Source organism: Paroedura picta, chromosome 2 (assembly GCF_049243985.1).
Source record: "Paroedura picta isolate Pp20150507F chromosome 2, Ppicta_v3.0, whole genome shotgun sequence".
NCBI lineage: Eukaryota > Metazoa > Chordata > Lepidosauria > Squamata > Gekkonidae > Paroedura > Paroedura picta.
This window is the reverse complement of record NC_135370.1, coordinates 172,204,827-172,349,005: the sequence shown is the minus strand read 5'-3', so window position 1 is coordinate 172,349,005 and position 144,179 is coordinate 172,204,827. Positions and strand designations below refer to the sequence as shown.

Below are 144,179 nucleotides of genomic sequence, written 5' to 3'. Positions count from 1 at the left end.
TGACTTGCTCCAAAGAAAAGAGCTCCTCTGCTTGACAGATGCGCGGTGGAGCATCTCTATCCCCAGCCCCTCGTCGGGCGGGATAATCGCAAGGAGGTGTGCGCCACGCCACAATCTGTGGATTCAAACATGTCTTATCAGCAGCCATGTTTTATTCATTGAGGCCTCATTTCTTATTCAGCAGAAAGGGGGAAGAGAACGGGAATGGAGCAAGGCCGGAGGGCTGGAGGATCTCTTAAGGGTTTGCGGGGCGACAGAAGCACAGAAAAGGTTTCAAAACTGAAATTGCCGCCGTTTTTTCAACAAAGTTTTTGTTCAGGAGGGGCTGTTTTCATCGTGTTATCTAACCACCGGGACAAAACAGAACAGAGTGTTTAAAATGTGACATTTGCTGCCTAATGATGTCATGATGGCCGCCGGAATAAACAGCTTTAAAGAGGGATTAGATAAATTCATGGTAGAAGAAGAAGAAGAGTTGGTTCCTATATGCCGCTTTTCTCTACCCGAAGGAGGCTCAAAGCGGCTTCCAGTCGCCTTCCCTTTCCTCTCCCCACAACAGACCCCCTGTGAGGTGGGTGAGGCTGAGAGAGCCCTGATATTACTGAAGAAGAAGAGTTATTCTTATATGCCGCTTTTCTCTACCCTAAGGAGGCTCAAAGCGGCTTACATTCGCCTTCCCTTTTCTCTCCCCACAACAGAGACCCTGTGAGGGAGGGGAGGCTGAGGGAGCCCTGATATTACTGAAGAAGAAGAGTTGGTTCTTATATGCCGCTTTTCTCTACCCTAAGGAGGCTCAAAGCGGCTTACATTCGCCTTCCCTTTCCTCTCCCCACAACAAACACCCTGTGAGGTGGGTGAGGCTGAGAGAGCCCTGATATTACTAAAGAAGAAGAAGAGTTGGTTCTTATATGCCGCTTTTCTCTACAGGTAGAGCCGTTCCCGAGTGGGAACAGGCTTCCTCCAGAGGTGGTGGGTTCTCCTTTTTTGGAAGATTTTAAGCGGAGGCTATATAGTCATCTCACAGAAATGCTGATTCTGTCAACTTAGGCAGACTGTGAGTGGGTGGGCAGAAGGGATGGTGTCTGTGCTTGGCTCTTGTGGCCCTGTCTTTCATGCCCAGGGAAATGCCGACTACCCCTTAGGATTGGGAGGCGAATTTCCTCCAGGCCGGATTGGCCAGGAATTCTGGGTGGGGGAGGGTCTTGAGGGGGCATCATCTGAGCATGGAATTGGAGTCACTGTGGGTGGGCAAGAAGCCGTGAATTTCCTGCACTCTGCAGAGGGTTGGACTAGATGACCCTGGAGGTCCCTTCCAACTCTATGATTCTGTGATTCTAACACTGTCAAGCAGAGTGGTGTTTTCCTTTCCATTTTAGTGACTGGTATCATAGAATCATAGAATCATAGAGTTGGAAGGGGCCATACAGGCCATAGAATCATAGAATCATAGAGTTGGAAGGGGCCATACAGGCCATCTAGTCCAACCCCCTGCTCAACGCAGGATCAGCCCTAAGCATCCTTAAGCAATGAGGGTGCCAGCAATTCCGGGTTGCTGACCCACATCCCCCCTTTTAATCTCACATTATAAGTCTGGGAACATTCCCCCAGTCTTCTAGCTCGGACAGGCAGCTCTGCTGGAACCAGCCTCTGAATCACCCTTACCAGACAATACTGTCTGCCTTCTAACTGGAAATTGCTGCAGGCAAGGAAATGAAGACAAGTAAAATCCATACCTGCAGGGAAACTGGAGAAGCAGAAGGGAAAAGGGGCTTACCAGTCAGGGATGTTAGGCTGCAGGAGGGACCTGGAGCTCCCCTGGCATTACAGCTTGTCTCCAGACTGCAGAGATAATAAATAAATACATACTTTATTCTTATAACCCGCCCTTCTGGTGAGGCTCAGGGCAGGGAATATTAGCCAATAAAATTTAATAATGATATTTAATATGAATTCCAATGATACTATGACATTAAAACATTTTAGGACGTCCCCAAAATGTACACTTAAGGAGGCTTTCGTTCTTCAAGGTCATGGATCACCCTTGGTGTTCCAATAGATGTTTCCTTGGGGGGAAGGGGGGATGCTGGGGAGGAGGTTCCTGGCCTCAGCTGCCTTGCAAGCCCTGCAAAACTGGTCAAGGTCCTGCAGGGCCCTGATCTCTGCCGGCAGAACATTCGACCAGGATGGGACCGGAGCTGAAACAGCCCTGGCTGATGCCAGTCTCAACTTTCTGGGATTGGGGACCCTGACCAGATTTCCGTCTGCTGACTACAGATCTCTTTGGGGGACATGGGAGAGGTGATCCCACAGAAACACTGGTCCCAGACCTTTTAGGGCTTTAAAGGTCAGCACCAAAACGTGGACTCTAATCCAGTTTCCAATCTGGAGCCAATGCAGTTGGATGAAAACTGGTGTCATGTGCACCATCCACTGGGTCAGTGCAATGACATTTTGGGCCAGTTGGTGTATCCAGATCAGTCTCAAGGGATGTCCTGCACAGAGCGTGTCCACAGCTCTGCTTCCCACCCATATTCTGCACGATTGTGCCACTTCTAGGGTTTCTCGAAGCCTGAAAAATGTTAAAGAGATCTCCTAATGCCTTCCTGCCCATAAATGGAACAGCAGCATCTAGTAAGGTTGAAATTCAAGACAGGCCCTTTTCACTTATTCATAAGAAATAACACATCTCCTCTGGTGCATTATTGATGTGCAGGTAGCTGCAAGGCCATCAGGCGCATGGAAGGTGCGTGGCTGGCAGCATGAAGAAGAAGAAGAGGAAGAGGAAGAGGAAGAGGAAGAAGAAGAAGAAGAAGAAGAAGAAGAAGAAGAAGAGGAGGAAGAGGAGGAAGAGGAGGAAGAGGAAGAAGAAGAAGAAGAAGAAGAAGAAGAGTTGGTTCTTATATGCTGCTTTTCCCTACCCAAAGGAGGCTCAAAGCGGCTTACAGTTGCCTTCCCTTTCCTCTCCCCACAACAGACGCCCTGTGAGGTGGGTGAGGCTGAGAGAGCCCTGATATCACTGCTCTGTCAGAACAGTTTTATCAGTGTCATGGCGAGCCCAAGGTCACCCAGCTGGCTGCATGTGGGGGAGTGCAGAATCGAACCCGGCATGCCAGATTAGAAGTCCGCACTCCTAACCACGACACCAAACTGGCTCTCAACAAACAGTGCACAACCCAGACTGTATTGGTCATGCACGCAAAAGGTAGGTAGCCAAACTGGTTCAGCAACTGGAGCTCAGGAACAAGAACCCTTGCATTCTTTTCCCTGCATTTCATAACCTCTTGATTAAAATTTAGAAATGACATTTATTCCATCTTTTCCTGGTGTTTTCCACTGACCCAAGTTTTTGTTTGTTTGTTGTAACTTTTGAAAGGTGGCTAGAGATCTCCTGGAGAACTCCAGGCTGCGCATTCTTCTTCTTAATAATAATATTTATTTATTTATTTATTTGTAGCCCACCCGCCCATAGAATGGCTCATGGCAGGTGACATAGAGTCATAGAATCATAGGGTCATTCCACACGACTTTAATATAGCACTAGTCTTACATTTTGTTTTTGCCACTAAAACTGCGTTCCGCATGACGTCGTGAGCAATCTGCAACACTCCTGCAAACACTAGTGCCAAAATCGCTTTGTTGTAGCGATTTTCGGGGAATCGGGAAAAGTGGATTCACCCTCAGAAAATCGCTACACTCTTGCCAGCAACCTGGAACACTTGCGGAAAAGACCTTTGGGTTCTCAATGTAGCACTTGCAACAAAGTCCCTCCCCCTGGCTCTCTCCTCCGAACTTCCGGCGAAGCGATCGCCATTTTCCCCCCCTCGGAGCGAGCAGGGAAAGCAACGAACCAGGGAGGCTTCATTCACCCAGCGAGGCTTCTCCGGCTACAGTCCCTCCACAGAAGTGCTTTAAAGCTCCCCTAAGTCCCCAAGCACAACACAGCCCCCTGTTCGCCAGTTCCCTTTATTTTTGGCCAAAAATCACGCCCATGGGGGGGGGGTCCCACTCGGGTGAGCGTGGTAACGATGAATCGCCAGCTCACACGTCAGCTAGATGGGTCTCTTCGTTGCAATGAATCAACGCATATTCGTTGCAACATGTGTGTGTTTTGTTTGTTTTTTAAACCTGTGCTTAAAGGGTAAGGGGCTTTTCGGGAGCATGATAACAACTGCACATTGCCTGTTCCATTTGATTGACGGCCAGGGGCGGGAACAAGCACAGAAAAAAATCGCTTCCTTTCTAGCGATTCCTGCGAGACCGGAAACCTGTGGGGAACGAATGAAACGCTACTGGATTCCACTACAAATGAAGGTATACGGAACACCGAGATTCCACTATTTAAAATAGTGTTTCCGCTTTGTGAAAGCAATTGGCAACATTGGTCCTTGTGCGGAATGGCACATAGAGTTGGAAGGGACCTCCTGGGTCATCTAGTCCAACCCCCTGCACTATTCAGGACACTCACAACCCTCTCGCTCATCCACTGTCACCTGCCACCCCCTTGAACCTTCACAGATTCAGCCTCTCTGTCAGATGGCTCTCCAGCCTCTGTTTAAAAATCTCCTAAGATGGAGAACCCACCACCTCCCGAGGAAGCCCATTCTACTGAGAAACTGCTCTGTCAGGAACTTCTTCCAGATGTTTAGACAGAATTCTTTTTGAATTAATTTCATTGTTCCTGGTCTGTCACTCTGGGGCAAGAGAGAACAACTCTGCTCCATCCTCTACATGGCAGCCTTTTAAATACTTGAAGATGGTTATCAGATTCCCTCTCAGTCATTTCTTCTCCAGCCTAAACAGACCAAGCTCCCCCAACCTTTCCTCATATGTCTTGGCCTCCAAACCCCTCACCATCTTTGTTGCCCTCCTCTGGACACGCTCCAGTTTGTCTACATCCCTCTTCAATTTTGGTACCCAAAACTGAACAGAGTACTCCAAGTGAGCCCAAATCAGAGGAGAGCCCTATAAGCCCCACAATAACATCATAAAAGTATAAGATAATACATTGATAGAGTCATAGAATCATAGAGTTGGTAGGGAACTCCAGGGTCATCTAGTCCAACCCCCTGTAATATGCAGGAACTCACAACAACCTGCCTACTCACAGTGACCCCAATTTCATGCCCAAGTGATTCCCCCACATACACATCAAAAATCTCCAGAATCCAGCCTGGCCTGGAGGAAATTCACCTACCATCCCAGAGTGATGATCAGAATTCCCGGCAGCGAAAAATAAATGTAACTCCCCCACTCCAGCCTGTTCAAGAGACTGCCCCCATTGTGCCTCGGGGGGGTCAGATACAAGGTAGCTGGATGTGCCAACTAACTTGGGGGAGGGGCCCATCGATCTTTATTGCCCTTGCCTCAACCAAAGAGGTTAATAACAATAATCCAAACTATTTTCCACCGTAACATCCCAGCTAGATGAAATGAAGCAATAAAAAACATAAGAGCATAAAATTAACATTGAATCATAGAATCATAGAATCATAGAATCATAGAGTTGGAAGGGGCCATACAGGCCATCTAGTCCAACCCCCTGCTCAACGCAGGATTAGCCCTAAGCATCCTAAAGCATCCAAGAAAAGTATGTATCCAACCTTTGCTTGAAGACTTCCAGTGAGGGGGCGCTCACCACCTCCTTAGGCAGCCTATTCCACTGCTGAACTACTCTGACTGTGAAAAACTTTTTCCTGATATCTAGCCTATATCGTTGTACTTGAAGTTTAAACCCATTACTGCGTGTCCTTTCCTCTGCAGCCAGCAGAAACAGCATCCTGCCCTCCTCCAAGTGACAACCTTTCAAATACTTAAAGAGGGCTATCATGTCCCCTCTCAACCTCCTTTTCTCCAGGCTGAACATTCCCAAGTCCCTCAACCTATCTTCATAGGGCTTGGTCCCTTGGCCCCAGATCATCTTCGTTGCTCTCCTCTGTACCCTTTCAATTTTATCGATGTCCTTCTTGAAGTGAGGCCTCCAGAACTGCACACAGTACTCCAGGTGTGGTCTGACCAGTGCCGTATACAATGGGACTATGACATCTTGTGATTTTGATGTGATGCCTCTGTTGATACAGCCCAAAATGGCATTTGCCTTTTTTACCGCTGCATCACACTGCCTGCTCATGTTTAGTTTACAATCCACAAGTACCCCAAGGTCTCGTTCACACACAGTGCTACCTAGAAGCGTATCCCCCATCCAGTAGGCATGCTTTTCATTTTTCTGACCCAGATGCAGAACTTTACACTTATCTTTATTAAATTGCATCTTGTTCTCATTTGCCCATTTTTCCATTGTGTTCAGATCTCGTTGAACTCTGTCTCTGTCTTCCGGAGTATTTGCCAGTCCTCCCAATTTGGTGTCATCTGCAAACTTGATGAGTAGTCCCTCCACCCCCTCATCTAATAAATATGTTAAAAAGTACCGGGCCGAGCACCGAGCCCTGAGGTACCCCGCTACTCACCTCTCTCCAGTCTGATGAAACACCATTGACAACAACTCTTTGAGTGCGGTTCTCTAACCAATTCCCTATCCACCTAACTATCTGAAAATCCAGATTGCAGTCCTTCAACTTATCCATCAGAACATCATGAGGAACCTTGTCAAAAGCTTTACTAAAATCCAAGTAAATGACATCAACCGAATTTCCTCGATCCAGCAAACCTGTTACTTGGTCAAAAAAGGAAACTAGGTTGGTCTGGCAGGACCTGTTGGAGACAAATCCATGCTGACTTCCTTGGATCACCAAATTATCCACCAGATGTTTGCAGATCACTCCCTTTAATATCTGTTCCATTATCTTCCCCACAACGGAGGTCAGACTCACTGGTCTGTAGTTTCCCGGGTCATCCTTCCTCCCTTTTTTGAAGATCGGAATAACGTTTGCTCTTTTCCAGTCCTCCGGGACATCTCCAGTCCTTAAAGAGGTTCCGAAGATGATGGACAAGGGCTGTGCAAGTTCTCTGGAAAGTTCTTTGAGTACTCTTGGGTGCATTTCATCTGGACCAGGGGATTTGAACTCATCCAGTGCAGCTAAATGCCTCTCGACAACCTCTCTATCCATGTTAACCTGCCACCCAGACACTATCCTTTGGCTACAGCCATCTCTAGATGTGCCTAAACACTTTGACCTGTGGGAAAAAACAGATGTAAAATAGGCACTAAGCCTTTCTGCTTTCTCTGCATCTTTCGTTAGAATTTGTCCATCCGCACCCAACAGCGGGCCTATTGCCTCCTTTACTTTACGTTTGCTCCTCACGTAACTGAAAAATCTTTTCTTGTTACAGTGGGCTTCCCTGGCCAATCTTAGCTCACTCTCAGATTTGGCCTTTCTGATGATTGATCTACAGTGCCTAGTAACCTGTAGGTACTCTTCTTTAGAGCTCTGTCCTTCCCTCCATTTCCTGAACATTTTCCTTTTCTTTCTTAGTTCCTCTTGAAGTTCTCTGTTCATCCAAATAGGCTTCTTAGAGCTCCTGCAGTGTTTTCGTATTTCTGGAATAGTCATTGATTGAGCATGCAATAGCTCTTGTTTGAGTAGCGCCCACCCTTCACATGCTCCCTTCCCTTCCAGCATTCTCGTCCATGGTATGACACTCATCATGTCTCTGAGTTTATTAAAGTTTGCCCTACGAAAATCCAACATCCGCGTCTGGCTACAAGCTTCCTTGGCTCCCCATCTCAAAAGGAATTCTATGAGGACATGGTCACTTCCCCCTAGGGTCCCCACCTCCTTCACCTCATCCACCAACTCTTGCCTGTTGGTCAGTATTAAGTCCAGTATGGCTGAACCTCTTGTGGGTTCATCTACCATTTGATAAATGAAATTGTCAGCCAGGCAGGTCAGAAACTTGCATGACTGAGGACGCTTCGCAGAGTTTGTTTCCCAGCACACATCTGGGAAATTGAAGTCACCCATGATGACAAGGTCCTGCCGTTTGGATATTTTCTCAAGCTGCTCACAAAGTGCAGCATCCACATCCTCTCGTTGGTCAGGCGGTCGGTAGCAGACACCAACCACCACACTGTTTGTTTTCCCCTTGCTTATTTTCACCCAGATGCTTTCCACTGTAGATATGCTCTCCTTCACTAGAATTTCCTGACAGGTAAGCCCTTTCTTCACATACAGTGCCACTCCTCCACCTCTTCGATCTATTCTGTTTTTTCTGAACAGTTCATATCCATCCACCATTACATTCCAGTCATGAGAATCATTCCACCAAGTTTCTGTGATGCCTACTAGATCATACCTTTCCATCAGCATGAGAAGTTCCAGCTCTTCCTTTTTATTGCCCATGCTTCGGGCGTTAGTATAAAGACATCTGAATCCTTTTACTTTTGGTTCCCTATGAGCTGGCCTTGCCGGTTGGGCTGCCTCCGATAGTTTTCCTTCCATACACTCCCTATGTTGATCGTCTCCTTCCCCTAGTGGCTTTAGTTTAAAGCTCTCCTGATGAATCTCCCCAGGTTCCTGCCAAACACATTCTTTCCCAGTTTCGATAAGTGCAGTCCATCAGGTGCTAGTAGGCCTTCCTCAAGAAAGCCTATCCCATGGTCCCAGAAACCAAATCTCTCCTGCCGGCACCAACTACGCAGCCAGTGATTCACCTCCATTATCTTCCTCTCCCGACGCATTCCTCTTCCCTTGACAGGCAAGATTGAAGAGAATACCACTTGTGCCCCCATTTGCTTGAGCTTCCTCCCCAGATCTTGATAGTCTTTTTTAATAGGAGCGATGGTATTCAGGGACATGTCATTCGTTCCCACATGGACCATCACAAATGGGTAGCGATCCGTAGATTTGAGGAGTTTGGGCAGCCTTTCTGAAACATCTTTAATTTTCGCCCCTGGCAAGCAACACACCTCTCGGGTTAGGGGGTCAGGCCCAGCCACATGGCGATCCATTCCTCTTAGCAGGGAGTCTCCAATTACCAGTACTCTCCTTTTTTTTTTCTTCTCAACTCCATTTCCTTCTGTCCCCATGGCCTCTTCCCTTTGTCTTAGAGTTTGTTTTGGGACCTCTTCCCTTGTTGACCCTTGCACCTCCTCTGCAAGAGCCTGAAATCTATTCTGGAGCTCCAAAGGCCCCGAGAACTGTCTCGCCCTTCGCCGTTCAGTCTTTTTCCGAACTGCCTGCAGAGGCTCCCTATTGTGGTCAACCTCCTTGTCCTCTTCAGGACTGGTTGTATTCTCTTTATTCTCTTTATTCCATGTTGCAGAGCTCTGGACTACGAACTCCTCCCCTTTCTTACTTTGGGTCAGAGTAATAATTCTGTTTTCTAGTGCCCTAATCTTTTCCTCCAAAAGTCTTACCAGCTTACACTTGGGGCAGCTGTAGTCCATCTTGTCTTCTGGGAGGAAGGCAATCATGTCACACTCACTGCAGATGATGGGATGAGTGTCCTGGAGGTCCATTGTAATGTCTAGGTAGTGCAAGTACTAGGGAAAAATAATCTACTGATATAATCTACTGATTCTAATTGCTCGGCCAAGAACCCTAGGCTAAGAGCCACAGGCCAAGAGTCCTTTGTCTCTTGCCAAAGGCTCGCGCCTCTGGCGAGGAGCAGCCCTTTTTAATCCTCCCAACAATTACCCAGCAATCACCTCACCCAGGCAGAACAATAGCCTCACCTGGTCAGCAGCAACTCTCCCCAGTAGCTCTCTCCAGGTGCTCTCAGTTGTCTGAAATCTAAACCAAATTTCAGTCTCCCTCCTGAAGTTCTTTCCGTACTGGAATGAGAGACAAAGACGGGAGTGGGAGGATCTCGATGACCCAGGAGGTCCCTTCCAGCTCAATTATTCTATGATTCTCTCTCCTGGTCCTAAAGGTAAAGGTAAAGGTATCCCCTGTGCAAGCACCGGGTCATGTCTGACCCTTGGGCTGACGCCCTCTAGCGTTTTCATGGCAGACTCATGGCAGACTCAATACGGGGTGGTTTGCCAGTGCCTTCCCCAGTCATTACCATTTACCCCCTCAGCAAGCTGGGTACTCATTTTACCGACCTCGGAAGGATGGAAGGCTGAGTCAACCTTGAGCCGGCTGCTGGGATCGAACTCCCAGCCTCATGGGCAAAGCTTTCAGACGGCTGCCTTACCACTCTGCGCCACAAGAGGCTCCTCCTGGTCCTAGATGGCATATAAAGAAAGCTTTGGTTAAGATGCTACTTAACCCAGCTATGCATGGGATAGTTCTGCCAGCCAAACTATATTTGAAAAAGGGCGTTTTGACTTTCGGAAGCCCCAAATCTCATTGGTCTTGACCGTGCTGGTGGACTATGGGTCTTCTACAACAGACCGACGCGGCTACCCTCTGGAACGATCATTAGTCAACGTGAGATGTTCTTGGAACTCATGTTTAATGCCGTCCAACACCTCAGCTCTCTTTCGGCCGTTTCGGTTCACCTAGCTCCTGGTGTCTTTGCCTCCTTTCTTTGTAGCAGAGAGGTTCCTGTTTTCCAGCCAAGCCCTGCTTTTGATAAACCTGATCTCCATTAAACAAGGAGTTTATCACCCCGAAAATCATGCTCGGAGGCCTCTCTGCTCCAACATCATAATGCATCTGCCATTAATTGTGTGTGAACTTGCTTTCTTTCTGCATGTTCGGGCAAGGACGGGTTGCGTTGATGACCTTACATAATTCTGTGGCTTCCATACATTTGGCATCGTTCAATTCCTCTTCTTGACTTATTATTTTTTTAAAAATAAATGCAACCGGCAAGGAAGACAAAATGGAGCCCCTATCAGGAAGGCGCGTATTACGGATAAGTCTTTGAATGCTGGGTACCAGATCCAGAATCCCAAAGCTGACCCATCGGATCTCTAACACAGCACTTTGGCTTTCAAAGTTCTCGAGCATCTCCTGTCCAAGAAGATCCATTGCAGAGGAAAGCGAGACCTGCAGTGAGAAGAGCAAGAGACAAACCGTTTGAATCCGTAAAACTTTGAGCTTTGCCAAGAAGTGAGGACTGAAGTCCTTCCAGAATTATAACTGACTTCCAGGAGGCAGAGATCAGATTTCCTGGAGAAAACAGCTGCTTTGGAGGATGGACTCCATAACATTGTATACTGGTAAAGAGAAGTGGCTTCTAATCTGACAAGCTGGGTTTGATTCCCTGCTCCTCCACATGCAGCCAGCTGGGTGACCTTGGCCCAGTCACAGAGCTGTTCTCATACAGTAGTCCTATCAGCGCTCCCTCGGCCTCACCTATCTTGCAGGGTGTCTGTTGTGGGGAGAGGAAGGGAAGGCAATTGTAAGCCTCCTTGAGACTCCTTTGGATAGTGAAAAGCGGCATATAAGAACCAACTCTTCTTCTTCTTCAGTAATATCAGGGCTCTCTCAGCCTCACCTCCCTCACAGGGTGTATGTTGGGGGGAGAGGAAGGGAAGGTGAAGGTAAGCCTCCTTGAGACTCCTTTGGGTAGTCAAAAGCAGGGTTTAAGAACCAACTCATCTTCTACTGAGGTTCTGGTCCTCCTCCAGCCCCACCCTCCCCAGCCTTCTCCCTCTAAATGTCCAGGAATTCTCCAGTCTGGAGCTGGCAACCCAACTAGACCCTTTCCCCCGGTCACTAGTGGGGCAGGGGAGTAGGGTGGCCAGATCCAAGTTGGGAAATTTCTGGAGATTTACGGATGGAGCCTAAGGTGGACAAGGACCTCAATGGGGTACAATGACATATTGTCTACCCCCCAAAATATCCATTTCCTCCAGGGGAACTGATCTTTGTCACAGTTCTCTTTGTGCTGTTCTCTCAGAACACTTCTCTCAGAGCTCTCTCAGCCCTACAGATCTCACAGGAGCCTGTTGTGGGGGGAGGAAGGGAAGGCGATTGTAAGACACTTTGAGACTCCTTTGGGTAGAGAAAAGCAGGATATAAAAACTAACTACTACTACTACTACTACTACTACTACTACTACTACTACTACTTTTACTACTACTTTTACTACTACTACTACTTTTACTACTACTTTTACTACTACTACTACTACTACTACTACTACTACTACTACTACTACTACTACTACTACTACTACTACTCTCTCCGGGAATTTCCCAAACCAGATTTCATAGCCCTAACCCCGTTTCCCCCACTGACACAACTCAGTCCAAAACAACCCCGGCAGTTTTTCTGAGCCTAGAGGAAGTGTGTTTGTTGAAAGAGGTCTGATGAGGAACACCTAGCAACCCGAAATTAAAATGCCACGTTGTACGGTGAATAGGAAAAACCCGAACCTGATTAATGGCAGGCCCAGCAGGTAATGAAGCTGCAGAGATATCGCTAACACATTACTAACGCCAGGGGTGAAACGAAGAGCAGAACCCCGGAAAGTCAACGAGTGGGGAAGATTTATGGCGTTTTGATGCACGCTAAACACCAGCCACGTGTGGTTGTTCAGCCTGTAATGTTGCTGGGAAACAAGGCTTGAAGGCTCGGAGAAGCCTGGAGGAAGACCACCAGGACAACGAGAAGCAATAAATACACATTACCTTTCAAAACAGCACTGAGAGGTATTTCGTGTCCCCGGTCCTCATAATTCATCAGCAAACTACAGAAATCTGCAGGATTTCACTGCAGGCCAGTCGGCATCCTGTTTGGTGCTTAGTTATAGCAAAATGGCTGGGTTCTTTCTCCCATAAAGGTAAAGGTATCTCCTGTGCAAGCACCGGGTCATGTCTGACCCTTGGGGTGACGCCCTCCAGCGTTTTCATGGCAGACTCAATACGGGGTGGTTTGCCAGTGCCTTCCCCAGTCATTACCGTTTACCCCCCAGCAAGCTGGGTCCTCATTTTACCCACCTTGGAAAGATGGAAGGCTGAGTCAACCTTGAGCTGGCTGCTGGGATCGAACTCCCAGCCTCATGGGCAGAGCTTTCAGACTGCATGTCTGCTGCCTTACCCTTCTGTGCTACAAGAGGCTCTTCTTTCTCCCATAGAAACTGCCAAAATGTGTATCTGGGATCTATTTCCATAGCAAATATGCCTCTGGGGGAAGGTTGCGAGCTCTGGGGTAGAGATTTGTGGGCGGAACCAAGGGAGGGCGGGGTTTGGTCAGGGGCGGGACCTCAATAGATTCCGCCCTCCAAAGCAGCCACGTTCTACAGGGGAATTCATCCTGGTTGTCTGATGGTTACTTGTAATGCTGGTAGACCTCCAGGTGCTTCCTGGGGGATTGGCAACCCTAGTCTGGGATACTGTCGCCCACTTCCAGGTGGTGGACAAATGGATGACCACTTAGTAGCAGGAGGAACAAACCAAGAACGAAGAACACTGAGTTCAGGGTTCCATTTCAGCTGTGATAAGAGTTACTTGTTTATTCAAAACAGCAAATGGAATGGCTGAAAACCACATAGACTTCCTCAGCACTCAAAATCTGCATTTGAAATTACAAAATATATATATGAGCAGCTAAAGAATCCTCCTGGCCTCAATCAGGGCCTGGGCCTTCTCAGTTCTGGCCCCTACTATAGAGGTCAGGAGAAAATGGCTACTTTGGAAGAAGGACTCCATAGCCTTATGCGGTCCCTCCCTTAATCTCACCCACTCCTGGCCCCACCCCCAAAGTCTCCAGGTATTCCCCAACCCAGAGCTGGCAACCCTACCCTCAGGTTCTCTTAAAACCCTGGTCAAGATCAGAAACAGATCTATTAAACCAGAAGGGGACAGGTTTCCATTTCTGAGTTGGATGCCTGCGGAAAGCAGGAAGGAGTTCAGCAGAGACACGTTGCCATAGAAACCTCCCCCCGCCCTGAACATGCCGTTTACTCCAAGGGGAACTGAGCCCCGTAGTCTGGTGATCATTCCAGGACATCTCCAGACCCCGGAAGGAAAAAATAGAGAGTTCCGCTCCTTTAGTAGGGCTGTCCGATTTGGGCTGGAAACTACTTGGAGATTTGGAGGTGGGGTTCAGAGAGGGGAAGGACCTCCGCAGTGCCCAAGGCCATCGTGCTCACCCTCCAAAGTGGCCATTTCCTCCAGGGGAACCGATCTTTTTTGTCTGGAGATCAGTCATAATCATGGGAGATCTTTCAGTCCCACCTGGAGGTTGACCACCCAATCCATCATCCCAGGGTAGATTTGTGCTTCAGCAGCAGAAGCACGTCCCCATTCCGTACTGCAGGGATAGTCAACCTGTGGTCCTCCAGATGTCCATGGACTACAATTCCCATGAGCCCCTGCCAGCATTTGCTGGCAGGGGCTCATGGGAAATGTAGTCCATGAAAATCTGGAGGACCATAGGTTGACTACCCCTGTCGTACGGGATCCCACCCGTTGTCAGATCTGGCTCTTCGCAGTACAGCTGGAAGCCAAGATGGTTCGGAGGCAACAAGAGCAGGACTCCTACTTGCTGAGACTAGCAGGCAACCTCGATTTAGAAGCATCCGAGTCGGGAACATCACCATGCCCCGTTCTAAGGAGGTTTGCTTCCGTGGCTCGGCCGCTCTTCCCTCCTTGGCTGAAGGTGGAAGTTGGCGTGCAGATGGCATTCCTGCCCACCATCCCCAAGGTCACTGGTTCAAGGCCCGCGGCGGGCTCTCGAGTGTTGGCACGCCTTCCTTTTAGGGAGGAATGTAGGGGTGGGATAGGATCGTGGGCAGCCCTCGTTCTGCGCTAAGGCCGCCCTTTGTGCTCCGGGACACCGCAGCCCAGCGAAAGGCAGGGTAGCAAGTCAACAAGGCTTTGTCAGGAATCCCCGGCCCATTCGCAAAGCAAATGCAAATGATTAATGGCGATCAAAGAAAGAGAAACAAGCAGGCAGGCAAGTCCCAACAGCTAAGCTTTCTGCTGGGAATTTGAATAAGCGCCAGTGCCGTACCGGGGCTGAGGCAGCAGTCTGGCCTGGAAACGGTAGGCCAAGAACGTCCCTGAAGAAGTCAGCCTGGCTGCCGCTTTACGCACGGGTCTGAAGCAGGGTTGCCAACCTCCAGGCAGGGCCTGGAGCTCTCCTGGAATGTCAGCTGAGTTTCAGACTGCGGAGCTCTGTTCCCTGGGACGTTGGGTTGCCAAGGTTCAGGTGGCAACAGCTCCTGGAATTGCATCTGAACTCCAGAGAATATAAGTCTCTTTCTTTCTTTCTTTCTTTCTTTCTTTCTTTCTTTCTTTCTTTCTTTCTTTCTTTCTTTCTTTCTTTCTTTCTTTCTTTCTTTCTTTCTTTCTTTCTTTCTTTCTTTCTCTCCCCCTTCCTTCCTTCCGTCCTTTCTTTCTTTCTTTCTCTCTCTCCCCCCTTCCTTCCTTCCTTCCTTCCTTCCTTCCTTCTTCCTTCCTTCCTTCCTTCCTTCCTTCCTTCCTTCCTTCTTTCCAAACATTGGTTCCACTTCTCCTGGGAAAAGGGCTGCTTTGGAAGGTGGGCTGTATGGTGTTATATCCTATTAGGGCTGCCAGCTCAGGGTAGAGAAATGTCTGGAGACTTTGTGGATGGAACTGAAATGGGGTGGATTTGGGGCAGGGAGGGAACTCAGGGTTATATAATGCTAAGGAATTAGGGCTGCCAAATCCGGGTTGAGAAATACCTGAAGACTTTGGGGGTGGAGCCGGGAGTGGGTGGGATTTGGGGCAGGGAAGATGAGCTGTAAAACCAGGGCATACCCAGGTCCCAACTGGAGGTTGGTATCCCTAGGCCCTACCAAAGTCCCTCCCCTCCCAAAACCCTATCTGCCCAAGATCTCCAGGTATTTCCAGAGACTGTGTTGGCAACCATACTAAATGGCTACTTTGGAAGGCGGACTCAATGGAATTACACCCTGCTGAGGCCCCACCCCTCTCCAAGCCCCACCCTCCCAGGCTCCACCCCCAGAGATTTCCCAATCTAGAGTTGAACCGAATTGAACTGATATTCGGGGATCACCATGCGGTGCAAACCGGTTGGACTATTTCAGACTGTCAGCGGGCAATTCATATCTTTCAAAACCAGAGCTCCCTGCACTTAGAAAATCAGCACATCGGAGAGAACGCTAGACTACAGTCATCTCACCCTGAGGTGCTAGTTTTCTAAGACCCTTGTTGCTCCCCAATTTCTCTTGACGTACGAATTCCGAATCAAATGTAGAGGAGTTTATTTGGGCCAAGCATTCAAGGAATCTCGCGGGAAGTGAAAGAGGGTCCTTTCTTGCACAGCGCTATTTTTGCACATTGGCGTATTTAAGCAAGTATTTTACATTTCCTAAATTCCTGCGCGGTATTTCTGTCCTGGCTCTGACGTCATGGCTTTTAAAAGGAAAAGGAAAGAACCCGAGTGCATCGAAAGCCCTTCTAAGACTTACATGTTCCTCCAAACGATGCCTGCGATTGCAGATGCAAAGAAAGTAAATTCTATGCACATTGAAGATTTCGACATTTCCCCTGTTACACTCGAAGACAGGGCAGATTCAGCTGCCCACGAATGCAGCCTCAACTTGAAGATGTCATCATCCAGATTTGTTCCGCCCAAATTGGGAGCCCGGATTTAATTAGCCCAAATTTCCCTCTTGCGCCAAATGTAATCAGATTCAGACAAATCCTTTCACGCCTGCAGGTTGGTGCCACTTCCCAAATTCTTCTGCGCAGTCCAACTACATTCCTGGTGTTTGGCAATCCCCAAAGTTTGATTAGAAGCGATAAGAGAAGCTGCAGAATTTTGTCTAATGTCGTAGCGCACACAGCTATGTTACACCTCCGAGTCCTTCCCAGTAGAGGGCACTATACAATGGGCGATTTGAATGCAAAGAACGGCCCGGGGAACTGATGTTTTGGTGCATCCTGTCGCAAGCAGGCATCATCCCTTGTTGTAACTCAAGATTATAAACGAATTCACCAGTCTGAGGTCCAGATGATGTCTTCAGGGTCTCCTTCCAAGTCAATAGCAAAGCCTGAGAGATGAAGACCAAACAGCAGGATTAAACCGACCTGGGGTGGGGAAATGATAAAAGTTTGTCATAACAACACAAGAAGAACCCAGCTGGATCAGACTGATCCATCTAGTCCAGCCTTTTGTCTCACACACTGGCCAACCAATTCCCCTGGAGGACCAGTAACAGGGCCTAGAGGCCGAGGTCTGCTGGATCAGACCAGTGGTCCATCTAGTTCAGCACACGGTGATCAACCAGTTCCTCTGGAGGGGCAACAACAGGGCAGAGAGACCAAGGCCTTCATTAGAACCTCAGAAGAGCCCTGCTGGATCAGAACAGTGGTCCATCTAGTCCAGCATCCTGTCTCACACAGTGGCCAACCAGTTCCTTTGCAGGGCTAGCAACAGGGCAGAGAGGCCGAGGCCTTCCTAAGAACATCAGAAGAGCCCTGCTGGGTCAGACCAGGGGTCCCTCCAGTCCAGCCTCCTGTCTCACTCAGGGGCCAGCCAGTTCCTCTGGAGGGCCAACAACAGGGCAGAGAGGCCGAGGCCGAGGCCTTCCTAAGGACACCAGAAGAGCCCTGGACTGGAGGGACCAGGGGTCCCTCCAGTCCAGCCTCCTGCCTCACACAGGGGCCAGCCAGTTCCTCTGGAGGGCCAGCAACAGGGCAGAGAGGCCGAGGCCTTCCTAAGGACATCAGGAGAGCCCTGCTGGGTCAGACCAGGGATCCCTCCAGTCCAGCCTCCTGTCTCACACAGGGGCCAGCCAGTTCCTCTGGAGGGCCAGCAACAGGGCAGAGAGGCCGAGGCCTTCCTAGGAACATCAGAAGAGCCCTGCTGGATCAGACCAGGGGTCCATCCAGTCCAGCCTCCTGTCTCATGCAGGGGCCAGCCAGTTTCTCTGGAGGGCCAGCAACAGGGCAGAGAGGCTGAGGCCTTCCTAAGGACATCAGGAGAGCCCTGCTGGGTCAGACCAGGGGTCCATCCAGTCCAGCCTCCTGTCTCACGTAGGGGCCAGCCAGTTCCTCTGGAGGGCCAGCAACAGGGCAGAGAGGCCGAGGCCTTCCTAGGAACATCAGAAGAGCCCTGCTGGATCAGACCAGGGGTCCCTCTAGTCCAGCCTCCTGTCTCACACAGGGGCCAGCCAGTTCCTCTGGAGGGCCAGCAACAGGGCAGAGAGGCCGAGGCCTTCCTAAGGACATCAGGAGAGCCCTGCTGGGTCAGACCAGGGGTCCATCCAGTCCAGCCTCCTGCATCACACAGGGGCCAGCCAGTTCCTCTGGAGGGCCAACAACAGGGCAGAGAGGCCGAGGCCTTCCTAAGGACATCAGGAGAGCCCTGCTGGGTCAGACCAGGGGTCCATCCAGTCCAGCCTCCTGTCTCACACAGGGGCCAACCAGTTCCTTTGCAGGGCTAGCAACAGGGCAGAGAGGCCGAGGTCTTCGCCTGATGTTGCCTCTTGGCTCTGGGATTCAAAGGACTGGTGCCTCTGAATGAATCATAGAACCACAGAATCATAGAGTTGGAAGGGGCCACACAGGCCATCTAGTCCAACCCCCTGCTCAACGCAGGATCAGCCCTAAGCATCCTAAAGCATCCAAGAGAAGTGTGCATCCAACCTTTGCTTGAATATGGAGATTCTTCTCTGTCACCATGTTTATTAGTCAATGATAGACGTATCCTCCATGAATCCTCCATGAATCTAATTATGTAATCCCATTTTAAAGCTGTTTATTCCTGTGGCCATCACTATGCCCTCTGGCTCTGAATTTCACATTTGAATCACTCTCCTGTCTCACACAGTGACCAACCATTTTCTTTGGGGGCTCAACAATAGGGTAAACCTCCTGGTTCAGGGATTCCGTTTACTGTGACACAGTTTACTAATGTAACAGGATTAACTTTTGCTTATATATTCCAACTGTTATGATGGCCAGTTCATAGTCTTAGGAAGAGTGCTTGCACCCAAAAGCTCACGCCTTGAATAAATCTTTGTTGGTCTCAAAGGTGCTGCTGGACTCTGATTTTATTATTCTTGATAGTTTTATTATTGGTTTTGTTGTATAAATTACACTAGCATCAGTTGGTTTACTATAAGACTGTTTCTACTTGGGTATGTTATACATACGAATCCTGATAAAGACTTTAATTTCAAGTTGAAATCAACTTTACCGGATGTTGTTAGAAACTATTTGCATTTTGCTTATCTACTTGCGCACTACCAAGAAATCTAGTCTTTCGTATTGTTGTGCTTTTTAATGTGTTAAAAAGCAACAATTAAGAGAATTTGCTCCGGATTAAAGAGAAAGTAATATATTCTATGATTTATCACCTTATATGGCAGAAAAGGTTTTTTCTTTGGTGAGAACTGGATTTAAAATGATTCTTGTTTTTGTTTGTTTTTTAACTCAAATGGTTTTTGGCTGTTTTTTAACCCTTACCGTTTGGCCATTTACTTTGTTATCCCCGGAGCCTAGCAACCTCCTTAACAAAGCCTTTGCAATGCTAAATTGGCGAGGAGGAGAATAATTGCTACTGTTCTGGATCTTCACTGGGGAGAAAAAACAGCAGGTAAATGCAGTAAAGCAAATCAGTAAAAGTAAGTACATTATTTCTATGACTTATTTAGGGGGGTCTGTTTGACCCCCCTCAGAAGCAATGTGCCATCTTGCAAATCTTTTCTAGTTTAGCACATAGAACATATTTCAATACAAAATCAAATGCAGAAAAGAAAACAAGAAAAAAAATTGCAAGAGTCGGATTGACGTATAAGATGTGAAAACATCTTATGCAGCAACCCCACATTTTATCACTGCACACCCTGCCAGCCCTGATGCCCTGGATGCCCAGAGCATACAGTTGGGTCCAACGGGCAGAAAGCTTCTGCTCTGCCCACCACTTGCCTGATGCTCCCTGCTCAGCTCGTGGGGAAACTGATTGAGTTGGCCATCACAGATGGATGGTTGGACTAGATGACTCATGAGGTCCCTTCCAAGTACAAGGGGCTGACTGTCCAGGTTGCACCTTCCACAGTCTGCCCAGTAAGAAAGGTGGTGGGTGCCCAAAGACAAAAAGTAGGTAGTGTGGGAGGGATAGATTGCTGCATGGCCCCCAACCCATGGGCTGGCTTGCTGATGGTGCCAGTAGGCCAGGCTGGGTGAGTGCCACTGTCGTCAGTAGGCAAAAGTGCCAGCTGTAGTGAGGTGGAACAAGCCAGAGAGAAGCCGGCGGGATACGGGTCTGGGTGGGTGAGGTTCTCTTGGCAGGTCCCTGCCTCTGGTCCAACCACAAGTCTTCACCATCCTGCTGCAGATCATCTTCTGGAGCCTGCTGGGAGGCCTGGCCAAGCAGGCTGCCCTGGGAGAGTGCCACACTGGTGGAGCCACGCTCTTCTGTTTCATTTCTCCATTGGGATGCTACATAAGATGTTTCCACACCAATCGTTAAGCATATAAATTATGCAATGGGTGGGTTGTGGGTGTCCTGCATAGTGCAGGGGGTTGGACTAGATGTCCCAGGAGGTCCCTGATTCTAAATTCCGTCTAAACCTCCGGAAGAAGTTCCTGACAGTTAGAGGGTTCCTCAGTGGAACAGGCTCCCTCGGGAGGTGGTGGGTTCTCCTTCTTTGGAGTTTTTTAAACAGAGGCTGGAGAGCCATCTGACAGAGAGGCTATCCAGGTTCAAGGTGAAGGTTCAAGAGGGTGGCAGGTGACAGTGGATGGGCTGTGAGGAGGGTATATAAATTATGCAATGGGTGGGTTTTGGGTGTCTTGCATAGTGCAGGGGGTTGGACTAGATGACCCAGGAGGTCCCTTCCAACTCTATGATTCTATAATTCTATGATTCTATGCAACATGGCCTATATACAATTGAGTGTATATATTTTCATATGCATGCCAATCACAACTTATCATGCTGTCAACAACAGAAGCACACACGAAACTGCCTTCTATTGAATCAACCTATCGGTTCATCAAGGTCAGTACTGTCCACTCAGGATGGCAGTGACTCTTCATGGTCTCAGGCCAGGCTTTTTAATATCAACTACAGCCTATTTTTTTAACCGGAGATACCTGAACCTGGATCTTTCTGCAGGCAACGCAGAGGCTCTTCCACTGATTGACCGTGCGGTATAGCGGTCTTCATGTCATCAGACTAACTTGGTAGATCTCGGTCAACATCCCACCTTCACCATTACTCTTTGGGGCAGTCAGTTCTCTTTCAGCCCAGGCTACCTCACAAGACAAAATGGAGGACGAGGGAACCGAGAATGGGTTTAAATTATATGCAGGATGGTACCACCTGGATATTGGTGGAGAGGGAATTACAGTCAGAGTAGTTCAACAGAGGAATGGGCTGCTTGGGGAGGTCACCCTCCCTGGCAGTCTTCAAGCAGCCGCCAGACAAATGCTTGTCAGAGATGCTTTAAGCTGATCCTGCATTGAGCAGGAGGTTGGACTAGCCAGTGTTGTGTCGTGATTAAGAGTGGCAGACTGTAATCTGGAGAATCAGGTTTGATTTCCCACTCCTCCACATGGAGCCAGCTGGGTGACCTTGAGTGAGCTGCAGTTCTCCCAGAGCCCTCTCAGCCTCACCTACCTCACAGGGTGTCTGTTGAGGGGGGAGGAGGGGTAGACAATTATAAGCCACTTTGAGACTCCTTCAGGCAGCGAAAAGTGGGGTATAAAAACCAACTCTTCTTCCTAGAATCATAGTATCATAGAATTGGAAGGTGCCTCCTAGGTCATCTAGTCCAACCCGCTGCACTATCTTCTTCTTCCTCTTGTTCTTCTTGTTGGCCTCCTCAGCCCCTTCCAGCTCTATGATTCTATATGAGAATGAAATAAAAATGTAATAGAGAATATTTACAGTTAAAAGACAGGAGCAAATGCCTCACCGTCTGTGTTGTATTAGCCTGAGGGAGAAAGAGATTGATAAATTGGCAATTGGACACCAAATCCATTGATTTTTCCTTAGGTATGATTTAAATCTCAGACCCGGCATGCCACTGGGCAGGTTTTGTTTTCCTCCCCCATTTTATTTGAATATTTATTTCTTTTTCCACAAACGGGTCCGAACAGGATGATCCCACGTGAAGGAAGCACATGAGATCGACTCCCACGGGGTATTTCTAGCTTCCAGATGACAAAGAGCTTTGGATAACAATCAGTGATCAGAGTACAATTTTAATTAAAAAGATGCCTGCTCCTAAACCCTGTTCAGCTACACTTATATCAGGTTGGACCCTAACTCCTTTTACCCTGCTTTTCTCTCCCCAAAGGAGTCTCAAAGCGGCTTACAATCGCCTTTCCTCTCCTCTCCCCACAACAGACACCCTGTGAGGGAGGTGAGGCTGAGAGAGCCCTGATGTTACTGAAGAAGAAGAGTTGGTTCTTAGATGCCGCTTTTCTCTACCCGAAGGAGTCTCAGAGCGGCTGACAATCCCCTTCCCTTTCCTCTCCCCACAACAGACACCCTGTGAGGGAGGTGAGGCTGAGAGAGCCCTGATATTACTGAAGAAGAAGAGTTGGTTCTTAGATGCCGCTTTTCTCTGCCCGAAGGAGTCTCGAAGTGGCTTACAATCGCCTTCCCTTTCCTCTCCCCACAACAGGCACCCTATGAGGGAGGTAAGACTGAGAGAGCTCTGACAGGACTGCTCGGTCAGAATAGCCTGATCTCAGCAGATCTCAGAAGCCAAGCAGCGTTGGCCCTGGTTCAGTCCTTCTGTGGGAGACCATCAAAGAAGTCCAGGGTTACTACATAGAAGCAACCAATGACAATACACCTCTGAAGGCCCCTTGCCTTGAAAACACTCTAGGGTTGCCCTGAGTCAGCTGCAACTTGACAGCAGGTTCCACCACCCAAGAAACTTCGTGTGTTCATGTGGGTTTCCAGAAAACTAGAACTTGGACAGTCCCCCAGGGCCTGCAAAAGGGAGCTCCTCCACCAGGCATTTGGTTGAGGTCAACCTGTACCACCACTTCCCAAGGGCCCTCCTCCTTAGCCTCCCTCCTGTGGCACCCACCATAATTCCACCCATCCCACTGGGCTATCAATATGAGTTTATTTAATGTTTCCCACATTTTTTACCGTTCCATGTTGCTTGTTGTTTCACTTCAGTCGTGATTCAATAAAAGCAAAGTCCAGTAGCAGCTTTGGGACCAACAAAGATTTATTCAAGGCGTGAGCTTTCGAGTGCAAGCACTCTTCGTCAGACTACGTAACACTGTGTGTGAACGAGACCTTGGGGTACTTGTGGATTATAAACTAAACATGAGCAGGCAGTGTGATGCAGCGGTAAAAAAGGCAAATGCCATTTTGGGCTGTATCAACAGGGGCATCACATCAAAATCACAAGATGTCATAGTCCCATTGTATATGGCACTGGTCAGACCACACCTGGAGTACTGTGTGCAGTTCTGGAGGCCTCACTTCAAGAAGGACGTAGATAAAATCGAAAGGGTACAGAGGAGAGTGATGAGGATGATCTTGGGGCCAAGGGACCAAGCCCTATGAAGATAGGTCGAGGGCCTTGGGAATGTTCAGCCTGGAGAAAAGGAGGTTGAGAGGGGACATGATAGCCCTCTTTAAGTATTTGAAAGGTTGTCACTTGGAGGAGGGCAGGATGCTGTTTCTGCTGGCTGCAGAGGAAAGGACACGCAGTAATGGGTTTAAACTTCAAGTACAACGATATAGGCTAGATATAAGGAAAAAGTTTTTCACAGTCAGAGTAGTTCAGCAGTGGAATAGGCTGCCTAAGGAGGTGGTGAGCGCCCCCTCACTGGAAGTCTTCAAGCAAAGGTTGGATACACACTTTTCTTGGATGCTTTAGGATGCTTAGGGCTAATCCTGCGTTGAGCAGGGGGTTGGACTAGATGGCCTGTATGGCCCCTTCCAACTCTATGATTCTATGATTCTATGATTCTATGATTCTAATCCTGCGTTGAGCAGGGGGTTGGACTAGATGGCCTGTATGGCCCCTTCCAACTCTATGATTCTATGATTCTATGATTCTATGATTCTATGATTCTATGTCTAAGAACTGACCATCGTAACAGTAGGGATATATAAGCAAAAGTTTATCCTGTTACATTAGTAAACTGTTCCTCCGTGATTGTTAATCTAAGTTATCTGTTTGGTTCCGTGTGATTGTGAACCAACCTGAGCCTTCGGGGAAATATAATAAATAAATAAAAAATAAAACCTCCTAGCCAGGCATGGCGAAGGTCTCTCAGACAGGCATCTCGTGCTCTCTTGCTGTATCCAGGGACCTTTGACCAGGCCGTCTCATGCATCTGGATACAAGAGTGGTTCATGTAGACAAGCGTTTACACATTTGCTTTAGTACCAAACAGCGAGTCGGCTCGCTGAGGCCTAAAGACATTCTCTGAGGAATGAGGCAGGTAGACAGCAATTTTTTTGTTTCTTTTAGCCTTACTCCGACGGCTGGGATAACAAGCCCTGCTCAGAAGCGGGTTAATTATTGATTAAGTTAACGAGAGCCAAGAGAGGCAGGCGCGTTTGCCCTTTGTCCCCTTTTCGGTGTCGTTCTACGGTTATGGCTCTCCATTCAAATGCCACCCTAGGCAAGCGTTGCTAACAACATGCCAGTTTTCAACGTCGCCGCAACCGTAGCAAGGGCTCGGGCGCCAAACAGAAAACGCTCCGGTTGGGAGAACAGGCTCCGGTTCGTTCGCGGATAATCTGGGGTTCCCGGGCGAACAAGCGACACTGCAAGACTCCGAAAACATTCTCTTTATTGCCGTGTCTGGGGTCAGCTGCGTTTGGCAAAGAAACTGAGTGTTTTCAAGATTCCCCAGGCCAAACGACCTCCTTCCCGCCCGGTCTAAGCGGCTTGTGCAGTCAGTGGTGAAACACAGACCCGCGACAGTTATTACAAAGTCCCGAAACTTGTCAAACATGTGCTTATTGGAGAGACAGCGCGGTGTAGTGGTTAAGAGAGGCAGCTTCTAATCTGGGGAATTGGGTTTGATTCTCCGCACCTCCACGCGCAGCCAGCACAGTGATATTGGACTCGTCGCGGTTCTCTTCAAGCTGTTCTCGCAGAGCAGTTCTGTCAGAGCTCTCCCGGCCTTAACTCCCTCACAGGGTGTCTGTTGTTGGGAGAGGAAGGGGAAGGTGCTTATAAGCTGCTTTGGGACTCCTTCAGGTAGTGAAAAATGAGAAATAAAGGACCAGGTTTTATCATTAGTTTGTTTGTTTTATCTCATCAGTTTCTAGACTGCCCCTCTCGGTCACCCGTCTCAGGACAGTGAACATGCATTTATTGCGTACAGTAAAATGATTCGGTAATAAAATCTACACACTTTAAAATCTCAGTACAAATATTAAGTATATTGCTTTAGGATGCTTAGGGCTGATCCTGCGTTGAGCTGGGGGTTGGACTAGATGGCCTGTATGGCCCCTTCCAACTCTATGATTCTGTGATTCTATGAATGATCAGTGTTATCAGCATCAACAATACTTCCCAGGGGAGGAATTAGCTGACAAAGGCATCAGAAGGCAGGAGGAGTCGGAAAGAAGGGATGGGAGGAAGACCTGGACTGGTTCCTCACTTAGCTGCTTTGGCTTCCATGCGAGAGTACAAATCCGGGGTGGGTGAGGTGCACTGGGCCAAATACTCGCCCGTGCAGGAGCAGGAAGAGGTGGTACAACCAGCCCTGACTCAAACTCCAGCCTGCAGCCTGGTGCAAGGCCTCCAGTGCAGAAATGGTCCTGGAAGTTTTTGGAGGTGTGATTTCCTGGCTGGCCTCTACCATAAGCCCAGCAGAAGAGTGTCATCTTGCAGACCCAGGGGAAATCCCTAACGTCCCCAGAGAGCTCATTCCACCAAGCAGGAGTCGGGGCCGAGAAGGGCCTGACTGTGGTTGAGGCCAGGCGCATTCTTTTATTGTGGGGTAAAGAGCTACCAGCGTAGCAACCTATATCCCTTCCAGAGGGTATGGACAGTGCGAGGACTGTGGTTGCCGACCACTAAATGGGGCTTGGAGAGCTTCCAGAATTGCAACTGATTGCCAGAACTGATTAGTAGTTCCCCTGGAGAACATGGCTAATTCTGAGGGTGGGCTTAAGAGACTTAGAGGTTCTGGTGGACAATAAGCTGAATCCGAGCCAACAGTGTGATATGGCAGCTAAGAAGGCAAATGCAATAGTAGGCTGCATTGTTAGGAGCACAGAATTGAGAGCAAGGGAGGTTAGAATAACACTGTATTCCGGCTTAGTTGGACTTCATTTGGACAGAGGTCCTGTGGCTGGGTAGGAAGGGCCCATGTGAGGATGCGGGCCTGCACACCCTGGACGGTGTGCAGCTCTCTACGGCTCACTTTGCCAGGAACCTGGACGTGATTCTGGACACTTCCCTCACAATGGAAGCCCAGGTTGCAAAGGTAGCTCGACTGGCATTTTATTATCTCTGCCAAGCTACTAGCAACCTACCTGGCCCTGGAACTCCTAGCCACAGTGATCCATGTGACGGTCACCTCTAGACTGGACTTCTGCAACTTGCTCTATGCAGGCCTGCCCTTAGCTTTGACCCGGAAACTACGACTGGTCCAAAACGCAGCGGCCAGGATCCTCACAGCAACACCATGAAGGGCTCACATCCGGCCCATTCTCCACCAACTACTATGGTTGCCAGTTGAATTCCGGATCAGGCTAAAGGTTCTGGTAATTACCTTCAAGGCCATACGCGGTCACGGCCCAGTGTACTTGAGGGACCGCCTCCCTGCCTATGCCCCCCAAGGAGGTCTACGCTCTGCCACCACCAACCGGCTAATGATCCCTGGCCCTAAAGAGGCCCGCCTGGTCTCAACCAGGGCCAGAGCCTTCTCTGTCCTGGCCCCCACCTGGTGGAACGAGGTCCCAGAGGAGATCAGGGCCCTGACGGAGCACTGCAGTTCAAGAAGGGGATAGACAAGTTGGAAGGTGTTCAGAGAAGGGCGACTGGAATGGCTGAAGGGTTGGAATCCATGTCCTACAAGAAAAGGTTGGGAGAGTCGGGTATGTGCAGCCTGGAGAGGAGGAGGACAAGGGACGATAGGATAGCTGGGTTTAACTATGTAAAAGGTAGGCACGTTGAAGAGGGGGTCAGCTTGTTTATTGCAGCTTTAGAGACAGGAGCCCATTCTGCACACATTGGATAAGGCACTTTCAATGCACTTTAGATTATCCTGTTCTGCACTGGAAAATCCAGCTGCCAAAGCACATTGAAAGTGCATTATCCTATGTGTGCGGAAAGGGCCAAGGACTAGGAACAATGGGTTCAAATTACGGGGAAAAGAAGTTCCACTTAAATATTAGAAGGCATTTCCTGACCGTGACGTCTGTTCATAGATGGAATCGGCTGCCTCAGAGGATGGCAGGGTCACATTCATTAGAAGTTTTTAGGAGGAGATTGGAGGAGCACCTGTCAAGATCATGTAATTTTTGAGTTCTCGAGAAGGTAGAGGGCTCGACTGGATGGCCTTTGGAGGTCTCTCCCAGCTCTGTGTGATTCTCATTCTGATACCCTGCTGAAGTCCCTCCCCAAGCTCCACCACCCAAAGCTTTGGAATTTCATCCAAATCTCCAGATATTTCCCAACCTGGACATGTCAACCCCCCATCTGCATACGTCCTGGATGTTTACGTGTGCAGATATCGGAACCAAACTGCCTTCAAGGAAACAGACAAAGGTGTCTTTCTCACAGCCCCGCCGGTTCAATCCAGTTAGCAATTAAGAGATTTAGCTAGTAACCCATTCCATCTACTGATTAAACCCATTAAGGCCCTGTACCCTTCGAAACAGAACACTCTGAGCCAAAGTCCTCCTAGAATGCATTTTCGACGTATTACAGACAAGAGCCGTGCAACGCGATCAATAAAAATACGAGCAGGCCATGAACCCCCCCAGAAGCGATTTGCAAACGTTTGCCTTCCCGTGGTCAGTTTTTTGATCCTTCCAACAGTTCGTGTTTCCCTGACCCCGCGTTATTGTTATGATCGACTGTTAAAAAGAAAGGGACCTTTTTGAAAAACGACTTTGTGGAGAAGAATGCAAGCTGAAGGCTGCGTACTTTACTTCCACATAATAAAAGGGTTTCATAAAACTCAAGGTTTCTGGTTACAAAGCACTTCTCCGGGCTGAAAGGGGGAAATGGCACAATTTGGGAAGCAAAAAGGCCTTGGAGATCCAATTGCCTTTATTTAGAGATTTCACCTGAATTCAGAGATGACTCAAGGCCCCCGTTTAACAGGCTGTTTACTAGAAAGACCTCAAAGGACGTGGCGTTCTTCAGCACGTCATGAGATCTCGGCGTGATATTGATACCTTTTAGACAGAACGATTTGGTTAAAGTGTTTGGCTTCAGTTTCCCGCCTTAGATCTTCTTTACGGGCAGGTTTTGTGTATTTCTTGCCGATGGAAGCGTGGACACCTGCTGTGTGGGAAAGAAGACAACTTGTTTTTTATACCTGAAGGAGTCTCAAAGCGGCTTACAATTGCCTTCTCTTCCTCTCCCCACAACAGACGCCCAGTAATGTAGGTGAGGCTAAGAGAGTTTCTGAGAGGCCTGCTCAGTCAGAACAATACAATCAGGCCTGTGACTAGCCCAAGGTCAGATGGAAAAATGCTGTATGGTCTACCTTCATGATCTGAGCTTCCATAGATAGGGAGGCATCAAAGACCGACCCCAAATTCCAGGCCACAGGGACAGTCTTGCCAGATTAGAATCCGCTGCTCTTAACCCCGACTCCAAGCTGGAGGATGACGGGCAGCTGCCAAACCATGAGACATCGTAATCAAGTTGGTGATCACTCCAGCAACAGGAACAGGACAAAAGAACGGGCACAGGTGCCGATGAGCCATGCGGATATGAAAAACGGCAAAACATCACAGGAAATATTCTGATTATGTAAGTTTCTTTTAAAGATCTGCTAATTCCAGTTAAAAATAAGCCCTGCTCCCTTCCTTCCTTGTTCAAGATGAGCAAGACCTTTCCAAGAGGAAAAAGACGATGTCACGTCACACGACTGCACTGCTTCAGACGGAAGGTGCAGAAGGCATGGGGGAGGAAAAGGGAACTGGAGACTGAAATGGTTGAGGCTGAAATGGTTGAGGGATATTGGGGTTTTTTAGCCGAATTCTGTAACCCGCCTTGAGCCTCTGGGGGGAGGCGGGTAATAAATCATCTTCATCATCATCATCATCAACACCATTTGTTTATTTATTAGACTTATTGCCCGCCACTCCCAAACTGGCTCGTGGTGGGTTAGAATCTGCCCGTATTAAAAGCCTCATTGAAACCCCATTAAAATAATTCCGGACTTCGATCCCTGTACAATAAAAGACTCCTAAAAACTTTTTAAAAAACCGAAACCCACAACAGTTTGTGTCACGGCTCATATATAAGGGCTTAGGTCACTGTTAGCATAGAAAACTTGGTTTCCCAAGCCTTGCCCTGCCTCTCCCATCCTTGCATTGACTCCGGGCGAGTTCCCAGAGAAAATCTTGACGTGACCTCCGAGGCTGGCTTCGGAGCCGTAAGCGTTCCCACCCAAAACAACGAATTTGGGGGCTAAGAAAAGAGATGGTTGTATAGAAACTAAAAGGCTGTGCTGTGTAGGATTTCCACCCCCCTCGTTTTATTTGCCCCTCCTTCATCTAAGAGATGCCGCTCGATTTTCAGACGAAACAATCGGCTAATAACTCAATCAACATTCTTATCCGAAGCAGTAGTTATCAGCTGGAACAGCTGTTGCAGCCTTTCAGTGGGGCATTTTAAAAAGGTTAACAATCTAATTCAATAACGTATTGTTTGGGTAGCCGTGTTTGTTTAGAAGTAAATCACTCATAATATGTGTTAGCTTCCTGCTGATACCCAATAGCGGATAGGGACAGGAAGCCACTCCGAGGAGCCTGAAATGCCAAGATAGGCTATTCTCAAAGCTTACTGGCGGGGATTTTCACTTCCACCTACCTAGTATGGTTAGGTTTTTCAGACAGAGCCAGGCCCAGACTTGGCACGGAAACATTTTGAGGTAGCCCTTAGGGAGGAGGGGCCCTTCCGCTCCACAGGAAGCATAAGATTAGGAAATATGATCCATACTGGTTGTGATGTATCCAGAAACAGGAGTCCCTCTTTCCCTCCTCTTATTTATTTGTGCATTTTATTTATGTATTTTATTTATTTTATTTATGTATTTTTCCCTAATGCCCTCCCAAAGGAGCTTACGACATTATTTTCCCCTTTTTCATTTTATTTACAGAACAACCACCCTGCGAGGTAGATTAGGCTGACAGACAATGAGTAACATAAGGTCAAGCAGTGAACTTCCCTGGCAGAGTGGGGGCTCAAACTTGGATTGCCCAGATCCTAGTCTTACCACTACTCGATACGGTTATGGCAGGGTTACCAGAAAGAGCCTGACAACAAAATGGAGATCGAGGTGGGAGTAGGGTAGGGACATGAGGGAGTGCTGTCAGGGATGGCATGACATCACTTCCATGGAAAACTGGAAGGGATGTCATGCCCTTCTAGGAATCACCAGAAACTCTATGGTAAAACCATACAGCTTCTGGTGAGTCCTAGAGTGGACTGATGTTACCACCGGGTCATTGGCCCAGCAACCTAAAAATATGTAATGGGAGCATGGCAACTCTATGTTGTAAAGATATTTAAGAAGGGATATCGTAGGGAGACTGGGCAAAGGTGAAAGAAAACATGCAGGGTGGAGAATGTCATTGGTGAGGATTGAAGAAACTGGAATGGAACTTTTTTGCCATACCTCCCTCTAACTGGATTTGCAGCCTACTGAAGAAGAAGAAGAAGAAGAAGAAGAAGAAGAAGAAGAAGAAGAAGAAGAAGAAGAAGAAGAAGAAGAAGAAGAAGAAGAGTTGGTTCTTATATGCTGCTTTTCTCTACCCAAAGGAGGCTCAAAGCGGCTTACAGTCGCCTTCCCTCTCCCCACAACAGACACCCTGTGGGGTGGGTGAGGCTGAGAGAGCCCTGATATCACTGCCCGGTCAGAACAGTTTTATCAGTGCCGTGGCAAGCCCAAGGTCACCCAGTTGTTTTCATGTGGGGAGTACAGAATCGAACCTGGCATGCCAGATTAGAAGTCCGCACTCCTAACCACTGCACCAAACTGGCTCATGACCTCCATGAAACGCTCCTCTGAGGGGACAAGAGAGGGTGACCCAGCAGGGCCTGCACCAGGAAAGAGGAATTCGCAGACATTGCAAATTTCATCTGGATCCAGCCCTTTATGCTGCGGTACACATTCTCAGGGCCACATGGTATTTTGCCACACATTGGGTGCACTTCCCCCACTCTAATGCAGCAGTTGTTTGTGAAAGCCTTTTGTTTTTGAAGAGGACCAATGAATTCCACCATCACTACAGTCATTCTAGGCTGGGGAAATGGCAGGGGGGGCAGAAGCCCCTCCTCTCCCCATGCTGCCACCCCAAGTTTACTCAGGTTCCTCGGAACATTTTTAAAAATGCTTTCCCCCACAGCTGTCGTGTGTTTGTGGGGAAAACAAGTTGAGTCTGAGGTGACCTAACTTGTCTATTAAGTCTGAGGGTTTGGTAGACACAGACTAGAAACACCAAACAACTAGAAACACCAAACAAGGAATCATAGAATTGGAAGGGATCTCCAGGATCAACTAGTCCAACCCCCTACACAATGCAGGACACTCACAACTACCTGCCCACCCACGGTGACCCCAATTTCATGCCCAAGTGATCACCCACCACCATCAAAAATCTCCAGAATCCAGCCTGGCCTGGAGGAAATTCACCTACCATCCCACAATGGCAATCAGCAATTCCCTGGGTATGCAAGGAGAGACAAACATTGGCACATCCCTTCCTGCCCACCCACTCACAACCTGCCTAGTTCACAGAATCAGCATCTCTGTCCGATGACTCTTTTTAAAAACACAGGAACAACACGGACTTATATAGAGTTTGGCTTGCCCGCCAAAGACTCTGATTGGTCCTTAACGGAAGCAGTTCATTGGTCTATGGAATGCAAGCCCTTAGTTGGTTGAGTTACAATCCTTCATTTGCATAAGGAATAGTAGTAGCACTACTGAGGCCACATACATTGTCAAAAAAGTAATATGTAGTTTTTTTTATTATTAATATTATTATTATACTTATTAATACATTAATTATTATTAAATTTCTATACTGCCGTCCCAATACAGTTCAGGGGCAGTTTGTAAGATAAGTTAAAACAAACAATAATTAAAAAAACAGCACAATACATCAACAATTAAGAATATACAACAAATAAAAACATTAAGTAGCAAATTAGTGGCATCGTGCAATAGCAGCCTCCAGATATTCACTGCCCCTAAATCTCCAGGCTAGTTTGACCCTCAAACCATGCTCCTGAGGACCTTAAAAATGTCTTCCCCTCACACAGTGTGACTGGGGGACCTCTATGAGGAACTTCAGAGATGGATTTGAGGCAACTTGTCAAAAGAAAATGACTATGCATTGCTTGGGTTCATAAACGACCCTTTCCCATCTGTCAAAGATGAGCTAGTCTCAAAAAATACGCCACAGCCCCCATCTATTTTCCCACAGCTCTACAGAGTTCGATTCCAGCTGCTTTCCACAGTATAAAACCAATTGAGGGGCCTTTCCTTATGGAGAGTGAGAAGGATTCAGATGAGTTTCTGGTCTGTTGTATTTTTTCCTACAAGTTGCTCCTTAATTACTCGAAGGTTCAGGGAATCGTGCGATTCAAGCAGCAGTTCTTTTCTGTGCCAGCATTTAGAACTGTGTTTTCTTTTTGATGTTTCCGGAGCGACTCTAGTAAAGGCTGCCTGGTTAGGGATATTTTTCAAGGTTTTTTTCAGGAAACCTCTGACGGGCAGAAGAAAAACAAAATATCCCAGCACAGCGCGTGTTCATGACTTTGAACGCTTGGAAAACAAGTGCTTAAGAGACACAATTGTAGCAGGTAATAGAGAAATGCTTTTATTACATGCTGGCAAAATGTGAAAGAGGTAGCATGGCACAGTGGTTGGGGCGATGGTCTAGGACCAGGGAGGTTTGGGTTCAAGATTGCCATGAAATTAACCAGTAGTACCATTCTAAGTAGGGTGGCCAGCTCTGGGTTGGGAAATATCTGGAGACTTCAGGGGTGGAACCAGGAATGGGCAGGATTTGGGGGGACGGGACCCCAGTTGAATATAATGCTATGGACTATACCCTCCAAAGCCTCCTTTTTTTGCCAAGGGAACTGATCGCTTTTGTCTGCAGATAAACTATAATTCTAGGGGATTCCCAGGTCTCACTTGGGGACTGGCATCTCTAAATCTAAGCAGGCCTTCTAAGCCCATTAAATTCAATCCAAACGATTAATAAAACTTGGTCTTCAACCTGACATCATTTCAGGGGCAAACTTGGAAGTGATATTGCACCAGTCCAGAATTCAGGGCTTCCAAATGGGTTTACCATAGATCTCGAATTGAACAGTGTGATGTCACTTCCTGTTTCAACCTGGAAATGACATCATGGCATCCATGTGATGACCTCCCCACCCTCCTCCTGGGTGCCAACTACTGGCCAGTGAACTTAGGTATAGCACAGGTCTGTCAGAGGGCTTCAGCAAGGCTGAGTAGGGAGGGAGAGAAAGAGATTAGAGGGCGGGCAGTTTTGAGAAACTTCGATTTCTAAATAAGTAACCTCATTGAATGAAAGTTTCTTTATTTAGGAACAATGAAAGCATCTGCAACGAAGGCATAGTCAGGACTCAGATACAAAGCGTAGAACAAACAATATAGGACTTCACTCCCCCATCCGCTGGTAACCCAAACTAGGCACAGTTCAGAGGACTCAAAATATCGAGATAACCATTTGGCCATTGGAACAACAGATCTGGGAACTATGGTACACTAATAAAAGGGAGTGGGGGAATGTCGAAGGAGGATAGGGAAACATAAGACATAGCATCAGAAAACAACCTTGGGGTGTCAAACCAAGGCATCTGTGTTACATCAGGGCAAGACAGGTCAAAACAACCCCTTAGCAGGCAACAGAATCAAATCATCGAAAACAGAAGAAAATCATGGCAGAAAACCTGGGGATTCCGACAGCAGTAAAGCCAAGAAGTGCGGAAGCTCTGAAGGATCTCAAAAAGCTTTCTGAGGAAGCCCGAAATCAGGCAATGATCCAGAAATAAGCCAGCAGACTCATGGTCAAGGGTTAGCATGCGGTTGCCAGCTCCAGGCTGGGAAACTTCCGGAGATTTGAGGATAATGCCCAAAGAGGATAGAGTTTGAGGGGATAGATGGGGAACTCAGCAGGAATGCGACACTGGAGAGTCCGCTCTTCAAAGCTGCCGTTTCCTCTGGAGGAACTGATCTGTATAGTCTGGAGATCCCTTGTCATTCTGGGAGAACTCCAAGCCCCACTTTGAGGTCGGTAACCCCAGACTGGCATCCTGGGTTATCCGCCAGGACGTGGAGTTTTTCCTTCACAAGTTGCATGCTTCCCCTCTAAATATATCTTTTTGGTCACTGCTTCCTCCCTGTCAGAGGAAGAGGAGCCAGTCAATTGGTTTCCTCTCTAGAATTATACCATAGCTATTTCTTTGGGGGGGGGGGGACACACACACCGCCCTCTTTTGTTTAATGAGCCATCACCTCCAGTCTCGCTCAGCTGCTCTCCTTTCCTTTTCACACAAAAGCATCCGAAAGGGACATGATGAGCAGGCCCCCCGTGTCTCTTTGAAGTGGAGGAAGAGCAGCCGGGAAAGCCTACGTTTCCTTTATGCTTCCAAGGACGCAAAAGGGAACATCTGTCAGTCCAGAGGTGGGATTGCTCCGTGGGCAGGCTATGGAGTCTATTCAGTGAGACCAAGGTGTAAACTGCACAGAGCTTTTATTCCAACCCCAGATCGATTCAGTCCCTGCCCTCTACACAGAATGCGATTTCCGTTTGGATTTTGGGCGATTTAAATTTTCCTTCTGCAGCAAGAAGGATTGATCCAGAGTGACCCTACCTCTATTGTGCAATATTTCAGACTGCTGTTAATCCTGAATATCCAGCTTGGGGGAGGATTGGGAAAGAAAGCACCGTGGTAGAGAACCTCTGATAGGATACACCTGGTCATGTGACACGCTTGCCTTAAAGGAGAAACCCCTAATTTCTCTCAACTTCTGTCGGTCCTGGATTTTTCCTCCCTCCTCTGCCTTTTTCGATCCTCTCCCCCTCCCCTCCAAGAAAAGAAAGAGGCTCCCTGCCTGGCTCCTCTCCCCCCCCCCTTCAAGAAAAGAAAGAAAGAGGATTGGCTCCCCCGCACCTTCTGAGCCTCCCTAACCACATGCAGAAGACTTTCCTGTTTCAATGGGGAGGAGGGGGGGGAATACTCGAGTTCAAAGCGATCTGAATTCAACAGGATTGACAATGGAATAAAGAAAGTAAGTGCAGACTCTGCCCAAGCTGCCCCCCCCCCCAAAATATATCAGGGGCAAACATAGAAGGGGCCGTTTTGATGCCATGATGCAGAGCAAAGGGCAAAACTGGAAGAAGAAGCTCAGTTTATAGGGTCAAGCTTAGCTTATTGGTTTGGGTTTAATTCCAGGAGGGGGGGCACATAATAAAGGAAATAAATATATCAACATTGGAGGTTGGTGGGCAGGTGTACCCTTCTTAACTGTGGATCAGACTCCATCCGGCTCCTCTCCATGGTCGCACATGAAGCTGCCTTATAAGGAATCAGGCCCTCAGTGCATCAAGATCAGAACTGTCTAGTCAGCCTGGCAATGGGTCTTTCCCATTGCGTGGTCTTTTTAAAGTAGAGCTGCCAGGGATTGAACTAGGGACCTTCTGCATGCCAAGCAGAGGAACTGCCACTGAACAGTGGCCCCTCTTCATAGCTTTCCATGGTCTCAGGCCTTTCTCATCACCTCCTACCTGGTCCTTAACCTGGGGAAGCCGGGGATTGAACCTGGGACCTTCTGCATGCCAAGCAGAGGCTCTGCCACTGAACAGTGGCCCCTCTTCATAGCTTTCCATGGTCTCAGGCCTTTCTCATCACCTCCTACCTGGTCCTTAACCTGGGGAAGCCGGGGATTGAACCTGGGACCTTCTGCATGCCAAGCAGAGGCTCTGCCACTGAGCTATGGTCCCTCTCTATGGCTCTCCAGGGTCTCAGGTGGAGGTCTTTCACATAACCTATTGCCCCAGCGTTTTCACTGGAGATTCTGAGGATCGAACCTGTGACCTTCTGGATGCAAAGCAGAGGCCCTTCCACTGAGCCACAGCTCCTTCCCCTTTCAACCATGCAGCACCCCTTCTTTGAGGTGCATGATTAGCAAGAGGGTTACGATTGTTCCCTTTCCAGGGCCTGCGGAGCTCTGTCTGGGAGGCCTACAACATCCTGAATGCAACTTTTTGTTCCCTATTTTGGTCAAGGCCTGGTCCTGGAGAAAATGGAAAATTCGAGCCAGAGGGGAAGAGAAAGCAGCTGCTTCAAAGCCTTATAAAGTGAAGAGGGAGGTGGGCACTTGTCCCTTCTTGTGTGCTAGCAAGACTCCTGAATACAGAAACCAGCTATATCCTATATTTCAGGATTATTTCTTTTCTTTTCTTTTTTTAATTCAGATTTTTATTTTTCCAAAAAGTAAAAGAAAAAAATAAGATTGCTACACATAGTACATTATATTGCTTGTACACTCTATAATAACAATGTATTAAAAATAACTCCTTCCAGTTTCAATATTCATAACGGTCCTCTTCATGTATTACATTCAACATAAAATCACTTGTCTCATCTCTATTTTCAATATAAATTGCTCACTGTTTCACCTGGATCTATGTAGGCTGCAATAAAGTTTCATGTTTACAACCTTTCTTCTTTCTAACCCTGACTCTGATCAAAGTAACTGAGTTTTGCAAAATATATTATAGATTGGCTTACACAAACATGCTTAATGTGTATATCTCTGATTATTTAAGTCTTATGTCTTAATTGTCATTCTTTGTGCATTATTATTCGGCTTGGTAATCTAGGAACCACTTCCATTGTTCAAAGAATTTTCCTTCTCCGTATCCATTCACTAAGGTCATCAGCCTGGCCATTTTGGTCATTTCTACCATCTTTTCTTGCCACATTCCCAGCGTAGGGATTACTTTGGTCTTCCATCTCCTGGCTATTACTATCCTCGCCGCAGTTGTGGCGTAGAAAAATAACACATACATTTGTGGTTTAAGGGGATTATTTCTTTTTAAAATCTTGCAGGGTTTTCTTTTTGGCCTCTTGAACACCTCCCTCCCCTCCCGCAGGGCTCCTGTTTCCCACTTGCAAGGATCCCGATAGGGAATCATAAACAGTCATTTACAGCTTGCCAGAGGGGCTGTGTTTCTGCACAGAGCACGGGAATTCCAAGAAGTCCCTTATAATTTCCAGTTTCAAAGCTTCATGTTGGCCTAGCCCTTTGTCTGAAGGTTTACAGCCTGGTGGGGGAGATGTGTGTGTGGCAGGGATGAATGGGGAATTGAAGAAGAAGAAGAAGAAGAAGAAGAAGAAGAAGAAGAAGAAGAAGAAGGAGAAGGAGAAGGAGGAGGAGGAGGAGGAGGAGGAGGAGGAGGAGGAGAAGGAGAAGGAGAAGGAGAAGGAGAAGGAGGAGAAGGAGAAGGAGAAGGAGGAGAAGGAGAAGGAGAAGGAGAAGGAGAAGGAGAAGGAGAAGAAGAAGAAGAAGAAGAAGGAGAAGGAGAAGGAGAAGAAGGAGAAGGAGGAGAAGGAGAAGGAGAAGGAGAAGGAGAAGAAGAAGAGTTGGTTCATTTGATATTCATTTGAATTGGGTTGTTTGGCCCATGTAGCCCAGTTTGTCCAGTTCTTAAAGCATCATACTGAGGGCAGTAAATAAAACTCTGAAGGGAGCCAGCGTGGTGTAGATGTTAAGAGCTGTGGCCATTAATCAGGAGATCTGGGTTTGATTCCCCATTCATAGAATCCTAGAGTGGGAAGGGGCCACAAAGACCATCTAGTCCAATCCCCTGCTCTGTGCAAGATCAGCCCTAAGCATCCAGGAGAAGGATCCGAGAGTTGGAAGGGGCCACACAGGCCATCTAGTCCAACCCCCTATTTGTGCACAATCAGCACTAAGATCCTTTCTCAGATCATTTTTGTTTTCCTGGCGGTGAGACTTCCAGAATCACCCGCAAACCGAGGGTGACTTGGTTGTCTCCCCTGAGGATGTGGGGGGCATTGTGTACCCCCATTGTACTGAAGACAGAGGACCATTTTAAAACAAATGAGACCATCTAACTCACTGGCATCCCGCCCATCCCAAGAAAATCCTCTTGGTGCTTGTTGCCACTCATCCGGCGAGCATCACCCAAGTTGCAAATGGAAAAATCTTGGCAGTCTTCAAGCAAAGGTTGGATACACACTTTTCTTGGATGCTTTAGGATGCTTAGGGCTGATCCTGCGTTGAGCAGCGGGTTGGACTAGATGGCCTGTATGGCCCCTTCCAACTCTATGATTCTATGATTCTATGGCCTGTATGGCCCCTTCCAACTCTATGATTCTATGATTCTATGGCCTGTATGGCCCCTTCCAACTCTATGATTCTATGATTCTATGGCCTGTATGGCCCCTTCCAACTCTATGATTTTATGATTCTATGGCCTGTATGGCCCCTTCCAACTCTATGATTTTATGATTCTAGGATTCTAGGATTCTATGAAAAATCGCAAGGCAGCACTCAAGCAGAGACGAACGTCTCCCGTTCTCAAATGGGATCTATCCGGTGGTACATTCATTTCCATGTCCCTGGGGGACTTCTTCCAATCATTTTCAAGCCGTGGGTTGTGCGTGGGCCGAGTGATGGTAATTTTCATATGCCTCGCTATTAACCTTAGAAAGCTTTAAAAAAAAAATTAAGACATATTGGAAATTAACAAAGGAATTCAATTTCTGGATAATTACACCGAAACTGTCTTTCAAGTTGTCTCTCAGTCGTTCTTCTCCGTCGCCCTCTCGAAAAGCTGTACATCTGCCAGTCGTTGGAAGTCTGTTATGCGATTTGATGCTTTAATTATTTTGTGAGCGCAAGATTAAAGCTAGTGAAGGGTTATTTTTCTTAATTACTTTAAAATATTCCGTTTATAAATTAACTGTTTAACATCAGAGGGTATATTTTTCAATGCAGCAAATAAAGATTATTTATAAGCCAGAAAGAGTTAGGAATGGTCTTATTGGATGAGGGTGTGGATAGGTTTAAAACCATAATTTAAGGGGAAATTTTTTTCACAGTCAGAGTAGTTCATTGACTGCCTAAGGAGACACTGGTGTCTTCAAACAGCAGCTGGACAGATACTTATCCTGGATGTTTTGAGCAGGGGGCTGGACTAGATGGCCTGGATGGCCCCTTCCCACTCTAGGATTCTATGAGTCTAATTCAGCAGTGGGAGGGGCTGCCTAAGGAGGTGGGGAGCTCCCCTTCACTGGCGGTCTTCAAGCAGCAGCTGGACAGATCCTTCTCCTGGATGCTTGAGGCTGATCCTGCGTTGAGCAGGGGGTGGGTCTAGATGGCCTGGATGGCCCCTTCCCACTCTAGGATTCTATGAGTCTAATTCAGCAGTGGGAGGGGCTGCCTAAGGAGGTGGGGACCCCCTCACTGGTGGTCTTCAAGCAGCGGCTGGACAGATCCTTCTCCTGGATGCTTGAGGCTGATCCTGCATTGAGCAGAGGGTGGGACTAGGTGGCCTGGATGGCCCCTTCCCACTCTAGGAGTCCATGACTCTATGGTTCTATTACACTCCGCCAACTTACCAGGAAGTAATTTCCACTGAAATCAATGGGTTTCAAAGAGTTAAAAGGGGGCCTACCCTGACACACTAACCCAGCCCTTGTCAACCATTTGACCATGGAGGAGCCCCTGAAATATTTTTCAGGCTTCAAGGACCCCCAGAAACGGTGATGTGCCCTGTTATCTATGCATGTTCATGCGTTTGTACATCTGCCAGGACCTGCCTCCTCAATCCTCAACTGTGATTCGCTAGAATGTTTCAAGCAGCCAATCGTAAGGGTGCATTAGCATCCATTACTGTGGGCATGGGCTGAAGCGGTTGGACCTATATATAAGGCCTGTGTGTTCTCCGTCTTGCTGTTCCGTTTCTCCTCCTTGTTCAGAGAAGTTCTCTTCGCGTTGGAGCTGAAAGTCTTTGTGTCCTGAATGAACCACGGATGGCGCGTGCCCCTTCACAGAACTGGGTGTGGAATTTGCAGGAGCCAGCCAATTAATTGATCGTTTACAGTTTTTCCATCATGGAGAAAGAGACCAGGCCTGTAGAGCAACAGGGGAAGTGTTCTCCTGGGATTTTTAGAGATGCCAGGGGCCATACAGACTTCTGGGAAAGGCCCTGTGACCCCTTGGGGAGCTCTCATGCAACCCCGGGGCTCTCTGGAACCCCAGTTGGAAAGCCCTGTTCTAACAGCCACATCCCACAGGCTCTCAGATATCGCTCCAAGACGTATGACCTCTGACTGTGAATTTCCTGGATTCTGCAGGGGGTTGGACTAGATGACTCTGGAGGTTCATTGGAACTCTATGATCCTATGATTTAAGAATATTTTACATGAGATGCAACAGGATTAAACAGTTCATATCTTTTACTTTTCTTTTTTTTTTTTTTGTAATCTCCCCCCATCCCCGGCCACAGAAACACATTCTGCAGCTCCCCTCTGACAGACATGGAAAATATGATTTTAGTCATATGGGAAAAGGGCAGACCTGATTTTTTTAATGCAGGAATACAATAGCAGGATACGGGAGGCACCATATACACTACCAAGGGCACACTTTTCGTTGAATTGCTGAGCACCACATTTTAACTTGCTGGCCGACAGAGTGGAGCCAGTTTGTACGTGGGGTTTACTTCTGCCTTTTTAAACCTTCGATCAAGCTGATCGCCGTTTCTCTGAAGTCAAAGGGCTTATCATTTTGAATCTGCACGTTCCATCAATGCATCATTACCATATATATCTGTAAATGTATGTGTGTGTGTGTGTGGGTGTGAGAGAGAGAGAGAGAGAGAGGGGCTGCCTAAGGAGGTGGGGAGCTCCCCCTCACTGGTGGTCTTCAAGCAGCGGCTGGACAGATTCTTCTCCTGGATGCTTTAGACTGATCCTGCACTGAAGAAGAAGAAGAAGAGTTGGTTCTTATATGCTGTTTTCTCTACCCGAAGGAGGCTCAAAGAAGCTTACAGTCGCCTTCCCATTCCTCTCCCTACAACAGACACCCTGTGAGGGAGGTGAGGCTGTGAGAGCCCTGATATTCCTGCTCGGTCAGAACAGCTTTATCAGTGCCGTGGCAAGCCCAAGGTCACCCAGCTGGTTGCATGAGGGGGAGCGCAGAATCGAACCTGGCATGCCAGATTAGAAGTCCGCACTCCTAACCACTACACCAAACTGGCCCTTTGGAGGTGGTGGGCTTCCCCTCACTGATGGTCTTCAAGCAAAATATGGACAGATACTTCTCTTGGATGCTTGAGGCTGATCCTGCGTTGAGCAGGGGGTGGGACTAGATGGCCTGGATGGCCCCTTCCCACTCTAGGATTCTAGGAGTCTAGTTCAGCAGTGGAAGGGGCTGCCTAAGGAGGTGGGGAGCTCCCCCTCACTGGCCGTCTTCAAGCAGCGGCTGGACAGATCCTTCTCCTGGATGCTTGAGGCTGATCCTGCACTGAGCAGGCGGTGGGACTAGATGGCCTGGATGGCCCCTTCCCACTCTAGGATTCTAGGAGCCTAGTTCAACCGTGGAAGGGGCTGCCTAAGGAGGTGGGGAGCTCCCCCTCACTGCCGGTCTTCAAGAAGCGGCTGGACAGGTCCTTCTCCTGGATGCTTGAGGCTGATCCTGCACTGAACAGGGGGTGGGACTAGATGGCCTGGGTGGCCCCTTCCCACTCTAGGATTCTAGGAGCCTAGTTCAACCGTGGAAGGGGCTGCCTAAGGAGGTGGGGAGCTCCCCCTCACTGCCGGTCTTCAAGAAGCGGCTGGACAGGTCCTTCTCCTGGATGCTTGAGGCTGATCCTGCACTGAGCAGGCGGTGGGACTAGATGGCCTGGATGGCCCCTTCCCACTCTAGGATTCTAGGAGCCTAGTTCAACCGTGGAAGGGGCTGCCTAAGGAGGTGGGGAGCTCCCCCTCACTGCCGGTCTTCAAGAAGCGGCTGGACAGGTCCTTCTCCTGGATGCTTGAGGCTGATCCTGCACTGAACAGGGGGTGGGACTAGATGGCCTGGGTGGCCCCTTCCCACTCTAGGATTCTAGGAGTCCAGTTCAGCAGTGGAAGGGGCTGCCTAAGGAGGTGGGGAGCTCCCCCTCACTGGCCGTCTTCAAGCAGCGGCTGGACAGATCCTTCTCCTGGATGCTTGAGGCTGATCCTGCACTGAGCAGGCGGTGGGACTAGATGGCCTGGATGGCCCCTTCCCACTCTAGGATTCTAGGAGCCTAGTTCAACCGTGGAAGGGGCTGCCTAAGGAGGTGGGGAGCTCCCCCTCACTGCCGGTCTTCAAGAAGCGGCTGGACAGGTCCTTCTCCTGGATGCTTGAGGCTGATCCTGCACTGAACAGGGGGTGGGACTAGATGGCCTGGGTGGCCCCTTCCCACTCTAGGATTCTAGGAGTCCAGTTCAGCAGTGGAAGGGGCTGCCTAAGGAGGTGGGGAGCTCCCCCTCACTGGCCCTCTTCAAGCAGTGGCTAGACAGATCCTTCTCCTGGATGCTTGAGGCTGATCCTGCACTGAGCAGGGGGTGGGACTAGATGGCCTGGATGGCCCCTTCCCACTCTAGGATTCTAGGAGCCTAGTTCAGCCGTGGAAGGGGCTGCCTAAGGAGGTGGGGAGCTCCCCCTCACTGGCGGTCTTCAAGAAGCGGCTGGACAGATCCTTCTCCTGGATGCTTGAGGTTGATTCTGCACTGAGCAGGGGTGGGACTAGATGGCCTGGATGGCCCCTTCCCACTCTAGGATTCTATGGTTCCACATAGTCATTTAACTGAGGAAATGGGTTGTAGCCCTACTGTACAGGAGATCAGGGAGTTGTCCTCCTCTAAAAGTAGGAAAAAGTTTGGGGCCAGGGGCATCTTTAAGAGCACCAAAGTTTTATTCAATATAGATCTTCTTTATATCTTCAGAAAAATGTTCGCCCACAGCAGCCCATAACGGGAATAAAACCTTGTTGGCCTCAAAGTTGCCTCTGGGCCCCAACTGGTATGATCCAGACTTGCAAAACCAAAACCAAAAAAGGGACACAACCCAACCTTTACAGGTAGGAACTCAAAAGTTCAGCTGTACAATAAAATAATGTAAAAATGTAATTTTTTTATTATATCTAAACTCATTATAAAGTGTAGCTGAGTGTACACTTATAAAGTGTAGCTGAATGGGATCTGTAAATTATGGCTCCAACCAATATATGTAAATTTTAGACTTTATAATGAGTTTAGATATTTTATATAGAGTGTATTGTCACAATTCTGACCACGGAGGAAGACCCAGTAGGGTCGAAACGCGTTTGGTATTATGTGCTGTTAGTTCTGTTTATGTAGTTTATGTAGTTTTTATTCTGTTTTTAATTGTGCACTATAATAAATAATTAACATTTTTACATTATTTTATGATCCAGACTTGGCCATTTCCATTCATTCTTCCTTCCCACCCCAGGTGCTCCCTCACACCATTCCTCAGGGTCCCCAGGAGAAGCATTTTGTCAAGAGTAGTGATGGGCAAGGCCAGACAGGAAATTTCAGGTGTGCTCTTATCAAATTTGACCTGCACCCAACCCCAAAAACTGGCCCCAAATCACTCAACACCATGGTGAGCAGAGATCTGAATCGGGGTCCTACCCCACAGGGATGTTGTGAGAATGACCCCGGGAAGGAAGGACCATAAAGGCCAGAGGTGTCCCAACTGAGGCTCTCCAGATGTCCATGGACTACCATTCCCATGAGCCTCTACCAGCATGTGACGGGGTTGGCCAAACTGTGGCTCTCCAGATGTCCACAGACTACAATTCCCATGAGCCTCTGCCAGCATAAGACAGAGGTGACCAAACTGTGGTTCTCCAAATGTCCTTGAACTATAATTCCCATGAGCCCCTGGGGCTCATGGGAATTGTAGTTCCTGGACATCTGGAGAGCCACAGTTCGGCCACCCCAGGTGTAGGTGAATCTGAGCACCAAAGAGTTAGTAAGGGGTAAGAATGTAGTAAATGAGAGAGGAAAGGGAGAGAGAGGAGCCCTTGAGATGGGAAGGGTGTGCACTTGTTTTGAAATCCCTGCCCAAATTTTTGGCTGACAGGTCCCCATCTTCGTGAAAAACACAAGGGCCTCCAGAAAGCCATGGAGGCTTTTGTTCTTTGTCATAATGCAAGCATGTAATGCTTTTCCCCCCCAAGAGAAATCTCTACAAACAATTCACGTTGCTCCCTCCAAAAGTGTGTTTTCGGTGCCAGACGATTGTGTAATTGCGATTCCTGAATTTATGAATGCAGGCAGAGCTGGTTACACCTCGGGGCCTTATCATAATTGCCATCTTAGGCTGGCGGCTCAAGAGAAGTGCTTGTTTTCCTGCTGAATCTGTGGCATAGAAAGAGTAAGGTTCTGAATGCCAGCACACCACAGCAATCATAGACACCACAGCAATCATAGAATCATAGAGTAGGAAGGGGCCACACAGGCCATCTAGTCCAAGCCCCTGCTCAACGCAGGATCAGCCCTAAGCATCCTAAAGCATCCAAGAAAAGTGTGTATCCAACCTTTGCTTGAAGACTTCCAGTGAGGGGGCGCTCACCACCTCCTTAGGCAGCCTATTCCACTGCTGAACTACTCTGACTGTGAAAAACTTTTTCCTGATATCTAGCTTATATCGTTGTACTTGAAGTTTAAACCCATTACTGCATGTCCTTTCCTCTGCAGCCAACGGGAACAGCATCCTGCCCTCCTCCAAGTGACAACCTTTCAAATACTTAAAGAGGGCTATCATGTCCCCTCTCAACCTCCTTTTCTCCAGGCTGAACATTCCCAAGTCCCTCAACCCAGTGGTCCCCAACCTTTCTGAGGCTGGGGACCGGCAGGGCATCGGGCCGCGCCCACGGGCCGTGCCCGCGTGGGCCACGCCCACACATCGGGCCGCGCCTGCGGGCCAGACCCGCGCATCGGGCCGCGCCCGCGCATTGCGCATCCGCAATGCGCGGGAGCCCTGATTCCCTCTCCCCGCCCTCCTGCAGTAAGAAGCTTCCCGGAACGCAAGCTTGCGGCCTGGGAAGTCTTTTACTGCGGGGGGGGGCAGGGAGAGGGAGCCGAGGCCCGGCGCCATGGCCTTCGCGGCCTGGCACCAGGCCGCGGCCCGCAGGTTGGGGACCACTGCCTCAACCTATCTTCATAGGGCTTGGTCCCTTGGCCCCAGATAATCTTCGTCGCTCTCCTCTGTACCCTTTCAATTTTATCCACATCCTTCTTGGAGTGAGGCCTCCAGAACTGCACATGGTACTCCAGGTGTGATATTTGTCCCCAAAAGCCTTCTGTGTCCTCAGATCTGTAGCCTGAACCTGTGCATGTTTAGAGAAGAATCCTGAATTTTCCCGTGACTTTTTGTCCCCAGATCATGGCATTATATGGACATAATTTAGTATTTATCATATGGCTGAGAGACACAGGAAATATATAACAACATAAATACTTTATTTTTATCCATCCATCCATCCTTCCTTCTCTCCCTCCCTTTTCTCTTTCCTTCCTTCCTTCCTTCCTTCCTTCCTTCCTTCCTTCCTTCCTTCCTTCCTTCCTTCCTTCCTTCCATCCATCCATCCATCCATCCATCCATCCATCCATCCATCCATCCATTCAATTTATATACCACCCTCCCTTGCAACGCAGGGTGTATATAGGCAGGTAATATTAGTAAATATTAATATTAGTATTTAGGGGGGTTGTATATCCGTTGCATCAACTTGATTATTCTTAATGGTACAGTTGCTGAACTTACATTGTATTGTCTCACGATTCATGTTTACAGAGAGGAAAATCATATCCGTCTGCACTATTATAGTTACCTCTGTTACAGTTATTACCGTTAATTATTATTGTGGTGGTTATCTATATATTATGGGAAATTTAAGTTCCTTGTATTGTTTCTACGTTCTATGTAAACTGCCCTGAGCCTCAGGGGTGGGCGGTATATAAATATAATAAATAAATGTATGAGCCAGCTTGGTGTAGTGGTTAGCAGTGTGGACTTCCAATCTGGTGAGCCAGGTTTGATTCCCCGCTCCACCCCCACATGCAGCCAGCTGAGTGACCTTGGGCTCACCACAGCACTGATAGAGCTGTTTTCACAGAGCTGTCAGAGCTCTCTCACCTGCCTCACAGGGTATCTGTTGTGGGGAGGGGAAAGGGAGGGTGATTGTCAGTTGCTTTCAGACTCCTTCTGGTGGAGAAAAGCAGCATATAAGGACTCTCTCTCTCTGTGTATGTGTTTGTGTGTGTGTGTGTTTGTGTGCATGTGCATGTGTGTTCCAAGGAGTTCGGGGGATTTCTCTCTTGAACGACAGTGCCAAGATTGTTAGTAATACCAGTCCTGTAGGAAAACTGAAAAAAACGTCTTTGTAATATATCGAGCTGACTTGCCACAGAAGAACATACCTTTGAAAAAGCTTACTAGCTGGCCTGCATTCTGCCGTACTTTATTTTGGGGAGAGGGCTTTGTTCACGGACTTTCCTTGGCCAGCCCGTTGGCCAGCTTCCTGGACGGCTTGCACCCGGCAGCTCTGACCAGTCGTCTTCTCCCTCGCTGCCTGGAGGTTGGCATCCCTCGCGAGGACCACGGAAGCAGCCGGCCTTTCCCTTCGCCAAGCACCGCCACGGCTACGCTAACCCCGCATGACCCGGGCAGTTAAACAATGTGCCCGGCGAAGGCAATTTGTTTTTAAAAAATAACAAAAAGGGCCTTAACGATTAACTGAAAATGTAAGCAGGCGGCAGCTGAGAGTTTCTGGCTGGAAACCTGCAGCAGGAAGGGAGAAGCGCTGCAAGGGACATTCCAGCGTGGCCAAGGTAAACATCGGGCTACTGCCTGAGCAGATGGCTCAGGCTGGGCTGGGCTGGGCCGGGCCGGGGCTGGCGGCGGAGGGCCAAGGTGCTGACTCACTACCTCCGCACGCTCACACAGGTGCAAGCCAGGAGGGCGTGTTCGGCCCAGAACAGCTGCCAGAGGCAGCAGCCGGCTCGCGTGGAAAGTGCTCTCCAGGGGCGAGCCGCCCGTGTTCTGCCAGCCTCCCACCAGTGGCGAAAGGGAGTCGGGCATGGCTAGCAGCAGCGTCCCCCTGACTTTGGCTAAGTGCGGTGTGCAGCCGCAGGGCAAGAAGCAGAGAGGGCGGGTGCTAAAAGTTAGGAAGAAGCGTGCCCGGGAGACGGCAATGAAGGAGGTCGGTTAGGGCGGGGGTTTGAAAACTGCGTGCCGGGCCAAAAAAAAGGAACATTTCCTGGGAAATACCCAAAAGCTGATCTCATGGGAACATTAGACCCCTGCTGGGTCAGACCAGCGGTCCGAGGAATCCAATGGTCTAGTTTGGTGTAGTGGTTAGGAGTGCGGGCTTCTAATCTGGCATGCCGGGTTCGATTCCCCGCTCCTCCACATGCAGCCAGCTGGGTGACCTTGGGCTCAGCACGGCACTGATAAAACTGTTCTGACCGAGCAGGAATATCAGGGCTCTCTCAGCCTCACCCACCCCACAGGGTGTCTGTTGTGGGGAGAGGAAAGGGAAGGCGACTGTAAGCCGCTTTGAGCCTCCTTCGGGTAGAGAAAAGCGGCATATAAGAACTAACTCTTCTTCTTCTTCTTCCATCTGGCCCAGCAGGGTCAGGAAGCAGAGCCTAGAGGCAAAGGCTTTCCCCATGAGGTTGCTTCCTTGCCCTGAGTTTCAGAGGTTGGCTGCCTTGGCCAGACTGCGGCTCTCCAGATGTCCATGGACTACAATTCCCATGAGCCTCTGCCAGCAGGAGTCCAGGGCCAGGAAATAAATCAGCCTTTCTAAACTTTTTTACCATGGAGAAATCCCCAAAATATTCTTCAGGCTCCAAGAAACCAGGAATGGCCATGATGTCAGCCAACCATGCCTCCTGTCATGCCCTGTCATGCCCCCAGAAGTGGAATGTCACCCTCTGTCCCTCCCTCCAACCCCTACCCACCCAGAAGAAAAAGAAACCCACACTCCCCCTACCAGCCCCAAGAGGACTCATCTCACTGGGCTCTATTCATTCATTCATTCATTCATTCATTCATTCATTCATTCATTCATTCATTCATTCATTCATTCATTCTATTTTTATACCTCTCTGCCCTGTTGTTGGCCCTTCAGAGGAACTGGTTGGCCCCTGTGTGAGACAAGATGCTAGACTAGATGGACCCCTGGTCTGATCCAGCAGGAGTTGCCTTCACACACACTAAATAATGCACTTTCAATCCACTTCCAATGCACTTTGCAAATGGATGCAACTGACTGGAATGGCAAAATCTACTTGCAAAGGATCACTGAAGTGGATCGGTGCTGCATTACTTAGCATGTGTGAAAATGCCCCATGTTCTTATTTGCTGCCTGCCCAAGGACTGCACTTCCTTCCAGTGTGCTCCGACACTTGTACATAAAGCAAACATCACAAAGATAACAAGTTCTCTCTCACTTCAAGGAAATGAAACGCGGTAACGTTGCCTAAATATTTTCATATTATTCAAACCATAAAACGCATGGTAATTAACGTCCTTCCTTCGGATTACAAAATATCCTTTTGTTGAACAGCTCATGTCTGCAACACCTGGACCGGCAGAAAACAAATACCAAACATCCCTGGCAGAAAAAAAAAACAACAACCCAAAGGATATGTCCTAATGGCTCACTATTCCCAATTAAAACGGGAAAACTTTTTATATCGTCAGCTTGTCGCTGAGATACTTAACCGGAAAATCAGCGGCTAATGTTAGCTCTGAGAGCCGGAGACTGGGCTGTGAATAAGACAAACGTCTTGTGTATATGCCTGAATTCTTGATCGGGCATAGGGTGGCCAACTTCCAGGTGGGGTCTGGAGATCTACTATTACAACTGAGTTCCAGAGATCAGTCCCCCTGGAGAAAAGAGCTACTCTGGAAGGACTCTAGCAGTGGTCCTCAACCTTTTTAACACTGGGGACCGGTCAACGCTTTACAATTTTACTGAGGTCCCGGGGGGGGGGGTAGTGTTTTGTGGAGGGACGTCAGTGCCGCTGCCTGAGCCCCTACTCTGCTTGCTTTCCCACCAGCGCCCCTGACTTCCTGCTGCCTGCTGGGGGGCGCTGCCAGCAGCAGCTGCGCAGTGCCATGCCGAGGGGGAGCCCCAGCCTTGGCGGCTGCTGGAGATCACCAAAGGTGAGCCGGTGGCAGAGTGGCAGGGCAGCCCCCGAGGCAGCCGCTGGGGAGAAGGATGAGGAGGAGCCGCAGACCGGTACCAACTGATCCACGCTCTGGGACCGGTCTCCAGACGGGGGGTTGGGGACCACTGCTCTATAGGATTGTACCCTGTTGAGATCTCTGCCTTCTCCAAGCCCCGCCCTCTCCAGGCTCCACCCCCTCCCCCCAAATCTCCAAGTACTTCCCAACACGGATCTGGCAACCCTAATTCGATGGCATCTCTTGGATCAGAACTTTGGATGCGAGTTTGAAATCTGTCACAGTCGTTCCCTCTCTGGTCTGTGTTTATAGGCTACGGCAAGGCACGAATACACACACACACGGCTATGTGCTTATCGCTACAGTAAACTATCGATCATCCTAAAATGTTAGACAGTTGCTTTTACGGCTTAATGGGGCGGTGACATCATCCGAGAGGCATTTTCAGGACTTCGTTAAAGATTCACCACTGCCGTTACGAGAAAAAACCCAGATTGCTCATACACAAAATGATGACCACTTAGGGATGAAGTTTTAACATCAGGCACTTATGTATAAAGCTGCTTAAGAAGCTTAGTCGCTTAGGGCGGAGATGTCCCAAGGGGATGAAGATATGCTTGGAAAAGTTTTAGGTTTCCAGGAGAACCTCAGGAGAGCTCTGAGAAGGCAGACCAATGGACCATCTAGACCAGCCTTCTGTTTCATATAGTGGCCAACAGGCTGACCTGAAGGGCTAAAGCAAGAAGTCCCAACCAGGGGTCAACGGCCCCCCGGGAGGTTGATTCTGAAAGAAAAACATTTGCACGCTGGATTTTTGGGAAATACAGCTTCCATTCCAAAAGGAATGTCTAAACCAGGGGTAGTCAAACTGCGGCCCTCCAGATGTCCATGGGCTACAATTCCCAGAAGCCCCTGCCAGCGAATGCTGGCAGGGGGTTCTGGGAATTGTAGTCCATGGACATCTGGAGGGCCGCAGTTTGACTACCCCTGGTCTAAACTTTTTACTTTTTTGCCTTATCCCACCCCCCACAGGACTCTACGCTCCACGGGTACTAATCTCTTGGTTATTCCCGGCCCCAAGGAAGTCCAAATGGCCTCAACTTGGGCCGGGCCCTTTTCGGTCCTGGCCCCTACCTGGTGGAATGAGCTCCCGGAGGAGCTGCGGGCCCTGCAGGAGCTTTCAGCATTCAGCAGGGCCTGTAAAACGGAGCTCTTCCGCCACGTCTGTGGTTGAGGCCTGTATGGACAGAGAGATCTTTATGGCCCCCCCATCCAGGCAGTCTGTGATGGCTTGCAATCTGACATCTGCACCCTCCTCCCTCCGTTTTAAGTTGATTCTTGGGCTATTAAGATTAATTTTTTCCACCATAACTTGTTTTGACAGGATTACGACCGTGATTTTATGTCTAGTTTTTAACTGGGGGTTTTATGGGGTTTTTATGCATCTGTACGTAACCCGCCACGAGCTTTTAGGGAGTGGTGGATAATAAATCGAATGAATGAATATAATAATAATAATAATAATAATAATAATAATAATAATAATAATAATAATAATAATAATAATAATAATAATAATAATAATAATAATAATAATATTTTTGTCACAAACCGTTTTTCATTCACAAACCACCCTTACTGTTTGGCAGCTTTTGTTTGTATCTTCCAGGCGACGGCTGTAGATTTCTTGGAATTACAGCTCACAGAAATACCACTTACCAAGATGCAAAATGATAGACCGGCGTTTGTAAACTTTTTTTTTTTTTTTACAGTTGAGACATTCTTCAGGCTTTGAGAAACCCCAGAAGTGACACAATTGTGTAGAATATGGTTGGGCAGCAGAGCTGTGGACACGCCCACCTGGGGCCCCTCCCCTCCCCAACCCCTCAAGGCCCATCATTGGCCATTTGGGAGGGGGGGAACAGGTCAACATGACCATATAGGGTTCTATCACCTGAAAAACGCTTAACAAATTCTAAAATATATTAAAAATTAATTAACTCCCACCCATTTGGGAAACTCTTCCAGGGCCGCCCAGAAACTCCAGGATTTCACAAAACCCTGGTTGAAAAAGCCTTTGACAGACCAAGGACCGTACAATAGACTCACACAGATCATGTCATAGCTGATTTGCTGACCATCATGAGAAGTCATACATAGACTACATTTGTTCCAGGATACAGAAGAAGAAGAAGAAGAAGAAGAAGAAGAAGAAGAAGAAGAAGAAGAAGAAGAAGAAGAAGAAGAGTTGGTTCTTATATGCCGCTTTTCTCTACCCGAAGGAGGCTCAAAGCGGCTTACAGTCGCCTTCCCTTCCCTCTCCCCACAACATACACCCTGTGAGGGAGGTGAGGCTGAGAGAGCCCTGATATTACTACTTGGTCAGAACAGTTTTATCAGTGCCATGGCGAGCCCAAGGTCACCCAGCTGGCTGCATGTGGGGGAGCACAGAATCGAACCCGGCATGCCAGATTAGAAGTCCGCACTCCTAACCACTACACCAAACTGGCTCTCTACAACTTAAAAAAGCAGTGCGAAATCAAGATGGAGACAGCCGAACCATAGGATTGCCAATAGTCAGACATGACTGAATGAATGACATCATCATCGTGTTCCAGGGGAATACAGAAAACATTGCAGAATGTGGCACCGCACACTGAATTCGGCTTCTAAAGGATGTCAGGTTTCCCCCCCTGTAGCCTTTAGGGACATGTCGATCTGCTTGAGAATCCCTGAGGGCATCTGCGAAAAATATCAGGAACCAGGAAGAGGAGGCTGAGTAAGAGTCCGGGTGGCTGGGGACACGGAATCAAACTGCTTCCTGTTCCTTCCCATGACTCACAAAACTGGGAAGGGAGGGGGAGCACAAAAAGTGAAAATGTGAACTCTGATAAACAGGAGAAACAATGCAAAGTTGTTCAGTGTGGGCTATTATTCTACAGGACACAACTGTCTCCTTTTTGTAGTGCATCATCTACATCCAGGCCGCTGTGGCACCTGCCAACACCTTTCTTGGTGCCTGCTAAGTGTCTTAAAAGAGCCTCTTGTGGTAAGGCAGCAGACATGCAGTCTGAAGCTCTGCCCATGAGACTGAGAGTTCAATCCCAGCAGCCGGCTCAAGGTTGACTCAGCCTTCCATCCTTCCGAGGTCGGTAAAATGAGGACCCAGCTTGATTGCTGGGGGGTAAACGGTAATGACTGGGGAAGGCACTGGCAAACCACCCCGTATTGAGTCTGCCATGAAAACGCTGGAGGGCGTCACCCCAAGGGTCAGACATGACCCAGTGCTTGCACAGGGGATACCTTTACCTATATGTCTTAAGAAGAAGAAGAAGAAGAAGAAGGAGAAGGAGAAGGAGTTGGTTCTTATATGCTACTTATATGCTACTCTACCCGAACGAGTCTCAAAGTGCTTACAGTCGCCTTCCCTTTCCTCTCCCCACAACAGACCCCCTGTGAGGTGGGTGAGGCTGAGAGAGCCCTGATATCACTGCTCAGTCAGAACAGTTTTCCCGGTGCTAGGGTGAGCCCAAGGTCACCCAGCTGGCTGCATGTGGGGGAGCAGGGAATCGAACCCGGCTCGTCAGATTAGAAGTCCGCACTCCTAACCACTACACCAAACTGGCTCTCTTTAGATGGGTTGGCTCAGGTGGGGCTCTTAGGGAGCTTCTGATTGGCCATTGGACATATGATTGCCTATGATGACAGCTACTGCTGGTTTGGAGGTAACTATCACCACTACACAAGGATCTTCACTGTCTAATTGTGGCGGCCATTTTGTGGCCTTGTCCACCACAACATGTTGGAATTCCACAGGCGCCTGCTGGCTCAAAAGACTCGAGGACCCCTGACCCACATTTACACACTTTTAATTCCTTTTTCAATCCAAGCCATCCTGAATGTCCTATGCATTCATGTCTGCGTTTTCATTCTTTCAAAATCGCGAGAAAAGCCACAAACCACACTAAGATTGCCCTAATGATATATTGTAAGGTTTTGACTCTGCCATGAATATGCCAGGTGGATTTAAGTGTTCTGACCTTTCTCTTCCCCTTAAAAGAGGATAACATAGCCGTCCTTAAAAAGGCTATTACAGAGATTACTGTTATTACGCACAAAGCACTTTACAATGGTTACATACACACAGGAATATTAACACATAGGAGGGGCTCTCTAATTTTTGCTGTGGTTCTTGGGATTCCATACTTTGTCACTCTCAGTTTGTGTCGGTGTCGTGGGAAATGTACTTAATACTGAAAGGTCCCTGGTGACAATTTCACCTCTGGCATGAACCCACTAAGGCAGTCCTTTTCAGCCATTTGACCATGGAAGAGACCCTGAAATTATTTTTCAGGCTTTGAGGAGACCTGGAAGTGATGTCGTCTGACCACACCTCCCTGCCACACACCCCTGGAAGTGACATCACCACCTGTGTTAGTGGGCGAGCTTGAGGAGGATGGGGCGGAGGGAAGAGACAGGAAATGGTTTAAGGCAGGAGTAGGCATGCAGGCTCCGCCCCCTCCCAGGTGTAGAACCCATGAGAGAACTCACTCACTCATGAAAGCAACCGGTTCCTTAGCGTGTGGTCCAGTATATTAAGGCAGGAGAAATGCTCCAGGCCCTCCCTGGAACCCCTGGTTGGGGATCTCCGCACTAGAGAGGCATAGGCAGACCCCTATTTCTGAAATCTGTCAGTCACATACACATAAGTCAGCTAGCAAAGATGGTTGGTCTATTTTACAGGACTATTCTTCAAGAGGCCCGAAATAATGTTTGTACGCTGCAAACAGGGTTTTTAGTCTGCCACCAATTTTTATTGTTCTGAATTGCTTGTATTTTATAGGGCGTTTATTGTGGGGTTGTTCTATTGTTACCCACCATGAGCCGGCTTCGGGAATGGCAGGTTGTAAATTAAATCATAGATTCACAGAGTTGGAAAGGACCTCATGGGTCATCTAGTCCAACCCCCACACTATGCAGGACACTCACATCCCTATTGCTCAGCCACTGTCACCTGCCACCCTCTTGAACCTTCACATTAGACGGCTCTCCAGCCTGTTTAAAAATTTCCAAAGATGGAGATGATAAATAATATGATAAATAATAAATATTCTGAAATCCCTCTGAAAATGCTGCCCCAGGAAAAGCTAGGTCTATGGTGAGTTCTATCTATTAGCATAGTAATGATGTGTCAGCTTGTATCTCTGGGTATAAATTAGGATATGCAAATCTTGTTTTCTTGCCTGGATGGCCACCCAAGTGATGCGTAGGGGAGTGCGTAGGGAGTCCCAGATTTTGCGAAGTCTGTCACAATAAATCAGGAAGAATTCTAAAATCGGCCCAGAGAGTAGGAGGAGGTAGAGCGATATGGTAGATATTATTATTGTGGCATGGTATGGTACTGAGGGAAAGAGTTTTTCTGATGCACAGATTACTGAAATTAATTATATTGATCTTTGAGGTGCTCCTGGAACACTGATACTACAGGCCTAAACAGAGTGACAGCATTCTGCGTTGAGCAGGGGGTTGGACTAGATGGCCTGCATGGCCCCTTCCAACTCTATGATTCTATGATTCATTCCAAGTCCAGCATCTTCAGTAGATTTTTGACATGGCGTAACAGTGTCAGCATCTACGGAGTGACTGAAGATCTATGGGAATAACTACTGGTCTCCTGACTGAAACATCCAGGTTGGGAAACTATTACAGATTTGGGGATGGAACCGGGGAAGGGAGTGGGGCACAGAGACCTCAGTGGCGTAAAATGCTCCCGAGTCCACCCTCCAAAGCATCCCTTTCTCTGTCGACTGGAGAGGAGCTCTAATTCCAGGGGGTCTCCAGGCCCCATCTGGAGGCCGGCACCCCTAGATGGATTGGGGGGGAGGGGGCATGGTTGCCAGGTTCAATGAGGGAAACTCCTGGAGATTTAGGGTGGCGTCTAGGGAGAGCAGCGGCCTCAGTGGGCCACCATGCCATACTGCCCCCCCTTTCCTCCAGGGGAACTGACCTCTGTCTTCTGGAAAGGAGCTGTCATCTCCAGGGGATCTCCAGCTTCCCCCTGGAGGCTGGCACCCGTAGAGAACCCTCCCGGGTCTAGGACTAGCCCTCCGCTTCCAACCCCAAAAGAAGCGACCCCTAAAGAGGGAGGGAGGGAGAGCTGGCTGGGCTGGGCTGGACCTGGGCTCTCCTCCGTCCCTCCGCCTTCCCGGTGCATCGATCAGCGGCCGGCGGGCGGAAGGACGGCAGGGCGAGGCGGCCACCGCGGAGCTCCCCGGGCCAGCCAGCCAGCCGCGTGGGCGGGATGGAGTCGCTGGAGGGCCTGGCGCTGGGTCCCTGCACGGCCTCGCCCTACCTGCAGCCCTGGCGCCTCCGCTACCGCCAGGTAAGCCAGCCCGGGCGGGCGGGCTCTTCCTCGGTCGGAGGCCGGGCCGCGCCTTGCGTGCAGGCCGCGCTCTTCCGCATGCAGCAGAGAGGCGCGCCCGGGAAGAGGCGGCGGCCGCCCAAGGAGCGAGGAGGGTTGTTGTGTTTTTTTTGGGGGGTGATGCCAGCCTCCAGGCGGGGCCTGGGGATCCCCCGGAATTAGAGCTCATCTCCAGGCGGCGGAGGGAGGAGTCCCTGGCATGGTTTCCCCTTGACGTGCCTGGCCCCCTCCCCCGACTCCACCCCCAGAACTCGGGCAACCCTTCCCTCGATCTCCCCCAGGGGCCGGGAGGGAGCTGGCAGCTGGATGCCAGCCTCCAGGTGGCACCTGGAGATCCCCTGGAATTAGAGATTATCTCCATGTGGTGGAGGCCAGCTGCTCCCCTGGAGGAAATGGGTGCTGTGGAGGGAGGAGTCTCTGGTATTGTTTCCCTTTGGGGTCTCCCCAGAACTCTGACACCCCTCCCCTCGATCTCCCCCAGGGGCTAGGAGGGACCTTGCAAAATGATGCCAGCCTCCAGGCAGGACCTGGAGATCCCTCGGAATTAAAGCGCATCTACAAGTGACAATGGTCATTTCCCCTGGAGGACCGGGCTGCTTTGGAGGGTGGAGTTTTTGGCATTGTCCCCCCTTGAGGTTCCTGATTTTCCCATGCTCCATCTCCATATATCCAGGACCTTCCAGACCTGGATCTGGCAACCTTACTCCCCTCATCCCCTCCGCTGGTGGCTGGGAGGGACCCGGTAACCCTGGAGCCTGGGGACTGCTTTGGAAGGCTGTCAGCCTTGAGGCCTTTCTGAACTGAAGTTTCTTATAGAATCATAGAGTTGGAAGGGGCCACACAGGCCATCTAGTCCAACCCCCTGCTCAATGCCCTAAGCATCCTAAAGCATCCAAGAAAAGTGTGTATCCAACCTTTGCTTGAAGACTGCCAGTGAGGGGGAGCTCACCACCTCCTTAGGCAGCCTATTCCACTGCTGAACTACTCTGACTGTGAAACATCTTCCTGATAGCCTATATCATTGTACTTGTAGTTTAAACCCATTACTGCGTGTCCTCTCCTCTGCAGCCAATAGGAACAGCATCCTGCCCACCTCCAAATGACAACCTTTCAAATACTTATATTTATATCCCACACCTACACCCGAGGGTCCCAGGGAGGGTTACCATGGTTGAGAATAAAAACAAGATAAAATAATCTAAAATACATTTTTAAAATGTTTAAAACATAACCTCTCCCTTCCGCCCAGCCTGGCAGGACAGCAGACAGATGAAACTAGATGTCAAAAGCCTGAGTGAAGAGATGTGTTTTCACCAGGTGTCGAAAACCATATCCTGTAGGCACCTGGTCAATCACTAGGGGGAGGATGCTCCAAAATCTGGGGCCCCCAAAGAGAAGGCCATCATGCATGTCACCATTGCAGGGCCGTCCCACAAATCCCGGCCCCGATGTGGCGGTGGGCCAAAAGCTCGTGGTCAGCCACATGAAATGTGTCTGACAGATCTCTGTGGTCATGTTGTCCCCCCCCATGGCCAAATATGGGCAGGGGGACAGGCCTAGGTGGGTGTGTCCACAGCTCTGCTTCCCAACCATATTCTGTACGATTGCGCCACTTCTGGGGTTTCTTGAAGCCTGAAGAAGGGTTCAGGGGCTTCTCAAGGGTCAGAAAATGCCAGGATTAAACTGCATGTTTTGTTCAGTCTCCATTTTCTGAGCACAGAGATGCCAGCTCAGAATATAACTTTTATTTCTATGGGTCTACAAGGGACGCCTCTGGGAGGCAATCTAGGCTGTCCTTCTAAGGGTCGTCAGGCTTGTCTCACTGCACACAGTTGCACACTGATGCACCATTTCCTTTCCCAAAGAAGTGGCTTCCGGCAGAATCCACCCAACTTTCCCACTGAGCGTCTCTTGAACGACCAGCGTCGTCATGCGGAAGACGCCTCTTCCTGCCCATCCTTGGTTTACTGGTGTGATTTAATCACGTCGCCTCGGGGCCCATTCATGTTAGGAAGCCCTTATGTCTGCGCCGGGTCCTGTTAGTCAGACATTCTTCAATGCCCACGCATGCGCTTGCCCAGTGGGGCAAATAGCAACTTTTGGAACCTGCAAATCGGCCTTTGTAGGCCCTGTTAGCATCCCTTGCTCTCTCTAGCTTCCCCCCCTTTTTTCACTTCCAGGGGAGTTCAGCTCTCATGTAGAGCAGGGCTAGCAGCACCTTGAAGACCAACAATGCTTTCTTCGAAGTCTATGCCTCCGTGTGCAGGCACACTTCATCAGATATTCAGTGTAGTTAGGGTAGAAGACAAGGCAGTAAGAACAGGAGGAATACTTAGAATCATAATGTTGGAAGGGACCTCCGGGGTCATCTAGTCCAACCCCCTGCACAATGAAGGATCTGACAACTACCAGCCCATCCACAGGGACCCCAGTTACATGCCCAAATGTTCCCCCCTCTCCCCACACATCTCCAGAATCCAGCCTGGCCTGGAGGGTATTCACCTCCCATTCCACAGTGGCTATCAGTAATTCTCTGGATATGCAAGGAAGGGCCACAAGAGACAAAGATTGGCCCATTCCTTCCTGCCCACACAGTCACAATCTGCCTAAGTTCACAAAATCAGCATTTCTGTCAGATGACTATCTAGCCTCTGCTTAAAAACATCCAAAGAAGGAGAACCCTCCACCTCCCGAGGAAGCTTGTTCCTCTGAGGAACCGCTCTAACGGTCAGGAACTTCTTCCGGATGTTTAGCCAAAAAAATTATTTTGAATTAATTTCAACCCATTGGTTCTGATCTGACCCTCTGGGGCAACAGAAAACAGCTCTGCTCCATCTTCTACATGAGAGCCCTTCGTACTTGAAGATGGCCATCATATCACCTCTTAGTCGTCTCCTCTCCAGGCTAAACAGACAAAGCTCCCTCAACCTTGGAATAATTATTATAGTAAAGACTGTAATCCTGTTGGTCATAGACCAGCAGCCTGGGAACAAAGCCATTAGACCAAGGGTAGTCAACCTGTGGTCCTCCAGATATCCATGGACTACAATTCCCAGGAGCCCCTGCCAGCAAACGCTGGCAGGGGCTCCTGGGAATTGTAGTCCATGGACATCTGGAGGACCACAGGTTGACTACCCCTGCGTTAGACCAGTATGGCATTGTAGATGCACTGAGAACTGGAACTGGCCCAAGCAGGCTACACGTGCTAACCAGTATACTCCTAACCAGTATACTGCTCTGGTTCTCAAACCGCTGTAGTTACTTGTGATTTGTCTTTTAAATTCTGTACATTTCCCTTGCCTTCTGCAGTAGGAGTCAGTTGCCCTTATTCTGTAACCCAGGTTGAACTTTGGTGGGAAGGGCAGCCAGCGAACAAAGCAAATAAATGAATACGCAGTGCTTAAATGCAGATTACTTCACGCAAGTTCCTGTTATCAAAACTGTTGTACATGTTCAAACCAAGGCGTTTATTTACAGTGTCTTGTTTTCATATTTATATACCTCCCTGAGCCACAAGGAAGGGCGGTATATAAATATAATGTAATAAATAAAATAAACAATATTTAGTGCTTTGTTATCATAGAATTATAGAGAGGGAAGGGGCCATACGGGCCATCTAGTCCAACCCCCTGCTCAACGCAGGATCAGCCCAAAGCATCCTAAAGCAATATATTATGTAAATCTATTTTTAAAAAAAAGAAAATTAAGTTACCGCTTATAACTCTTTGGTGGGAAGTTACTGCTTTCGGTGTCCCGAAATCTTCTTTAGAGCTGCCCCACCAGTTCCCATGGTTTAACCTTTAGTTTCCCATGCCCTTTACTCTCCCCTGCCCTCCCTTGCCTGCCCATCAGCTTCCTTAACCCCATTTCCTGCTCTCTCAATGCATCTAATCTTCTATCCCTGCCTCAGTGTCCCATTTCCTTTTCTAGAAGTTTCTGCAGTCTAAATTCCCTTCCTAGATGGGGAGATCTTGCTGCTAGCCCTTGCTGCAATGCTTCCACCTATCTTAATTACTCCCCAGCAGGAGTCCCTTTTAATTGGTGCACGATCCATATATTTTCTTCCCCCTTCAAAGAATCATAGAATCATAGAGTTGGAAGGGACCTCATGGGTCATCTAGTCCAACCCCCTGCACTATGCAGGACACTCACATCCCAATCGCTCATCTGCTGTAACCTGCCAACCTTTGCCTTTTCTTAATATTACCTTGAGCTCTGTTAAACAAACTGTTTCTTTAATATACTTTTAGATAATCTCATTCCCTCGACCAGTTTGATTCTCACCTGTGTTTCAGGTTGCGTTTTTGGTTTTCCCCTTCTCTCTCGTCGTTTGTTTTCAAATGAAAAGGACCAGCATCTTGAGGATGTACGTCTGATAACCCAGATGAGTTTCGCAGGATATATTTTTCACAGTCAGAGTAGTTCTGCAGTGGAATAGGCTGCCTAAGGAGGTCGTGAGCTCCCCTCACTGGCAGTCTTCAAGCAAAGGCTGGATACACACTTTTCTTGGATGCTTTAGGATGCTCTGGGCTGATCCTGCGTTGAGCAGGGGGTTGGACTAGATGGCCTGTATGGCCCCTTCCAACTCTATGATTCTATGATTCCATGATATCCTTCTTTCTCACCTTTCCACCTGACTAGAATTCATTCTTTGCTGGGCTGCCCTAAAGATGTACAACCGGAAGTCACAGCTGTAGGTTTTGCTGTAACTGCTGGGATAATTACCTGGTACATTAAACATTATGGTACGGCCACAGATGCCCTGCAGGGCTTCGACTTCATCCCCTTAGTGTCGGAAGCAAGGGGCGCCGTGATGTACAATCGTTACGGTGAGCTTAGCTTTGTTTGGGTGTCATAGATACGTTTCCACTTTTGGCAGGAAGTTCCAGATTTTGGTACAGCGCAGCAGAAGCACAGATGTTGCTGTAGGTCAGTGATGTGCAAGCCAAAGTTTCTCCTAGTTAGTGGGGCAGCTTTACTTCTAGGATTCAAAAGGCCTCATTTTTCTTTTTGACAACAGCTGCTAAGTCGTAGCTAAGCTGCTAGTTCTAAAACTTTGTTGGTCTCGAAGGTGCCACTGGACTCTGTTAGTTCTACGGATGGATGGTCTCAGGTTCAATCCCTCCTATCTCCAGCTAAGGCAGTGGTTCTCAGCCTGGGGATTGGGACCCCTTTGGGGGTTGAATGACCCTTTCACATGGGACGTGGCAGGGCAAGCAGCTTGGCTGGGGGGCACCATCCACACAACAGCCTTGCGGGGTAGATCGAGATAGAACGGTCGTCTGTCTGGAGCAGCAGAAAAGAATGAGATCGGCATGGTGGGACAAGAGGCAGAACTGAACTGAGAAACCCTGGAAAAAAACAATTTATATACAATCATGAACTATGGATCTTCACGCTATTGGTCAGTTAAGGTTTGATTTCTATGAAAGAACCCTGGCATCATTTTATGGTTGGAGGGTCACCACAACATGAGGAACTGTATTAAATGTTTGCAACATTAGGAAGGTTGAGAACCACCAAGCTAAAGGGTCAGATGAGAAGGGATGTGAAAAATCCCAGGTTACAGGACGGGGTCTTTAAAAATGGTGCCTTATTTGGTAGGCCCACAGTTACACAATCTAATCCCCCACCCACTTGTTTAATCTATTTTTAAAAGTTCATTTTGGATCTGATTATTTTGTTACCGACTCAACACAAAATCTCCGAACGGCTTTTACTCATTTGCGTTTACAAACTATGGCAGTGACCTTTCTTTCTGGTTGTTCCTCCCATGTATCCTTAACCCAGCCTTTCTCAACTTTTTTTACCATTCTGAAACCTCTGAAACATTGTTCAGGCTTTGAGAAACCCTAGAAGTGGAATGATGGTGCAGAATATGGTTGTGGACACGCCCACCTGGGGCTCCTCCCCTTCCCACCCCCTCCAGGCACGTCATTGGCCATTTTGGGAGGAGGGGGCGGGTGGTTCAGCATGACCATATATGGTAATTTCACCCAATAAATGTTTTACAAATTTTAGAAATATATTAAAAGTTAATTAACTGCCACCCATTGGGAAACCCTTCCAGGGCCGCCAAGAAACCCCAGGGTTTTTCAACTAAACCCTGGTTGAGAAAATGTGCTGTAGGGTTTGAGAGATGCTCAGAGATAGCTTGCTATTGCCTGTCACTGAGCAGAGACCTCCTTGGTGATTTCTCATCCAAGGGCTAACCCGGATGACCCTGCGATGCCTCTGAGAGCTGACAAGATAATACCAGATCGGTCTGTCCTTCCGCACATGCTGGATAAGGCACTTTAAATGCACTTTAGAAGCAGATTTTCAGGTTTGCACAGGGCTGATTCTACACATACTTTGTTTATTCTATTGTGGATCCTGCTGACTTCAGATTGATTTGAACTCGGGTCTTCCTCTATCCCCCCCCCATTGAAACAGAAAAGTGTTCTTCACATGATTAGGGAAACTCAGAAAGGGGGGGGGGAATCAAGCACAGCAGGAGCCTCTTTCTTTCTTTTCTTGAAGGGTGTGGGGAGAGGATTGGAGACAGCAGAGGAGGGGGAATAAATTCAAGCGGCAAATCTCTGCCAAGTTAAGGCTTCACCTTTAAGGGAAGCCTTACAACATGGGAAGGAGGAAGCCTTTGAACTGACGCCTTGGCCAATCAGGGCTTTACTAAAGCATTGGAGGCTTGAGGCAGCAAATTGGTTCGGGACAAGCAGAGAGCTGCACCTTTACTCATGCTGATTTTTGAAATATCGAGGGTTATATCCACTCCAGGATATCACAGGGGAAAGGTAGAGTCACGCCAGATCAATCCTGCTTGTTGCAGAGGGAAAATTTAAATCAAAATGGAAATTGCATTCAGTGTAGACGGCAGGGATTGAATCGACCTGGGATTGGAATAAAAGCTCTGTGCAGATTCAGCCCAGGAAAGTCCAGCTGCAAAAGTGCATGGAAAGTGCATTATCCAGTATGTGCAGAAAGACAGTCATTCTATATCCACCTTAAAATTTGCCCGGCAAATACTTACGGGAATGGGAACCAATGACTCCCCTATGGAAACAGCTTATCGACGTTCCACATGGCACAATCTTGCTTCTAGCCCAAAAAAAGTAGTAGTCCCATGTACAAGTAAAGGGGCCAGAGGTCAACGGTAGAGCCCATACTTTGCATGCCTTTCCCAGGTGTGTTCTCCAAAATTTCCTGTCCAAAGCAGGTTGAGTAGCTGTGACGGGAAAGGCCTCTGGCCCTTGGTGCTGGAGAGCTATCAGCCGCCGTAGAGGACACTGAGTTAAGGTGGACCAGTGATCTGTTTTCGTATGGAATACATTTAGATGTTCACCTCCCGGGGGCGGAGGAAACAGAGAAGTTCTGGCTTGCGGTGCATTTAAGACTCGTTTGGGGGGGGGGGGATGAGTAAAACATCACTGTTCTTTCGAAAACTCATCAGTGGGATTTTATTAGGCGTAATAAGAATCATGCCTGAGGGCATCTGTGCAGGGAAGGAGGCTGGGTTTCTGTGCTTCCTCTATACTGTGTATTGCTAAAACATCTCAATGCTACAACACCTGCTGTGAACTTAGGCAGATTGTGAGTCGGTGGGCAGAAGGGATTGTGTCTGTTGGTGCTTGGCTCTTGTGGCCCTTTCTTGCATGCCCAGGGAAATGCTGGCCACCACTTTGGGATCAGGAGGCGGATTTCCTGAGATGTCCAGACAGACTAGATTTTGTCCTCCATATCCATGTGCAAGGACAGAAGTGAAAAACCCAAGCAGCAAATGGGAAAGGGAGCCATATGACTTCCTTGTTTGCTTGTCGGACAAAGCTTGACTCCAGTGGCTCCTTTAAGGCCAGCAAAGTTGAATTCTGGGTATAAGCTTTCATATGCATGCACACAGAAGCTCATCCCTATGCAAAATTCAAACGTAAACACTGGCCCTCCACAGCAGCAGTACATTTCGGAATAGCGCCGTTTTCCTAGGCATACTGGTGAAACTTAACTGTTACCCTAAACACTAGGGAACCCCGTGGAACTCATGTTTTGGGTGGATCTGTAATGATTGTCGGAGGGAGGCTTGGGGGGCCGGTGGGAAGTGGACACATCGTCCTCAACCAAATGCCTGGCAGAGGAGATTCCTTTTGCAGGCCTGCGGAACTGTTCCAGTTCCATCAGGGCCCTGATTTCCTTGGGGAGCTCATCCCACCAGGGAGGGGCCCGGATAGAGAAAGCTCTGGCCTGGGTTGAGGTCAAGCGGGCTTCCTTGGGGCCAGGGATCACCAGGAGGTTGGAGGTGGTGGGGGGCAAGGGGTATAGGCAGAAAGGCGGTCCCTTAGGTATACTGGGCCCCGACCACCTAAGGCCTTAAAGGTGATAACCAAAACCATAAGCCTGATTATGACGTTTTAGCTGTGGGAACTGTTTTTAAGCTTTGTTGTTGTCCATGGTTTTATGGAATTGGATTTCGCATGCTACGTGATTGTGAACCGCCGCAAGCCAGATTGCTGGGAGCAGCGGTATATAAATCCAATAAACAAACAAATTTTTAAAATTCCTAGCAAATGGGATGGCATTGTCCCCATTGTGGAGCTCATACGTGCGCTCGATGCCGGCTTCTCCGTTAAAAAGCATCTTCTCACCCTCTTCCCCTTAAACATTGACCAAGGTCTGATTAATGCATTCTCGCTCGCATTTAAACAAACGCTGGAAGATTACTTCCCCTCTGGACAGAAGGCCACTTAATGGCGCACCAAAGTCCCCAGCGCCGGTCGAAAGGGTATTAATTATTGGCTTCGGGTTTCTTTCTCTCCCCTTCCTGGGTCGGGGTCCTTTGAGCCTCCCGTTCGGAAGCTGGGAAGGGGGTCTCTGAGCCTGGGACGGAGCAGCTGGTCTGGACATGGGCCGATGCCCCAGCTGACAGGTTGTTGGATTAGTCAGAATATCAAAGGCAGCCAGCAAGATTAGGGATAAGTGAACATCTGACAGCCGTTTGCAGGAGGGGAGAACAGATGAGAAACAATGGGAGAGGGGGGCTGTGGGGGGAGAAGAGAGGTGAGAAGGCCATGGGAAAAGAGGGTGGCGGCAATCTCTGAAGATCCAGGTTGCTGCCCCTCGTGAATAGGACAGGAAATGGGATTTTGCAGGGGCAGATTGTGATGAGCAGCGATGAATATATTATCAGCAAGAGAAGGCCAGGACTCCTCAAGGTGAGCGATTTTCTTCTCCCCCCTCCCCTCCCCATTAATCGGTCAGATGTAATTATTGGGGGGAGAAGCCTCTGCTTTCACTTAAAGCCGTGTTTACGATGCGCGCTACGGAAAGAGATTATGCACACTCCTGGTTTTGGCTGACAAGGCCTTTCAGCTGCTAAGAGCAGAGCAGGTGTTTTTATCTGGATGCGAGAACAAAAGGCATGCGGGAGAGACTGGATCTTTTGGGGAGATGGGAGGGAATGTTGACGTGAGGGGTTATGGATAAACTTGTGTGTTGTTTTTTATTTCTTTTAGTCTTTGCCCTCCGATGCTGTTAATGACCATAATTGGGGGGAGGGGGTGTCTTGATGGGTCATTTTGGTCATACAGAGTGAAAAGCACAAGAGGTCGTGGAGGGGGCACTGTTACAACTGGGTGCCAAAGGTAAGGGGGACAGAGAATTTAAGAGGGATTTGGCAGCTGGGCCATCTTTCTCAGCATGTAAGGCAAGCTGTCCCTGACAATATGTACATCAGTATGGAAGACACAGGAGCCGTGCTCTTCTTTCTTATCTGGCTAGCCTGTTTGTCATTCCAGCCAACCAGGTTCTGCCTAAAATCAACAGGATTTAAACCTAGTTCCGGGGAGGGCGGTATATAAATATAATAAATAAATAAATATTCTGTAAAATGTGATGCTGCATAGGTGGTGCCCAGCAAATACTTAATGAAAAGCACCATGAGATGCTTCAGGCAATAGAATCAAAATCCTAGAATTGGAAGGGGCCATCCAGGCCATCTAGTCCCACCCCCTGCTCAGTGCAGGATCAGCCTGAAGCATCCAGGAGAAGGATCTGTCCAGCCGCTGCTTGGAGACCACCAGTGAGGGGGAGCTCCCCACCTCCTTAGGCAGCCCCTTCCACTGCTGAACTAGACTCCTAGAATCCTAGAGAGGGAAGGGGCCATCCAGGCCATCCAGTCCCACCCCCTGCTCAATGCAGGATCAGCCTCAAGCATCCAGGAGAAGGATCTGTCCAGCTGCTGCTTGAAGACCACCAGTGAGGGGGAGCTCCCCACCTCCTTAGGCAGCCCCTTCCACTGCTGAACTAGACTCCTAGAATCCTCGAGTGGGAAGGGGCCATCCAGGCCATCCAGTCCCACCCCCTGCTCAGTGCAGGATCAGCCTCAAGCATCCAGGAGAAGGATCTGTCCAGCTGCTGCTTGAAGACCACCAGTGAGGGTGAGCTCCCCACCTCCTTAGGCAGCCCCTTCCACTGCTGAACTAGACTCCTAGAATCCTCGAGTGGGAAGGGGCCATCCAGGCCATCTAGTCCCACCCCCTGCTCAGTGCAGGATCAGCCTCAAGCATCCAGGAGAAGGATCTGTCCAGCTGCTGCTTGAAGACCACCAGTGAGGGTGAGCTCCCCACCTCCTTAGGCAGCCCCTTCCACTGCTGAACTAGACTCCTAGAATCCTCGAGTGGGAAGGGGCCATCCAGGCCATCCAGTCCCACCCCCTGCTCAGTGCAGGATCAGCCTCAAGCATCCAGGAGAAGGATCTGTCCAGCTGCTGCTTGAAGACCACCAGTGAGGGTGAGCTCCCCACCTCCTTAGGCAGCCCCTTCCACTGCTGAACTAGACTCCTAGAATCCTCGAGTGGGAAGGGGCCATCCAGGCCATCCAGTCCCACCCCCTGCTCAGTGCAGGATCAGCCTCAAGCATCCAGGAGAAGGATCTGTCCAGCTGCTGCTTGAAGACCACCAGTGAGGGTGAGCTCCCCACCTCCTTAGGCAGCCCCTTCCACTGCTGAACTAGACTCCTAGAATCCTCGAGTGGGAAGAGGCCCTCCAGGCCATCTAGTCCCACCCCCTGCTCAGTGCAGGATCAGCCTCAAGCATCCAGGAGAAGGATCTGTCCAGCTGCTGCTTGAAGACCACCAGTGAGGGTGAGCTCCCCACCTCCTTAGGCAGCCCCTTCCACTGCTGAACTAGACTCCTAGAATCCTCGAGTGGGAAGGGGCCATCCAGGCCATCCAGTCCCACCCCCTGCTCAGTGCAGGATCAGCCTCAAGCATCCAGGAGAAGGATCTGTCCAGCTGCTGCTTGAAGACCACCAGTGAGGGTGAGCTCCCCACCTCCTTAGGCAGCCCCTTCCACTGCTGAACTAGACTCCTAGAATCCTAGAGTGGGAAGGGGCCATCCAGGCCATCCAGTCCCACCCCCTGCTCAGTGCAGGATCAGCCTCAAGCATCCAGGAGAAGGATCTGTCCAGCTACTGCTTCAAAACCTCCTTATGCAGTCCATTCCACTGCTGAACTACTCCCACTGGGGAATGTATTTCCTGATATCTACCCAATACCATTCTGCATATAGTTTAAAGTAGCAATCCCCAACCTGTGGGCTGCAGACTACATGTGGTCCTTCAACTAATTAGAGGTGGGCCCCGAAGGATGCCTTCTCCCCCCCCACCCCCCGGCCCTTTACAACACACTTCATTGTTGTGGCGTGTCTGTATCTTATTTTGAAGGGATGTTTAAACATTACCACAGCGATCAGAGAGTGTTAGGGCAGTGGTTGAGAGTAGAGGAGTAAACTACCCCCCCCCACCGGGCCTCAGTAAAAGGCGTTGAGTGGTCCCCGGTGATAAAAAGGTTGGGGACCACTGGTTTAAAGCGCTTACTGCAGGTCCTGTCCTCTGCTGCCCACAGGAACTATTCCCTGCCCTCCTCCAAGGGACAACCTTTCAAATCCTTAAAGTCAGCAATCCCATCCCTGCTCAACCTTCTCTTCTCCCGTCTGAACAATCAAGGGATGAGCATACATCTGTGCACATCACAGGTGAAGGCATCTTCCTTGGTACCTGTTTATACCCCTAAAATCGTGTTGGTCTCAGAGGTGCTGGTGGACACCAATCTAGGTGTTCCAAAGTCCAGGCAACCTTAATTACCACAGCAAACCCGTTTGAATACCATCATCTTAGTTACCACCAGTGAATGTACATTTTGCTTTTTGTGACCAAGATACATTCCAGCCCATGTCCGCTAAAGACATAACGTAAAAAGCAAGAAAGCAAGAAAGCAAGAGAAAGAGAGAGAGAGAGAGAGAGAGAGAGAGAGAGAGAGAGAGAGAAAGAAAGAAAGAAAGAAAGAAAGAAAGAAAGAAAGAAAGAAAGAAAGAAAGAAAGAAAGCAAGCAAGCAAGCAAGCAAGCAAGCAAGCTGGAAATTCAGTGAACCTAATAGGTAGCTCATTATAATGTCACGATCTACCTATGTTGCTACAGCATTGCAATTATTTGTCTACTAGGTCTTTTGTCTACTAAGTACTCTGAATAAAAAAGGAAATCTCCAGTTATTTTTGTTACCAAAATCCATTCCATCCTACATCTGCTGAAGACTTAACTTTCCCTGAGCTGCAAGGGGGAGCAGTACGTAAACATAATCCATTTAAAATAAAATAAATAAATAAAATAAAGTGAGCCAGCTTGGTGTAGTGGTTAAGAGCAGTGGCCTCTGATCTGAAGATTCTCCACTCCTCCTCCACATGCAGCCAGCTGGCTGGCCTTGGGCCAGTCACAGTCTTGTTAGAGCTGTTCTCACAGAACAGTTCTGTCAGAGCTCCCTCAGCCCCACCTACCTCATAGGGTGCCTGTTGTGGGGACAGGAAGGGAAGGTGCCTTTTGGAGACTCCTTCAGGTAGTGAAAAGCAGCGTATAAAAAACCAACTCTACTCATTATAATGTCACAATGCTATAACAAAAGCTTTAGGATGCTTAGGGCTGATCCTGCATAGAGGAGGGGGTTGGACTAGATGGCCTGTATGGCCCCTTCCAACTCTATGATTCTATAAAAAAACAATTCTTCTATTGCTTGTTTTATGTAGAAGTCCTTGAAAAGGCTTCTGGTACTGATAAGCGTGTCTGCCTGAATCGTAAGTTAACATAAAGCACTGATCACTGAGATAGACAATTTTATTTCTCCTACAACTTAATTGGAGGTGACTGGTTGGCTGTTTTAGCAAAGGATTATCATATGGCTGTATTTGGAGGTTGTGACACAGTTTGCTGATTTAACAGGATTAACATTTGCTTGAAACTCAAATACTTTGGCCACCTCATGAGAAGGAAGGACTCCCTGGAGAAGAGCCTAATGCTGGGAGCGATTGAGGGCAAAAGAAGAAGGGGACGACAGAGAATGAGGTGGCTGGATGGAGTCACTGAAGCAGTAGGTGCAAACTTAAATGGACTCCGGGGAATGGTAGAGGACAGGAAGGCCTGGAGGATCATTGTCCATGGGATCGCGATGGGTCGGACATGACTTTGCAACTAACAACAACAACAACAACAAACATTTGCTTATATATTCCCACTGTGATGATGGTCAGTTCATAGTCTGAGGAAGAGTGCTTGCACTCGAAAGCTCACGCCTTGAATAAATCTTTGTTGGTCTTAAAGGTGCTATTGGACTGATTTTGTTTTGTTCTAAAGCACTGAGATAAGCGTGGAAGTTTATCAGAATCCAGTTCTGTCCGTGGCCGTTACCCCATGTCTGCATCCAGGTTATAGCCTTTATTGGATTGCTGACCTGGTGACAAACCGATGTGAGTGTGAAAAGTCATAATTTCAACGTCAGAAGGTATCGAGTTTCTAAGTGCCGGCAATACATCCCCTCTCTTTTAGGTTTCAGTTTCAACTTACTACTGCATAGTAGCTTGAAGGGGGGCGGGGCTGTAAACCTTGCATAACAGTGTATACTTATGGCAGCATGTTAAGTAATTTGGACCAGAATCCAGTGCCGTGTCGGGGGGGGGGGGGCTGTCGTCTTTTGACCCAACAACGAGAGAACGTGAGTGGCCCAGATTCAAACCACACACATGAAATCTGCCATACGCAGAGTCGGATTACTGGTCGGTCATGAACAGCACGGTCTCTTCTTGAATGGCTGTGCAGCAACTTCTGCCTTCCTCCTACGTTATTACCCTGACCCCAAATGACTACTTGGATGTTATTAGCCCCGTCAAGCGGAGGTGGGGGGTGCTCTTGTTCCATATGTCTGCAGCCCACCAATGGCAACTGAAATCCTCTGGGATGTTTCGGGTTGGGAAAACAACACCGGGAGAGGGGAGGCAGGAGTCCCTCCTCTCCTCATACTGCATTCCTTCCTTCCTTCCTTCCTTCCTTCCTGCCTGCCTGCCTGCCTGCCTGCCTGCCTGCCTGCCTGCCTGCCTGCCTGCCTGCCTGCCTGTATTCTGGATACCGCGTCTTCCTTCCTTCCTTCCTTCCTTCCTTCCTTCCTTCCTTCCTTCCTGCCTGCCTGCCTGCCTGCCTGCCTGCCTATATTCTGGATACTGCGTCTTCCTTCCTTCCTTCCTTCCTTCCTTCCTTCCTTCCTTCCTTCCTTCCTTCCTTCCTTCCTTCCTTCCTTCCTTCCTGCCTGCCTGCCTGCCTGCCTGCCTGCCTGCCTGCCTGCCTGCCTGTATTCTGGATACTGCGTCTTCCTTCCTTCCTTCCTTCCTTCCTTCCTGCCTGCCTGCCTGCCTGCCTGCCTGCCTTCCTTCCTGCACTCAGCCCTATTTGGCACTTCAGGGAACTCCCCCAGCTACCATCCTGCTGCAATTTCTCACGGTGATCACAGAGTAGATGTAACATGTATTCTGGACCTCACATCACCATATCATATAGATTTTATTATTATTTGTAGCCGAAGGGCACTGCTATAAATATATGCAATATATACAGTTGAAACCATTAACTGATGAGACAATAGAACAGTATAAGCCAAGGTATGGAAATAAATCAGATCCCAGGAAATGCTAACCATTAGATGGTTAAAAATACTAACCCTGGGATGGGGTAAGTTTGGCTCGAATTCTCCTTGCAGCCAGTGGCAAACAATGGCATATTATAACAGATTGAAGGATTGGTATCCAATAACAGGAAAGACAGAAATCGAGCGATGAATTTAGTCCTTGGTTCCAAATATAGAAGACAAACTAAAATGTAAGGTTCGAAGGGCTAAAGCGGGCTTAGTGAAACCACGGGGCTTCTTGATGGCCCCAGAAGGGTTTCCTGAAGAGGAGAGGACACACAGCAATGGGTTTAAACTACAAGTACAACGATATAGGCTAGATATCAGGGGAAAAAATTTCACAGTCAGAGTAGTTCAGCAGTGGAATAGGCTGCCTAAGGAGGTGGTGAGCTCCCCCTCACTGGCAGTCTTCAAGCAAAGGTTGGATACACACTTTTCTTGGATGCTTTAGGATGCTCTGGGCTGATCCTGCATTGAGCAGGGGTTGGACTAGATGGCCTGTATGGCCCCTTCCAACTCTAGATTCTGTGATTCTATGATTCTAAATGGAGTTATTTCTAAAAAATACTTTTAAAAAGTTGTTCAACATTTATCAGGTGATATGACCATATATGGCCATGTTGATCCGCCCCCCCTCCCAACTTGATCAATGATGGTGGGAAGGGGAGGAGCCCCGGGTGGGCGTGTCCACAGCGATGCTTCCCAGCCGTATTCTGCACAATGGTGCCACTTCCAGGGGTTTCTTGAAGTCTGAAGAATGTTTCAGGGGTTTCTCAATGGTATAAAAGTTGAGAAAGGTACACGGGAGTAACGACCAGAAAGTAAGGTCACTGACCCGGTTTGAAAATGCAAATGAGGAATAGCCATTCGGAGATTTTGTGATGAGACGGCAACTAAATAATCTGATCTGAAACGAACAGTTTAAAATAGCTCAAACAAGGGGAAGCGGGGATTAGATTGTGTGATTGTGTGCTTATCAAATAAGGCATCATTTGGGATTTTTCACACCACTTCCCATCAGATCCTTTAGCTCAGGGGTCAGGACCCCTTTAGGGGTTGAGCGACCCTTTCACAAGGGGCACAGCAGGGCAAGCAGCTTGGCTGGGGGAGGGGCGCCATCCACACAACAGCCTTGCGAGGTAGATTGAGATCGAACGTTCATCTATCTGGAATAGCGGAAGAGAGCAAGATCGGCATGGTGGGACAAGAGGCAGAGCTGAACTGAGAAATCCCGGGGAAAAAACAATTTATATACAATCATGAACAATGGATCTTCACGCCATTGGTCAGTTTGGGTTTAATTTCTGTGAAAGAACCCTTGCATAATTTTATGGTTGGGGGTCACCACAACACAAGGAACTGTATTAAAGGTTTAGAATAAACTGCATTAGGAAGGTTTAGAACCACTGCTTTAGCTAGGAGGGAGATAGGAGGGATTGAACCTGAGACCGTCCGTAAGTAGAACTAGCATCTTGACTACGATTTGTCAACAAGAAAAACGAGCGCTTCTCAATCTTAGCTGTCCCAATAACGAGGAGAAACTTTGGCCGGCACAACACTGAAGCTAATGTACGGGGAGCCGATGAAAGGAGCATGCTGGCCCAGCCCAGGTATCGCATTAACAGTTGAGTAAGCAAACGTGTTCGCAAATGTTTGTTTTACCTCCTAAGGGGTGAAAAAAAAGGCACCTTTAAACAGGAGACTCTGCTGCCATAACCATCTGGATGCAGTTTCATTACAACCTCCTGCCAAAATATCATGCTTCGCTTTGAAGACTGGGAAAAGGCGCAGGTTGTAAAAATTCCACAGTGTGACCTGTGGTTCTAGGTGATTATGGGGTGGCGTAGAGTGTGAGGGAGATGTTTACATTCACACTGTTTTCTTTAAAAAATGAATGCGTATCTTTTTAGTGAAGGACGGCCAACTATCTGATCTTTTAAACTGGAGGTTCAACTCAGAATCTTCTCCGTGAAAGATAGAACCTCAGATCCTGAGCACCAAATATCTTTGTTTCCAAGGCAGGGAATACTGGCAGGATCCTCTGTGTTGGGGGAATTAATTTAGTTGATCATTTATAACTGGAATTGCTCTCCCAGATTTTGAGACTCAGAGTAGTCCTGAGCAGCTTTACTCATTGAGACATGCTTCTTGGAAAGTGCCCTTAAGGTTGTATTCAAAAGCAGCTTACAAAATATTATTATTATTAATAATAATAACAATAATAACAATAACAACAACAACAATAATAATAATTTGATTTGCATGACCGCCGCTCTCGGAAACCGGCTCGCAGCGGTTCACAATATTTCAATACAAATACAGTTCATTAAAAACCATCAAAATTCCCCATTAAACCCCCATTAAAACAATGACTCAGTCACAATGATGGCAATTAAGGAAAAAACTATTCCTATACAGGCCTACTAGATGAGCAGAAGGGAGCGGATGGATAATGCAAAATATGTAGCTTAAACAAAGCATTGTATAGCTATGACCTTCTTTAATCAGTAGCTTTATATTTATTTATTTGATTTTTATACTGCCCTTCCATAAAGTTCAGGGCAGTTTATTGGGGGGGGGATTAATGGAACAATCTAACATATAACATTTATTTATTAATTAATATATTTATTATATTTATATATCGCCCTCCCGGAGGCTCAGGGTGGTTTAGATAAAACGTAGAAAAGAATACAAGAAACAATCCATAGTCAAAAATAACGTCAACATGTGTTTTGTCAGCTGTATACTCTATACCCTGACCTGGATAGCCCTAGCTAGCCTGACTTTGGAAGGGTTGGGCCTAGTTCATATTTGGATGGGAGACTACCAAAAATTCCAAGGTCATCATGAAAAGGAAGGCAATGGCAAAGCACCTCTGAACATCTCTTGCCTTGAAAAATCTACAGCAGGGGTAGTCAAACTGCGGCCCTCCAGATGTCCATGGACTACAATTCCCATGAGCCCCTGCCAGCGAATGCTGGCAGGGGCTGATGGGAATTGTAGTCCATGGACATCTGGAGGGCCGCAGTTTGACTACCCCTGATCTACAGGGTCAACACAGGTTCTTTCTAGAGCATCCAATGATGGTGACAGGCCGTAGATTCAGGATCTCTCACCTACAAATAGCTGTTGAAAAACTCCAAGTGTGAATATTTCCTGAATATTGGTGTTTCCTAAGTAGTTTCTTTCTTTCTTTCTTTCTTTCTTTCTTTCTTTCTTTCTTTCTTTCTTTCTTTGCTGCAACACCTGAGCAAGGCTGTTGATAGGACTTTTGGGGAAACATTTGGCCTCAGTCAGGGCTAGGTCGTTCTCTGTCCTGGCCCCCACTTGTCGAGATGAGCTCCCAGAAAAGACCTCGGCCCTGTCGGAGCTACCATAGTTCCGCAGGGCCTTTCACTACCCGAAGGAGTCTCAAAGTGGCTTACAGTCGCCTTCCCTTTCCTCTCCCCACAACAGACACCCTGTGAGGGAGGTGAGGCTGAGAGAGCCCTGATATTACTGAAGAAGAAGAATTGGTTCTTATCTGCCACTTTTCTCTACCCGAAGGAGTCTCAAAGCAGCTTACATTCTCCTTCCCTTTCCTCTCCCTACAACAGACACCCTGCGAGGGAGGTGGGGCTGAGAGAGGCCTGCTTTTACTGCTTGGTCAGAACAGCTTTATCAGTGCTGCAGCAAGCCCATCAGGAAACTCCTAATTAAATATGCTAAGAAGAAGAAGAATTGGTTTTATATCCTCCTATTCACTAACAGAAGGGATCTTACAATTGCCTTCCCTCCCTCTCCCCACAACAGATACCCTTTGAGGGAGGCGGGGCTGAGAGAGCTTCTGACAGGACTGCTCTGTGAGAACAGCACTATCAGGGCTGTGACTGTCCCAAGGTCACCAAGCTGGCTGCATGCGGAGGAGCCAGGAATCATCCCCAGCTCAACAGATTAGAAGCCGCTGCTCTTAACCGCGACACCACACTGGCTCTGTAGAGCAGGGGTAGTCAAACTGCGGCCCTCCAGATGTCCATGAACTACAATTCCCAGGAGCCCCTGCCAGCGAATGCTGGCAGGGGCTCCTGGGAATTGTAGTCCATGGACATCTGGAGGGCCGCAGTTTGACTACCCCTGTTGTAGAGTGTGAACATTTCTTCACAGTGCTTCAAGCACCACCACGGACAGTTTAGGCCAGGGAGAAGTTAGTCAGTAGCGTAAGAGTGAGGAGGTGTTTCTTTGTCCTTTGTTATTTTTTCCCATCGGCTGTCAGGACAAGAGTTGTGCAATGAAAATGACAGTTCAGTTGTACTGACAAAAAACACTGTTTGCTCTGTGAAAGCTAACAGACTTATGGTTTCAGGCTATTAATTTATGCAAGCGTCACTTGTTGTGGGATTACTGCAACGAGTGAGACGTTACAGCTCCTAGAGGCAAGGAGTTTCCATTATACGGATTGTCGCTGAAATCGTGTGGGTGGGCAAAAGCACTGTCAGACTGGAAAGAATGAAAACATGCATTTTTGTGCATATTAGATGGAAAAGCTTCTTGGCGTTAGACAGGCCAAGGGAAAGAATAGGAGAATATGAATGATTTGGGCAAACAGAAGATGAAGGATATTGCTTTCCAGGATAATCACTATCAAAGCAGGTAATCTGTTCCACTTAATATTTCTGGTAAGGCCTTAGAGAAGGAGCGTGTCTCATGGCTTAAGTGCCACTCAGCATTTAAGACCCACTCAGGGCAGCTGTCCCGCCCCTGAGTGCCTCCTCCCCCAACTGGCTTGCCTGTCTGTCCAGTGGCCAGCCAATCACCTTCTGTCCCCCATCCCTGACCACCCCCTCCTCCTTCCACTTCCTTCCGAGGCTCGGAGGCTGCAGATCCCTGCTGTGTGAGAGCTGAACGTTCCCTTGAGTTCCCTGATATCTGCCTGCAGCCTTTCCAGGTCCTGGGGGGAGCGGGAGGGGGAGGTGGCCCACAGAGTTCTTCCAATCTACCCCCCTAATCTAGTGCCCATTGTATCCTTGAATGCAACAGGCTTGGCCCCTAGTTTAATTTTTGTGTCACAAAAATGTTTCGGCTATTGTTTCTTGATTCTCTTTTTTTTAATAAAAAAGAGCCGTTACCATAATTTCGAGGGACACGGAGTATAAATAGGAATTTCCTATTTTATTATGTTCCACCGGGATACCTAAATCTCACATTTAAACATGAGGTGTTTTCCATTGTCATTTGATCTCAAGGGTCTGAGGCAATGTTTTGCTCTGCTTCTAATGACTGTCATATATAATAAATAATGCATCTGCTGCACTTAGGAAGATTCACTTCTTAAAATGCATTTCAGTAAAGAAAGCTTTATAACTGTGAGGCAATGGTCAAAACAAATCGGGATTCAGCCAGAGTTTGAAAATCCAGCATATAAGAACCAACTCCTTCTTCAGTTATATCAGGGCTCTCTTAGCCTCACCTCCCTCACAGGGTGTCTGTTGTGGGGAGAGGAAAGGGAAGGCAACTGTAAGCCACTTTGAGACTCCTTTGGGTAGAGAAAAGCAGCATATAAGAACCAACTCTTCTTCTTCTATAGTAAGATCAGGGTTATAGAATCATAGAATCATAGAGTTGGAAAGGGCCATACAGGCCATCTAGTCCAACCCCCTGCTCTATGCAGGATCAGCCCAAAGCATCCTAAAGCATCCAAGAAAAGTGTGTATCCAGCCTTTGCTTGAAGACTGCCAGTGAAGAATGGCGGTTCTCTCAGCCTCACCTCCCTCACAGGGTGTCTGTTGTGGGGAGAGGAAAGGGAAGGTGACTGTAAGCCACTTTGAGACTCCTTTAGGTAGAGAAAAGTGGCATATAAGAACCAACTCTTCTTCTTCTTCAGTAATATCAGGGCTCTCTCAGCCTCCCCTCCCTCACAGGGTGTCTGTTGTGGGGAGAGGAATGGGAAGGTGACTGTAAGCCACTTTGAGACTCCTTTAGGTAGAGAAAAGTGGCATATAAGAACCAACTCTTCTTCTTCTTCAGTAATATCAGGGCTCTCTCAGCCTCCCCTCCCTCACAGGGTGTCTGTTGTGGGGAGAGGAATGGGAAGGTGACTGTAAGCCACTTTGAGACTCCTTTAGGTAGAGAAAAGTGGCATATAAGAACCAACTCTTCTTCTTCTTCAGTAATATCAGGGCTCTCTCAGCCTCACCTCCCTCACAGGGTGTCTGTTGTGGGGAGAGGAATGGGAAGGTGACTGCAAGCCGCTTTGAGACTCCTTTGGGTAGAGAAAAGCAGCATATAAGAACCAACTCTTCTTCTTCAGTAATATCAGGGCTCTCTCAGCCTCACCTCCCTCACAGGGTGTCTGTTGTGGGGAGAGGAAAGGGAAGGTGACTGTAAGCCACTTTGAGACTCCTTTAGGTAGAGAAAAGTGGCATATAAGAACCAACTCTTCTTCTTCTTCAGTAATATCAGGGCTCTCTCAGCCTCCCCTCCCTCACAGGGTGTCTGTTGTGGGGAGAGGAATGGGAAGGTGACTGTAAGCCACTTTGAGACTCCTTTAGGTAGAGAAAAGTGGCATATAAGAACCAACTCTTCTTCTTCTTCAGTAATATCAGGGCTCTCTCAGCCTCCCCTCCCTCACAGGGTGTCTGTTGTGGGGAGAGGAATGGGAAGGTGACTGTAAGCCACTTTGAGACTCCTTTAGGTAGAGAAAAGTGGCATATAAGAACCAACTCTTCTTCTTCTTCAGTAATATCAGGGCTCTCTCAGCCTCCCCTCCCTCACAGGGTGTCTGTTGTGGGGAGAGGAATGGGAAGGTGACTGCAAGCCGCTTTGAGACTCCTTTGGGTAGAGAAAAGCAGCATATAAGAACCAACTCTTCTTCTTCTTCAGTAATATCAGGGCTCTCTCAGCCTCACCTCCCTCACAGGGTGTCTGTTGTGGGGAGAGGAAAGGGAAGGTGACTGTTAGCCACTTTGAGACTCCTTTAGGTAGAGAAAAGTGGCATATAAGAACCAACTCTTCTTCTTCTTCAGTAATATCAGGGCTCTCTCAGCCTCCCCTCCCTCACAGGGTGTCTGTTGTGGGGAGAGGAATGGGAAGGTGACTGTAAGCCACTTTGAGACTCCTTTAGGTAGAGAAAAGTGGCATATAAGAACCAACTCTTCTTCTTCTTCAGTAATATCAGGGCTCTCTCAGCCTCCCCTCCCTCACAGGGTGTCTGTTGTGGGGAGAGGAAAGGGAAGGTGACTGTAAGCCACTTTGAGACTCCTTTAGGTAGAGAAAAGTGGCATATAAGAACCAACTCTTCTTCTTCTTCAGTAATATCAGGGCTCTCTCAGCCTCCCCTCCCTCACAGGGTGTCTGTTGTGGGGAGAGGAAAGGGAAGGTGACTGCAAGCCGCTTTGAGACTCCTTTGGGTAGAGAAAAGCAGCATATAAGAACCAACTCTTCTTCTTCTTCAGTAATATCAGGGCTCTCTCAGCCTCACCTCCCTCACAGGGTGTCTGTTGTGGGGAGAGGAATGGGAAGGTGACTGTAAGCCACTTTGAGACTCCTTCGGGTAGAGAAAAGCGGCATATAAGAACCAACTTTCTTCTTCAGTAATATCAGGGTTCTCTCAGCCTCACCCACCTCACAGGCTTGTGGGGAGAGGAAAGGGAAGACGAATGTAAGCCGCTTTGAGACTCCTTCAGGTAGAGAGAAGCGGTCTATAAGAACCAACTCTTCTTCTTAAAATAATGTTAGGACTGTTATGATTTTGTCTTACTGTTAAAATAATTCTCTTTGCAGCAAAAGTATACAAAGGAGTTCATTTGAGTTTGTCACACAGAAATCTGTGCAAGCCCAGGCGTGCTACCTCTGTCTTCGCGACGCACAGCTCGTGTCGGTAATCCAGATTTCACAATATCTCTGAGAGAATTGGCTGTCTGTTACCTTTCAAAAAAAAAAATCCCCGATGGCTTTACGCGGAGATTGGCACCAGAGGTGAAACTTTCCCCCAACACGCTCATTATTTTATTTACCTGAATGCTTCAGTCAAAGCGATGCTGAAAACAATTCCCCCTGAGGTGGGCTAATTAAAACGACATCAAGGTTAAAGCACGCAAATGGGAATGCACACGAATGAGACGAGCCAAGTTCACACTGACCTGGAGGTACGGGGCGTATAGGCCCATTGCTATAGTCACTGGTGATGGGAGCTATTGACTTTAGATGACAGTAACTGGCATTAATAATGCTGTTGCCAAAAAGGAAAAAGAAAAAAACCTTAGTTGGATTATGAAATCCCAATTCGTCCTCTCTCGCCAGCTACTGTAGATGTGAAAATCAATGTCCATTAAGCTGAAATGGATGCGTGAAATGGCATTTTCTCCGGATGGGAACGGAGAGTCCAACAAGGCAAGCAGAGAAAGGACAAAAGGGTTGTACACAGGAGAATGGTGGCTGGATCCCAACCCATTCCCCACCCTACAAAGGCATGTGCACACACTGTCTGTTCATGTGTATATTTGCCTATTTCTTTCTGGGGTTTTTTTCTGCTTAAAAGTTTGAGTCTCTGTAGCCAGCACAGGATGACCTATGAAAGAAGCAGTGTATTTATGGTAGGGTATGAAAGTATCACCCATCCACCCTTTGACCCACCCATCTATCCATCCCACCACCCACCCATCCACCCACCCACCCACCCACCCACCCACCCACCCATCCATCCATCCATCCATCCATCCATCCATCCATCCATCCGTTGTTCCGATTTATATTCCACCCCCCTGGCAAATCAGCTCAAAGCAGATAACAACAAAATAATGGTTACATAAAAACAAAAACTTTGGTACAGTTAATACTAATTAATATCAATTAATATTAAGAATCTGCCTTGCAGTATTGGATATTGGGCCATCAATTTTATTATGATGATTATTTATTAAATTTATAACCACCCTCCCTTGCAGCTCAGAGCAGTTTTCAGCAGCAATGGGAACAAACAAAACTAAATAACTTCAAATAAATCATAATAAAACCATAAAACCATCTCAATAAAAAACATTAAAAGCATTAACCCATCTCAGTGCACCAGTGTAATGCCCAGGTGTAGCCTGGTTGCAGCATTTGACAAGGGATTTTTCCAACAGGGAAGGCCAATATGATGTTTAGCCCACTATCTGGAAGCAGCTTTCCAGACTTGCTGCCTGAAATTCTTCCAATGGGAGATGCAGATATTCAGCCACTGGACCTTTTGCATGCGAAATACGTGTTCGTCCTCGAAATTCAGACTGTCATGGTAATAATATTTTTAGAAGCAGCACAGGGCACAAGATGGTTTTTATTTACCTACAAAGCCTGGAATGATGCAGTAAGAATGCTGTTCCCTGTATGAGTTGGTTCCGGTGCAGATACTAAAATCCACACCGTGAAGCCAGGCATGAGGGAGGGGGAGAGGATTTTAACTGTCAGGGAGAAACTCCAGATACGCACAGAATCGCAGTGTTTCTCATCAGCCACAGATCAGGGCAACTGCATTCCCAAAGTGCTTTATTGCGTGTGCGTATCCGTGTAGAAATGAGCCTCTTGTGGCGCAAGGTGGTAAGGCATGCAGTCTGAAAGCTCTGCCCAAGAGGCTGGGAGTCCGATCCCAGCAGCCGGCTTAAGGTTGACTCAGCCTTCCATCCTTCCGAGGTCGGTAAAACGAGTACCCAGCTTGCTGGGGGTTAAACGGTAATGACTGGGGAAGGTGCTGGCAAACCACCCCGTATTGAGTCTGCCATGAAAACGCTAGAGGGCGTCACCCCAAGGGTCAGACATGACTCGTTGCTTGCACAGGGGATACCTTTACCTTTATCCGAGTAGAATGCATGGTAAAAGATGAGGTTCCCCACATATCAGCCATCACTTGATTTCTTCTTCAACCAAATGCCTGGCGGAGGAGCTCTCTTTTGCAGGCCCTGTGGAATTGTTTCGGTTCTGTCAGATGCGGCTCCAATATCTTCATTGTTTGTAAATAGCATTTTGGACAATGGACAAGCTGATGACTTGGCTGGGAGTTTGGTTGCTACATGCACAGAAGTATAAATACACAAACTATTTGCAACTCTCGTGCTTGACTGTTGTCGAACTCACGGGAACTACATTTTGTGCAGAACAAGGGCTATTAAACCACCAAGCCAAGACACAAATACAAAGGTCTTAGCACTCACACGCACACATACACATACCACACTGGTGCAAATAGCAATAGAAGAAGAGTTGGTTTTTTTATGCAGCTTGGTGTAGTGGTTAAGAGCTAGCTGCTGCTTCTAATCTGGCGAGCCAGGTTCGATTCCCCGCTCCTCCACATGCAGCCAGCTGAGTGAGCTTGAGAGAGGAAGGAAAGGCAATTGCAAGCCGCTTTGAGACTCCTTTAAATAGTGAAAAGCGGGGTATAAAAGCCAACTCTTTGTCTCCCTGTGAGGTAGGTAGGGCTGAGAGAGACCAGCTCTGTGAGAACAGCTCTAACAGCACTGTGACTGGCCCAAGGTCACCCAGCTGGCTGCACATGGAGGAGCAGAGAATCAAATCCGGCTCTCCAGATTAGGAGTCACGGCTATTAACCACTAAAACAAGCTGGATCTTGTAACACAGAAAGTTTCACAGGGCTACTCACCCATTATGTACTTCATGTCTTCTAAGGTACATGGCCGAAGTGCATAATAATGAAGCAGGGTCTACTCAAGGGTCTATACTTACAACCCTCCCCATTGCCAGGGAAAACCAACCGTTGAGAACCCAGTTACCTATCTATCCCTACGCAATAAACGTACAGGTTTGTTGAACCCCGGACTAGTACATCGGCACTATGATCTTGCCTATGTCTCGATAAAATCGGCAGAAGCCCGTTGGGTTTACTGTGCCGCAAAGTACACAGAGCCGGATAGTCACTGGTAACTATTTGCCCGCTATTAATAATTAGCAGGAGGCATTCGGCACAATAGAAACTCAGCCGCATACGGCCGGGTTCAAATTACAGTACGCTCGGACAATAAACGCAAATGGGCACTCATTTGAGTGGCTGCCACGGCAAACAATGGGATATTGGACGGCTCCATTGGTTTATTGCCTTATTTATTTGAACAGGTGCGAGCCGGCCAAGGAAAATTGGATATTACTGGAGATGAATACCAGATAGATACCTTTGCAGTGTTTATCTGATCAGGGCGAACTAAGGATAAGCAGAAGCATTCACATGCCTCTGTAGCAGGGGTAGTCAAACTGCGGCCCTCCAGGTGTCCATGGACTACAATTCCCAGGAGCCCCTGCCAGCGAACGCTGGCAGGGGCTCCTGGGAATTGTAGTCCATGGACATCTGGAGGGCCGCAGTTTGACTACCCCTGCTCTATAGTGTTGATCGATTCCTAATTTGCATTATTGTGGCTGAGCGATGCGTGGGCGTCCACTGCAGCTTCCACAAAAACTGATGTGATGCTGAGGGTGGGAAAAGTGACGGAAATGGGACAAAAGATGGAGAATTAGACTTGATAATGGGAGGGGTCTCCTTGCCTGCCCCTTTCCTTTAATCCCTGACCATTTACCGACTGCACGCCATTGTCACATGATCCACCCCCCATTGTCACATGATCCACATGATCTGACCCTTGGGGTGACGCCCTCTAGCGTTTTCATGGCAGACTCAATACGGGTGGTTTGCCAGTGCCTTCCCCAGTCATGACCGTTTACCCCCCAGCAAGCTGGGTACTCATTTTACCGACCTCAGAAGGATGGAAGGCTGAGTCAACCTTGAGCCGGCTGCTGGGATTGAACGCCCAGCCTCATGGGCAGAGCTTCAGATTGCATGTCTGCTACCTTACCACTCTGCGCCACAAGAGGCTCATAATAATGGCATAGCACAGGTTTTCTCTGACCCTGAAAGGGTTTCCTGAATGGGTGAGAGTTAATGTTTAATGTATTTTTTAAAAAAATTTAAGCATTTATTGGGTGATATGGCCATATACGGTCAAGTTGATCCGCCCGCCCCCCCCCCCCCCGGGCCTGGAGGGGGTGGGAAGGGGCAGGCCCCAGGTGGACATGCACACAGCTCTGCTTCCCAACCATATTCTGCCTGAGTGCACCACTTCTGGGGTTCCTCGAAGCCTGAGAAATATTTCAGGGGTTTCTCAATGGTATAAGAGTTGAGAAAGGTTGGCATGAGAAGAGTGTATCATGTTAGCAGCCTTGGAGCCTGGCCCAGCCTGTTTTCTCAGGACCTTGAAGCACTGGTAAATAATGCACATTTCTGGCCCTCCTGCTGTGCTTGGGCCCTGCCTACCAGGCCCCTAACATGGAGCTGAGAGATGGATCTGAGGCCCCATTCATACTATATGATGTTTTACCCTAGTGTCTTAACCAGGGCCTTAACCAGGGCCAGGGCCTTTTGACCCATGCCCTAGCCAGCTGGGTTCCCAAGAGAGATGAGGGCCCTGCAAGACTTAATTGGTTCTTTAGGACCCGTAAAATGGAGCTATTCCACCAGGCTTATGGTCAAGGCTTAAAATAACAACCATCAATAAATCCTTGCCTCAATGCTGGGAGGAGAGTTGGAAGATCGGCCGCTCACAGCCCCCCCTTCCCCCAGAGAACCTTATCTTGAAATTTTAGCTGGGAGCATCAGTAAGATTATATTGTTTTAACTTTTGTCATGCTGTTTTAATACTGTTAACCACCCTGAGCAACTTTGGGAGGGTGGGTTAAAGATAAAAATGTATGCTTATTATTTATTATAATGATGATGAAGCATCCTGATGCTTTTGATCCAAATGGTTCTTCTTCAGAGGTCAGTTGTAGATCCACACATCTGTTCCACATAATATTTCTGGTAAGGCCTTGGAGGAGGAGGAGCATGTCTCATGGCTTAAGTGTCACTCAGCAATTGACACCCACTCAGGGCAGCTGCCCCGCCCCTGAGTGCCTCCTCTTCCAACCGGCTTGCCTGTCTGTCCAGCATCCAGACAGTCACCTTCCGTCCCCCACCCCTGACCACCCCCTCCTCCTTCCACTTCCCTACGAGGCTCGGAGGCTGCAGATCCCTGCTGCATGAGAGCTGCCCTTGCTGGTGAGTTCCCTAACAGCTGCCTGCAGCCTTTCCAGGTCTTGGGGGGAGGGGGAGGCCGTCCATAGAGTTCTTCCACCCTACCCCCACCCCCATCTAGTGCCCATTGTATTCCTGAATGCAACAGTTTTGGCCCCTGGTAAATAAATATTCATCAAAATCCATTTAAAAAAACTATTGCATTGCTTTTAATTGGCCTTTAGTGCTGTGCCATAAATATTTTTGAATGACAATAATTTTTAGACTTCTCAGCCTTTTACATCCCCAGATCCCACCCGGATCCTGGCATCCCCAGTACCCCACGCAGAGCCCCGTTTCTTCCATGTTACAGATTTGCATCTGTAAATGTGTGTTCCTTCATCATGGCATTTTCCTCTAAGGGCCTTTTCCCTTTCCAAGCCTTGTCATTTTTAACAAACGCCGAAATTGTGCCCTTGAGGCCCTGATCCAGAATTGACAACTGTTCTGTCATTTCATCTGCGAAAATCATGATGAAACGCAGCCCCTCGGCCAACGCTCTCACCCTTTCCAAAAAAGGGGGGTGGGAGCACCCTCAGTTAAATGTACAAAGCTTAGAAGATTATTGTCCAAGGCAATTGTGGTCGTTCCCTAATCCCCACCAACTGTTCTGCGTTCAGTTGTCCCGACAAATCTGGATCTAAGTCTTCGGGCCTACATTTGCCGAGCGGCATCTTTGCCCACTTGGCAGCTTAGTTCCTTTCTTTGTTGTTCTTGCGTACCTGGCTCAAGGTTTTCCAAATATTTCCCACAGCCTCACAAAGTAAAATAATGTTTAAAATGTATACGTGCTTGTTGTGTAGTGCGAGGAAGGCCCACTTTGGGTCAAAACGAGATGGCTCCTTTTGCTTCAGGAGATTGTGGAGAAAAGTACATTTATGCCAGCTTGGTGTAGTGGTTAGGAGCATGGATTTCTAATCTAGCGAGCCAGGTTTGATTCCCCACTCCCCCACATGAAACCAGCTGGGTTACCATGGGCTCATCACAGCCCTGATAAAGCTCTTCTGACAGAGCAGTGATAGCAGAGCTCTCTCAGCCTCACCTCCCTCACGGAGTGTCTGTTGTGGGGAGAGGAAAGGGAAGGGGATTGTAAGACACTTTGAGACTCCTTCAGGTAGAGAAAAGCGGCATATAAGAACCAATTCTTCTTCTTCTTCAGTAATCCCAGGGCTCTCTCAGCCTCACCCACCTCACAGGGTGTCTGTTGTGGGGAGAGGAAGGGGAAGGGGACTAAGCCGCTTTGAGACTCCTTTGGGTAGAGAAAAGCGGCATATAAGAACCAACTCTTCTTCTTCTTCAGTAATCTCTGGGCTCTCTCAGCCTCACCTCCCTCACAGGGTGTCTGTTGTGGGGAGAGGAAAGGGAAGGGGATTGTAAGACACTTTGAGACTCCTTTGGGTAGAGAAAACCGGCATATAAGAACCAACTCTTCTTCTTCTTCAGTAATATCAGGGCTCTTTCAGCCTCCCTCACAGGGTGTCTGTTGTGGGGAGAGGAAGGGGAAGGCGACTAAGCCGCTTTGAGACTCCTTTGGGTAGAGAAAAGTGGCATATAAGAACCAACTCTTCTTCTTCTTCAGTAATCTCAGGGCTCTCTCAGCATCTAAGAACCAAGTTTGCTGCTGCTGCTTCATGACGATGGAAACTCAAGAGCCAGGCTGGATCGGGGTCCAAATTAAAATTCAGCCTGTGTAGTTGTTGTGTATATAGACCTGCCGAAGACCTGAGCTTGAGGTCCAAGGCAGGATCATAACCCTGCAGTTGCTATTGGCCAACTCGCGGCTGTATCCCGACTGCCAGATCCAATTAGTTTGAACTGAAATTGACCAATCGTGTGCACTCTGCGAACTTAAAGAGGTTGGTAGACCTTGTCCCATGGGAAGTACATCTGGCCTTGATCAGGGACAGGGCCTTTTCGGTCCTGGCCCCGACCTGGTAGAATGAGCTCCCGGATGAGCAGTGGAATAGGCCTATTCAGCAGTGGAATAGGCTGCCTAAGGAGGTGGTGAGTTCCCCCTCACTGGCAGTCTTCAAGCAAAGGTTGGATACACACTTTTCTTGGATGCTTTAGGATGCTTTGGGCTGATCCTGCGTAGAGCAGGGGGTTGGACTAGATGGCCTGTATGGCCCCTTCCAACTCTATGATTCAATGATTCTATGAGCTAAGGCACTCTCACAGTTCCGCAGGGCCTATAAAATGGAGCTCTTCCACTAGGCGTTTAGCTGAGGCCAGTGGTAGAACATCAACTGGATACCTCCTCTGCATACCCCACTGCGAGGCGTGAGGTGGTGGTGTGGTCCTTAGACCTACAGGAGGGCAGATGGGGTCAGGGGGTTGGGTTGTAATTCAATGATTTTAAACTATTGTATTTTATTTTGATGTGAACCGTCTCGAGCCAGGTGGCTGGGAATGGCAGTGAATAAATGCAACCATAAATGAATAAATAAGTCTGCTATTGTTCTAACCTGTATATATGTTAGTGTTTTATAAAATCCTAGTTTGTTGGTTCTTGAACTGATTCCCTTTGGGTCCATCTGTCTTGAGTCCCTGTGAGAAAGGCAGACCATAAATGATGCCAATACATAAGAGAATAGATTTACCCAATAATAGAATAAATTTCCCATAAACATTAAATTAAGAATGAGAATGTAGAGGTAAATGTAACATTTACTGATTGTATGAAATCAAACCAAAGACTGTACTAATCATTAGTAATATCTTTTTTTTTGTTTGTTTGTTTGTTTCTCAGAATGGTGTTTCAAAGACATGGGATTTCATGAGGACACATGACAGGTAAACCTTGCAGAACAGCTTTGTTAGCAAGCATTATTGTCCTTTAATTTGGTTGTTGTTGTTAATTATCTGTTACATTTATGCCACGCCCTTCCCCGGAGGCTCAGAGCTGTTTACAAAGGATTAAAATACATAAATAAACATTAAATCCCAAGTAATCTCTCTCTAATAATATTTATTACTCGAGAGTATTCCCAGTCCTTCACATACAGTGTGGGTTTGTAGCGAAGGGGAAACGGGTTAGGGGATGTCAGGGTATCCGGGGAGGGGGCTGTCATGCCTATGGGACTACTCTCCCGTTACAACCCTTGATGCTCTCCTCGGTCGTCCTCTAGGGGCCTTTTGCGGGTGCTCGGCCCCAGGATGGCCCGGTTAGCAGTCACCGGGGAGGGGGCCTTCTCAGTTGCGGCCAATACCCCGAGGAACGCACTCTTGGTTGACACCTGTACCTGCTGGCCTTATTTATTTTCCGCAAGCCTTGCAAGGTCAAATCAGTTTCCCTTTTGAGGGTATTCCATATATAGCAGTTTAATTTTTAAATGTTATATTTTTTATCTTTCCTGCTCACTTACATGGTTTCATGTTGTAAGCCTCTGTGAGACCCGTTCGGTGAGCGGTGACTAAAAATGTCCAATAAATAAATGTTGTTGTTAGGTGCGAAGTCATGTCCAACCCATCGCGACCCCATGGACAATCATCCTCCGGGCCCTCTTGTCCTCTACCATAAATAAATAAATTTAAAGGTAAAGGTAAAGGTAAAGGTATCCCCTGTGCAAGCACTGGGTCATGTCTGACCCTTGGGGTGATGCCCTCTAGCGTTTTCATGGCAGACTCAATACGGGGTGGTTTGCCAGTGCCTTCCCCAGTCATTACCGTTTACCCCCCAGCAAGCTGGGTACTCATTTTACGGACCTCGGAAGGATGGAAGGCTGAGTCAACCTTGAGCCAGCTGCTGGGATCGAACTCCCAGCCTCATGGACAGAACTTCAGACAGCATAGCTGCTGCCTTAACACTCTGCACCACAAGAGGCTCTTTACCTTTAAATAAATGTAATTTAATGTTAATACTTCTTTGAGTGGGAATTGAAGGTTTAAAGGGAGGAGGAGGTGGCAGAAAGAGTCATCGTGGGTAGACACCTTGCAACCTCTGCTTACTGCTGCTTTGATAGTGGTGAAGTTTGACACACACACACACAGTGGTGTATCAACCTTAATGATCACTACCAATGCTGAGCACGGCTGGATTAGTCCCTGGATGAACATTTATTTATTTGCTTGTTTCTTGTATTTAATGCCCGTCACTCTCAGCTCATGGCGGGTTACATAAAAAAATAATTCAATATAATAAATACGGTGCCCAATAAGCCCCCCATAAAATTACAAAAATACAAAACTGAATGGTGGAATAATAATAATAAGAGTTGGTTCTTATATGCCGCTTTTCACTACCCGAAGGAGGCTCAAAGCGGCATACAGTTGCCTTCCCTTTCCTCTCCCCACAACAGACACCCTGTGAGGTAGGTGGGGCTGAGAGAGCCCTGATATCACTGCTCGGTCAGAACAGCTTTATCAGTGCCGTGGCGAGCCCAAGGTCACCCAGCTGGCTGCATGTGGGGGAGCGCAGAATCGAACCTGGCATGCCAGATTAGAAGTCCGCACTCCTAACCACTGCACCAAAATAATAGCAGTCCATCTTAACAACCCCACTAACAGATGGTTCAGCTAGGGGAGGGGGTGTGACAATCAACCATACCACTGGATGGACCAGAATGGAAGCATATCTTCCAGGGGGGAGACCCATCCGATCAAATGCTGGCAAGGGCTCCTGGGAATTGTAGTCCATGGACATCTGGAGGGCCGCAGTTTGACTACCCCTGTTCTACCAGGACTGGCTTCAACCATAGACCTGGCGGAAGAGTTCCTTTTGCAGGCCCTGCAGAAAGCCAAAGGCTCTCCCAGGGCCCGCAGCTTCTCCAGGAGCTCATTCTACCAGGTAGGGGCCAGGACCAAAAAGGCCCTGACCCTGGTCAAGGCCAGGCATACTTCTCTTGTGCCGTATAGCTCTTCAGAGATAGCTCTCCAAAGCAGAGCTGGATTACATATAAATTAAGAAATTTATTATCCTTACTCACTGCTTTGTGTATATGGGTGAAGCAAGACAGAAATATTTCATGTGAATAAATATATTTAAGATGTCCAGTAAAAAAACAGCAAAAATCTTTAGAACTCGTTAACGTTTATGAGTTTTCAGAACATTTGTCTGCAAAGTCCTGTCACGAAGGATTCTATGCATACAGTAAAGAGGAAGGATTCCAAATTTCCCAATTTCCCAATTTCCCAATTTCCCAATTTCTAAATTTCTAAATTTCTAAATTTCTAAATTTCTAAATTTCTAAATTTCTAAATTTCTAAATTTCTAAATTTCTAAATTTCTAAATTTCTAAATTTCTAAATTTGGAATTCTAGTTTCAGTTCAGAAGTAGCTGCATGTCGCTTGAAGGCAAAGGGGGCTACAAGCGATTGTGTGGAATGTTGAGATATTTTTAAAATATGCACACACAAATTAGAACTGCCAGGTACATGCCAGCATCCCATCCAGTGACGTCACCGTACACGGAGAAAGCAGGCAGTTTGTGATACATTAGGAGAGGAATCGTATTATGACAGGAAGAATAACAGTTCAAAATTGCCCTGCAAAACATTATCTTGAAAGCTGAGATAAGAAAACGATTCCATTAGTACTGCCAGAGCCTTCCCTACGTTAGCATTTTCCATCGAAAAGTCCATTTTCCATCCAAACGTCTGTAGTCTGATCTGAACTACTTATAAGTGACCTGCCACAGTTTCACATTGAAGAGAAGATGGAGACTGTCACTCAAACACATACCCAAATATACTGCTCTACAAATATTCCATTCAAGAGAGAAAAGGCCAAACAGTGGAAAAGAGCTATAGCTACAGGTAGAGGTGGGCACGGACTCCATTTCTCTGGTTCAGTTTGATTCATGGTTCATGACCAGAATATGAAGCAAAATGAACAAAGCATGTGCACAGACAAAAAAAAATGTGCGTTTTTTTTCAGATTCAGCCTGAATCGATTCAGCCGAACCCAAAACGTACTGACTACTAATCATTGGCTTGGATTCAGCCAAATTGATTCAGGCAAATCCAAAAAGTACCTCCCCCCCACCCTGAGCACATACCTGTCTCTGCTGCCTGAGAAGGTGTGGGGAGGCACTCAAAAGAGTGCACCAAGCAGCTGATCATGGCAGATCAGCAGTTTGGTGCACTTTCCTCCCTCTCCCAACGCTTCCTAGGCTGCCATGAACATCTGGGAAGGGCGGGGAAGCTTAAACTGGCCAAATCGTGGCTGGAGTGCAGGGGTGGGCAATTTGGCTTGGAGGTGTCCGAAAAGTACCTGAACCAGAATTGATTAGGTTCCTTTTCAGCTTATCTGAACCAAACTGCCTATCCATTATATAAACCAGAAGTTTGGTTCCTGATTTTGTGGCTGGGTCTTCCTACTGTGGCTGGGTCTTCCTACTTCCTAAACATGAGCAGGCCGTGTGATGCAGCGGTAAAAAAGGCAAATGCGATTTTGGGCTGTATCAACAGAGGCATCACATCAAAATCACAAGATGTCATAGTCCCATTGTATACAGCACTGGTCAGACCACACCTGGAGTACTGTGTGCAGTTCTGGAGGCCTCACTTCAAGAAGGACGTAGATAAAATTGAAAGGATACAGAGGAGAGCGACGAAGATGATCTGGGGCCAAAGGACCAAGCCCTATGAAGATAGGTTGAGGGACTTGGGAATGTTCAGCCTGGAGAAAAGGAGGTTGAGAGGGGACATGATAGCCCTCTTGAAGTATTTGAAAAGTTGTCACTTGGAGGAGGGCAGGATGCTGTTTCTGTTGGCTGCAGAGGAGAGGACATGCAGTAATGGGTTTAAACTTCACGTACAACGATATAGGCTAGATATCAGGAAAAAAAATTTCACAGTCAGAGTAGTTCAGCAGTGGAATAGGCTGCCTAAGGAGGTGGTGAGCTCCCCCTCACTGGCAGTCTTCAAGCAAAGGTTGGATACACACTTTTCTTGGATGTTTTAGGATGCTTAGGGCTGATCCTGCGTTGAGCAGGGGGTTGGACTAGATGGCCTGTGTGGCCCCTTCCAACTCTATGATTCTATGACTGTGGCAGCCATTTTGCAGCTGGGCCTACCGCACTGTATCTGAATTCTAAAGGTGCCTGCAGGCTCAAAAAGCATTGAGACCCCGACTCAGTGTTATCACATACCTGCCGAGTTCCCTCCCTTCCCTCAACTCAGGGACCACCGAAAATTTCCCAGAATAACCCAAACCACAGTTGACAGCACTCATTTTACTGTGGGCCCTTAGGAAGCATTTGAGTCAATTGTGAATGCATACTTTCCATGCCTACTGAGGAAGCGAGTTTAAAAACTTGGGGAAGGCAATTCCAAAAACGCTCTGCCATGTTCCCAGTATTGCACATGGATAATGCAGGTGGTAGTGGTGGGGGAGATCTCTGGGAAGGTTTTTTTGGGCGGATTGGGGAGATCAGCTGCTAGGGTCCTCACAGGAACATCTTGGAAGGCCCATAGCCAGCCGGTGCTGAGGCAGCTGCACTGGTTGCCAGTTGCTGCCCAGATCTGGTTCAAGGTTTTGGTCTTGGCCTTTAAGGCCCTTCATGGTCTAGGCCCCACATACCTGGGGGACCGCCTGTCACCCTATGCCCCCAGCAGGGCTTTACGCTTTGTGGGTACTGACTTGTTGGTTATTCCCAGACCTAGAGAAGCACTCCTGGCCTCAACCATGGCCAGGGTCTTTTCGGTCTTGGCCCAAATTTGATGGAATAAGCTCCCGGTTGAGCTGCGGGCCCTTTGGGAACTTTCGGAGCTCTTCTGCCAGGTCCACGTTTGAGGCCTGGGTGGTGAGGAAGATCGATTTGAGCCTCCTTAGTGCTAGATAGCACCCGGGCCAAGTGACATCGATGGCTCTCCTCCAACCCTGTTGGCCCCTTCCAACTCTATGATTCTATGATTCTATTTGGGATTTATAACAAAGGACTATTGTAACCCTGCATTAATGCTTTGTCCATGTCGCGGCCTCTTCGAAAAATAAGCACTTTACGGCAGCTCAAAAAGGGGTTGCAGGGAAACGTTTAACAAGAGATCCATTCCCCAGAAGGTTTCTGACAAGTGCCTTTTCTATTTTTTTTTTAGAGGAGATTGTTTCACAGGACATTTTTAAAATAGCTGGGAACATGATTGCATAAGGTGCACATGTCATGCCATTCATCTCTGGTCACATAACATTTGTTGCCTTTGCATGTTCAGCAGCTGTCATCGGCAACTTTTTTAGTGGCAGAGCTGAACTGGGGAGAGCGGCAGAGAACGAGAATCAAGGCCGCTTGCTTTGGGAGGAGTAAATAGGGAGGACTGGCAAATACTCTGGAAGATAGAGACAGAGTTCAATGAGATCTGAACACAATGGGAAAATGGGCAAATGAGAACAAGATGCAATTTAATAAAGATAAGTGTAAAGTTCTGCATCTGGGTCAGAAAAATGAAAAGCATGCCTACTGGACGGGGGGATACGCTTCTAGGTAACACTGTGTGTGAACGAGACCTTGGGGTACTTGTGGATTGTAAACTAAACATGAGCAGGCAGTGTGATGCAGCGGTAAAAAAGGCGAATGCCATTTTGGGCTGTATCAACAGGGGCATCACATCAAAATCACAAGATGACATAGTCCCATTGTACCACTGGTCAGACCACACCTGGAGTACGGTGTGCAGTTCTGGAGGCCTCACTTCAAGAAGGATGTAGATAAAATTGAAAGGGTACAGAGGAGAGCGACGAAGATGATCTGGGGCCAAGCCCTATGAAGATAGGTTGAGGGACTTGGGAATGTTCAGCCTGGAGAAAAGGAGGTTGAGAGGGGACATGATAGCCCTCTTTAAGTATTTGAAAGGTTGTCACTTGGAGGAGGGCAGGATGATGTTTCTGTTGGCTGCAGAGGAGACGACGCGAAGTGATGGGTTTAAACTACAAGTACAACGATATAGGCTAGATATCAGGAAACAATTTTTCACAGTCAGAGTAGTTCAGCAGTGGAATAGGCTGCCTAAGGAGGTGGTGAGCTCCCCCTCACTGGCAGTCTTCAAGCAAAGGTTGCTTTAGGATGCTTAGGGCTGATCCTGCGTTGAGCAGGGGGTTGGACTAGATGGCCTGTTAGGCCCCTTCCAACTTTATGATTCTGTGATTCTATGTTCCTCAATGCCCATTTTCTGCTGCTTTGCAGGAATAAAAATGGCTCGCCCCTCCCCCATGCCCCGAATGTGTCGACTGACTGACCTATTTATTTATTTATTTATTTAGTTATTTATTTATTTATTTATTAGCTTTTTAGCTTTCATTGGCATAAACAGACAACTCAGATAAGATAAACGTCAATTAGTGGAGTAGGATAAAGAAGAAAAAAGGAATAGATAAATAAGACTCCACTGATAAAAGCGAGAGGAAAATAGTAAAATAAGACTAGCTTATCTGAGAGCTTTTCAAAGAGGATACCAGTCCGCTGCCATCTTAGCCATCTTTATTTATTAATTTGTTTGTTTGTTTATTTCAATTTATTGCCCGGCGCTCCCCAAAGGCTCGTGGCGGGTTACAATCATCTGGATAAAACCCCCAATAAAAATCCCCTTAAAATAGACATAAAATCAAGTTACATATATAAAAACCTTTAAGAAACAGCAGCAAACTCGCCCCAGCTTTAACAATAACCCCAAAATCATCTAGATCAGTGGTCCGCAACCTTTTACTGGTTGCAGACCGGCGGCAGCAGGGAGGGCGATTGCACGCAAGCACGGTTGCGCATGCACATTGTGCGTGGCGTGGCCCTGCTTCCCTCTCCCCCCCTCCCACAGTAAGAAGCTTGCCGGGCCGCACGCTTGCGGCCTGGGAAGTTTCTTACTGCGGGGGGGGGGCGGGGAGAGGGAGCCGCGGCCCGGTGCCAGGGCCTTCACGGCCTGGTGGTTGGGGACCACCGATCTAGAGGGGGAGGGAGGAAGAGGAGGAGGGGAAATTAGCCACCGCCGCTTCTATAGGAGAGGACCCAATCTTCTTCTTCTCCTCCTCCCCCTCCTCCTCGTCCTTCTTCTTCTTCTTCTTCTCCTCCACCTCCTCCTCCTCCCCCTCCTCCTCCTCCTCCTCCTCCTCCTCCTCCTCCTCCTCCTCCTTCTTCTTCTTCTTCTTCTTCTTAACCACTCCACCATGCTAGTTTGGACTTTTATTACTAAAAAGGTTGTACTAGGATTTAAAACTTTTTTTTTTTTTGCAGATTGATTCACAAGTCTTTTCCACGTAATTTGCTTCCCCCTTCCCCAGGGTTACAACTGGAGGTCGGCTGCTGGCAGAGCATTATTTAGCAGCTGTTTCTCTCCTTGTGGTCCTAGCGGTGACGCAACGCATGTTGAGCTATGAGCACGCATTAAGAGAAAGTTGCCTTTTTTAGTAAGGTTGTCAAAAAAGACGTTTTGAGCATGACCGTGAAGTTCGATATTTGCATAACTACAATGATAACGGGGCCGAAAAATCCCTTGGCCGCATACCCCCTCCCAGGTCAAACCAGATTGTGCAAGCGACTAAGAGCTTTTGCTGGAAGAAAGTGTATGAAATCAGCCAGCAGGTCTATATCCCACGTAAATTAATTTGTCGCTCAGAGAGAGAGAGACGGAGACAGAGACAGAGACAGAGACAGAGATACAGAAAGAGAGACAGAGAGATCATCCTTTGTAACTACTTGAGGTTTTTTCCCTGCAATAATGGTGTGATTAGCTTCAGTGTAATAATAATAATAATAAGTGTTGTTGTTGTGATTTATTGCCTGTCCTTCCCCAAAGGTTCAGAGTGGGTAGCAACATATATAAGAGCCTTCGGGGAGGGCAGTATATAAATCTAAAAAAATAAATAAAAATAAATAAAAAGAGTAAAATAGCAATAAAAACAATAAAATATGGGTTGGCTGCTGCATGGCACAGGCGCAAAGACTGTAGAACCCCCTTCCATGGAGCGCTTTCTTGAACTGGAAAAATTTCTTGGTGTAGTTGAGAAACTTGGGTGCACTAATAGCCACGCAGGTACGACAACTGCAGTGAGAGAGTGAAATCACTCCTTTCTCTTTTGTGCATGGAGCATTGCTCACACAAGAGACAGAAAGCATAAGCTCCTCCCCTTTCTCCTCCCGGATACAGCCGTCCAACTGATGTAGCTGTTAGTACCATTGAGTGCCTCAACCCTGGCATGAGTTTTCCGGGATCAGAAGGGGCTGTAGGAGAAGAGGAAGGTGGGATGACCACAGACTGTCAAATCCTTTTGCTGGCAGTTCATGGGGATCCATCCCCATCCCTCTGTGGCTTGCTTGACATTGATACAATGCTTCAGAACGCAACGCTGTCGTCTTTTGTTTCTACTTTGTTGTAGTCCGTCTTTCTCTCGGAGACTCAAGGCAGCTTACAGAATCCTTCACAAGCAATGCTGTCGTGCTGCACACGACATTCAATGAATGACGCCATAGGGGCGTCATAGGTAATTACACAATTAGAAAACTATGCAAACAGGAAACGGCCTATGGGAGAGTAATGTAAGAGTAGAATTAGAAAGATAAGCAACAATGCTGTAAAAGCAAGTTACAGTAATCATTGCAGTAGATCAGCCCTTCTCGACTTTTTTACTATTGAGAAACCTTAGAAACATTCTTTAGGCTTCCAGAAACCAAGAAGTGGTGCAATTGTGCAGAATATGATTGGGAAACATATGTGTGGACATGCCCAACTGGGGTCCCTCTCCTTCCCAACCCCCTCCAAGCCCATCATTGGCCATTTGGGGAGGGGGCAGGTGAACAGGACCATATATGATCATATCCCTCGAAAAAGGCTTAATAAATTTTAAAAACATATACAAAATTAATTAACTCCCACCCACTCAAAAACCTTTCCAGGGTCATCAAGAAACCCCAGGGTTTCACAAAACCTTGGTTGAGAAAGCTTGCAGTAGATTATAGTCCTATGCCATTATAAAAGCTAAGGTGCGGGAGGGGTGGAATAGGAAGGAAGGAAGGAAGGAAGGAAGGAAGGAAGGAAGGAAGGAAGGAAGGAAGGAAGGAAGGAAGGAAGGAAGGAAGGAAGGAAGGAAGGAAGGAAGGAAGGAGACACAGTGTCCAGAATTGTGGAAGGAAGGAAACTGTGGCCCTTTCTTGCATGCCCAGGGAAATGCCAATCACCACTTTGGGATTTGGAGGTGAATTTCTTCTGGGCCAGATTGGCCACGGATTCTGGGGTTCTATGGGGGCCAACATCTGGGCATGGATTTGGGGTCACTGTGGTTGAACAAGTAGTTATGAATTTCCTGCATTCTGCAGGGGGTTGGACTAGATGTCCCTGGACTCTCTTCCAACTCTATGATTCTATGTTTTCCTTTCCTAAAGTTAAAAAAAAATCTTCAAATGTTTATCATTGCCACATAGTCAAAAAGTCTCTATGCATGGTCAATTGCAGCATCTCTAGGGAGAAACGTTTAACTGGAACTCTTTGCTTTGATCAAAAGACCCAAGATGGTGGTGGAGGAGGAGCGGGGGTGGGGGTGGGGGGGAGAGACTTCAAAGCAGATATCACCAAAATGCCGGTACAGATTTCAGTACTCAGAAATAAAAATTGCAAAGCTATTTGTAGGGAGAGCAGACATTCTTTTTATAAGATTTCCGTCGAGGCTGATGGGTGTGCCAGATCCCTTGTTGTGCGTTACCTGCAGCAGACTAACTCACGACAACAGGAGTCCCGTGGCCTTGTCTCTAGAGAAGGTCATGAAACAATAGACAATAACGTGGCCTTTGCGTGAAGTAACCGTCTCTTCCAAATTTCAGCGTGTTACCTGGGTACAGCATGATCCATTCCGTTGCAAGGTATGGCTGTCCTCGGGTTCTCTCTGTTTACTGTGTCCACATAACACAGTGTCCTGCCGCTGCTTGCTGCTGAGACCGGTGCAGGTCTTCCATGTACCCATCCAGCCATTCCTTCCCTCTCTGACAGCTTGGTGTCGTGGTTAGCAGTGCGGACTTCTAATCTGGTGAGCTGGGTTCAATTCTGCACTCCCCCACATGCAGCCAGCTGGGTGACCTTGGGCGCGCCACGGCACTGATTAAGCTGTTCTGACCGAGCAGTGATATTAGATATTAGATAGTATACTAGGGGCCAAGCCCGTTGCATTCAGGAATACAATGGGCACTAGATTAGGGGGGTGGAGGGGAAGAAGTTTGCGGACAGCCTCCCCCTCCCCCCGGGACCTGGAAAGGCTGCAGGCAGCTGTTACGGAACACCAGCAGGGGCAGCTCTCACACGGCAGGGATCTACAGCAGGGGTAGTCAAACTGCGGCCCTCCAGATGTCCATGGACTACAATTCCCAGGAGCCCCCTGCCAGCATTTGCTGGCAGGGGGCTCCTGGGAATTGTAGTCCATGGACATCTGGAGGGCCGCAGTTTGACTACCCCTGATCTACAGGCTCAGAGGGAAGTGGAAGGAGGAGGGGTTGGTCAGGGGTGGGGGACAGAAGGTAATTGGCTGGCTGCTGGATAGACAGGCAAGCTGGTTGGAAGAGGAGGCACTCTGGGGTGGGACAGCTGCCTTGATTGGGTGTTAAGCTCTGAGTGGCACTTAAGCCATGAGACATGCTTCTCCTCCAAGCCCTTACCAGAAATATATAGTGGAACTGATATTATAGCTATTAGCTGCTGATAGATGGCTTCTCCGTGAATCTGTCTGACCTTTTAAGGCGTGCTTTAAAGCTGTCCACGCTTATGGCCCTCATGACATCCTTTGGCAGCAGATTGTACAGTTCAATTACTATTTGGATGAAGAAGCATTCCCTTTGTCTTTCCTGAATCTGTAATCCATTAACTTCATAGGTTGCCCCGAGTGCTTGTATTACAGGAGAGGGAGAAATCTTTCTCTTGGACAGAGAATTAGATGATAGAATCATAGAGTTGGAAGGGACCACCAGGGTCATCTAGTCCAACCACCCTGCAGAATGCAGGAAACTCACAACTGCATGCCCACCCACAGTGATCCTGATACCTGCTACCACAACAATCCTTGGCCAGTCTGACCTGGAGGAAATTCATTTCCGACCTAAATTGGCGATCAGACATAAATCCTTCTGCCCACCCACTCACCATCTGCCTAAATTCACAGAATCAGCATTTCTGTCTGATGTCTATCTAGCCTCTGCTTACAAATTTCCAAAGAAGGATGTTGATTTTCCATGTGTGTTAGCAAACTCTGCCCTCTCTGCGCTCTCTTTCCCCCCTCCCCACATTTCCAGGTATTTCCTGTGCAAGAGTTATATGAATATATATGAAACTGCCTTATATTTATTTATGCAGTAGACAGCCTCCTTCAAAAACAAGTAATTCTGGACCATCCCTGGCATTGCGATCCTGACCCGCACGAGAGCTGGAGGGCAGGAGCCCAGACTGAAGCCGAAGTCTTCTCTGTGGGTGGGGATTTACACTTAGGGGAGCCTTCTGATTCACTGAAATGCTCCCGGCACATTACCGTGTGCCATCACCATGTCTGGGAATGGCTGAAATAGGATTTAGGCGGTCTCACCTGCTAAATAGGATTTAGGAGCCTCACTCTAAAAGAATTTTTGCTTCTACACGCTTGACAGGTTACCCCTAGCAGGCAGGCAGAGCAGCTTTGCTGGTACAGCAGCACCGGCAGAAACAATTTTGTGTGCCGTTGCCGCTTCGGGTTTTTTTCAAGGTAATAACACTCGGGGAATTTTTTTTTTTTGAAAACAACTTTCACTAATGACAGGGTTATTACAAGATGCATTGCAAACAACACCCACAGGGAGCTTAGTGAAGCTAAACAAGACTTAGAATCATAGAATCATAGAATCATAGAGTTGGAAGGGAGCTCCTGGGTCATCTAGTCCAACCCCCTGCACTACGCAGGACACTCACAACCCTATCGCTCATCCACTGTCACCTGCCACCCCCTTGGGCCTTCACAGAATCAGCCTCTCTGTCAGATGGCTCTCCAGCCTCTGTTTAGAAATCCCCAAAGATGGAGAACCCACCACCTCCCGAGGAAGCCTGTTCCACTGAGGAACCACTCTCACTGCCAGGAACTTCTTCCGGAGGTTTAGATGGAATTTCTTTTGAATTAATTTCATCCCATTCGTTCTGGTCTGTCCCTCCGAGGCAAGAGAGAATAACTCTGCTCCATCCTCCATATGGCAGCTTTTTAAATACTTGAAGATAGTTATCAGATCTCCTCTCAGTCGTCTCCTCTCTATTACTATTACTATTACTATTACTATTACTATTACTATTACTATTACTATTACTATTACTATTACTATTACTATTACTATTACTATTACTATTACTATTACTATTTTGCCAGAGATGTTTTTTAAGCCTCAAGGTCTCATTGCCAAGCAGATTTGGGACCCGAGCCAAGGTGTCACAGAAGAAAAAGGAGAACATGTTATATTTTAAAATGCCCTGGCAAATACAGTATATTGTATACAGAACATTGGCCCGATATTTCATTGCCCTTTATCTTTCGTCGCAATTGAGTTTTTACATGCAGTACTTTAGCTGTTATTACACGCGTACCACTGTTGGCGAGAATCTGTTTAGGTTAACTCTCCCCTGGCACCTCATTCTTTTATATGCTGATTAAATAACACATTGTTCACAGTTCAAAAGGCCATATCCAGTCGCCAGAGTTTATGTTTCCAAGATAGATGCTTATGGGCTTGTTAGTACGTCTTGAAATGTATAGTTATTCCTCATTTGTCTGGGCTTTATTTGCAGGCCGCATCTCTAGAAAGTTCTTGCGAGACTCAAATAAGTTCTTGCAAGACTCAAATAATTTCTTCAAATAATCCTCAGTGCCAGGCGTCTCCACTCTATAATGAGAGCAAATTTTCTAAGCAGTGAAAACTATCCCAAGGTAATCCCCGCCCCTAACCCTCCGGCATATTACCATGCGTTGCTCTGTCCTAGAAACAAAATATAGACCAGGAAGAGTACCAGGAATTAAGAGATCATCTAAATAGCACTGAGAAAAATGTTACGAAATAGACACATATTTTTAAACATAATAAAAGCTACGAACAGATCTTTGAACAATCCGCTACTGGGTCTTCTAGAGCAGGGATCCCCAGACTTTGTGAGCCTATGTGTATTTTGGGAATTCTGACATGGGGTAATGCGCCCGACCACAAAATGGCTGCTGCAGGAGGCGGAGCCACTCGCACAAAGGAAGCCCAAGTGCCCGGGGGAAAGGAGAGTCGTTTTTTCTTTTTAATTCACTGGGAAAGAGGAGTGAGTGAGAGAAAATAAAACCATAACTGTCTTGGCAATTGCCAGAGAAACGTTATTTTAATATGCCCAGCCAATCAGATCTCCGGTGATAGACAGCACCTGAACTGGCACCCACTTTGTAAGAACCCTTGGTAGTTGCCAGAAGACAGGTGTTGATATAACAAAAGAAGGAACGCACAGTGTAGGAGTGAAACAAAGAGAAATCCTGTGTGGCAGTAAATACAAATAACAACGGACATCAAATAATCCCTAAACTTGTCACAGTTTCTTGATTAAAAGTACTTGATAGGAGTTTTGATCTGCGGATCCCCCCCATTCCTAACTTTTAATCGATCAAGACCCCCAGGTCATCTTGCTTGGGGTCTTCAGCTGGGTCCATTGGATGGAACAGTGGAACTAGGCATTTATTGGGTTTAGATTTTAATTAAGCCGCCATCTATTGTTGTTGCAACAGAGGCATCACATCAAAATCACAAGATGTCATAGTCCCATTGTATACGGCACTGGTCAGAACACACCTGGAGTACTGTGTGCAGTTCTGGAGGCCTCACTTCAAGAAGGACGTAGATAAAATTGAAAGGGTACAGAGGAGAGCGACGAAGATGATCTGGGGCCAAGGGACCAAGCCCTATGAAGATAGGTTGAGGGACTTGGGAATGTTCAGCCTGGAGAAAAGGAGATTGAGAGGGGACATGATAGCCCTCTTTAAGTATTTGAAAGGTTGTCACTTGGAGGAGGGCAGGATGCTGTTTCTGTTGGCTGTCGAGGAGAGGACACGCAGTAATGGGTTTAAACTTCAAGTACAACGATATAGGCTAGATATCAGGAAAAAAATTTTTTTCACAGTCAGAGTAGTTCAGCAGTGGAATAGGCTGCCTAAGGAGGTGGTGAGCTCCCCCTCACTGGCAGTCTTCAAGCAAAGTTTGGATACACACTTTTCTTGGATGCTTTAGGATGCTTAGGGCTAATCCTGTGTTGAGCAGGGGGTTGGACTAGATGGCCTGTATGGCCCCTTCCAACTCTATGATTCTATGATTCTATATATTGTTATATGGGATCTTATGGGGATTTTATATTGCAATTTTAAATGTTGTAAACCGCCATGAGACGGTCAGTCATGAGTGGTGGTATATAAATAAAAATATAAATAAATAAATTGGGAAACCCATCATTTTCATGTTTGACTGCAACATACAACTGTTTGATTTTGATATTGAACTGAACTGAAGAAGGTACAAACTGAAAGGTTTTCCGGTCTTTTCTTTGAGCAAATTTGGCTATCAATTAAATAATTTTCATGAAGAAACTGTGACAAGTTTAGGAATTATTTGATGTTCGTTGTTATTAGCATTTACTGTCACACAGTATTTCTAAGAAGAAAGGTGCTGGACAACATGATGCCCGTGGTACTAAATCAAGGGCTCCTTATTTTGGAAGATGCACATGGCACTTTGTGGTAACCAGTGAGCTACCATTTGGAGACCCCAGCTCCATTTGTCTGGAGTCATAACAGACCCTCCTCCCCAGCAAAGTGTTAACAAATATAATTCTCTGTTTTACTCTTGCGTGTTCTCCTACAACAAATGGGATTACCCTGTTTTTAAATGCAGGATTACCCTGTTTTTAAATCACAGTCAGAGTAGTTCAGCAGTGGAATAGGCTGCCTAAGGAGGTGGTGAGCTCCCCCTCACTGGCAGTCTTCAAGCAAAGGTTGGATACACACTTTTCTTGGATGCTTTAGGATGCTTTGGGCTAATCCTGCGTTGAGCAGGGGGTTGGACTAGATGGCCTGTGTGGCCCCTTCCAACTCTATGATTCTATGATTCTATGAATGTCATTTCAAGTCAGGTATATCCCAGTGAACTGGGGAGGGAGGGAGGGATGAAATGCTGCATATTCAAGTTATTTGACCAGGGGGTGGTGATGCTAATTGGTCCTAACATGGGGATGGATCCAGTTGGGTTTTCAGTAGGGATTCCCCAGAATTATAGCTCATCTCTAGACTGCACAGACTTCCCCTGGAGAAAACAAATGCTTTGGAGAGTGAACTCAATGGCATTGTACCCCACTGAGGTCCCTGTCCGTCCCAGGTTCCACCCCAAATTCTTAACTCCATTGGCTGGGGGAGAGCTGGCAACCGAGTCTGGGGTACAGCAAAGTAGCCTTTGGAATGTCATCTATCAAGCCTCTCTCCACTTCAAATCTATTTTATTTGTATGAAAGCCGGGGAATTTTCTTGTCCCGCGCATGTGGCTCTGCCTTTGCAGTGAGCTGCATTTTAACTAGCCATTTAAACTGGCATTGGCCTTTTTAGGGGGGTGGGGATGCAATATGCTGTAAAAGAAAGCTCAGAACAACCCAGTAACGGTTGTATTATTTTTTATTATTATTATTATTATTAGATTTATAGCCCGCCACTCCCTTGCGGCTTGTGGCGGGTAACAATATCGCAATTCCCCATTAAAACCCCATAAAACAATAATAACATTGCCAATATTGCCGGCATGGCAAGAATGGCAGCTCAACTCCCCCCCCCCCCTCCCTCCCACTACTAGCGGGTGGAGAGGAGGTCCTGATGATGTTTTGCTTCGGGTCCAGAACCCGAGTCCCCGGGGGAGGCATAGATCTATTATCAGCCCCGGCCTCAACCATAAGCCTGGCGGAAGAGCTCCGTCTTGCAGGCCCTACGGAATGTTGAAAGATCCCGCAGGGCCCGCAGCTCTCCCGGGAGCTCATTCCACCAGGTCGGGGCCAGGACCGAAAAGGCCCTGGCCCTGGTCGAGGCCAGGCGTGCTTCCCTAGGGCCGGGAACGACCAACAGGTTTTCACCCGCAGAGCGCAAGGCCCAGAGAACAGTCATAAGATGTCGCTTTGATACTTTTGTACTGGAATCGAACGGCTGCTGTTATCTCCAGTTTGGTGTAGTGGTTAGGAGTGCGGACTTCTAATCTGGCATGCCAGGTTCGATTCTGCACTCCCCCACATGCAACCAGCTGGGTGGCCTTGGGCTCCTCACGGCACTGATAAAACTGTTCTGACCAGGCAGTGATATCAGGGCTCTCTCAGCCCCACCCCCCTCACAGGGTGTCTTTTGTGGGGAGAGGAAAGGGAAGGCGACTGTAAGCCGCTTTGAGCCTCCTTCGGGTAGGGAAAAGCGGCATATAAGAACCAGCTCTTCTTCTTCTTCTTCTTTAGTTTAAGCCTCTTGATATAGGTTGCTAATCAAAGGAGGCACTTCATTTAACTAGCCATTTGAACTGGCATTGGCCTTTTTTGGAGGGCGAGGATGCAATATGCGGTAAAAGAAAGCTCATAGAATCATCGAATCATAGAATCATAGAGTTGGAAGGGGCCATACAGGCCATCTAGTCCAACCCCCTGCACAACGCAGGATCAGCCCTAAGCTAATCTAAGCTCAGAACAACCTAGTGACGGTTGTGCAAGAGCGCGCCACATTTAATCTCTGGCTTGCCTCCATTAGCCTTCAAGTTCTGGGAAACCAAAGGAGTTGTAGCAGAGAACAATCATAGGCTGTCGCTTTGGTACCTTTGTCCTGGAATCAAACGGCTGCTGTTATCTCCAGTTTAAGCCTCTTGATATGCGTTGCTAATAAAAGGAGGCAACGGCACTTCATTTATCATGCCATACGTTTATGAGTTGTTGATCTAAGTGGTAGTCTTCGGAAGTTAAGCATTAATTGGCCTTGAGAACTTACACATGAATCTGTCTGTTTGGAGTTTTCCTGCCTCCTGTTTTCCTATACCTGCCACCTGTCCCGCCAAACAGAACCTTAGTTGAAGGTCAGACCTCAGGGGAGGGGAGACTGTGACCCTCACTGCCTTCCTGTTGGTCTTTAAATGACTGAATCATTGGGGAAACAACTCACTCTTTCATTGCTTGATGCACACCGACCCAGTTTTTCACTTAGCCTTATTAATTCTTCCTCATTATAAGATGCTTACATTACCGGTTCAAGGTTCTGGTTCTAACCTTTAAGGCTTTACGCGGGCTGGGACCCACATACCTGAGGGACCGCCTAGTGCCCTATGCCCCCCGCAGGGCTCTGCGCTCTGCGAGTGAGAATCTTCTGGTCGTTCCCAGCCCTAGGGAAGCACGCCTAGCCTCGACCAGGGCCAGGGCCTTTTCGGTCCTGGCCCCCACCTGGTGGAATGAGCTCCCGGGTGAGCTGCGGGCCCTGCGGGACCCTTCAACGTTCCGCAGGGCCTGCAAGACGGAGCTCTTCCGCCAGGTCTATGGTTGAGGCTGGGGCTGCTGGGGTACATCGACTGCTCTCCCCCGGGCTTCTTGACATCGTTGACCTCCTTCTCCTTCACCCCCCCCTTTTTTAGGAATGGGGGTAGGAAGGGAATCTTATTATTGTGCTGCCATGTTGTGACATTTTAAAGTCTTTTAATGGGAGTTTTAATGGGTTTTTTAAGACATTGTAACCCGCCGCGAGCCATTTGGGAGTGGCGGGAAATAAATCGAAATAATAATAATAATAATAATAATAATAATAATAATAATAATAATAATAATAATAATAATAATTTCATGCGCTGGTTATTTATTATTAACACTGTTGTGGTGGCTGTGTCGCGTATATTTTAGAAGGTTACCCCACACACACCAGAATCCTTTCAGTGAGACCCGTAAGGGAATGGTTGAGGAGGAGTCCTTTTGTCCTGAGTTGGGAGGCTGAGTTGGGTGGAAGAAAATGCAAGTCGGGGAAGGGGTAAAATGGGTGCAAGAGTTACAGCAGAATTCTCTGGGTGTAATTACTCAGAGGCACATCCCGCCAAAATCTGACAGGGAGAAAGTTGATTTGTTTCACATGTGGTGTTGGAGGAGACCTTTATGGATACCACGAACCACCAAAGAAACAAATCAGAGGCTTCTAGATCAAATTAACCCTGACCTCTCCCTAGAATGTAAAATGACTCAACTGAATCATAGAATCAGAAGGGACTTCCTGGGTTATCTGGGTCATATAGTCCATCCCTACACTATGCAGGACACCCACAACCCTATATTATTATTGTTGTTGTTGTTGTTGTTGTTGTTGTTATTTCGATTTATTTCCCACCACTCCCAAATGGCTCGCGGCGGGTTACAATGTCTTAAAAAACCCATTAAAACTCCCATTAAAAGACTTTAAAATGTCACAACATGGCAGCACAATAATAAGATCCCCTTCCTACCCCCATTCCTAAAAAAGGGGGGGTGGAGGAGAAGGAGGTCAACGATGTCAAGAAGCCCGGGGGAGAGCAGTCGATGTACCCCAGCAGCCCCAGCCTCAGCCATAGACCTGGCGGAAGAGCTCCGTCTTGCAGGCCCTGCGGAACGTTGAAGGGTCCCGCAGGGTCCGCAGCTCTCCCGGGAGCTCATTTCACCAGGCAGGGGCCAGGACCGAAAAGGCCCTGGCCCTGGTCGAGGCTAGGCGTGCTTCCCTAGGGCTGGGAACGACCAGAAGATTCTCACTCGCAGAGCGCAGAGCCCTGCGGGGGGCATAGGGCACTAGGCGGTCCCTCAGGTATGTAGCTCATCCACTGTCACCTGCCACCCCCTTGAACCTTCACAGAATCAGCCTCTCCGTCAGATGGCTCTCCAGCCTCTGTTTAAAAATCTCCAAAGATGAAGAACCCACCACCTCCCGAGGAAGCCTGTTCCACTGAGGAACCGCTCTAACTGTCAGGAACTTCTTCCGGATGTTTAGATGGAATTTAGAATCATAGAGTTGGAAGGAACCTCCTGGGTCATCTAGTCTAACCCCCTTCACTATGCAGGACACTCACAACCCTCTAGCTCATCCACGGTAACCTGCCACCCCTTTGAACCTTCACAGAATCGGGCTCTCCGCCAGCCTCTGTTTAAAAGTTTCCAATTTTGGTCACATAGTTTGGTCACATCATGAGAAGACGAGAGTCACTGAAAAAGACAGTCATGCTTGGAAAAGCGGAAGGCAGCAGGAAAAGAGAAAGACCCAACATGAGATGGATGGTCTCAGTGAAGGAAGCATCAGCAGGATCTAGTGGGCCAACTGTTGGAAAGACACTGGCAGCCCCTTGGCCTTAGACAGCAAAAGAAGCCTAACCAGAGCAAGTGGTTTTCATCATTCCTCTGGAAGCTTTCTCCACTCGAGAGGTGCAGCTACTGGGAAGGCTGAAGCTCTGAGTCCAGGTGGTTCTCCCATGAGAAAGTTATCGGATGACTTAAGTTGGTGGTCAAGACTCTATAGCAGTGGTCCCCAACTCTATAGCAGTGGTCCCCAAGCTTGACAATTTTACTGAGGCCCGGTGGGGAGGGGGGTAGTTTACTCCTCTACTCTCAACCACTGCCCTAACGCTCTCTGATCGCTATGGTAATGTTTAAACATCCCTTCAAAATAAGATACAGACACGCCACAACAACGAACATAAGGAACATTTTATTTTCATGGAAATTTTAACTCATGACAATGACAAATCAATGGAAACCCTGAGCTTGTTTCTCTGCAACGAGATAGTCCCATCTGGGAGTGATGGGAGACAATGACACCCAAAGTGTGTTGTAAAGGGCCGGGGGGGGGGGGGAGAAGGTGTCCTTCGCGGCCCACCTCCAATTAGTCGACGGACCACATGTGGTCCGCAGCCCCCAGGTTGGGGATCGCTACGCTATAGGACAGGGATTCCCTGGGTTTTCCCCAGAGGTTATACGTCCTTTCCCAGAAGTTCAGATGTCCACTGATATCACTAGATGTCACTGGAGCCCACTTCCCCAGTTGTTCTACAGACCTAGTTTCTTTCTCCGCAAAGGAAGCGGTAAGTGATCGATCCATTGATTGGCTGGCTCCTGCATGATACTTCCATGCCCATGTCTGTGAAGGGGCAAGAAGAGCTGCAGGCCTTGACAGAGCTCTCTGAGTTCCCCAGGGACTGCAACACAGAGCTCTTCAACCAGGCATTTGTTTGAGGCCGGGTGGTGATCCCGGGGCTAAGATCAGGTTCCCCCGCTCCCGTTAGAGGTCAGGCCGGTATTAGACGGTACCCGAGCCGTCATGTGATCAACCCCTTCTGATACATTTCCGTTCCTTGAGACCTGCCTGATTCTAGACCAACGCAGAGGTTCCCTGTGAGGGAAATGAGCTTTGCTGTTAAGTATTCCGCCGTTGTAATATTGTAGAGTTTTAGAGATATTTTATGGGGAGATTGTTTTATGCTATTGATAGTGTTGTTTTATTGTTGTGGACTGGATCCTGTATTTTACATGTTTGTAAACCTCTGCGAGCCAGTTCGCTGAGAGCAGTGGTCATACAAATCCAATTAATTGATTGATTGATTGATTGATTGATGTCTCCCCTTCTGGGGTTCCTCGAAACCCAAAAAATATTTTCAGGGATTCCTCCGCAGTCAAAAGGTTGGAAAAGCTGATACAGGAAATACTCTTTCCATTATCTCCCCACCAAGTCATCAAACCCTTGAAATGTTCTTGAGTAGGCCCAGAAACAATCTGGCCACCCATTTCATGACTGGTTAGATTTTTACAGTGGATATGGCAAACAATAGGATTTTTTTTGTTGTTGTTAGGTGTGAAGTCGTGTCCGACCCATCGCGACCCCATGGACAATGATCCTCCAGGCCTTCCTGTCCTCTACCATTCCCCGGAGTCCATTTAAGTTTGCACCGACTGCTTCAGTGACTCCATCCAGCCACCTCATTCTCTGTCGTCCCCTTCTTCTTTTTCCCTCGATCGCTCCCAGCATTAGGCTCTTCTCCAGGGAGTCCTTCCTTCTCATGAGGTGGCCAAAGTCTTTGAGTTTCATCTTCAGGATCTGGTCTTCTAAGGAGCAGTCCGGGCTGATCTCCTCTAGGACTGACCGGTTTGTTCGCCTTGCAGTCCAAGGGACTCGCAGGAGTCTTCTCCACCACCAGAGTTCAAAAGCCTCAATTCTTTTTTTTTTCTTGAGGGCAAGTGGAGGGGGATTGAGAGGAGAAAAAAGCCTCTCAAAAGCCTCAATTCTTTGACGCTCGGCCTTCCTTATGGTCCAACTTTCGCAGCCATACATTGCAACTGGGAATACCATAGTCTTGACTAAACATACTTTTTCTGGCAGGGTGATGTCTCTGCTTTTTAGGATGCTGTCTAGATTTGCCATAGCTTTCCTCCCCAAGAGCAAGCGACTTTTAATTTCTTTGCTGCAGTCCCCATCTGCAGTGATCTTGGAGCCCAGGAAAATAAAATCTGTCACTACCTCCATTTTCCCCCCGTTTATTTGCCAGGAAAACAACAGGATACCCTCATTAAACGCATCTCTGCAAAGATCCGCATGTTCCAGATGAGCATGTTTAAAATGGAAGGGCTGAAGGTGGAATGAAAGTGAGCTGGGAGAAACAGCTCTGCTTCTCTGACGTTTTCTGCCCTTTACAATAAAAGTTTGCCCTGCCCTGCATTTTTGCATGCCTCTTGCCCCAAACAGCTCGTTGCTGCCAGGTAAACAGAAAAACAGACACGCTTTTATCTCAGCGGCATTTACGATCCGCTCGCTTTTCTTCCTGCTAAACAACTTGAGGAGGGGAAAGGCCTGCCGTGGGGAGAGGACTCATAGCTGTGTGCTGGATGAAATACTCAAGGTTAAGTCAAAACATGCCTTTCCCATTGAACGTAACCCGGGGGCTGTTTGTGCTTTTGTGTTCGTCCACACCCACGTAGGCAAAGGCTTGAAATCCATGCTTCCAGGGGAAGCATTTCTGGAACATGTTACGAAGCCTTCCTCGCTTCCTTTCGACGCATGTTTTTCTAGCCGCGTTCACCAAACTCTTGGAAATGGAAAATTGTAGAATGACGACTACATTTGGGCATGAGCGTCAGACAGACACAAAACATTGAGATGATGCACAGGTTTCATTCTCGGGTACCCTTGAGATCTAGGCCTGCCTGCCTCCAGGTGGGACCTGGGATTCTCTGGAATTAACAGTTCATCTCTAGACCACAGCGATCAGTTCTCCGGGGGGAAATGGCTGCTTCCAAGATGGCCTTGTGGCACTGTATCTCACTGAGGCCCTTGTCCTCTCCAGGATCCATCCCCAAATCTCCAGGACTTTCCCAGCTTGGATCTGGCAGCCCTAACCCACACCCCCTGCCAGTAGCCTTGGGGGGTGGGACCTGGTAACCCTACTGAGATTCTTCCTTATGAACAGCAACCAAGACTCCCATGGGATCAGAACCTAGCAGAACCCCATAGATGAGTCAATGTGTTCTGGTAATGAGTTGTTGTCTAGGGAAGTTCAAAAGATGTTGAAGTCCTAAGACATTCACAGAATCATAGAGTTGGAAGGGACCTCCAGGGTTATCTAGTTCAACCCCCTGCACAATGCGGGAACTCACAACTAACTGCCCACCCGTGGTGACCCCAATTTCATGCCCGATTGATCCCTCCACCAATTTTTTCCAGAATCCAGCTTGGACTGGAGGGAATTCACCTACCGTCCCACGGCAGCAATTAGCAATTCCCTGGGCATGCAAGGAAAGACCACAAGGGACAAACACTGGCACATCCCTTCCTGCCCACCCTGTAATTGTAAGCCACTCTGTAAGAGGAAAGTAGTATGAAATCCTACTCTTCTTCCTCCTCCACCTGAAGCATGCTGGGTGACCTTTGGCCAGTCCTAGTTCAAACTCTCTCAGCCCTACCTACTTCACAAGGTGCCTGTTGTGGGGAGAGGAAGGGAAGACCATTGCAAGCTGCTTTGAGACTCTTTCAGGTAGTGAAAGGTGGGGTCTAAAAACCAACCCTTCTTCCCACATGGATCTTAAGATCCACTGAAGGTGGTCTAGTTCCCCATGCCGAACTGATAAACATTATCACCGGCTGTATTTGGTTGTGTGACACAGGGGCTTTTCGCACGCCTTCAAAATCGCACAATGGTTGCCAATTGAAAACGCTATTGATTTGCCGTTATGCACAACGTCGTTGACAATCTGCCACACACCTGAAACCGATCCGCAAAAAGCGCTTCCTTGTAGCGCTTTCAGGGAAATCCCCAAAAGTGGAGTCACCCTCCGGAAAGCGATACACTCCTGCAAACAATCTGCAACACTAGCGAAAAAGACCTGTGCGTTAATATTGTTGCGGTTTCTACAAAGTCCCTCCCCCTGGCTCTCTCCTCTGATCTTCCGGCGAAGCGATCGCCATTTTTTTTTTCTCCGAGTGAGCGGGGATAAACGCACCAGCGAGCCTCTTTCTGTTTAGAGGCTTCCCCGGCTTCAGTCCCTCCCCAGAGTCACTAAGCACAAACAACACTTTGGACACAAACAACAGAGAAGCCCGTTTGCTGATGTATTTTCCCTTTATTTTTTACACTTTTTTCGGCTGAAAATCGGGCCCGTGAGGTGGGGGGGATTTTTTTTTTTCACTCGGAGGGAGCGTGGCAACGATCAAACGACAGCTCAAACACACCGGGCAGCTGGATGGGTCTCTCCGTTGCAACGAATCAACACAGATTCGTTGCAATGGGTGTTTTTTTTTTTTTAACTTTCTTAAAGGGAAAGGGGCTGTTTGGGAGCATGCTAACGGCTGCCCATTGGCTGCTTGACGGCCAGGGGCGGGATGAGCTTGGCAATAGCGCTTCCTTTCTAGCGATTTTTGCCGAGACCGGAAGCCTGTGGGAAACGCTACAAAACGCAACTGGATTCCACTACAAAGGCAGGTATGCATAACGACGAATTCCACTATTTTAAATGGCGATTTTTCATTCAGCAACCAATTTGCTACAAAGATCCCGGTGCGGAAAGCCCCACAGTCTACTGATGTAACATAATTGATTTTTGCTATATATTCTCACTGTCATGTAAGGAGTTCATAGTCTGACGAAGAGTGCTTTCACTCGAAAGCTCACGCCCTGAATAAATCTTTGTTGGTCTTAAAGATGCTCCTGGACTTTATTTTGCTAGTTCAAAGCAGCTACCCATTTAAATCTATGATAAACATGTAGCAGTGCTCCCTTCATAGAACAAATGGGCAAGTCTCCAAGCAGGGAGCCCCGTGTGCGAATCAGAGCACCCACATCAGCAGAAGAGTGCTCTCTCCCTCTCTCCCTCCCTCCCTCCCTCCCTCCCTCTCTTTCTCCCTCCCTCCCTCTCTTTCTCCCTCTCTTTCTCTCTCTCTTCCTCCCTCTCTCTCTCCCTCCCCCTCTCTCCCTCCCTCCCTCCCTTGCTCCCTCTCTTTCTCCCTCTCTCCCTCCCTTTCTCTTTCTCTCCCTCCCTCCCTCCCTCCCTCCCTCCCTCCCTCCCTCCCTCCCTCTCTTCAGACTGTTTCTCCAGGCTCTGTCATTATTCACAAAGCTATCAGCATCTCATTGTACCTGCAACATGGTTTTGTTGACTGTTTAAATTCTCCTGGGAGGGAGCAAGAACAAAAACAAATTGTATGCATTTTTGGCATGTTTGCACATGAGACCTATTGTTCGGGGCCGTTTGATGTCAATTTCAGATTAAATTCTTGTATAGACCTCCTACATTCCAAGGAAAGTCTGCTCTCTTCCTGTCCTTGTGTTCTGTTTTGGCATTCCGATAACATAATGCCTTGGTCAGGCCTAATCTTTTGTGCATTATGTTGCCACTACAATATAGGGAAACCGTCGTTGGGCTCTCTGTTTTTAAGAAGCTTTTTAACCCGCTTGGGTGCTTGTTGCCAGGATGAAGCCCACCCCACCATTCATTGTCGACCCAGTCCTGGTTAACTGGAATTCATGCAGCTTTTTTCCCCATTGCTGTCAGGCTTTCTGAACTCTTTGTTTGCCTAATATTTTGTGATGCCTTCCATCCAACTAAGACATCACTATCTGTAATGGAAACCACGTTGCTCTGAACCCCAGCTATCTGCACCCCTTGCTGTATCAGGGAAGGAACAGCAGTGGAAGGGGCTGCCTACGGAGGTGGAGAGCTCCCCCTCATCGGCGGTCTTCAAGCAGCAGCTGGATAGATCCTTCTCCTGGATGCTTGAGGCTGATCCGGCCTTATTTATTTATTTATTTATCATACTTATATACCGCCCTCTTGAGAAGGGGGTTGGATTAGATGGCCTGGATGGCCCCTTCCAACTCTATGATTTTATTATTCTTATCTCGGATGCTTGAAGCTGATCCTGCATAGAGAAGGGGGTTAGATTAGATGGCCTGGATGGCCCCTTCCAACTCTATGATTTTATGGTTCTTATCCTGGATGCTTGAGGCTGATCCTGCCTTGAGCAGGGGGTGGGACTAGATGGCCTGGATGGCCCCTTCCAACTCTATGATTTTATTATTCTAATCCTGGATGCTTTAAGTTGATCCTGCAATGAACAGGGTGTTGGACTGGATGGCCCCTTCCAACTCTATGATTTTATGGTTCATATACCGGATGCTTGAGGCTGATCCTGCATTGAGCAGGGGGTTGGATTAGATGGCTTGGATGGCCCCTTCCAACTCTATGATTTTATGATTCTTAACTTGGATGCTTGAAGCTGATCCTGCATTGAGAAGGGGATTGGATTAGATGGCCTGGATGGCCCCTTCCAACTCTATGATTTTATTATTCTTATCTCGGATGCTTGAAGCTGATCCTGCATAGAGAAGGGGGTTGGATTAGATGGCCTGGATGGCCATTCCAACTGTAGGATTCTTATCATGGATGCTTTAGGCTGATCCTGCACTGAGCAGGGGGGGTTGGGCTAGATAGCCCACATGGCCCCTTCCAACTCTATGGTTCTGTGGTTCTTTTGTCCGCTTATGAGAAAACCACCCAGTTATTTGAATCGCTGACTAGTTTTGTTTTTGTGCAGATAATTCAGTAAGCTTTGCAAATCTTTAGTGTCCCAGTGTTCCCTGTTGTCTTAAGATGGCACAGAAAGGAGACAGTTGTAATGACAACACTATTTCATTCAAGCTTAAATTGATCTTGTTCCTTAACTTTGACAGCTTGGTGCTCTGATTCCTCCATCTGTTCCGAACACGTCTTGAAGGGACCGAATCTTAGGGAAAATAACAACCCTATTCTTCCCTTCCCTGATGTATGTTAATCCAGTTTTTTCACTTATTCTTATTATTTCTTTGTCCTCCACATGTTTTAAACACCCTGCGCCCACCAGGAAAGGGTGATATAGTAACAAAATATTTATGTGTTTGTTTGAAACACACAATTTCATGAACTGATTATTTATTATTAACAGCGTGGTGGTTATTATAATTATTTATTTGATTAGTTAACCACTGCTGTTGGGCTAGCCAGCTTGTGATAGTTTACAGACAATAAAACAGCAAAATACATGAAGTACCATAAAATAAAAGGTGGTGGAATGCTGCAGCTGTTATATCCATGGGTTCATTGAAGGAAGCCGGGACCACTGGGCGTACAAACACTTCTCAGCATGATTGGAAGTTGTAGCAGGCGACAAGACAAAAAAAAACTCCTAAGAAAACCCCAACATGTTGTTGTTGTTATGTGCGATGTCGTGTCCGACCCACCGCAACCCCATGGACAATGACCCTCCAGGCCTTCCTGTCCTCTACCATTCCCCGGAGTCCATTTAAGTTTGCACCGACTGCTTCAGTGACTCCATCCAGCCACCTCATTCTCTGTCGCCCCCTTCTTCTTTTGCCCTCGATCGCTCCCAGCATTAGGCTCTTCTCCAGGGAGTCCTTCCTTCTCATGAGGTAGCCAAAGTATTTGAGTTTCATCTTCAGGATCTGGCCTTCTAAGGAGCAGTCAGGGCTGATCTCCTCTAGGACTGACCGGCTTGTTCGCCTTGCAGTCCAAGGGACTCGCAAGAGTCTTCTCCAGCACCAGAGTTCAAAAGCCTCAATTCTTTGACGCTCGGCCTTCCTTATGGTCCAACTTTCACAGCCATACATTGCTACTGGGAAGACCATAGCCTTGACTAAACGCACTTTTGTTGGCAGGGTGATGTCTCTGCTTTTTAGGATGCTGTCTAGATTTGCCATAGCTTTCCTCCCCAGGAGCAAGCTTCTTTTAATTTCTTTGCTGCACTCCCCATCTGCAGTGATCTTGGAGCCCAGGAGTAAAATCTGTCACTATCTCCATTTCTTCCCCATCTATTTGCCAGGATCAACTATTTGCCAACATATATACACACAATAGCAGACAATAGATCTTCCCACCAGTACATGCAAATGGTCAGATAAAATTAGATTGATTTAAACCAATAATTCTCAACCTGGGGGGTCGATCCACCTTTCAGGGGGGTAGCTGGGGCTGCCACCACCATGACCCCTCCACTGACATGACCCCCCCAACCTTATGACCCCCTTTAGGCCACTGTCACCATCAGTGGTTCTCAACCCATAACCCTTTGGGTTGCTGAACCTGCCATCACCACAACAGGGGCGGCGGGGGTCGCTGCAGCAACCCAAAGGGGGTCGTAGAGGTGCACGCGTGCTGGCCATCACTGGAAGACTGTCATGGAAGATAATAGTCCCTGGAAAAGACAGTTGTGCCAGGAAAAGGGTAAGGCATCGGAAAATGAGGGCGACCTGCCATGAGATGGATGGAGTCAGTCAAGGAAGCCATGGTCCACTTTCTGCAAGGACTGAGCATGGGTGTTAATGACAGGACGCCATAAGTTGGAAGCCACTTGACAACATTCCTCACACCCCTCCAAAGCTGTCTCATACTGAGTCAGAGCATTGGACCATCTTGGCTACTGAGACTGGTTACAGCTTCAAAAAGGGGGGAAAGGCAGATCTGGGTAACTACCGATCTATCAGCTTGACGTCTATAGCTGGCAAATTTTAGAACAAATCATCAAGCAGTCGGTCCTTGAGCAGCTAGAGCAGATGGCTGTCATTACTAAGAGTCAGCATGGCTTTCTCAAGAACAAGTCATGTCAGACTAACCTTGTCTCTTTTTTTGCAAAAGTTACTACCTTGCTAGATAATGGGAATGCTGTGGACATAATTTACCTTGATTTCAGTAAGGCTTTTGATAAGGTTCCCCATGGTATTCTTACTGGCAAGTTGGTAGAATGCAGTATGGATCCTATTACTGTTAGGTGGGTTGAGAACTGGTTGACAGATCACACCCAAAGGGTGCTTGTAAATGGTTTGTCATCTTGGAAATGAATGAGTGGAGTGCCTCAGAGATCTGTCCTGGGCCCTGTGTTGTTCAACATATTCATAAATGATTTAGATGAAGGAATAGAGGGGGGCACTTATTAAATTAGCCAATGATACTAAACTGGGAGGGGTAGCAAACACACCAGAAGACAGAATCAGGATACAGGATGATTTTGACAGGCTAGAAAGCTGGGCCAAAATGAATTTCAATAGTGAAATTTCAATGAAGATTCCTACCTATCTTCATTTAGGTAGGAAAAATCAAATGCATCATTATAGGATGGGTGAGACTTGTCTTGACAGTAGTACATGTGAAAAGGATCTCGGGGTCTTATGAGACCATACACTGAACATGAATCAGCAGTGTGACTCGGTAGCTAAAAAGGCAAATGGGATTTTAGGTTGCATTAAAAGAACTGTAGCATCCAGATCACATGAGGTAATGTTCCCGCTTTATTCAGCTCTGGTAAGACTTCACTTGGAGCACTGTGTTCAGTTTTGGGCACCAAAACTGAAGATGTAGAGAAACTGGAGCACATCCAGAGGGAGGCAACAAAGATGGTGAGGGAGTTGGAGATTGTCGTATGAGGAAAGGCTGAGGGAGCTTGGTCTGTTTAGCCTGGAGAGAAGATGACTAAGAGGTGATATAACCATCTTCAAATATTTGAGGGACTATCATATAGAAGATGGAGAAGAGTTGTTTTCTCTTGCTTCAGAGAGTCGGACCAGAACCAATGGGTTGAAATTAATTCAAAAGAATTTTGGGCTAAACATCCCGAAGAAATTTCAAAGCTGTTCCTCAATGGAACAGGCTTCCTCGGGAGGTGGTGTGTTCTCCTTTGGAAGTTTCTAAGCAGAGGCTATATAGTCATCTGACAGAAATGCTGATTTTGTGAACTTAGGCAGATTGAGAGTGGGTGGGCAGGAAGGAATGTGCCAGTTTTTGTCTCTTGTAGCCCTTCCTTGCTTACTCAGGGAATTGTTGATTGCCGCCATGGGATGGCAGGTAAACTTCCTCCAGACCCAACTGAATTCTGGAGATTTTTAGTGGGATCACTTGGGCATCAAATTGGGGTCACTGTTGGTAGGCCGGTAATTGTGGGTTCCTCCATTAAAACTGCAGGGTTTGCACGGCTGCCTCATTTGTTCTAATTAGTATTGGCAGATTTTCTGGGGAACAAACTAGACTGCAGTAATCAGAGATCCTGATACCCATATGGTCAGCTCTTAGAAGAAGAAGAAGAAGAAGAAGAAGAAGAAGAAGAAGAAGAAGAAGAAGAAGAAGAAGAAGAAGAAGAAGAAGAAGAAGAAGAAGAAGAAGAAGAAGAAGAAGAAGAAGAAGAAGAGTTGGTTCTTATATGCCGCTTTTCCCTACCCGAAGGAGGCTCAAAGTGGCTTACAGTCGCCTTCCCTTTCCTCTACCCACAACAGATACCCTGTGGGGTGGGTGAGGCTGAGAGAGCCCTGATATCGCTGCTCGGTCAGAACAGTTTTATCAGTGCTGTGGTGAGCCCAAGGTCACCCAGCTGGCTGCATGTGGGGGAGCACAGAATCGAACCCGGCATGACAGATGTCCACACTCCTAACCACTACACCAAACTGGCAGGTACCTTCTGCCACTTCTATCACATTTAAATCAACACCCAAAGCAGCAGCCCAACACTCAAAAGACAGTGGCCAAAACCCAGGTGCCATCGGGGGCCAGAATTCCAGAAGCCCTCCCACTGTGCCCCCCCAGGCACTAAGAATACAAAGCATCACTGCTTCAGACATCACAAGAAGGAAGCCAAGTTGGATCAGGCCACTGGTTCATCTAGTCCATCACTCCATGTCACACATTGGCCAAATTCCAGGTGTCATCAGAAGGTCCATTAGCACAGGTTAACCAAAATCCCTCCCATTGTTGCCCCTCAAGCACCAAGCATGCAGAGTATTACTGTCCCAGACATAAGAACATATGAAAAACCATGCTAGACCAGGCCAACAGCCCATCCATCCCAGAGTCCATCAGGAGGTCTATTATAAGAACATAAGAGAAGCGATGTTGGATGAGGTCAATAGCCCATCCAGCCTAATACTCTGTGTCACACAGTGGCCAAAGCCCAGGGACCATCAGGAGATCTATTATAAGAAGAATCATAGAATCATAGAATCATAGAGTTGGAAGGGGCCATACAGGCCATCTAGTCCAACCCCCTGCTCAACGCAGGATTAGCCCAAAGCATCCTAAAGCATCCAAGAAAAGTGTGTATCCAACCTTTGCTTGAAGACTGCCAGTGAGGTGGAGCTCACCACCTCCTTAGGCAGCCTATTCCACTGCTGAACTACTCTGACTGTGAAAAACTTTTTCCTGATATCTAGCCTATATCGTTGTACTTGAAGTTTAAACCCATTACTGCGTGTCCTCTCCTCTTCAGCCAGCAGAAACAGCGTCCTGCCCTCCTCCAAGTGACAACCTTTCAAATACTTAAAGAGGGCTATCATGTCCCCTCTCAACCTCCTTTTCTCCAGGCTGAACATTCCCGAGTCCCTCAACCTATCTTCATAGGGCTTGGTCCCTTGGCCCCAGATCATCTTCGTCGCTCTCCTCTGTACCCTTTCAATTTTATCTACATCCTTCTTGAAGTGAGGCCTCCAGAACTGCACACAGTACTCCAGGTGTGGTCTGACCAGTGCCGTATACAATGGGACTATGACATCTTGTGATTTTGATGTGATGCCCCTGTTGATACAGCCTAAAATGGCATTTGCCTTTTTTACCGCTGCATCACACGGCCTGCTCATGTTTAATTTACAGTCCACAAGTACCCCAAGGTCTCGTTCACACACAGTGTTACCTAGAAGCGTATCCCCCATCCAGTAGGCATGCTTTTCATTTTTCTGACCCAGATGCAGAACTTTACATTTATCTTTATTAAATTGCATCTTGTTCTCATTTGCCCATTTTTCCATTGTGTTCAGATCTCGTTGAACTCTGTCTCTATCTTCCGGAGTATTTGCCAGTCCTCCCAATTTGGTGTCATCTGCAAACTTGATGAGTAGTCCCTCCACCCCCTCATCTAGATCATTAATAAATATGTTAAAAAGTACCGGGCCGAGCACCGAGCCCTGAGGTACCCCGCTACTCACCTCTCTCCAGTCTGATGAAACACCATTGACAACAACTCTTTGAGTGCGGTTCTCTAACCAATTCCCTATCCACTTAACTATCTGAAAATCCAGATTGCAGTCCTTCAAGAAGCCATGTTGGATTAGATCAATAGCCCATCCAGCCCAATACTCTGTGTCACACAGTGGCCAAAGCCCAGGGACCATCAGGAGGTCTATCATAAGAACATAAGAGAAGCCATGTTGGATGAGGTCAATAGCACATCCAGTCCAATACTCTGTGTCACACAGTGGCCAAAGCCCAGGGACCATTAGGAGGTCTATTATAAGAACATAAGAGAAGCCATGTTGGATGAGATCAATAGTCCATCCAGCCCAATACTCTGTGTCACACAGTGGCCAAAGTGCAGGGACCATCAGGAGGTCTATCATAAGAGAAGCCATGTTGGATGAAGTCAATAGCCCGTCCAGTCTCATACTCTGTGTTGCACAGTGTCCAAAACTCAGGGTCCAGCAGGAGGTCCACCAGCAGATCCTGAACTCCAGAATCCTTCCTGCTGTTACTCCCCAAGCACCAAGAATACAGAGCATCACTACTCCAGATATAACAGAAGCCATGTTGGATCAGGCCAGTGGTCCATCCAGTCCAACACTTGTGTCACACTTTGGCCAAAAACCAGGTCTCATCAGGAGGTCCACTGGTCCTCCCACTGTCCCCAGAAGTGAGGCAGAAGTTATAATGGGCCAAGTGTAAAAAAAGGTTTTTTTTTTTTAAACTGCCTTGCTGCCTCAAACAGTGGGATTTCCTCAACCCACTGGTGGACTCTCCAGGAACTGACCATGTCCTTGAATTAACTTATTTCCTGTCCATCTCTTCTTCTTCAGGTACCAGAATAAATTTTGAGTCCAGTGACATCTTTAAGATCAGTGGATGAGTGAGAGAGTGGTGAGTGTCCTGCACAGTGCAAGGGGTTGGACTAGATGACCCAGGAAGTACCTTCCAACTGTATGATCCTATGATTCTAAATTCCATCTAAACATCCGGAAGAAGTTCCTGACAGTTAGAGCGGTTCCTCAGTGGAACTGACTTCCTTGGAAGGTGGTGGGTTCTCCATCTTTGGAAATCTTTAAAGACAGGATGGATTGCCATGTGACGGAGAGGCAGATTCTGTGAAGGTTCAAGGGGGCGGCAGGTGACAGTGGATGAGCAATAGGGATGTGAGTGTCCTGCATAGTGCAGGGGGTTGAACTAGATGACCCAAGAGGCCCCTTCCAACTCTGTGATTCTATGATTCTATTCTTCAAGATCTACCAAGTTAAATTCTGGGTATACGTTTTCATGTGCATGCACACTTCTTCGGAATTTCGCATGCACACGAAAGCATATACTCCAAATTTAACTTGGTTGGTCTTATCGGTGCCACTGGACTCAAACTTTGTTGCAGGACAGGAGTTCATAACATTGCTTATCAACATCCTGTTACTTTTGCCAAGGTATTTGTGCTTCTGTCGATAAGCTAATTAGGCCTTGGGATTTCAGCGGATTACATGACTTGTGCAAACAGGTCTTCTTCGTCCAGCCGACTTGTCTTTATGTGCGTGCATCACACCTCGACTTCAGATAGCTCTCGTGGTTTTCTCCGCCACCGCATCGCACGCAATGTAGCCAGAACTAGTCATACGAAGCAACTTTATGAATCACCAAGTGATAAATGATCGACGTTCTGCCATGATGATGAATAACTGATGAGGTTTTGGTGGCCTGGCTTCCTCTGCTGACCTTGGCCCTGACCCTGGAACTGTTTAGATTCAGGGGTAGTCAAACTGCGGCCCTGCAGATGTCCATGGACTACAATTCCCATGAGCCCCTGCCAGCAAATGCTGGCAGTTTCCCGGGTCATCCTTCTTCCCTTTTTTGAAGATCGGAATAACGTTTGCTCTCTTCCAGTCCTCCGGGACATCTCCAGTCCTTAAAGAGGTCCCAAAGATTAGCGGTCCCCAACCTTTCTCAGGACAGGGACCGCCTCCGGAGTGAGGGAAGAGCCAACGGCCCGGGTGCTGCAAAAACGTGCACACGCAATTGCCGCGCATGTGTGTTTTTGCCACCAGGTGGTGCTAACGCGCATGTGCGGCAACAGCGTGCATGCGCGTTTGCGTCACCGCCATGCCGGCGACTGCACCTGCCTCTTCCCTTCCTTCTTGCTGCCAGCGGGGGAAGGCAGGCATGGCTGGCGGCGGCCCGGTACCGTGGCCTTTTCGGCCCACCACCGGGCCGCGGACCGGGGGTTGATGACCTCTGCCAAAGATGATGGACAAGGGCTGTGCAAGTTCTCTGGAAAGTTCTTTGAGCACTCTCGGTTGCATTTCATCCGGACCAGGGGATTTGAACTCATCCAGTGCAGCTAAATGCCTCTCGACAACCTCTCTATCCATGTTAACCTGCCACCCAGACACTATCCTTTGGCTATGGCCATCTCTAGATGTGCCTAAACACTTTGACCTGTGGGAAAAAACAGATGTAAAATACGCTTATCCTCACAATGGCAGCGCATAGTCCATTTCCTATGTCTGGCCCATTCAGTGGCCTGGGAGATGCTGGAGGGAAATGCTGAAGGACTTGGGGATGGAAGGGAAGACAGAGCCCATTTAAATGGCTTTTGCCTTCTGCTTTCATCCAAAAGAGGCCTTGCATTGTGGCAGCCCCACGATTCGGGCACAGCCTCCCCAGGGATTTGCGGCCTAAACGGTGGTTTTAAATTTTAGCTTTATGTTTTTAATGTAACCCATTTTATGCAACTTCTGTGAGCCACCTTAAGTCGTGTAAGGAAGAAAAGCAGCTAATATGTCATGGCTGGCTGGCTGGCTGGCTGGCTGGCTGGGTGGATGAATGGATGGATGGATGGATGGATGGATGGATGGATGGATGGATGGATGGATGGATGGATGGATGGATGGATGGATGGATGGATGGATGGAAGGTTGATGGATGGGTGGATGGGTGGATGAGTAGATGGATGATGGGGCTACTGAGCTAGGAAAGATCCAAAACTACGTCAGGAGGCAAAACTACCAGAGCCAACAGAACAAATGCAGTTGAGACCTACCGTTGCATGCATTGTGAAGGTATGACCACAGCCTAGGTGTTTGTGATGCCTATTTGAACACAGGGAGCCAGCGTGGTGTTGTGGTTAAGAGCAGCGGCTTCTAATCTAGCAAGCCAGGTTTGATCCCCTGCTCCTCCACATGCAGCCAGCTGAGTGGCCCTGAGCAAGTCACAGTTCTAATAGAGCAGTTTTCCCCAGGCAGTTTCTCTCAGAGCTCTCTCAGCCCCACCTACCTCACAGGGTGACTGTTGTGGGGGGAGAAAGGGACAGCAATTTTAAGCCATTTTGAGAGTCCTTTGGGTAGTGAACAGTGGGGTATAAAACCAACTCTTCTTCTCCTATATGTAACATTTTTAAAAAGCCATTTCAAAATGCACCAGAAGGCGTGTGCAACTGCACACTCTTTGTTTATGAAAGTTAGTGTGGGGTAGTGGCTAAGAGCAGAAGACTCTTAACGTGGAGAGCCGGGTTTGATTCCCTACTCCTCCTCCACATGCAGCCAGCTGGGTGCCCTTGGGCTCATCACAGTTCTGATAAAGCTGTTCTTGCAGAGCAGTGTGTATCAGAGCTCTCTCAGCACCACCTCCCTCACAGGGTGTCTGTTGTGGGGAGAGGAAAAGGAAAGGTGTATGTAAGCCACTTTGAGCCTCCTTCGGGTAGGGAAAAGCGGCATATAAGAACCAACTCTGCTTCTTTGGTAAGATCAGGGCTCTCTCAGCCTCACCTCCCTCACAGGGTGTCTGTTGTGGGGAGAGGAAAGGGAAGGCGACTGTAAGCCGCTTGGAAACGCCTTCGGGTAGTAAAACGCAGGGTAAAAAAAACAACTCTTCTTACACACGCGATCCTTCACATGTCCCAGAGTACGCCTTTGAACCTCCATCTCCCCTGAGATCAGAAGGCGTAGCCTCTCACAACCAGTCTGCTCGCCAGTAGGACTATAATTTAATAGCTGCATCCTCGGCTCACGCGACCCACTCATCCTTTCTTCTCAGGCTAACGCTAAACCCATTAAAACGGATGACTCCGCGGAATGGCGTGTTGCTAATTTATTTGTTGCCGAGTGCATTGATCTTTTCCCTTTTCTTCCTTTCTGGTGTTCTTTTCTCTCCCCCCGCAGCGTGTCCATTCTGATCTTTAATACTTCTCAGCAGTGCTTTGTTGTGGTGAAGCAGTTCCGGCCAGGTAATCCTTCATCCTCCTCATTATTATTATTATTTGAACCCTCTGAAGCCGGCGATGATACGTTTCAGCCGTAAAAGCCTGGTGGGCCCATGAATACTTGTGGAGTACTGTTTGTTCTGTAGCCAGAGGAAGCCGCACTCAGTCTTCTGGTAAATCTAAGCTGCCCGGCGGGGCAATTCCAGCCTGAACCTCGGTAGGATCGCTGACAGATTCTGCACAGCGCTCCATTGACAACTGACGCCGTGCTGGATGATCTAGGGAGAGGCCGGGAGAATTGGCTTGGCTCCTACCAATCCACTGAGCCTTCCAACGGCCTCGGGTAGCAGAACTAATGGCCTGGACGAGCTCCTTCTTGTCAGAGCCCAGGAGCTCCGCTAAGCAGGGCCGGCGCTTGGACAGGAGACCACCAACGAAGACGGGGGCTGCCAGCGGGAATGCGATGGCAAAAACAGCTCTGCTCATCTTTTGCCGTGGGGGAAAAAAAAAACCCTGCAACATGGGACTTTATGGGTTCACCGTGGGTCAGTTGTAATTCGACGGCACGCTTTACCGGCTGAAGAGCCGTCTTTGAGTGAAAGAGGTTGGCCCCGCAGGGCTTCTTAGGCTAGAGAAAGAGGTGTTATAACTGCAGCAACTCTGACAGCAACTCTGGGGAGGGGCGATGGCTTAGTGGTATAGTTTCTGCTTGGCATGCTGAAGGTCCCAGGTTCAATCCCCAGCATCTCAAGTTAAAAGGACCAGGCAGGAAGTGATGAAAAACTCCTCTGCCTGAGACCCTGGAGAGCCATGGAGAGGGGACATAGCTCAGTGGCAAAGCCTCTGCTTGGCATGCAGAAGGTCCCAGGTTCAATCCTCAGCATCTCCACTTTAAAAATGCCAGGCAGTAGGTGCTGAAAAAGACTTCTGCCTGAGACCCTGGAGAGCCATGGAGAGAGGCCATAACTCACGGGCAGAGCCTCTGCTTGGTATGCAGAAGGTCCCAGGTTCAATCCCCGGCATCTCCACTTTAAAAAGGCCAGGCAGGAGGGGATGTGAAAGACCTCAGCCTGAGACCCTGGAGAGGTATGGAGAGAGGCCATAGCTCACGGGCAAAGCCTCTGCTTGGCATGCAGAAGGTCCCAGGTTCAATCCCCGGCATCTCCAGCTTAAAAGGACCAGGCAGGAGGTGATGGGAAAGGCCTCTGCCTGGAGAGCTGCTGCCAGTCTGAGTAGACAATATCAGACCTTGCTAGATTGGTGGTCTGATTCAGTATAAGGCACGTGAGCCTTTGATGATTAGGCTGGGCCCCAAATGTCATTATGGACACTCTTCAAGGAGGTGAGATCTGCTCTGACCTCTTTAGACCCAACGATATGTTGATTTGGAAGGGAATACATAGGTGAGAAGCTTGTGGTACCTTCAATCTGTATTTGGTTTCACGTGAAGCTCTTTGTGAGGTTCCCATGTTCATACTGAGCTTGAGGCCCATCGGAGGAATCCTCTCCAGCCTCTTTAGTTTCGGAAACATTCTGTCATCACCATTTTCCACATGGAAGAGAACTGTCTCTGATATGCAAAGACTGGCATATCTGAACAATGTGTGTGCAGTTCTGGTCACTGTGTCTCCACAGGAACACTGTGGTGTTGGAGAACGTACAGAAGGATGGAGCCAATATGATGGGGTGGTGGGGTTGGAGCACTTTTCCTGTGAGGAAAGGCTGCAATGTCTAGGGCTTTTCAGTTTAGAAGAGAGGAGACTAAGAGGGGACATGATAGGGAGGCATTGGGTACAGAGAGTTGACAAAGAGAACTTTTTTCTCTCTCTCCCAAAATGCTAGAACTTGAGGGTATCCAGGACAGACAAAAGGAACTACTTCTTTACTATAAAATGTGTGATTCAGTTGTTGGAGTAGGGGCCACTCGTATAGATGGCTTTAAAGGGATTAGACAAATTTTTGGAGGATAGGTCTAGCAGTGTCTACTAGACATGGCGACTAAAGAGAACCTCCAGGTTCAGAAGCAGTCAATCTCAGAGCTAGGATGTAGCATCAGGGGAAGGTCTTAGCCTCAATGCCCTCTTGTTGGCCCTCTGGAGGAACTCGTTGACCACAGTGTAAGACAGGATGTTGGACTAGATGGACCATTGGTCTGATCCAGCAGGGCTTTTCTGATGTTCTAATGAATGTCTCAGCCTCTGTGCCCTGTTACTGTCCCTCCAGATGAACTGTTTGGCCACCATGTGAGACAGGATGCTGGAATAGATGGACTTGTGGCATTTTAATGAAGGCCTCAGTTTCTCTGACCTCTTGTTGGCCCTCTGGACGAACTGATTGGCCATTGTGTAAGACAGGATGTTGGACTGTATGGACCCCTGGTCTGAGCCAGTGATCACCCTAACTCAATATTGTCTACTCAGATAGGCAGTGGTTCTCCAAAGTCTCGGACATTGAAATGACTTTCCCCAACACCAGCTACCAGAGATCCTTTGTCTAGGGACTGAACGTGGGACTTTTAGCATGCAAACTTCATGCTCTGATATGAAGCCGAGGCTCTTTTCCGCACAATGTCAGTAACTCGGTGTGTTCCTTGCCTGTTTCAGCTGTCTATATGAGCGAGATGGCTCAGCACCATCCTAAAGACTTTGAGGGAGACTGCCAGGAGAACTGGCGTCCTCTCGAATGCCATTTGCCAGCTTCTGTAGGAGTGACGTACGAGCTCTGCGCTGGCATCGTAGACAAGCCGGAGCTCTCTCTGGAGGAAATCGCTCGCCAGGAAGTCTTAGAGGAGTGTGGCTACGACATCCCTCTAGCCAGCCTGAAAAGAATCACATCGTACCGGTAAGTAGGTCCAGGACAGGTGATTGTCAGAAGACAACTGAAGCCCACCAAGCCCCTATGCAAGCAATTCTGCTTGGGCAGCCTTTCTGTCACTCTCCTCTTGGGCAGGCAGCTGTAGCAAAAGGTTGCACCAGTTGTCAATGGCTGGGTGGGCTTCCTTTTATCCTTGACCTGGAAATTACAGCTGTTCCAGAACCCAGGTCCTTACATGAAGCCCATGGAGAACCCATATTTGACCTGTTCTTCAGCAGTTGCCCTGGCTGTCAGTTGAGTTTTGGATCATGCTTAAGGTGTTGATTTTAACCTTTAAGGCCTTACGAGCACCTCTCTCTGCTAGTGCCAGCTTGCTGGTGGTCCCCAGGACTATCCATAGCAATTCTGGTGTCACTTTAGTAAAATTAGGGGGTTTTCCACCATAGTTTGGTTAATCAATCAGGCTTTAGCATAACTTGGAAGTTATGCTTCCTTCCAAGTTATGCTAAACAAATTTTGGATGTGCCTAACAAATACCTGTAAATTAATTCCGAACTTTAACTCAAGACAGATCAAAAAATCAACACAATGGGGCCATGTACAGGTTTGGGAGAGGGGGGATCCCATGTTGACATAAAAATCTGAAACCTTAAAGCAGAGGGCATTAACACCTCCCACCAGATCAAAGAAACTCTGTCTGCACAACTGCTATTTTTTATTTTATTCATTTATTTTATTACTAACATTTTTGTACCGCCCTCCCTTTCAGCTCAGGGCAGTTCACAGGGAACATGAAATCCAACATGTCAAGTATGCATGAACTGCAACAATATCAACAACAGCAAGAGCATAAGCGGCATTGAAACATTTAATTATTTACTGTTTAACCACTAACATTCTGGCCATAGCCCAGTAGAGTGGTTGGATTAGAATTGTGACCCGTGGGCATATCTGGTAGGACAGGGTTCTGGAGGGCCAAATGGAGGTTGTCAATTCAGTGGCCTCGACCAAATGCCAATTTGCAGGCCCTGCAGAACCGTGCTAACTCTGCTAGGGCCCGGATACAGCCTCTGCGAGGGTTGTTTCAAGAGCGTATCATGCAGAGATGCAGTGGATCATGCAGAGATGCAGTGGGCAGTGTCCTGTGTGGATAACTTCGAGGAGACTTCACATTGGTCGTTCCTCCCAGCACCCAGTTGGGAAATTCCTGGAGTCCATGATTTTGTAGCACGTGGGGGGGTGGGGTGGGGATTGCACGCTGACTTAAAAACACACACACGCAAAAACATAAGATGCACGCTAGAACACAGTTCATCATCCAGACATTGCCGCTACAATAACGGACTCCTTTATAAGGAATTGTGCCTTTTTAAAAAAATGAAATTCAGTCGGAAATCAGGGAAGTAGCCAACGCTCATGTCTCGTGTGTGTGTGTGTGTGTGTGTGTGTGGTATGTGTCTAGTATTTGGAATTAAGGAAATGTCAAGAATTAAATAATCAGAAATGAAAATGTGCTCGGAGCCTTCTGCCTTCCCAGATTGCAGGCTTGTGAAAAAAGCATCTGTTCTCCTGCTTGGGAACGCATGTCTCAATGTACAGAGGGTGGCTGCTCGGAAGCAAAACAAAACTTTCTCCGTCTTCCCTCTTGACAACTCTATTGAGGTGGACCCTGACGTTCTTTTTTTTCTAAAAGGAGGGGGAGCGGAGAGGGAAGCGGGGAGGAGAAACCTGGGAATTGAATACAAATCCACAGCTGTCAATCCTGGCAAATGTCGCTTCCTGCTGGATTAAGGAGGTTTGGCTAAGGGGGGTGGGGAGGGAGCGAAACAGAGGAGATGTCTCTAGCGACTCCCGAGAGCCAGATTAGGGAACAGGTTTGCCAGTTGAAAAGATGCTCTCTTCCTTGGGAAACAAAGGCTGCAGCCCTGGGTGCTCTTAAGCCTTATTAGACTCAGGGGGAATTGCTTCTGAGGAAGTAGCTGCAGGATTGGGGTTAAAAATAGTTGTCCGTAGCATTTTTAGGATGCTTATAGTGGCCCATCACAGCTACGGGAATGCTGAAAGAAGACGGCATTCCATACTCCTTTTGATGATGATGATGATGATGATGATGATAATTTTATTTCTAATTTGCCCTTCCCCGAAAGCCCAGGGCAGGTAAAAAGGTAAAGGTATCCCCTGTGTAAGCACCGGGTCACGTCTGACCCTTGGGATGACGCCCTCCAGCGTTTTCATGGCAGACTCAATATGGGGTGGTTTGCCAGTGCCTTCCCCAGTCATTACCGTTTACCCCCCAGCAGCAAGCTGGGTACTCATTTTACCGACCTCAGAAGGATGGAAGGCTGAGTCCACCTTGAGCCGGCTGCTGGGATTGAACTCCCAGCCTCATGGGCAGAGCTTTCAGACTGCATGTCTGCTACCTTACCACTCTGCGCCACAAGAGGCTCTTTCAGGGCAGGTAAGAAGACAAAAACACTGACAAAATACCAACACTTTAAAACATTCTACATACAGTTGGCTCAGACCATCCTTAATATCCATGCTGGGGAGGTACCAATGTCAATGCAGTGAAGATCTGGCTGAGGTTTTGGGCAGGGAGGCCAGAATTTCAGTTTTGTTCCTGGCCTCCACTGTAGCCCTGGTGGAACACCTCTGTTTTACTGGCCCTGCAGAACTGCCCTGAGTCTCAGGAGGACCTGATCTAGGGTATATTGGGGCCTGTTTACAAACCACAGTTGCCTTTTAACTTTTGCTGTTCCAAGCCCAAAATGGTCTTGAGCGGGGTTGGCCTCACCTTCCTCACAGGGTTTCTGCTGTGGAGAGAGAAAGGGAAGGGAAAAGGAAGCCGCTTTGAAACTCCTTTGGTAGAGAAAAGCAGCATATAAGAACCAACTCTTCTTCTTCAGTAACATCAGAGCTCTCTCTGAGCCAGTTTGGTGTAGTGGTTAGGAGTGCGGACTTCTAATCTGGCATGCCAGGTTCGATTCTGCGCTCCCCCACATGCAGCCAGCTGGGTGACCTTGGGCTCGCCACGGCTCTGATAAAACTGTTCTGACCGAGCAGTGATATCAGGGCTCTCTCAGCCTCACCCACCCCACAGGGTGTCTGTTGTGGGGAGAGGAAAGGGAAGGCGACTGTAAGCCGCTTTGAGCCTCCTTCGGGTAGGGAAAAGCGGCATATAAGAACCAACTCTTCTTCTTCTTCTTCTTCTTCTTCTTCTCAGCCTCACCCACCTCACAGGGTGTCTGTTGTGGGGAGAGGAAAGGGAAGGCGACTTTAAGCCACTTTGAGACTCCTTCGGGTAAAGAAAAGCAGCACATAAGAACCAACTCTTCTTCTTCAAAAGTGTTTGTGGTTGTTGTACACACTTGTTGAGTATTCTGTAAAGCGCAACCCTGTGATAAAAATCCTGGTCATTCATAAAATGCAATTTAGGTCGCTACAGTCCAGCATTTTCAAGAGCGTATCACATCATGCTCATAAGCAAATCCTAAATGCCGGCGTTCTTTGTACTACGATCCAAATCCTTGCAGCGCACACAATGGGTGTGCAGAGGAGCAATTACGGGTTATTCCCCAGGTAAATCTGTGTCCCCCATTATACGGCTCTGAGATTGTAAGCGGCAGGTGCAGGGAAAAGAAACACACAGCAGAAGCAATTGACACAAAATTATATTATATTATAGCATCTGCAGACAGGTGTGCTGGCAGGTGATCTCCCTTGTTGTCAAGTACATTGTGGTGAGGCTAAAATGGTATTGATTCATAGGCACTCAGGGAGAGCACTGCATTGTACTCTACGTGGTACGGTTAGTCTCCTGACGTTGTTAGGAAACATCAAAGCCACCGCCCCCACCAACCTGATTTATGGAACCGAAGCACAAGAAGTGAGATGCAAACTTTGGAATTCACACTAGCTTCTGATGCATATCCACAGTGGGGTCTAGGGGAGTTAGACAGGGCACCCCTGGGCAACGCTCAGGAGGTCCACCCCGCCTTGACCCATAGCCTGCGTTGTTTCCCTTCCCTTCATCTAAGTGGCTGCAAATTAATGTTGGCTCATCTGGGAGATTTCTTGAATGCATCCCCCCATATTCCGAAATAATCATCTAAATAGCAAAGGGTTGGTGGTGGAAAGGGCCATCAAGGGACAACTGACTACTAGCGATCCTGGCGAGGTTTTCGAGGCGAGAGATGTTCCAGGGTGGTTGGCCACTGCCTTCCTCTGCGTCACAACCGTGGCATTCTTTGGGGTCCTCCCATCTAAATACTAGCCGGCTTAGCTTCCGGGATCCGGTGAGATAGGCCTAGCCTGGGCCATCCAGGTTGGTCCCCTGTACTTCTCGTGTTTGCTGTTTAGAGTCCGGTTTTTGCACTAAGGCTCAATGCCGTAAGTCAATGTAATCAATAAGATGAGACACCTAATGAGCCATGTGATCCGACTAGGAAATGTGAAACATGCCTAAGAATTAAGCTAAATACTAGCCAGGGCCAGCCCTACTTAGCTTCCGGGATCCAGCAAGATAGGGCTAGCCTGGGCTATCATAGAATCATAGAATCATAGAGTTGGAAGGGGCCACACAGGCCATCTAGTCCAACCCCCTGCTCAACGCAGGATCAGCCCAAAGGATCCTAAAGCATCCAAGAAAAAAGGTTGGGCCCCTGTATTTCTGAGGTATGCTATTTAGAATCTGGTTTTTGCACTGAAGCTGGCGGTTATTTGTTTGTTTGTTTGTTTGTTTATACAAACAATAACATTCACAATCCCTAGTTAGGTTCAACCTCTCAGTATGAGGGCGGGGAACCTGTAGATGTTTTGAGTCGGTCGGTCTCAGGCAAATGCCTGGTGGAGGAGCTCCCTTTTGCAGGTCCTGTGGAATTGTGGGAGTTCAGTCAGGGCCCTGATCTCTTCGGGGAGCTCATTGGCATAACTCAGTGGAACCAGCAAGATGTTTTCTAACGAGCAATGTGACCGGACTGGGAGATGTGAAACACACACAAGAATTAAGCGTGGCATGTTAAGGAAGCAGGAAACGATCCTCTTTTTTGTGCAGTCAAGTCGCAGCTGGCTTAAGGCAACCCTGTAAGGCAGGGGTGGCCAAACTGTGGTTCTCCAGATGTCTGTGGACTACACGGGCTCATGGGAATTGGACATCCAGAGAGTCACAGTTGGGCCACCCGTGCTGTAGGGATTTCAAGGCAAGGTGGTGCGGAGGTGGTTCCCCATTGCCAGCCTTCATTGATATTCCTCGGTGTGTGTGTGTGTGTGTGTCCCATCCAGATATTAGCCAAGGTCAAATCTGCTTATCTTCCAAGTTCTGATGAGAACTGGCGACCCTGAACTATCAATGGCCCATTCTGCACCCATTAGATAATGCACTTTCAATGTGCTTTTGCAGCTGGATATTCCTGTGCAGAACAGGATAATCTACTTCTAAGGTGCATTGACAGTGCATTATCCAACATGCGCAAAATCAACTAAGGTCAGGCTGAGAGCAGGATAAAAACAGCCCCCCAGGCAATTTGGAGGGGCTGCAAACCTGACCTGCTTAGGACAGGTGAGCAGGGATTTCTGAAAGGCTGATATTTTGTTTTCCAACCTGGCTACACTTGAGTTTCAGGTTTTATTTGGGGTACCAGCTTACATATGCAGGGTTTTTTTTTTTCTTTTTTGCTATGAATTGCATTGTTCTGCTTTGTCTGGCGTTACTGGGTAACGAAGGAAGAGAGAAAAGGAGTCTTGTAAATATTTGAAATAAATAAATAAACGCCTCTTTGGAACGGAAAGCAAGCGCCCCCTCCCCCTCCCTGTCACGGGCTTGGCCGCTGTCCTCCTCCCTGGAGGTTGCCAGCAACAGCATCCATGCTGCTGAAGAAACAAACAATGCTCGGGTAACGAAAGCACCCGCAGCCTGGTTAAAACAGCTCCTTAATGTCTTTGATTTGATGAATTTCACTTGGTTGGTGGCTCCCCTTTCACACTGAGACCCAAGGCAGGGCATGTCGGTATGGTCAACTGGATGAAGCATCTAATAAGCAAGCTAATGCGACTAGAAGAAGAAGAAGAAAAGTTGGTACTTATATGCCGCTTTTCTCTACCCGAAGGAATCTCAAAGTGGCTTACAGTCACCTTCCTTTCCTCTCCCCACAACAGACACCCTGTGAGGTGGGCAAGGCTGAGAGAGCCCTGATATTACTGAAGAAGAAGAAGAGCTGGTTCCTATATGCCGCTTTTCTCTACCTGAAGTAGTCTCAAAGCAGCTGATAATCGCCTTCCCTTTCCTCTCCCCACAACAGATACCCTGTGAGGGAGGTGAGGCTGAGAGAGCCCTGATATTACTGAAGAAGAAGAAGAGTTGGTTCTTATATGCCGCTTTTCTCTACCCGAAGGAATCTCAAAGCGGCTTCCTATCGCCTTCCTTTCCTCTCCCCACAACAGGCACCCTGTGAGGTAGGTGAGCCTGAGAGAGCCCTGATATTACTGCTCAGTCAGAACAGCTTTATCAGGGCAGTAGAGAGTTCAAGGTCACCCAGCTGGCTCCATGTTGAAAAGCGGGGAATCAAACCTAGCTCACCAGATTAGAAGTCAGTGTTCATAACCACTATACCAAGCTGGCTCTTTTGAGGTAATCCTCAGAAAAGTTACACCCTAATATGGGCATTGAAGTCAGTGGTGTTGGAAGGGTATAACTCTGTTTAGGATTGCACTGTAAAGCTGAATCATCAGTAGGGATAATAGGTAAGGCACATTAATGCATTGTTCGACCAGTTCTTTCATACTCTACTAGTTAGCCAAGCAAATCTGGCAATCTTATTTGTAAGGTCTCTATAGGTATTTGACAAAATCAACATGAGGCTTTGTTTCTGCAAAAGACGGGGACAGCAGGACTGAATGGAAGATAAAAGACCTACTTGTATATGATTATATAATTTGCATTAAAAAAAAAACGCATGCAATAGCCTTTCATTACATAAGCAAATGCATTCTGCAATTGGAAGTCTTTGAAATTTCCCTCTGAAGTATGCTGATGGTAGGACATTATAACGTAGGCGATTTAAAAATCAATCTTCCGGATTATGATGTTCTGGAGCAGCCTTTTTCAACCTTTTGACCATGGAGGAGCCCCTGAAATAATTTTTCAGGCTTCAAAGAGCCCCGGAAGTGATGTCAGCTGACCACACACCTGGAAGTGACATCACCACGGGTGCTAAAAGGCAGGCTAGGGAGGTAAGTATGGGGGGAAAGACACAAGCGGTTTAAGGCATGCAGGCTCCACCCCCTCCTAGGTGCAGAAATCACGAGACAACTCACGCTCGGGTTTGATTCCCTGCTCTTCCACATGCAGCCCGCGTGGGTGACTTTGGGCCAGTCATAGTCCTGAAAGTGCTGTTTTCTCAGAGCAGTTCTCTCAGAGCTCTTTCAGCCCCACCTATCTCACAGGGCATATGTTGTGGGGAGAGGAAGGGAAGGTGATTGTAAACCGCTTTCAGACTCCTTCAGGCAGTGAAAAGCAGGGTATAAAAGCCAATTCTTCTTCATTCCTGTCTCGATCCTTACAGCTGTGTTTGAAATACTGTCAGGAACATGAAGAATCGATCTTGAGAATTTGGATTGGGCTTTCTCTAAATTATATAGGTTACCTGTGATGCTTGTTGGGGCCCACTAGGTTACCTGAGGGCTGATAATACATTGATTAATATGTAACTTATGGAGGGACCATAGTAAGATATGGTGACTTGAGAGGAGTATGATGTATGTAATTTACCTAAAATATTTAGGATCAAAACACATTAGATAGCTAAATGCTGAACTAGAAACTTGAAGAGTTCTGTAGCACCTGAAAAACAAAATCTGTGGCAGAAGATTATTATTATTATTATTATTATTATTATTATTATTATTATTATTATTATTATTATTATTATTATTATATTTATAGCCCGCCACTCCCTTGCGGCTCGTGGTGAGCTTTTTATGAGTCACAGCATGAGCTCCTCCCTTCACACAAAATTAGTGAGGTCTTTAAGGTTCTCCTGAACTCTTCCTCTTTTCTCCTGCTACAAACAAACACAGCGATCCATCAGAAAGTTCAGGTCATAAGAAACGCAGGGCTCCTGCCAAAAATGGCAGCCCTGTGTATAGATCCTCTCCCCATGTCCCTTCCACAATGCAACTTTGTGTATGCCCAGCCTTCAATACCACACCATGATGCAGAAAGCACTCGGCATAACGACGCCAGGATACAGGGCAAGGCGTACAAAAAGAGAATCAAACATTTAACACGAGGTTGCAGTTTTCTGCAGCAGCTCTGCGTCTTTAAAAGTGTGGTTCTGCCTTCTATTGAGTACTTGAGCCATGTCCCCAAAATTTTGATCAGGTAAAGCTTATTTTAAAAAAGACAAAACATCTAAATATCACATTTTTCTTTTTTCCCTTTCACCTCCTTTTATCTGGAGATCTGGAGTCGGTGTGACAGGATCGAAGCAGACCTTATTTTATGCAGAAGTAACCGACAAGATGAAAACCGGCAAAGGAGGTGGCCAGCCGGAAGAAGGCGAGCTGATCGAAGTCGTGGAAATATCCCTGCGGGACTCGATGAGTTTTGCATTTGATGAGACTTTTCCGAAAACAATGGGTGTCCTGTTCTGCTTCATGTGGTTCCAAAGCAACATTGCCCCTAAGGTTTTGGGAAAACCGGAATAGTGTCAAGGCATACGGGAAAGGGTGGGGAGGGGACCATATAAAAAGCAAACCACATCCCGGAAGCCCGCTTTAAGGAATATCCTCAAAGCCATTAAGAGTCTGATTCCTCTGTTTAAATAAAGAATTAAAGTATCACCCTTCTGCAGCCTCTGGCGTAATCATCTCGCTAGCAGGACTCATCATTTCCCATATTCTATAGCTGATTGCTATTTTCCAACATGGAATCACCCAAAATGGTTTGCTACCATGGCACACTGGGAAATGAAGGCCACCCTTCACTTTCATTCCAAAAGGGTTCCTTCAAGAGCATCCAGAATAGATTGCTCTCAGAGGAGCCCACACTCCCCTCACAATTCTGCTATCTGATCACAACTCCAACTTGGTTGAAAAGTGTACGAAACAGTTGCTCGTGCAGAGTTGCAGCAGGCAGCCTCCCTTAAAGTTAGAATCGTAGAATCATAAGAGTTGGAAGGGACCTCCTGGGTCATCTAGTCAAACCCCCCTGCAATATGCAGGACACTCACAACCCTCTCGCTCATCCACTGTAACCTGCCACCCCTTGAGCCTTCACAGAATCAGCCTCTCCGTCAGATGGCTATCTAGATTTTTAAACAAAATCTCCAAAGATGGAGAACCCACCACCTCCCGAGGAAGTCTGTTCCACTGAGAAACCGCTATGTCAGGAACTTAGAATCATAGAATCATAGAGTTGGAAGGGGCCATACAGGCCATCTAGTCCAACCCCCTGTTCAACGCAGGATCAGCCCAAAGCATCCTAAAACTTCTTCTGGATGTTTAGACGGAATTTAGAATCCTAGAGTTGGAAGAGAACTCTTGTGTCACCTTGTCCAATTTCCTGCACTGTGCAGGACACTCTCAACCCTATCTCTCATCCACTCTAACCTGCCACCCCTTGAGCCTTCACAGAATCAGTCTCTCCATCAGATGGCTCTCCAGCCTCTGTTTAAACATTTCCAAAGACGGAGAACCCCCCAACTCCTGAGGAAGCCTGTTCCACTGAGAAACCGCTCTAACTTTTTCTGGATGTTTAGACGGAATTTCTTCTGCATTAATTTCATCCCATTGGTTCTGGTCTGTCCCTCCGGAGCAAGAGAGAACAACTCTGCTCCATTCTCTATATGGCAAGCTCTCTCAGCCTCACCTCCCTCACCGGGTGTCTGTTGTGGGGAGAAGAAGGGTAGGCGATTGTAAGCCCCTTTGAGACTTCTTCGGGTAGAGAAAAGCAGGGACTAAAACCTATTCTTGCTCCATGTGAAATCAGCTGTGACTCGATGGCACTTTACACACAGATACAAGTATGTATCTCGCCTTACCCATAAATGCCTATTTGTGGAGCTGATGTGCTTTTCAAGTTAGGGTGTTGGACCAAATTTGGACAATCCAGAGTTTGAATCTCCGCTCTGCCATGAAGCTGGCTTGGGGCCTTTGGGCCTTCCGTCCTCTATCAGCCTAACTATCCTCACAGAAGAGAACCATTTATACCACTCCTTGGCAGAAGGAGGAGAGATAAATATGGGGGGAAATGGAACCATCACCCCCTACTTAACTTCCAGGCAGCTGTCAAAGAATATTGAACACCAAGGAATCCCCCTAAGCATTTTGTAAACAGCGTTCTCCAAATCCTTAAGACAGGGGTAGTCAAACTGTGGCCCTCCAGACGTCCAGCGGATGCTGGCAGGGGCTTCTGGGAATTGTAGTCCATGGACGTCTGGAGGGCCGCAGTTTGACTACCCCTGCCTTGAGAAAAGATAAACCTGGAGATCCACAGACACAGGGGCTGTTGGGAGAGAACGTGTTCAATTCCTGAGGTGTTTTTATCAAACAAAAAAGGGTCAGTTTGGAAACACACACTGAGGGGCTCCATTTTTTGAGAATATACAGATGAATCACGTCGTGAACAAATCCATCTTTGCGCGTCGAGTCTCGAATTAGCATTCTTTTTGGAAAGCGTAATTAGGCCTAATTAGATTTGCATCTGCCAGATCTGGGCAGCAGCCCAAGAACGTTAATACAGTCGGCCACGTCACATCTGTAAACAATGTTCGGCCCGGTCGTTCTGACAGACTCTCCTGCATCCCCTTGGATTCTCTGGAGACCGCAGTGTTCCTCGTTCAGTGTGAGGGAGGGGGCCCCAATCCGCGAGGAACCTTTTCCTGGATAAGGAAGGTGGCAGAATTGGGGAGAAAGGAGCCACAAACAAGCGGACGGCGGCCAACTTTTAAAAATGCTGTTCTTTCAACTCTCCATGATACCCTTGGACTTTGCGCTGCTCTTCTAATCTGATCCAATTCCTGTCAACCGTCATTCTTTAATAAGGATAAGCATTGTTGCCAGTAAGAGCCAGTTTGGTGTAGTGGTTAGGAGTGCGGGCTTCTAATCTGGCATGCCGGGTTCGATTCTGCGCTCCCCCACATGCAACCAGCTGGGTGACCTTGGGCTCGCCACGGCTCTGATAAAACTGTTCTGACCGGGCAGTGATATCAGGGCTCTCTCAGCCTCACCCACCCCACAAGGTGTCTGTTGTGGGGAGAGGAAAGGGAAGGCGACTATAAGCCACTTTGAACCTCCTTCAGGTAGGGAAAAGCGGCATATAAGAACCAACTCTTCTTCTTCTCCTTCTCTTCTTCTTCTTCTTCTCCTTCTCTTCTTCTTCTTCTTCTTCTTCTTTTAAATATGGCTAAAGCTCACTAAATTTGGACACATCATGCGATCAGACTCGTTAGAAAAATCATTAATGCTTGGCATGGTCAGTGGCAAAAGGAAACGTGGTCGCCAAAGGATCAACTGGCTCGGTACGATCAAAGACGATACAGGGATGACCATGAACCAACTCAAAGAGGCAGTCAGAAACAGGGCGCATGGCGAAGACTTTCCCATAGAATCGCCAAGGGTCGGACACGACTGAATGGATGACATCATCATCATTGTTCCTGTTCTGATTCGTAGCCTACTTGGGCCCAGTTTGAGCTACGTTCATGGTTTATGACTAGTTGGATTTTTGCCAGGTTAGATGGGTGAAATTCAGGTAAAATTCATAAGGTGCTGAATTGCTGGAAGGTTCTGCGGTTCTTGGAGGCTGTACGGTGGTTAGCATGTGGCAATTAGGATCTCGGAGATGCCTATTCTGTAATGAATTCACAAGTCATACATTCTCAACCCAACCTATCTCGCATTATTATTATTATTATATTTATTAGATTTATTTCCCGCCTCTCCCGATAGGCTCGAGGTGGGTCACAACAACTAATCCCATTAAAATTCCCATTAAAACATAAATCTACTAACATGACGGCTAAAAATCCCATCCCTCCCCCAATTATCAAAGAGGTGAAGAGGAAAGGATAGGGGAGTAGCGTACACTCCAACTCCTAGGGGAGAGCAATGTCCCTGATTCGCTGACCCCAGCCTCAACCATAAACCTGGTGGAAGAGCTCCGTTTTACAGGCCCTGCGGAAAGCTGACAAATCCCGCAGGGCCCGCAGATGACCCGGGAGCTCATTCCACCAGGTAGGGGCCAGGACTGAAAAAGTTGTGGTTAGGAGTTGATTTTTATACTCTACCTGAAGGAGTTTCAGAGCGCATTACACTTGCCTGCTCTGTAAGAAGAGCTCTACCAAGACTGGGACGAGCCCAAGGTCACCCAGCTGGCTGCATGTGGAGGAAGAGTGAGGAATCAAACCCGGCTCTCCAGAGGACAGGCCGTTGCTCTTTGACATTACACGAAGCAAAAAAGTGCATTATTTATAATATATGATGAAACTCAAATCCTTTGGCCACCGCATGAGAAGGAAGGACTCCCTGGAGAAGAGCCCAATGCTGAGAGCGATTGAGGGCAAAAGAAGAAGGGGATGACAGAGAATGAGGTGGCTGGATGGAGTCACTGAAGCAGTCGGTGCAAACTTAAATGGACTCCGGGGAATGGTAGAGGACAGGAAGGCCTGGAGGATCATTGTCCATGGGGTCGCGATGGGTCAGACACGACTTCGCAGCTAACAACAACAACTTTTATAATATGTGTGTGGAAGCGTCTTCTGGTCTGGGTCAGCAGAGGCTGAAAGTGATGGCCCTGGTATCATTGGTGAGCTCTGGCTTGGGTAGCCCAGGCTGGCCTGATCTCATCAGGTCTCAAAAGCTAAGCAGGGTCAGCCCCTATCAATGTTGAATGGGAGACCACCGATGAAGTCCAGGCAGTGTCAAACGCAGAGGCAGGCAATGTCAAACCACCCCTGTTTTTCTCTTCCCTTGAAAACTCCGTGGGTTTTCCCCAAATGGCCTGCAACTTGATAGCAAGTCTCTCTCTCCCCCCCCTGACTTATCCTTGCTGAGGGGCCTACCTGAACTCCACCCAAGTCTGGACCATGTCCTCCTGGGGGACTATTTTCCTTTTTATTGAGTCAGGATGTTTTAATGTCTCATACGGTCAAGATAATGCCAAACTATTAGGGGATCACATGACTGGCGGTTTGTTTTCCCATCTTTTTATTCCTGTGCCTACCCCACACCCAGCCCTTGGTATTATTCTCACAACTTCAAAACATATGATTCAGGTTAGGGGCCTTCCTAAGATCAGGAGAGCCCTGCTGCGTCAGACCAGGGGTCCATCCAGTCCAGCCTCCTGTCTCACACAGGGGCCAGCCAGTTCCTCTGGAGGGCCAGCAACAGGGCAGAGAGGCCGAGGCCTTCCTAAGGACATCAGGAGAGCCCTGCTGGGTCAGACCAGGGGTCCCTCCAGTCCAGCCTTCTGTCTCACACAGGGGCCAGCCAGTTCCTCTGGAGGGCCAGCAACAGGGCAGAGAGGCCGAGGCCGAGGCCTTCCTAAGGACATCAGGAGAGCCCTGCTGGGTCAGACCAGGGGTCCATCCAGTCCAGCCTCCTGTCTCACACAAGGGCCAGCCAGTTCCTCTGGGGGGCCAACGACAGGGCAGAGAGGCCGAGGCCTTCCTAAGGACATCAGGAGAGCCCTGCTGGGTCAGACCAGGGGTCCATCCAGTCCAGCCTCCTGTCTCACACAGGGGCCAGCCAGTTCCTCTGGAGGGCCAGCAACAGGGCAGAGAGGCCGAGGCCTTCCTAAGGACATCAGGAGAGCCCTGCTGGGTCAGACCAGGGGTCCATCCAGTCCAGCCTCCTGTCTCACACAGGGGCCAGCCAGTTCCTCTGGGGGGCCAACGACAGGGCAGAGGGACCGAGCCCTTCATGAGAAGATGAGAATCCCCTTTTAGAGCTGTCTATTCCTGTGGCCGTCACGACACCCTCCGGCAACGAATTCCACATTCGAATCGCTCTCCTTGTAAAACTCTTCCCAAGCCGTGTAAGCCGTAATAAGATAAAGGCGACATTGTCTCTCCGCCAGGCTCATTTATCTGCCCTCATAAGGAAAAGGAAGTGTCCCGCAGCCCCGGCCGGACTGCAGCGGGAGATGTTTCTGTGCGGCAAAGACCAGTTCGCACCTGCCAACTGTTCAGAAGGAGATTGCAGACAGCACCAGGTGTGCCGATGGAGACAGATTTTTATGGCTGGGTGTGTCACGGTGTATTTTTAGAGGCACTCCAGTCCGCAACATGGGCTCCCATCTCTGACGGCTTGCCCAAATTAAGGGTCCAGAGGACTCATAAGGGACTGGTTGTTGTGACAGGTGCTTTTGCACAACTAAAAAAATCATAAACGGGATTTCACTGGGTGAAATGGCAAGATCTGCCTGCAAACCATGGCTGAATTAGGTTGAATCGGCATCATTTAGCACAGGGGTAGTCAAACTGCGGCCCTCCAGATGTCCATGGACTACAATTCACAGAAGCCCCTGCCAGCATTTGCTGGGTACCTGATTTAGCACGTGTGAAAGCATCTGGGCGTGCAAGGCCTGCAGGAACCCAGCAGCAAGGCAGGCATCGTCAGGGTCAGAGTGGAGACCGTTTCTGCATTAGGAGACATACCTTGCTTTAGCATCGCTTTGGATTTCCTTTGGATGCTGCGAGTCGACTCCAGCGTTTCTGCTTTTGGGCTTCCCTCCCCTTATTTCCCAGGATGATATCCGCGACATGCTTTCCACACTGAGTCCGACAGAGGCAGCCTCCCCCCTTGCCAAAAATATGTTTCTTTGCAAAATGGTGCCTGCTTGAATCTTTGTTTTCATTCTGCCCCTTAATCCCACCATTCTGTGCCCTTAGAATCATAGAATCATAGAAGAATAGAGTTGGAAGGACCCTCATGGGTCATCTAGTCCAGCCCCCTGCACTCTGCAGGACACTCACAACCCTATTGCTCATCCACTGTCACCTGCCACCCCCTTGAACCTTCACAGAATCAGCCTCTCCATCAGATGGCTCTCCAGCGAAAAATTTCCAAAGATGGAGAACCCACCACCTCCCGAGGAAGCCTGTTCCACTGAGAAACTGCTCTAACTGTCAAGAACTTCTTCCGGATGTTTAGACGGAATTTCTTTTGCATTAATTTCATCCCATTCGTTCTGGTCTGTCCCTCCGGGGCAAGAGAGAACAACTGTGCTCCATCCTCTACATGGCAGCCTTTTAAATACTTGAAGATGGTTATCAGATCCCCTCTCAGTCGTCTCTTCTTTAGGCTAAACAGACCAAGCTCCCCCAACCTTTCTTCATATGTCTTGGTCTCCAAACCCCTCACCATCTTTGTTGCCCTCCTCTGGACATGTTCCAGTTTGTCTACATCTCTCTTCAATTGGGGTGCCCAAAACTGAACACAGGACTCCAAGTGAGGCCGAACCAGGGCAGAGTAAAGCGGTATCATCACTTCCCGTGATTTGGACACAATACTCCGTTTGATACAGCCCAAAATCCCATTTGTCCTTTAAGCCACCAAGTCACACTGTGGACTCATGTTCAATGTATGGTCTACTAAGACTCCTAGATCCCTTGATCACCTTCCCCCTTCCCCTCAAAGTGTCCTGAATCTAATTTAAAAAAAACATCAACAACCCTGAGTTATAACATTATAAAACTGCTGTGGTAAAATCCCAGCAAGGAATCTGGCCCTGGGTTGTACATATAGCAGGCAGTCAAGTATGTAATGAGAGAAATTCTCCAAGGCTTGCATCCTTGGAGAAGAAGAGTTGGTTTTTATACCCTGCTTTTCACTGCCTGGAGGAACCTCCAATCGCCTTCCCTTCCTCTCCCTAGTGAGGTAAGCGGGGCTGACAGAGCTCTGACAGAACTGCTGTGAGAACAGCTCTATTAGGACTGTGACTCGCCCAGGGCCACCCAGCTGGCTGCATGTGGAGGAGCAGAAGATCAAACTTGGCTTGCCAGTTTAGAAGCTGACACTCTTAACCACTGCATCACACTGGCTCTCTTTCTGCATCACAGAAACCTCTGCTACGGTCATCCCTTCGCAACGCGTGGAACTGCATTTGTTCTGTTGGCTCTGGCAGTTTTGCTGTCCGCCGTAGTTTTGGCATCCAGGATCTTAGATATGTTTTCCTAGCATACTAGCCCCAACCCGGAAAGCTCAGAGTCAGGAACAATCTCATCAGATCTCGGAAGCTAAGTAGGGTCAGGCTTGGTTAGCAATTGAATGGGAGACCCCCAAGGCACGCTTAGGGTCATGACATGGAGTCAGGCAATGGGAAGCCACCTCTCAACATCTCGTGCCCGGCTGCCAGACTGTCCTAGGATCTCCTGCCGACCCAGCTGGCTGCATGCGGAGGAGCGGGGAATCAAACCCGGCTCACCAGATTAGAAGCTCCTGTTCTTAAACACCACACCAAGCTGGCTCTACAAATAACTTCCTCCTTTTAGGGATTTGGACACATTAACCTGTTATCAGTCCTACACCGGGGCCTACAGAGCGGGGTTCTTTGATCGAGCCGCAAGGGAAAAGAAGAGGAAACGCCGATTGCGAAGACCAACCACTCAATTCAAGACCTTGCCCTTTTTACATGCCCTTCAATCCTGCCAGAGATAATGGACTAGAATGTTTTAAGGGTATATGTTTTTAATAATGATTTTTAATAATGATTCTAGGAGTCTCAGAGCGGCTTACATTCACCTTCCCTTTCCTCTCCCCACAACAGACACCCTGTGAGGGAGGTAAGGCTGAGAGAGCCCTGAGATTACTGAAGAAGAAGAAGAGTTGGTTCTTATATGCCGCTTTTCTCTACCTGAAGGAGTCTCAAAGCGGCTTACAGTCGCCTTCCCTTTCCTCTCCCCACAACAGACACCCTGTGAGGGAGGGGAGGCTGAGAGAGCCCTGATATTACTGAAGAAGAAGAAGAAGAAGAAGAAGAAGAAGAAGAAGAAGAAGAAGAAGAAGAAGAAGAAGAAGAAGAAGGTGAAGTAGAAGAAGAAGAAGGTGAAGTAGAAGGTGAAGTAGAAGGAGAAGAGAAGAGGAGTTGGTTCTTATATGCTGCTTTTCTCTATCAAAGAATCTCAAAGTGGCTTACATTCACCTTCCCTTTCCTCTCCCCACAGCCTCACCTTTCCTCTCTCTCAGCCTCACCTCTCCCTGTGAGGGAGGTGAGGCTGAGAGAGCCCTGAGATTACTGAAGAAGAAGAAAAGTTGGTTCTTATATGCTGCTTTTCTCTACCAAGAATCTCAAAGCGGCTAACATTTGCCTTCCTTTTCCTCTCTCCAAAACAGACACCCTGTGAGGGAGGTGAGGCTGAGGGAGTCTGAAATTTACCTTTCCTAAATATATCACCTCAGAAAAGCCTTAACTACTGAGAACCTGCCTAAAGTAGAGGGTTAAATGAAAGCCCAAGATCATAATAACCAGTTAGGTTGGCCCTGCCTGGGCCTGCCCCAAATTGCCCTCCCCCGGGACAGGAGTTCATTGCCCGCATCATCATATTACCTAGCATTGATACTGCAAGATTGCGGGTAGCAGTTTTAAACAGTTCAGTCTTATTATCAGAGCACTGACGAAGGTCCAGATTTTCCCAATATGGAGGCATGAGGGTTATAAGCTCTGGGGTAGGAAATTGGGGGTGGGTGGGTAGAGATACCAGTTACCCCGGAGAAAACGGCAGCTGTGGAGGGTGGAGAGTGGTGCAGTGGTCATAAGCCATGTCCTCTAATTTGGAGAGTGGGGTTTCATTCCTCACTCCTCCACATGCAGCCGGCTGAGTGGCCTTGGGCCATTCACAGGTCTCTCAGAGCTCTCTCAGTTTCACCTACCTCACAGGATGTCCGTTGTGGGGAGAGGAAGGGAAGGTGATTGTAAGCCACTTTGAGATAACATTCAAGTACTGAAAAGCAGGGTATAAAAGCCAACACTTCTTCATCTTGATGGCACATAACACACATGCACGGGCGCTATGCTGGCTGGCAGTGGGTCTCTTAGGTCCTCCTTTCCATCACTTCCGTGGTAAATGTCAGGAGATTTGAGTGAAGGTGTCTGGGGAGGGTGGAGTTTGGGGAGGATGTGATGTCATTTTCAACTAATGCTTTAGGCTGCCCTCTAGTCTCTATCGTCCTTACAATGGAGCCCAAGGAAAGTTCCTAGAGCACCACTGCACTGAATCTAATCTGGAGAGCTGGGCTTGATTCCCCGCCCCTCCACAGGCAGTCAGCTGGGTACCCTCAGGCTAATCACAGTTCTGTGAAAGCTGTTCTCACAGAGCAGGTCTATCAGAGCTTTCTCAGCCCCAACTACCTCACAGCATGTATGTTGTGGGGAGAGGGACAGAAGGCTATTGTAAGCTGCTTTGAGGCTCCCTTGGGTAGTAAATAGCAGAGTCCAGAAAAACCCAGGTCTTCTCTTTGAGATCCTCATTCTTGGCATTCAATGCAACTCCCCCCCCCCCCCGCCACTTTTTTGGGGAAGAGACCTTCAGTTTCTTTGCAACCCTAGAAAGGTGAAAAGTAAGATTCAAAAGAAGAAGAGCTGCTTTTTCACAGCCTGCTTTTTACTACCTGGAGGAGTCTCAGGGCCATTCCGCACGACTTAAATGTAGCAGAAGTCTTACCTTTGGTAAACGCTACAAATTCAACGTTCCGCATGACGTCGCACACAATTTGCAACACTCCTGCAACATTCCCACAAAAAGCGCTTCGTTGTAGAGCTTTCCGGGAAATCGGGAAAAGTGGATTCCCCCTGAAAAAATCGCTGCACTTCTGCGCACAAGCTGCAACAAACCAGCGAAAGACATGTGCATTCTCAATGTAGCGGTAGAAAGAAAGTCCTTCCCCCGCTCTCGCCCCCAAACTTCTGGAGAAGTGATCCCCTTAGACCTGCGAAAGCAACGAACGAGCGAGGCTTCACATC

At 48.0% G+C, this 144,179-nt stretch overlaps 1 protein-coding gene across 2 annotated transcripts; it reads left to right on the top strand.

Annotated features, from left to right (window-relative positions):
- The first annotated feature begins 55,454 nt into the window (after positions 1-55,454).
- NUDT14 (nudix hydrolase 14) lies at positions 55,455-134,075 on the top strand. 2 transcript variants are annotated; one of them, XM_077323863.1, is made up of 5 exons: positions 55,455-55,641; positions 86,489-86,532; positions 122,367-122,431; positions 125,011-125,248; positions 133,678-134,073. In XM_077323863.1, exons 1-5 carry the CDS (start codon positions 55,561-55,563, stop codon positions 133,922-133,924), a joined length of 675 nt encoding a protein of 224 aa, XP_077179978.1. In that variant the 5' UTR covers positions 55,455-55,560; the 3' UTR covers positions 133,925-134,073. The 2 variants fall into 2 exon arrangements, with proteins under 2 accessions (XP_077179978.1, XP_077179980.1); XM_077323865.1 differs by lacking the exon at positions 55,455-55,641 and adding an exon at positions 64,742-64,883 and having other exon boundaries at positions 133,678-134,075.
- The last annotated feature ends 10,104 nt before the right edge of the window (positions 134,076-144,179 follow it).

What these genes read in the sequence shown, in the direction of transcription:
- NUDT14 (XM_077323863.1), top strand. Translation starts at nt 55,561, where the DNA reads ATGGAGTCGCTGGAGGGCCTGGCGCTGGGTCCCTGCACGGCCTCGCCC. An exon ending in GGCGCCTCCGCTACCGCCAG is followed by an intron (nt 55,642 to 86,488) that starts GTAAGCCAGCCC and finishes TTTGTTTCTCAG; the next exon opens with AATGGTGTTTCAAAGACATG. An exon ending in GGTGAAGCAGTTCCGGCCAG is followed by an intron (nt 122,432 to 125,010) that starts GTAATCCTTCAT and finishes TGCCTGTTTCAG; the next exon opens with CTGTCTATATGAGCGAGATG.